This window comes from Hemitrygon akajei, chromosome 5, assembly GCF_048418815.1.
Source record: "Hemitrygon akajei chromosome 5, sHemAka1.3, whole genome shotgun sequence".
NCBI classification, from domain to species: Eukaryota; Metazoa; Chordata; class Chondrichthyes; order Myliobatiformes; family Dasyatidae; genus Hemitrygon; species Hemitrygon akajei.
In genome coordinates, this window is record NC_133128.1 from 180,241,079 (window position 1) to 180,376,000 (window position 134,922).

Here is a 134,922-nt window from a genome sequence, read left to right on the forward strand (position 1 = left end):
GGAGAGAGAGGGCGGAGAGAGAGGGGGAGACAGCAAGGGGGAGAGCAGGGAGAGGGGAGAGAGAGGGGGAGAGAGGGGCAGTGAAATAGAGGGAGAGAGTGGGGGAGGAGAGGGGTAGAGAGAGGGGGTAGAGAGAGAGGGTAGAGAGAGGGTGTGGAGAGAGAGGGGGAGAGAGGGGGAGAGAGAGGGGGAGAGAGAGGGGAGGGGGAGAGAGGGAGGGGAGAAATAGGGAGGGGGGAGAGGGGGAGAGAGAGAGGGGAGAGGGGCAGTGAAATGGAGAGGGAAGAGATGGGGAAGAGGAGGGGGAGAGAGGGGGAGAGCGGGGAGAGAGGGGGAGAGAGTGGGGGAGGGGGAGAGAGCAAGGGGGAAGAGAGGGAAAGAGGGGGGAGAGGGGAGAGGGGGGAGAGAGGGGGAAAGGGGGGGGAGAGGAGAGGGGGAGAGGGGAGAGAGTGGGGAGAGAGGGGAGAGAGAGAGGGAGAGAGAGGGTGAGAGAGGAGAGAGAGGGGAAATAGGTAGAGGGGAGAGAGGGGGCGAGAGGGGGAGAGAGGGGGGAGAGAGGGGCAGTGAAATGGAGAGGGGAGAGAGGGGTGGAGGAGGGGGAGAGAGAGGGGTGGGAGAGAGGGGGTGGGAGAGAGGGGGAGGGAGAGAGGGGAGAGAGAGCAAGGGGAAGAGCAGGGAGAGGTGGAGAGGGGGAGAAATAGGGAGGGGAGGGGAGGAGAGAGAGGGGGAGAGAGGTGCAGTGAAATGGAGAGGGGGAGAGAGAGGGGGAGAGAAAGGGGGGAGAGAGCAAGGGGGAGAGCAGGGAGAAGGGGAGAGAGAGAGGGGAGAAATAGGGAGGGGGGAGGGGGAGAGAGGGGGAGGGGCAGTGAAATGGAGAGTGGGAGAGAGGGGGTAGAGAGGGGTAGAGAGAGGGGGAGTGAGAGGGGGGAGAGAGGGGGAGAGAGAGAGGGGGAGAGAGAGAGGGGGAGAGAGAGAGAGGGGGGAGAGAGAGGGGGGGAGAGAGAGAGGGGGGAGAGAGAGGGGAGGAGAGAGAGGGGGAGAGAGGAGGGGGGAGAGAGAGGGGGAGAGAGAGGGGAGAGGGGGAGAGAGGGGGGAGGAGAGGGGGAGAGAGAGGGGGAGAGAGGGGGAGAGAGAGAGGGGGGAGAGAGAGGGGGAGAGAGAGGGGGAGAGAGCAAGGGGGAGGAGAGCAGGGAGAGGGGGAGAGAGAGAGGGGAGAAATAGGGAGGGGAGAGAGGGGGCAGTGAAATGGAGAGGGGAAGTGGGGAGAGAGGGGGTAGAGAGAGAGGGGAGAGAGAGAGGGGAGAGAGTGGGGAGAGAGTGGGGAGAGAGTGGGGAGAGAGAGGGGGAGAGAGAGGGGGAGAGAGAGGGGGAGAGAGGGAGAGAGGGGAGATGGGAGAGAGGGGGGAGAGAGAGGGGGAGAGAGAGGGGGAGAGAGAGGGGGAGAGAGGGGAGAGAGAGGGAGAGAGGGAGATGGGAGGGGAGAGGGGGAGAGAGAGAGGGGGAGAGAGAGGGGGAGAGAGAGGGGGAGGAGAGAGGGGGAGAGAGAGGGGAGAGAGGGGGAGAGAGGGGGGAGAGAGGGGGAGAGAGGGGGGGAGAGGAGGGGGGAGAGAGGGGGAGAGAGGGGGAGGAGAGAGGGGGAGAGAGGGGGGGAGAGAGAGCAAGGGGAAGAGCAGTGAGGGGGGGGAGAGAGGGGGGGAGAGAGAGGGGGAGAGAGCAAGGGGAAGAGCAGGGAGAGGGGAGAAATAGGGAGGGGGAGGGGTTGAGAGAGGGGGAGAGGGGCAGTGAAATGGAGAGGAGAGGGGAGAGAGTGGGGAGAGAGAGGGGGGAGAGAGGGGGGAGAGAGGGGGGGGAGAGGGGGGGAGAGGGGGGTGAGAGGGGGGGAGAGGGGGGAGAGGGGGGGAGAGGGGGGGAGAGAGGGGGGGAGAGGGGGGGGAGAGAGGGGGAGAGAGGGGGAGGAGAGGGGGGAGAGAGCAAGGGGAAGAGCAGGGAGAGGGGAGAAATAGGGAGGGGAGGGGTTGAGAGAGGGGGAGAGGGGCAGTGAAATGGAGAGGGGAGAGAGGTGCGGGAGAGAGAGGGGGGAGAGAGCAAGGGGGAGAGCAGGGAGAGGGGGAGAGAGAGGGGGAGAGAGGGGGCAGTGAAATAGAGGGGAGAGAGTGGGGGAGAGAGGGGTAGAGAGAGGGGGTAGAGAGAGAGGGGGAGAGAGGGGGGAGAGAGGGGAGGGGAGAGGAGAGAGGGAGAAATAGGGAGGGGGAGGAGGGGGAGAGAGAGAGGGGAGAGGAGCAGTGAAATGGAGAGGGGAAGAGATGGGGAAGAGGGGAGAGAGAGGGGGAGAGAGAGTGGGGGAGGGGGAGAGAGCAAGGGGAAGAGAGGGAAAGAGGGGGGAGAGGGGAGAGGGGGGGAGAGAGGGGGCAGTGAAATGGGAGAGGGGAAGAGTGGGGGGAGAGAGGAGAGGGGGAGAGAGAGGGGAGAGAGAGGGGGGAAGGAGGGGAGAGAGGGGGAAGGGGGGAAGAGAGGGGAAAGAGGGGGAAGAGGGCGGAGAGGGGGAGTGAGGGGGGAGAGAGGGGAGAAGGGGAGAGAGAGGGGAGAGAGAGGGAGAGAGAGAGGGGAGAGAGAGGAGAAATAGGTAGAGGGGGAGAGAGGGGGCGAGAGGGGAGAGAGGGGGGAGAGAGGGGCAGTGAAATGGAGAGGGGAGAGAGGGGTGGAGGGGGAGAGAGAGAGGGGTGGGAGAGAGGGGGGAGGGAGAGAGGGGGAGAGAGAGCAAGGGGAAGAGCAGGGAGAGGTGGAGAGGGGAGAAATAGGGAGGGGGAGGGGAGAGAGAGAGGGGGGGAGAGAGGTGCAGTGAAATGGAGAGGGGAGAGAGAGGGGGAGAGAAGGGGGAGAGAGAGGGGGGAGAGAGCAAGGGGGGAGAGCAGGGAGAGGGGAGAGAGAGAGGGGAGAAATAGGGAGGGGGAGAGAGGGGGGGGCAGTGAATGGAGAGGGGGAGGGAGAGTGGGGAGAGAGGGGGGGAGAGAGAGGGGGAGAGAGAGGGGAGAGAGAGAGGGGGGAGAGAGAGGGGGGAGAGAGGGGGGAGAGAGGGGGGGAGAGAGAGGGGGGAGAGGGGGGGGAGAGAGAGGGGGGGAGAGAGAGGGAGAGAGGAGAGAGGGAGAGAGGGGAGATGGGAGAGAGGGGGAGAGAGAGGGGGAGAGAGAGGGGGGAGAGAGGGGGAGAGAGAGGGGAGAGAGGGGGAGAGAGAGGGGAGGAGAGGGAGGGGGGAGAGAGGGGGGAGAGAGGGGGGGAGAGAGAGGAGGGGGAGAGAGGGGGGAGAGGGGAGGAGAGAGGGGGAGAGAGAGGGGGGAGAGGGGGGAGAGAGGGGGGAGAGAGAGGGTGGGGAGAGGGGGGGGGGAGAGAGGGGGAGGAGAGAGGGGAGAGAGAAGGGGAGTGAGAGCGAGGAGAGGGGAGAGAGAGGAGGAGAGAGGGAGAGGGGGAGAGAGAGGGAGAGAGGGGAGAGAGGGAGAGGGGAGAGAGAGGGGCAATGAAAGGGAGAGGGAAGAGAGTGGGGAAGAGGGGGAGAGAGGGGGAGAAGGGGTACAGGGACAGGGGAGGATGAGGGGGAGAGAGCAAGGGGAAGAGGAGGGGGGAGAAGGGGGGAGGAGAGGGGAGAAGGGGAGGGGGAGGGGGAGGGGGGAGAGAGCAAGGGGAAGAGAGGGGGAGAGGGGGAGAGAGGGAGAAGGGAGAGGGGGAGAGGGGGAGGGGGAGAGGAGGGAGAGAGGGAGGGGAGAGAGGGGGGAGAGGGGGGGGAGAGAGGGGGGGAGAGAGAGGGAGAGAGAGAGGGAGAGAGAGGGAGAGAGGGAGATGGGAGAGAGGGGGAGGAGAGAGGGGGGAGAGAGAGGGGGAGAGAGGGGGAGAGGGGAGAGAGGAGAGGGGAGAGAATAGGGAGGGGAGAGAGGGGGCAGTGAAATGGAGAGGGGGGAGAGTGGGGAGAGAGGGGGGGAGAGAGAGGGGGAGAGAGGGAGGAGAGAGAGGAGGAGAGAGGGGAGAGAGAGAGGGGGGGAGAGAGAGAGGGGGGAGAGAGGGGGGGAGGGAGAGGGGGGAGAGAGGGGGGAGAGAGGGGGGAGAGAGGGGAGGGAGAGAGGAGGGGAGAGATGATGGGGAGAGAGAGGGGAGAGAGGGAGATGGGAGAGGAGGGGAGAGGGGGGAGAGAGAGGGGGGAGAGAGGGGGGAGAGAGGGGGGAGAGGGGGGAGGAGGAGGGAGAGAGGCGGGAGGAGAGAGGGGGGAGAGGGGGAGGAGAGAAGGGGGGAGAGAGGAGAGGGGAGAGAGGGGGAGAGAGGGGGGGAGAGAGAGGGGGGGGGAGAGAGGGGGGAGAGGGGGGAGAGAGGGGGAGAGAGGGGGGAGAGAGAGGGGGAGAGAGGGGAGAGAGGAGAGGGGGAGAAATAGGGAGGGGAGAGAGGGGCAGTGAAATGGAGAGGGGGAGAGTGGGGGAGAGAGGGGGGAGAGAGAGGGGGAGAGAGAGGGAGAGAGAGGGAGAGAGAGAGGGGGAGAGAGAGGGGAGGAGAGGGAGAGGGAGGGAGAGAGGGGGGGAGAGAGAGGGGGGAGAGGGGGGGAGAGAGAGGGGGGGAGAGAGAGGGGAGAGAGAGAGAGGGAGAGAGGGAGATGGGAGAGAGGGGGAGAGAGAGAGGGGGAGAGAGAGGGGGAGAGGAGAGGGGGAGAGAGGGGGGGAGAGAGAGGGGGGAGAGGGGGAGGAGGGGGAGAGAGGGGGGGAGAGGAGAGGGGGGAGAGGGGGGAGAGAAGGGGGGAGGAGAGGGGGGGAGAGGGGGGAGAGAGGGGGAGAGAGAGGGGGGAGAGGGGGGGAGAGAGGGGGGAGAGAGAGGGGAGAGCAAGGGGAGAGAGCGAGGAGGAGAGGGGAGAGAGAGAGGGAGAGAGGGAGAGGGGAGAGAGAGGGAGAGAGGGAGGAGAGGGAGAGGGGAGAGAGAGGGGCAATGAAAGGGAGAGGGAAAGAGAGTGGGGAAGAGGGGGAGAGGGGGGAGAAGGGGGACAGGGACAGGGGAGGATGAGGGGGAGAGAGCAAGGGGAAGAGAGGGGGAGAGGGGGAGAGAGGGAGAGGGAGGGGGAGGGGGGGAGGGGAGGGGGAGAGAGGGGGAGAGAGGGAGAGAGGGGAGAGAGGGGAGGAGGAGGGGGAGAGAGGGGAGAGGGAGGGGGAGGGGGAGGGAGAGAGGGAGAGAGGGAGGGGAGGAGGGGGGAGAGGGGGGGAGAGAGGGGGGGAGAGAGAGGAGAGAGAGAGGGAGAGAGAGGGAGAGAGGGAGATGGGAGAGAGGGGGAGAGAGAGGGGGAGAGAGGAGGGGGAGGAGGGAGAGAGGGTGAGGGGGAGAGGAGGAGAGGGGGGAGAAATAGGGAGGGGAGGGGAGAGAGGGGGAGTGAAATGGAGAGGGGAGAGTGGGGAGAGAGAGGGAGGGAGAGAGAGAGGGGGAGAGAGAGGGGAGAGAGGGAGAGAGGGAGAGAGAGAGGGGGAGAGAGAGGGGGGAGGAGGGGGAGGAGAGGGGGGAGAGAGGGGGGAGAGAGGGGGGAGAGAGGGGGGGAGAGAGAGGGGAGAGGAGAGGGAGAGAGAGGGAGAGAGGGAGATGGGAGAGAGGGGGAGAGAGGGGGGAGAGAGGGGGGAGAGAGAGGGGGGAGAGGGGGGGGAGAGAGGCGGGGAGAGAGGGGGGGAGAGGGGGGAGAGAAGGGGGGTGAGGAGGGGGGGGAGAGAGGGGGAGAGAGGGGGGAGAAGAGAGGGGGGGAGAGGGGGGAGAGGGGGGGAGAGAGGGGGGAGAGAGAGGGGAGAGAGCAAGGGGGAGAGCGAGGAGAGGGGGGAGAGAGGGAGAGAGGGGGAGGGAGGAGGGGAGAGAGAGGGAGAGAGGGAGAGGGGAGAGAGAGGGGCAATGAAAGGGAGAGGGAGAGAGTGGGGATGGGGGAGAGGGGGGAGAGGGGGGAGAAGGGGGACAGGGACAGGGGAGGATGAGGGGGAGGAGAGCAAGGGGAAGAGAGGGGGAGAGGGGGAGAGAGGGAGAAGGGGTGGAGGGGGAGGGGGAGGGGGAGAGAGGGAGGAGAGGGAGGGGAGAGAGGGGAGAGAGAGAGGGGGGAGAGAGGGGGGAGAGAGGGGGGGAGAGGAGGGGGGGGAGAGAGGGGGAGAGAGGGAGAGGGGAGAAATAGGGAGGGGAGAGGGGGAGAGAGGGAGAGAGGAGAAATAGGGAGAGTGGAGAGAGAGTGGGGAAAGGAGGGGGAGGGGGAGGGAGAGAGAGGGAGGGAGGGGGTAGTGGAGGTGAGTGAGGAGAGAGGGGAGGGGAGGGAGAGAGGAGGAGGGAGAGAGGGGGAGGGAGAGAGGGGGAGAGAGAGGGGGGGAGAGAGAGGGGGGAGAGAGAGGGGGGAGAGAGGGGGAGAGAGAGGGGGAGAGAGAGGGGGAGTGAGAGGGGGGAGAGAGGGGGAGAGAGAGGGGGGAGAGAGGTTGGGGGTGTTAGGTTGTGGTTAGGGGGGAGAGAGAGGGGGGAGAGAGGGGGGGGAGAGAGGGGGGAGAGAGAGGGGGAGAGAGGGGGGAGAGAGAGGGGGAGAGAGAGAGGGGGAGAGAGAGGGGGAGGAGAGAGGGGGGAGAGAGGGGGGAGAGAGGGGGAGAGAGAAATAGATGCCTTTCAGTGTTAAAGAAGTGTTCTCAAGGACAATATTAGTTTGAGGTTAACAAATAAAAATAGTTTGAGATGGTATCAAAAATAAAGCCCTAAAACTGTTGACAGGACAGAAGATTAGGCAGATCTGAAAGCACAGAATGAATAACTGAATGATTACAATGGTGGCGTGTGGTGGGGGGGAAAAGAGTATAAGATCTATCTGAACAGAACTTTGCAAACAGATTGGAAACAGACTATTACACAAAGGAGCAGAATTAGCCCATCTGGTCCATCGAGTCTGTTTGACATTCATTCATGGCTGATCTTTTTTTTCTATTCCCTCCTCAACCCCAGTTCCCGGCCTTCTCACCGTAACCTTTGATGTCATGTCCAGTCAAGAACCTATCAATATCTGCCTTAAATACACCCAATGACCTGGCCTCCACAGCTGCCTGTGAGAACAAATTCCACAAATTCACCACCATCCGGCTAAAGAAATTTCTCCGCATCTCTGCTTTGAAAGGGTGCCTCTCTATTCTGGACTCTCTCACCATGGGAAATATCCTTTCCACATCTGCTCTGTCTAGGCCTTTCAACATTCAAAAGGTTTCAGTGAAATTCCCCCCTTCATCCTTCTGAATTCCAGCGAGTAGAGACCCAGAGTCATCAAACTTTCCTTGTGTGATAACCCTTTCATTTCTGGAATTACCCTTGTGAACCTCTTTTGGACCCTCTCCAATGCCAGCATGTCTTTTCTAAGATGAGGGGCCCAAAACTGTTCACAATACTCAAGGTGAGGCCTCACCAGTGCCTTATAAAGCCTCAGCATCACATCCTTGCTCTTGTATTTTAGACATTTTGAAATGAATGTACCAATCTGTACCATATTGGACTCTTTATTTCAGGAAGGGCATTAATGCATTGGAAGCAGTCTGGGGAATATCTACTAAGCTAATGCCCAGAGAATGATCAGGAATGCTTCGACATCTGGAGTTTAGAGAATGGAAGGAAACATAAGTGTACCATGAAATATCCTAATATGTCCTGATAAGATTATGGGAAGGATTTTTAAATGTGAAAGTCTAGAAATTGGAATTGCTACTTAAAAATACGGAAAAGTCCATCTGAGATAGAACTGAAGTGAATCTTTTTTCTTGGAGGATCGTAAATCTTTGAAGTGATCTTCCTAAAGATTTTTTGTAGGGTTTTCAAGCTTTTTAAGGTAGAGGAAGATAGTTTTATTTTAGTAATCAAAGTGGTGACACATTGTCGTAGATAGACAACAAATGCAAAATTGACATAATTAGATCGAACATTGTTTCATTAAGGTTTACAGCAGACGCAACCTCAATGGCTCTCCACCCAATGTTCCCTCTAATGTGTAATGACCAGTGTGTGCAACAATCTTGTGTTGTGCAATATTTTGCCCAGTGACAACATCTGTGCATTGAGTAATTCCTTCCAAAAACAAGCGTAAATAAGCCAGTTCTAAAATCTGCAGACAAATCAACGCAAACTCAATGTCGTCAATACCGTCCGCATCAGAAACCAGAAATGTGATTGCATACGATTATGAAATATACTAAACACGTCAACGAGGGAGAGGGTGAAAACTTTTTGTGCGCAGTTTAAATTTCTTTGTGCTCTAGTAGCAAAAGATGTGTGCGTGCACATGCAGCTTAGAGGGAACATTGCTCTCCATGTGGCCTTGAATCACCTGGACAATGCAAATGCCTATGTCAGGATGATGTATATTGTCTGTAGTTCAGCATTCAACACTATCATTCCTTCAGTCCTGATCAAAAAGCTAAAGAACCTGACCCTCTCTACTTCCCTCAGCAACTGGATCCTTGCCTTCTTAACCAGAAGAGCACAATCTGTGTGGATTGGAAATAACATCTCCACCTCACTGACAAGCAACATAGCCATACTACATGATGTGTGCTTAGCCCACTGCTCTACTCACTCTACACCCATGACCGTGTGGCTAGGCATAGCTCAAATGTGCTGATGATACAACTATTTCGGATATTGACAGTAGGGCATATAAGAGCGAGATATACCAGCTAGTTGAGTGGTGTTACAGCAACAACCTTGCACTCATCGTCAGCAAGACCAAAGCGCTGATTGTGGACTTCAGAAAGAGTAAGACGAGGGAACACAAACCAATCTTCACAGAGGGATCAGAAATGGAGAGTGTGAGCAATTTCAAGTGCCTGGGTGTCGCTATATTTGAGGTCCTAACCTGGATGCAACATGGTGACGCAGCTATAAAGAAGGCAAGATGGCAGCTATATTTTTGAGGAGATTTAATTTGTCAACTAAAACACTCAAAAACTTCAACAAATGTACCATGGAGAACATTCTGATTGGCTGCATCACTGTCTGGTATGGGGTGGGGGTGGGGGGAGGGTTCTACTGCTCAAGAAGTTACAGAAACTTGTAAAATAATCCCATCGTGGTTACAAGCCTCCATAATATCCAAGACATCTCCAAGGAGCAGTGCCTTAGGAAGAGAACGTCCATCATTAAGGATCCCCACCACCCAGGGCATTGCCTCTTCTCATTATAACCATCAAGAAAGAGGTACTGTAGCTTAAAGGCACACACTCAGTGATTCAGGAACAGCTTGAAATGGATATTGAACCCATGATCACTACCTCACTACTTTTTATTTCTTTTTCTTTGCACTGTTTATTTCAACTTAACTATTTAATAGGCATATATACTTACTGTCATTCACTTTTTCTCTATATTTATTTGACACAGGTTTCACTGTACTGCTGCCGTTAAGTTAACAAATTGCACGGCATATGTTGGAGATATCATACCTGATTCTGATTCTGACAAATGGAGGACTGGTCACATGGGGCCATCTGGCCTATTCCTGATCTTAATATGTTTGCATAAGATCATTTCACATCAGGGCACAGGTATGAGCTCACAATGTGTAGAAGTGCTACAGCAGAAGCCCCTAATGTCTAATTAAAATCAGCGAGCTCCGATTTTTCAAACATCGGTTGTCATGACTCTTGATCCCATCGTGTTCAGAGGGTCACTCTCCCCCTCCCCGCAGGGGAAGGTGGTTGGTGGTAATCAGGAAGAAGACGTCTGCCAGTGACACCTGGTATCTCTCAAGATGGCAGCATCTCTGACAATGTTCTTGCTGTTGCCATCAACCCCAGCTTCATCAGGTTTCCATTGTGCGTGCTGAATGAGTGTGATCAGGCCCAGGATGCTCTCAGTGTCTATCTGGTAACATTGTACTCTGCAAATCAATTGTACGTTAACCACACCTTGGACCTTCGAACGCAGAAGACTGGGGACAGATTTGACAGAGGTATACAAAATTATGAGGGGTATCGATAGGGTAAATGCAAGCAGGCCTTTTCCGCTGAGGTTGGGTGGGACTACAACCAGAAATCATGGGTTAAGGGTGAAAGGTGAAAATTTTACAGGGAACATGAGGGGAAACTTCTTCACTCAGAGGTGGAACAAGCTACCAGTGCAAGTGGTGCATGTGAGCTCCATTTCAACATTTAAGAGAAGTTTGTATAGGTACATGGATGGGGGGTGGGGGGGGGCAGGAGAGCTATGTCTGGGTTGCAGGTTGAAGGGAGTAGGCAGTTTTAATTATTTCAGCATGGACTAGACAGGCAAAAGGCCTGTTTCTGTACCGTATTTTTCTATGATTCTATGACTCTATGACATTGAGGCCAAGGAATATGAAGTGGGAATGTTAATTGATAAAGATTGTCTTCAGATGAATGATGAGCATGTAATGCAGAGTGCAGAGGAGGCTGCAGAAGGAGCACTAAATACAGTAGAAGAGATTGAAAGAGATTCACATGGACCTTTGCCTCACCTCAAAGGGCTGTTTAGGTCTCTGAACGGTTGTGAGGGAGGAGGAGCAAGAACAAATATACACCTGTGTTGCAGAGGAAAGATCTAGGGATCAAGCGGAGGTCCATGTCAAGGAGAGATGAGTGGGCCAGGAAGCCATGGAGTGAGTGGATCAATATGAAAGGTGGAAAGGGGTGTGGAGAAGCTGTGGCTAATGTGCTGTCTTGTTGTAGGTGATGGAAATGCCAAAGGACATTGTGCTAAATGCAGAGACTAGTAGGGTGAACAGTGAGGACTAGGGGAACTCTATCTCTGTTCTGTTTGGAGGGAGGGTGGAGTGCAAAGGCCCAGGAAATTGAGGAAATGAAAGAAAGAGCTCCACCAACCCCAGAGAAGGGAAGCCATGTTTCCTGAGAAAAGGGGGAATGAAAATTCTCATCTTTGAGTGCTGATGCAGCACAGACCGAGAAACTGGGAATGATGTCCTTACAAGAGACACTTGGGAAGAGGTGCAGTGGAGGTAGCTGTGGGAGTTACTCAGTTTATAGTAAAGGTGGATTGTTTGTTTCATGAGATGAAGACAGAGATCCAGAAAAGGAAAACAAGTGTCAAAAATGGCCCAAGTGAATTTGAAAATGGAGTGGAGCTCAGTAACGAAGGTGATAAAATTGATGAGTTCCTCACAGGTGTAGCATCCATGCAGTCACTTTTACTTTATTTATTTAGAAATACAGAGCAGAACAGACCTTTCTCGCCCAATGAGCCCTGCCGTGGAGAAACCTACCTATTTAACCATAACCTAATCACAGGACAATTTACAATGACCAAGTAACCTATGAACCAATACATCTTTAGTCTGTGGGAGGAAACCAAAGCACCCAGAGGAAATTCATGCGCTCACAGAAAGAACATAAAAACCTTCTTACAGAGGTCACCGGAATTGAACTCCGAATTCTGACACCCCAAGATGGAATAGTACTGCACTAACCACTATGCCACCATGGCACCCTCCATCTAACGATATTACAGATGAAGAGATGGGGAGTGGTACCAGAGAACGTTTGAAACAACAATGGTTCCACATAAACATAAAAGAATGCAGGAGTAACTGAGACCTATACAACTGCCTGTGGCTCACTTTAAACTTATAGGAGGTGAGAGGAGTCAAAAGATATTTTCAAGGTAAAAGCAAATTCAGCCAGGCTGATGAGAGTTTTGGTGGAGGGGAACTGGTTGGATCTGTGTTGCAGAAGGCAGTGAGAGTTATAAGACCTTCCTGATGGGGGATGGAGACTGAGATAGAGAATGGATGAAGCAATGGGGGACAAGGAATCGCAAATTGACAAATTGGTCAAAAGTGTAATTGTTCTTTCAGAAGTAGGTGGGAAGGGATTGGATAAGGGAAGACAAGTTGGCCTTGAGGTAAGCGGAGATAGATTCAGAAACAATGGACCTATCAAGACAGTACTGTTTGTGGATCCAAGGTAAGAGAAGGCAGCAGGAAGAGCAGGGTTGGGATGCCGTGGAAAGGACATCTTCTGATGTGATGGGATCTACAACAGTGTAGGAGACAGTGGTCTGACATTTGTCGATGAGGTCAGAGGCCAGTGAAGGTACAATGAGGTATCCATGTGTAAGCATATATGTCAGTAAAGGTACTGTAAATATATGAAATGAAGCCATACAATTAAAAAAATTGGTGTCTGCCTACTTTCTGGGTATTTTGAAATGAGCATAAAATGTTGCTGGATGGGGCAGCTTGTACAATGGTCTATCTATTAAAATTAAGCTTGCTTAAATGCCGTACTATTTTTCAAACACTATTTGTTGATGGCTGCATTTTCATATCTATTCAACAATGATCTTGTGCGACACTGTACAATTCAACTTTGAATTGGCTTTTTATTTCCAGTTTTGACCAGAAGCTTAGGAGTGAGTGACTTATATAGAGGTGTGAGTTATCCACCACATTTACAGTAAATTGACACTCTATTGTCCTCTGTGAAGTTTATAAACAAAATGGCCAAGATTTTGCCATTGAATGGTGAAACAACGGTGTTCATCACTGACCTGGTTATCTTTTTGGCATGGGATTGTCATTAGGGAGCTCTAATACCCAGGTCATTTGGTAATTCAACAGACTAAGAGCCAATCACATTGAAGTATTCTCACAGACAGCAGCAGCCAAAAAGTAAAAGTTGTAAAATAAATTACATTAATAAAGCAATCTTCACTTCAGGGCATTCCAAAACACTTAAGTGAATGAATTATTTTGAAGTGTAGAATTCAGCAAGTTTCCACAAACAACAACATGATGATGATGATGATGATGATGATATTTTAATTTCATTAGAAATTAAAAGTCATTAGAAATATCGCCACTGTTCTGCTTCAATCTTTTTGTGATCTTTTATGCACATTTGCAAGAGATGACAGGATATCAGTTAAATATTTCATCCAAAGTCAGCACACTGAACATTTCAACGTTTCCTCGCTGCCGTGCTAGTTGGAATTTCTGTGCTCTGACTGGCTCAAGTCTGGACCTTACTCGACAGAAGAAAGTGTGCAACCAGCTGAGCTGCAGTTTTCTTTAAACACAGAGCACTAAACAGAAATGGGATTTCAAAGATTCAAAGTCCGTTTAATATCAAACTACGTATACAGAATGCAACTGAGATTTGTCCTTCGACAGACAGCCACGGAACAAAAAAACATCATGGAGACCGTTCAATAAAATGCCAGTTACCCAATGTGCAATAAAAGAACAAATTGAGCAAATGGCAAAAAGCGAGCAAACACGTAGCACAGCAAATGTCAAACCAGGAGTACTCAGTTTAGTTCAGTTCAGCTCTGGATCACTAGCCCACTACAGGCCACAGGGCCATTCTGCGCCAAAACACCCCCAGTCTGCATCGATCGCCCCAATTAAACCGCTCAAAAACAACAACAAAAATTATTTTGAAAATGGCAGTTTATACGCATTAGATTAAGGGGAATTACATAGAACATGCTGCATGTTCTATGTAATTCCCCTTAATCTAACGTGTATAAACTGCATGTAATTACATGCATTACAGGCCCTTCAGCCCACGATGTGTGCTGACCTTTTAACCTTTTTAAGATCAATCTAATCCTTCCTCTGACATAGCCCTCCATTTTTCTATCACCCATGAGCCTACTAAAGAATTTATTAAATGCCCCTAATATATCTGCCTCTACCACCACCCCTAGCAGGGCATACCAAACTGTCACCATTCTCTGTCAAAATAACTCACCCTTGACACCTTCTATGTACTTTCCTCCAATACCTTAAAATTATGCCCCCTTGTCATTTTGTACACCTCCATCAAGTCACCTCTCAACCTCCTTCACTCCAAAGAAAATAGCCCCAGCTCTCTCTCAACCAGTTCTCACAAGACAAGCTCTCTAATCCTGGAAGCATCTTGGTAAAGCCGCTCTGCACCATCTCCAAAGTTTCTACATCCTGTTTTTTATAATGGGGGAACTAGAACTGAGCACAATTTTCTAGTGTGGTCTAAACAGAATTCCATGGAACTGAAACATTACCTCACGACTCTTGAACTCAATCACCAGTTAATGAAGGCCAACCCACTATATGCCTTCTTAACTATCCGAGCAACTTGCACAGCAACTTTGAGGGCTCTATGGATATGACCCAAAGATCACTCTGTTTCTTCACACTGTCAAGAATCATGCCATTACCCTTATATTCAACCTTCCAAAGTGAATTACTTCACACTTCTAGAAGTCGTTGAAAAGTACAGCTAAGAAACAGGCCCTTTGGCCAATCTAATCTGTGCCAAATCATTTATACTGCTGACTTGCATTCACCTGCACCCAAACAATAGCCCTCCATACCCCTAGAATCCATGTTGGATTTTCGAGGGGGAGGGAGAGCAGCCAGATGTCTTGGTACATATTGGTACCAATAACATAGGAAGGAAAAGCAAAGAGATCTTGAAAAGAGAATTTAGAGAACAAGATAGAAAGCTGAGAAGCAGAACTTCCCAGGTAGTGATTTCTGGATTACTGCCTGTGCCACGAGCCAGTGAGGTTAGAAACAGGATGATTTGGCAGATAAATGCGTGGCTGAGAAGCTGGTGCAGGGGACAGGGCTTCAGGTTCTTGGATCATTGGGATCTCTTCTGGGAGGTATGACCTGTACAAAAGTGACTGGTTGCACCTGAACCCGAGGGGAACCAATATTCTCATGCACAAGTTTGTTAGAGCTGTTGGGGAGAGTTTCAACTAATTTAGTAGAGGGGTGGGAACTGGAGTGAAGGGACTCAGGATAGGACAAGTGGTAAAAAAGCAAAGATAGTGTACAGTCAGACTGACAGGAAGGGCAGGCAGATGACAGGACAAAAATTGCAGCCAGCAGGGTGAGTATCAGTGCATTTGGGATGCAGAATCAAAGAGGGTAGCAAATACAGTACTCAAAGTGTTATAACACAATGCACACAGTATAAGAAATAAGGTGGATGATCTTGTTGCATGGTAACAGATTGTCAGGTATGATGTTGTGGCCATCACTGAATCATGGCTGAAGGATGGTTGTAGTTGGGAGCTGAATGTCCAAGGTTACACGTTGCATCGGAGGGATAGGAAGGTCGGCAGAGGGGGTGGTGTGGCTCTGCTGGTAAAGAATGGCATCAAATCAGTAGAAAGATATGACATGGAATCGGAAGATGCTGAATCCTTGTGGGCTGAGTGAAGAAATTGCAAGGGTAAAAGGATTCTGATGGCAGTTATGTACATGTCTCCCAACAGTAGCTGGGGTGTGGACCACAGATTACAACAGGAAATAGAAAAGGCGTTTCAAAAGGGCAATGTTATGATAGTCAAAGGAGATTTCAATATACAGGTCGATTGGGAAAATCAGGTTGGAAATGGATCTCAAGAGAGTGAGCTTGTTGAATGCTTACAAGATGGCTTTTTAGAGTAGTTTATCATTGAGCTACTAGGCGATCAGCTATACTGGATTGGGTGTTATGTAATGAACCGGAGGTGATTAGGGAGCTTAAGGTAAAAGAACCCTTAGGAGCCAGTGATCACAATATGATTGTGTTCAACTTGAAATTTGATAGGGAGAAAGTAAAGTCTGATGTAGCAGTATTTCAGTGGAGTAAAGGAAATTACAGAGGTATGAGAGAGGAGTTGGCCAAAGTAAATTGGAAGGAGCTGCTGGCAGGGATGACAGCAGAGCAACAATAGCATTAGTTTCTGGGGAAAATGAGGAAGGTGCAGGATAGATGCATTCCAAAAACAAAGAAATACTCAAATGGAAAAGTTGTACAACCATGGCTGACAAGGGAAGTCAAAGAATTGAATTGAATTCAATTCAATTGACTTTATTACTTACATCCTCGAAATACATGAGGAGTAAAAAGCTTTACGTTACATCTCCGTTCAAATGTGAAATGTGTAATTATAGTAATTTATAATAAATATTATGTACAACAGGATAGTCAATATAACATTGAAATACTGTTGCGTCAGCATGAATTAGGCAGTCTGAAGGAAGAAGTTGTCCCAGAGCCTGTTGGTCCTGGCTTTTATGCTGGGGTACCGTTTCCCAGATGTAGCAGCTAGAGTAGATTGTGGTTGGGGTGACTCAGGTCCTGAATGATCCTTTGAGCCCATTTTTCACACCTGTCTTTGTAAATGTCCTGAATAGTGGGGAGTTCACAACTACAGATGCGCTGGGCTGTCCGCACCACTCTCTGCAGAGTCCTACAGTTGAGGGAAGTATAGTTCCCATCCAGGCAGTGATGCAGCCAGTCAGGATGCTCTCAATTGTGCCCCTGTAGAAAGTTCCTAGGATTTGGGGGCCCATACCAAACTTCTTCAACCGTCTGAGGTGAAAGAGATTGTGCTCCTTCCACCATACAGCAGGTGTGCACAGACCACGGGAGATCTTCGACAATGCTTAACACCGAGGAACTTAAAGCCACTCACCCTCTCAACTAGCAGAATACTTTCTGCTAGCTCCCTGAAATTTGGCTCATAACTACAGACAGCTAGTCTGAGACAGTCTGTGAGGTGTCTGTCAGTAAGACAGCTCCTATACTCAGATTTAATAACTGTTCATCTGTGAAAATGCAACTTCACACAGATAAGCTGACCCGAAGTAGGCACAGAATTCTAGTGCACATGTGGTGAGATGAGGAAGCTTCTGCCTGCTGACAAGCCCCCAAAAGTCACCGTCCCTCGATCTTGCTTTAAGCTCGATGTCATTTTGCAAATCAATTTCCATTTCAATATCACTTAGCAGCCAAATTCCAGCAAGTGTTTGGTGTGCCATCTGTTCTGTATCAATCGGCAGAAATGGGTTTGAAATAAATACAGCAATATCTCTTGTGATGTTTAACTCCCCAAAACGCCGATTGAACTCAGTTGCCAGTTTGTCTAGGTAAGCACAGTACTGCTCAGGGCGAAAAGCTTTTTTTTCCCTTGATGGCCTGTAACATTTTCTCCAAGTTGGGAAAGTGTGTCAGCCTCCCGTTCTTTAAATTTGAAATCCAAGCACTGAGCTTGGCCTTAAACGCGTTTACTGCGCATATCATGTGGGGCAGGTGTCGGTCTTTTCCCATGAGCTCGTGGTTAAGTGCGTTTAATTTAGCCGTTAGGTCTGTCAGAAACCCTAAATCCAGTAGCCATGCATCATCTGACAGTTCCACTTGCTCCTCGTTTCTAGTCGACAGAAAAATCTTTATCTCAGGCAGCAAGTCAACAAGTAATTACAGCACTTTTCCAGAACTCAACCGCCGAACATCAGCATGAAGAATTGTGTCTCCGTAAGCAGCATCGAGCTCATCCAATAACACCTTGAATAAGCCTTGCTGAAGCGCTTTTGCTCAAATCAAGTTTATCAGTTTGACCACCAGTGTCATTACAATAGACAATAGACAGTAGGTGCAGGAGTAGGCCATTCGGCCCTTCTAGCCAGCACCGCCATTCACTGTGATCATGGCTGATCATACACAATCAGTACCCCGTTCCTGCCCTCTCCCCATATCCCTTGACCCTGTTATCTATAAGAGCTCTATCTAACTCTCTCTTGAATGCATCCAGAGACTTGGCCTCCACTGCCTTCTGGGGCAGAGCATTCCACATATCCACCACTCTCTGGGTGAAAAAGTTTTTCCGCATCTCTGTTCTAAATGGCCTACCCCTTATTACCTAAGAAAATTCCACAATCTTCCCAGCCAAGGCCTGCTGGTGAATCATACAGTGATAATCCAGGAAGTCGGGAAAATCAGGGTTATTACGGCACAGTGCTATAAAACCAATGTGCAAACCGCGCATTGCTGGGGCCCCATCAGTAGTAATTGCCATTAGTTTATGAATGGGGATGTCATGTTCACAGACATAGTTTTAAAACTCATTGCAAATATCCTCACCTCTCGTTCTCTCCTTTAAGTGCAAAAGAGTGAGGAAGTCCTCCTTTGTTGTAAAATCCTGGAAAGCCATTCAGACAAATACAACAAGCAGAGCTGTTTGCATTACATCCAGGGATTCATCAAACTGTAGTGAAAAATATTCACAGAGTGACAAGTCCTTTAACACTTGTCGATCCACGTCCTCTGACAGTGACTCTACCCTCCATGTCACTGTTGCAGGGTCTGCTGAGTTCCTCCAGCGTGTTGTGCGTGTTGCTTTGACCCCGGCATCTGCAGAGTATTTTGTGTTTGGTATATTACGTATTGCAGTTTTGATGTCGTTTTTGTTTTTAAAGTCATTAAAAACAGTCTCTGCGGTAATGGCCATTGCTCCTTGAATAAATCGCCATCTGTAAAAGGCTTCTTGTGTTTAGCCAGAAGGTGACTTACACGAAATGATGCTTCGATAGCAGCCTTATTTTGAGCAGCATGTCTTGTGAAAAACAAATGCAGGGCCTTCAACCCCGATTTCAGCTCCTCAATGTTCCTGGCACGGATTGCGCTCTTTGCGGGGGTAGGTGCCTTTAAGTTTCTGGTGGTTGGTGTTGTGGTGCCACTCCAGATTCCCTCTTTCAGTCAGTGCTTGTGTTTGGTGGCACAACATACATACACGCTTGTCTTTCACCAGGGTATATAGAAATTCCTTTTCCCATTCTGGATGGAATTTGTACGTTTTCGCCTTCTTTCGTGGCGCTTCCATCATGCTAGCTAGCTAGCTATCTTGCAGGATATCACCAGCGAGTGCCAGATATTGATGTTTGCGACAGTCTGTATTCTTATCTAATCTAATTGGTCACTTTGATGCAGCACAAGCTACACTGAAAAAAATACAACAGTCACATGATGTCAGCACTCATGAGACGCACGACGCTGGGCAGCGGAAAAAGAGAAACACAGTAACCAGGGAAAGCAACTACGTGTGGGTTAAAAAGGACTCACATATGCGCTCTGGGGAGGGGGGGGGGGGTAAAATTTGCTTTTGCACCAGAAGGTTTATCAGGCATAACGTATTTATAGTAACTTCTTCTTTGAAAAAGGACCACTTGACAACTTCATGCCCACAGGAACAACTTTATCTGGGATGGCAAAACCAATATTTAATGTACAGAGGTTTTCACTGAACTGCGGTGCATGGCGGAGGGGCCATACACACATGCGCACCGGGCAGAAAGACCAGAAGTAAAATCCCGCAACCCCAGAAACAACCTCATTTTACAAACAGCTTTCCGTAGCAAGAGTATTGCTATACAGTGTTACCATTATCCTAATTAGTATTACGTACTTATTTTTATAATGCTCACATTACAACAGTATTTATGTACTTATTTTTCTTTTTTTTCAGGACCTACTGGGAAAGTCTCAAAGATCGGCCGGTCGATCGCGATCGACTGGTTGGAGACCACTACCCTACACAAACTTCGGTCACCTGCGCTGTGTAATTCCCTAACAGGAGAACAAGTATTGCACGCTCTCCCACTGGGACTTCTGTGTACCTAATAAGGAAACTTTCCGAAATACAGTTGACCAACTCTTTTCCATCTACTCCTTTTACTGTATGGGAGTCCCAGTCAAGATGTGTAATGTTAAAACCACATACAACACAACCTTATGTCAACACAAAGTACACTGCAGATGCCGTGGTCAAATAAACACGTACAAACAGGCTGGATGAACTCAGTAGGTCGGGCAGCATCCATTGAAAGGAGCAGTCAACATTTCGTCCTGACGAAGGGCCTCGGCCTGAAATGTTGACTGCTCCTTTCAACGGATGCTGCCCAACCTGCTGAGTTCATCCAGCTTGTTTGTACAACCTTATGTCTTTTTGCAACAATCTGCAATCTCTGTACTAATTTGGTCCTCTAAATCCCGCGGACAGTTAAGTTGTCTATAAAACAGCCCATTAACATGGTCATACCTTTCTTATTCCTCAGTTCCACCCACAAGGCCTTGTTACTGATATCTCTTGGATTAAAATAGACACAATTCAACCCTTCCCATTTCCTGCAATTTTGCCCAATTAATTGCCTATCCTTTCTCACAGTCTCACTACACAGAGCATCTACCAGAATACCAACTGCTCCACCCTTTTCCCTATCACTCAAGTTCCCATCCCCCTGCCAAACTGCATTAAACCCTCCCAACAACTCTAGCAAACCTTCCCACTCTAAAGGCTTCAACAGGGAGAGGCAGAGACTAGGGTAGATTACCGGTACTCTTCCTTCTTTCTTTGTCTATTACCGCCTAGAAGCATAGTGAGAATGGGTCTAGCTTCAGTGGTTTCTACTTCATGTCAGATGTGGGATATCTGTGGGATCTTCAGTTCCCCTGATAACGACTGCGGCATGAGTTGCATCCAGCTTCAGATCTTTGCAAACTGTGCCGCTTGACAACCTCAGTAAGGGCCAAAATGGCAGTTAAATTATATTAGTGTACTTCTGAAAACTCAGGTAGACTTCCGCACCAACAGCAACATGTTCAAAGTCTTTTTAGATGACAACAATTCAAGATTCAAGATTCATTTCAAGATACATTTATTATCAAAGAATGTATAAATTATACAACCTTGAGATTTGCATGCTGACAGGCAGCAAGAAACCTGAAAGAACCCAATTAAAGAAAAAAAAGAATAAAAATAAAAATAAAAGACCAACCATCGATGCGCAAGGGAAAAAAAAAGCATGCAAACAATTGAAGCGACCAATAGCATTCTGAACCAAAATAGAGTCCTCAGATCCGAACCGCGGAGCAGCCCAAGGTAGGCCTAAAGCCTCCCTTATCACTTCATCACATTAGTGGACATGCAGCACAAAATCGCACATGCAGAAATAATGAATACCTTAACTTCTTGACAGTTCACTTATTTCTGTATGTAACATTGGAGAAAAAGTTACAACAGCACACTAAAAGTAAGCATAAATACTAATTGCAATCTCAGGATTTCTGCATTAAACAGTGCAAACCTCCCCTCCATCGGTCACCATCTTTTTCCCCTGTAATAACATGGGCGGCTTAGAGTGACAAAGGTATGTTTCGACCCTGCATACTTGAATAATGAAAATTCTACACGATTTTCCAAACCCTTTCCCCAAACTATTGATGGAGTCTATACTGCCAGCTCATCTATTCAAGAGATATCCACTGAAAAATAATACTTCAAAGAATCTGCAACTCTAACCCTACTACCATCTTGTTTCAAACGTACAATCCATTGACTAAGCTATTACTTACAAAACTGAGCTTGTATTTTTATGTAATTTTCAACATTCTATTTCACTTCTTGGAATGAAGAATGGTGAGCTTCACAATTATTGAATAGTGTATGAAAGTATGTCATATAAATACGTATCAGCAAAAGCAACCCACATTGGGAGCTTTGGCAAAGTCAGAAAAATGGACACAAAGTGCATTCTTATTGGATCATTGATAAAATTTCTGCTATAATGTATATTCATTATCACAAGGCAAGATCTGAATTGAATCATCATTAAATTGTATTTTTTTTTATCATTAGCAGCTATCACATTATGCCAAAAATAGCGATTCCTAAGAGAGCCATTTAGAAGTTAAATTTTAAACTTGATGATAACGGCAAAATGTGTAAGATCACACTGGTGGAGATGAGTTGTAACTTGACAGTAGGGTAAAGTAGCAAAATAGTTATAACATTGTTCTTAAAATCTGGGAAAAACCCTTATGGTGTTTTATTTCTTCTAAAGATAGTGTTCCCATTGCAGAACAGTAAGTACACAGTACGGTTTACATATGTGTTTTGATCCATTAATCAAGCAGTAATAATATGTCAGAGAATTTTGCTTCAAGACCACAAATAAAATCCATTGATTATCTATATCTAGATATTAACTTCTATCATGTTGTCATCATCAGATCTGTGGCATATCAATATCTTTGAGGTTATCAAAATCTAAATTCCAGTATAATTATCATTACTAAAATGTCAAGCCACAGTACAAATCTAAATTCAAATATAAGAGATAATAAATTACAATTCAGTAATTTAATCTACCCTGTTTTCAGCACAGCATTGGAGTGCATTTTAATAAGATCAATGTTGATAAACTGTCAAAATTAATATGATATTATCGATGCAATGAGAAATATGGATCTAACCCATCAAAATGATTTAACGCAGGCATATATTCTGCTTCTCAAGAAAATTATTTCAACTAGATATTTTTTCATGTAACTACAGTATACTGTACATTCAGAAGCTTAGCATAATTCCATAAATGCGCACAAACCCTGCACATTGCAGCTAACATTAAAGAGGAACTAAATATATTTTAATTAACCCAATAAATTAGCTGTCTGCAGCAAGGTCAATAAAGAAAATTCAATATATTCAATGTAAAATGTTGTAGCATGAAGCTATCTTATATTAGTGGGCATTTTCATTTGTGACTAATCCAGTTTTCTAAATATGTGTGCCAGCGGTACCTGGTTATCAATTAATTTGTGGGATCAGATCTTCTGTGCTGAAGCCTGAACACTTGGTGGCGATGACATGGCATCAGAATCAGTTGATGTTCACCCCTTGCTGCACACTAAGATTTGTGAGGGTCTTCTTGATACGAAGTGCTGTCAATCGTGCCGCTCCATTAGCAAACCAACATTCCCACATGATTTTGGCAACCACCTGCAGCACCTTTCAATAAAATAATATTGTGCATTTTTACTACCATTTTAACAATCAACACCCACATAAGGGAGGAACATACATAGAAATTAGTAATAAAAATCAATTTTCTGGTATAGTTTTATATTTTTTCACTCTGTAGTGATAATATTATTAACCCCCCAAAAAAATTCAGGTCTGATCTCACGTATTCTGCCTACTTCAAATCTTTAGAATATTTCAAAGGCAAAAATTGTATCCTGTGCTCACAGGTCAGCACTTTACAAATTACAGAACTCAGACTCCAACTTTCTTTATGCTTGCCTAATCTTTGGCTTTAAGAGCATTTGCTTTGCAGAGGAAATAGGTGAATAATACATTAAGCAATACTTTATTTAAAACCGGTGCTTTATCTATTCTACCACATTAAGGAAGAATTGATGAACAATCCAATGACCTTTATTGAGCTCTGAGAATGACTACCACGAATAAAAGCAGAGCATAAACTTCGCTGATTAAGCTGATGAGAGTCTGTTGATGTTGCTGGCCTTAACTCATGGGTTTTATATAGTTTAAATGCACTTCTTATAATAATGCTTCAATGGACCATGATTTAAGCGCCAGGACAAATTGGAAAGATTGGGTCCAGGCTTAATCAAAACAGCAGGGTCCAGGCCCCAGAGTGTATCAAAGCAACTGAACCTGAGGTTTGAACGACAATGGCCAGGTTGAAAAGGTCAGTGTGTTCGAGCCCAAGGGGAGAGGCAGGCCAGTTCAGCTCACAGCTCTGCAATGTTGACTTGGCTCAGCACTGAGCTAACGGTAGGTGGACAAACTCCCTTTGTAGACTTCAGTTCAGAATTCTATTTGCTTGCTTTTATTCTTTGCATGATTTGCTTTTTTTCTCTCTGCACATTGGATGTTTGATGGCGTTATTTTAATGGCTTTCTTTTGGTTCCTTTGTTTCATGGTCTGCTGGGAGACGGATCTCAAAGTTGTATTATCTATACATACTTTGATAATGAATGTACATTGAACTCTGAATTCTCATGACAATTTGGAAAACATATTATGAAAACATACCTTCTTGATGAACAGCGCATAACTGAATATGACACGTTAATATGTTCACAATAATGAAGTTAGCTACAAGCAGCATATTAGTGGACAAACTGTTAAAACAATACCTCAGAACAATGCCACTGATCTAGAACCCTTGGCCTTTGACTTTGTTCACAGACGACCTTTCTCATATCTTCTATAGAAGGGTCCAAAGGAACAAGGTCATAATAAGGCATCTGATATTCTTTGCAGGCACCTATGGAAGATAGAAATTAATGTCACCTATGGCCAAATAAAACAGTATTGGTATCATTTTAAAGATCCATTCATATAATTAATAGAGCAAATTCTATTGTCTATTCCATGAATTGACAAGATCCACTGTACATTTAATCTAGTAGTAATCTAATACTTGATAGTCAAGGCAACTCACACAGAAAGCTGGAGGAACTTAGCAGACCAGGCAGCATCCATGGAAAGAGTGAATAGTCAATATTGATCATCAATATCTACACCAGCCAATCATTTCTAACAAATCCTGAAATAAGCATACACGTATTTCTTCCCCATAGTTTTCAACAAATAATCCACATCTCTAGTAAGAGGAAAATGAAGAGGAATGAAATTCTGTGATTTCAATCATATATTTCCATTTTTATTCCAGTGGACAGAAAACATCGACAGGAATTCTCTTCAGGCCTCCAGTCAGCAGTGGCAATAGAGGGAAATGGATTAAATTTAAAAATTAGAGATCCATTTAAAATTATTTATGGGTGACTTTAGTTCCAATCAGGTTAATAATAATATTGTGAAATATGAATTCCTGGAATGTTTTACACAACGTTTTTTGTTAGATCAGTTGACGAGCCAAACAAGGAACAACCTATCCCAGATTGGATACTGTGAAATATTTTTTTTATTTATTGAGATACACCATGGAATAGGCCTTTCCAGCCATGCCTCCGAACAATCCCCCAATTTATTCCTAGCCTAATCACGGGACAATTTACAACGTCTAATAAAACTACCAATCAGTACGTCTTTGGACTGTGGGAGGAAACCCAGTCAGTCACCGGGACAGCATGCAAACTCCTTACAGGAGTTGAAGCCAGGTTGCTGTGCTAACCACTGTGCTGCTCCACGGTACAAAATGAGAAGGGGTTAGTTAATTTGTGGCAGAGTGTACTTGAGGAAAGAACGGTACAAAATGAGAAGGGGTTAGTTCATTTGTGGCAGAGTGTACTTGAGGAAAGAACGGTACAAAATGAGAAGGGGTTAGTTCATTTGTGGCAGAGTGTACTTGAGGAAAGAATGTCTTTAGCATGATGCAATGCTTCATTGAATATAACATAATTTACTCATATGGTAAATCTAAACAGCGGAAACTAAGCAAAACAGGAAGTACAAATGTATAAAGCTTTAGTTAGGCTGTGAAACAACTGTGTTATAACCAGTACACTATAAAGTTATATCATAACCTCTATATTCTTACACTTGATGCAACAACAAATAAAAGCTAATATTAAAAAATCACTTTCTTACCACTTTATCTATCTGTGCATCCACCTTCAGGCAACATCCTTTCCAACAACAAAATCGCAGATCCTGTCCTATCACCTCTTTCACTACCATTCAACACAGAAACAGTGTCTTTGTTCCATAATGTCAAAGCTGGCATTGTCACTGATATTTAGAGTTGGAGAACTGTGAATGTGTCGGAGGTAGGGAGAAACAGGGCTTTTCTTGATGTTGTTGCTTGGTACAGTACTGTGCAAAGGTCATAGGGCAAAAGCCAAGGAGGTTGGGAATGGCAAGGATAGGGTGTCACAGGAAGGGTGGGGGACAGTTGGCAGAGAAGGAATGCTGGGGTGGGGGCTGTGGGGCAGGTGCAAACACACCCATCATGTGACACCAGACGAGGACATTTGATTCCAAACAATTGGTTTAAAGATCATTACAGAATTGTCACTCTGATGCTTCCTGCTCCCTCACCTCTTCCTTCCCCTTTTCCCAACCATGGTTTTCCCCCTCCCTGCCCCCTTCCCACTCTCAGTCCACAATAGAGACCCATATCAGATTCAGGTTTATCATTACTCATGCATGTCTTGAAATGCCTCACCCCCCACCCCCCCACGAGAACAGTACAGTGCGATACATCAAATTACTACAGCACTGTGCAAAAGTATTTGGCAGTATATATATATTACACACATACATACATATAAAAGACATCTGCTCAGTAATGTATGTTTTGCTTTGTTGTGTTCTGTGTTGTTCTACCAAGCATGGTGGGCATGCTATGTTGGTGCCAGACTTGCGGGCTGCCCCCAGCACATCCTTGGGTGAGTTGACTGATAATGCAAAAGATACATATTACAGTACATTTCCATGTACATGTAATCAATAAATCTGAATAATGGATATATAAATAGATATCCACACTAATCCCAATGCATGACCTACAGCCTTCTAAACCCTAACGTTGCAAGTGTTCATCTAAACACTTTTTAAATGTTATGAGAAAACACATTACCACCAGCCACTCAGCCAAAATGTTGGAGTTTCCAGCCACCACTTGGGTGAAAAAAAATCTTCTTCAGATCATCTTTATATTTTTCCCCTCTGACCATAATCCCGTACCGTTTAGTTTTTGTCAACTCTTTTATAGGGAATCATTCCCCTGTCTACCCTGTCAATGTACCTAAAATTTTGTATATTTGAATTGGATTGAATTGACTTTATTACTTACATCCTTCAAATACATGAGGAGTAAAAATCTTTACGCTATGTCTCTGTTCAAATGTGCAATGTGCAATTATAGTAATTTATAATAAATGTTATGTACAATAGGATAGTCAATATAACATAGAAATACAGTTCCCTCAGCATGAATTAAGCAGTCTGATGGCCTGGTGGAAGAAGCTGTCCCGGAGCCTGTTGGTCCTGGCTTTTATGCTGCGGTAACATTTCCCATATGGTAGCAGCTGGAACAGTTTGTGGTTGGGGTGACTCAGATCTCCAGAGATCCTTTGGGCCCTTTTTATACACCTGTCTTTGTAAATGTCCTGAACAGTGGGAAGTTCACATCTACAGATGTGCTGGGCTGTCCGCACCACTCTCTGTAGAGTCCTGCGATTGAGGGAAGTACAGTTCCCATACCAGGCAGTGATGCAGCCAGTTAGGATCCTCTCAATTATGCCCCTAAATAGAAAGTTCTTAGAATTTTAGGGACCCATACCAAACTTCTTCAACCGTCTGAGGTGAAAAGGGTGTTGTTGTGCCTTTATCACCACACAGCTGGTATGTACTGATCCTCAGTGACGTTTATACCGGGAGACTTAAAGCTGTTCACACCCTCAGCTCCAGATCCATTGATGTCTACATGGGTTAGCCTGTCTCCAATCCTCCTGTAGTCCACAACCAGCTCCTTTGTCTTTGTATCTCTCTCAATCTCCTCCATTCCAAACCAATCCCCCTTAATCTCTTCCATTCCAAGGAAAACAAATCCTGACTATTCAGGCCACATCCTGGTGAATTCCCTCTACACTGTCTCCAGTATAATCAAATGATTCCTATAAAGTCAATGCTACCCATCATTCACCTAACTATGTTAATCCCAGTTAGTTTGAGATTGCACAAGCCATTACTTATGATGAGTGAGTGCAAATTTAAGACCATAAGGCCATGAGATATAGAAGCAGAATTAGGTCATTTGGCCCATCAAGTCTGCTCCACTATTTTGTCATGGCTGATCCAAATTTTCTCTTAGCCCCAGTCTCCCCATATCGCTTCATGCTCTGACCAATCAAGAATCTATCAACCTCTGCCTTAAATACACATAAAGACTTGGCCTCCACAACTGTCTGTGGCAAAGAATTCCACAGATTTACTATTCCCTGGCTAAAGAAATTCCTCCTTATCTCCATTCTGAAAGGATGTTCCTCTATTCTGAGACCGTGTCCTCTGGTCTTAGACTCTCTCACCTTAGGAAACGTCTTTTCCACGTCCACTCTATCAAGGCCTTTCGCCATTCGATTGCTTTCAATTAGGTCACCTCTCATACTTCTGAATTCCAGTGAATACATGCCCAGAGCCATCAAGTGCTCTTGATATGACAAGCCATTCAATCCTGGAATTATTTTTGTGAACCTCCTGTGAACTCTCTCCAGTTTCAACATATCATTACTAAGATAAGAGGCCCAAACCTGCTCACAGTACTCCAAGTAAAACCTCACCATCGCTTTATAAATTTTCAACATTTCATCCTTGCTTTTATAACCATATAACAATTACAGCACGGAAACAGGCCATCTCAGCCCTTCTATTCCGTGCCGAACACTTACTCTCACCTAGTCCCACCGATCTGCACTCAGCCCATAACCCTCCATTCCTTTCCTGTCCATATACCTATCCAATTTTTTTTAAATAACAAAATTGAACCTGACACTACCACTTCTACTGGAAACTCATTCCACACAGCTACCACTCTCTGAGTAAAGAAGTTCCCCCTCGTGTTACCCCTAAACTTTTGCCCCCTAACTCTCAACTCATGTCCTTTTGTTTGAATCTCCCCTACTCTCAATGGAAAAAGCCTATCCACGTCAACTCTGTCTTTCCCCTCATAATTTTAAATACCTCTATCAAGTACCCCCTCAACCTTCTACACTCCAAAGAATAAAGACCTAACTTATTCAACCTTTCTCTGTAACTTAGGTGCTGAAACCCAGGTAACATTCTAGTAAATCTCCTCTGTACTCTATTTTGCTGACATCTTTCCTATAATTCGGTGACCAGAACTGTACACAATACTTCAAATTTGGCCTCACCAATGCCTTGTACAATTTTAACATTACTTCCCAACTCCTGTGCTCAATGCTCTGATTTATAAAGGCCAGCATACCAAAAGCTTTCTTCACTACTCTATCCACATGAGTTCCACCTTCAGGGAACTATGCACCATTATTCCTAGATCACTCTGTTCTACTGCATTCCTCCATGTCCTACCATTTACCATGTATGTCCTATTTTGATTAGTCCTACCAAAATGTAGCACCTCACACTTATCAGCATTAAACTCCATCTGCCATCTTTCAGCCCACTCTTCTAACTGGCCTAAGTCTCTCTGCAAGCTTCGAAAACCTACTTCATTATCCACAACGCCACCTATCTTAGTATCATCTGCATACTTACTAATCCAATTTACCACCCCATCATCCAGATCATTAATGTATATGACAAACAACATTGGACCCAGTACAGATCCCTGAGGCACACCACTAGTCACCACTCTCCAACCTGATAAACAGTTATCCACCACTACTCTCTGGCATCTCCCATCCAGCCACTGTTGAATCCATTTTACTACTTCAATATTAATACCTAATGATTGAACCTTCCTAACTAACCTTCCGTGTGGAACCTTGTCAAAGGATTATATTCTAATCTTCTTGAAATGAATGCTAACATCGCATTTGCCTTCCTCACCACAGACTCAACCTGCAAATTAACCTTTGGGGAATCCTGCACAAGGACTCCTAAGTCCCTTTATACCTCAGTTTTTTTATTTTTGCATTTTCTTTCCATTCAGAAAATAGTCAACCCTTTCATTTCATTTACCAAAGTGTACGACCAAACAATTCCCAACGCTCTGGGAACTTCATATTATCTGCAAACTTTGCAACAAAGCCATCAATTCCATCATCCATATCATTGACACATAATATGAAAAGAATGGGTCCCAACACAGACCCTGTGGAACACCACTAGTCATCAACAGCCAGACAGAAAAGGCTCCCTTTATTCCCACTCTTTGCCCCTGCCAATCAGCCACCACTTTATCTATGCTAGAATCTTTCCTGTAATACCATGGGCTTGTAGCTTGTTAAGCAGCCTTATGTGTGATACGTCGTCAAAGGCCTTCTGAAAATCCAAGTACACATCAACCGACTCTCCTTTGTCTATCCTGCTTGTTATTTCTTCAAAGAATTCCAACAGATTTGTCAAGCAAGATTTTCCCTTGAGGGAAGTATACTGACTACAGCCTATTTAATCATGTGCCTCCAAATACTTTGAGAACTTATCCTTAATAATCGACTCCAACATCTTCCCAACCACTGAGGTCAGACTAATTGGCCTATAGTTCCCTTTCTTCTGCCTCTCTCCCTTCTTGAAGAGCTGAGTGACATTTGCATTTTTCCAATCTTCTAGAAACATTCTAAAATCTAGTGATTCTTGAAAGATCATTACTAATGCTTCCACAATCTCTTCAGCCACCTCTTTCAGAACTCTAGGGTGTACACCATCTGGTCCAGGTGACTCATCTACCTTCAGACCTTTCAGTTTCCCAAGATCTTTCTCTCTTGTTATGTTAACCTAACACACTTCATGCCCCCCAACACCTGGAACTTCCACCATACTGCCAATGTCTTCCAAAGTGAAAACTGATGCAAAATACTTAGTCAGTTCATCCGCTATTTCATTGTCCCCCATTACTACATCCCCAGCATCATTTTCCAGTGGTCCTATATCCATTATCACTTCTCTTTCACACTTTATGTATCTGAAGAAACTTTTGGTATCCTCTTTAATAATATTGGCTAGCTTACTTTTGTATTCCACCTTTACCTTCTTATGACTTTTTTAGTTGCCTTCTGTTGATTTCTAAAAGCTTCCCAATCCTGTAACTTCCCATCAATTTTTGCTCTATTATATGCCATTTCTTTCACTTTGATTTATCTTGTTACCCACAGTTGCATTATCTTGCCTTTAGAATACTTCTTCCTCTTTGGGATGTATATATCCTGTGCCTTCCCAATTGTTTCCAGAAATTCCAGCCATTGATGCTCTGCTGTCATCCCTGCCAGTTTTCTTTTCCGTCAGTTCTAGCCAACTCCTCTCTCATGTCTCTGTAATTCCCTTTACTCCAGTGTAATACTGATACATCTGTCTTAAGCTTCTCCTTCTCAAATTTCAGGGTGAATTTGGTCATATTATGACAACTTTCCCCTAAGGGTTCCTTCACCTTAAGTTCTCTAATCAATTCTTGTTCATTGCTCAATACCCAATCCAAAATAGCTGATCCTCTAGTGGGCACAATTGCAAGATACTCTAAAAAGCCATCTCTGTGTACCACCTTGAACTGTAAAAGGCGGTGGCGAGCACATAGAGCAGTTGAATGAACTGACTTGAGAATTGAATCCCAAACCTCATCGGACAGAGGAAAATTTAAATCATGCTCCAAAGCAGTTTTAATTTTGTCAAAGGGAGCTCGCCTCAACATCGCTAACATATCTCAAATAGTAGAAATTAAACCTTTACCCAATGGGTTCATATGAAGAAACAAATCTACAACATTTTTATCAGGTACCTCAGGAAAGTTTGGAATTAAAGGGCTGTTAAAATGTCTAATTTGGAGATATCTAAAGAAATGAGTGTTGGGTTGGCCAAACTTTACAGACAATTGTTCAAAAGTTGCAAAGCGCTTGTCTATGAAAAGATCTTCAAAGCACCTGATGCCCTTTCCGCGCAAGTCTAGAAATGTTAAATCCTGCATAGAAGGCTGAAAAAGACGATTATGCAGAATAGGACTAAATTATCTCGTTTCTATCCTGATATTAGTCCCTGTTGCGATAAGTGTAAAGGGGGTGAGGCTTCCCTTATTCATATGTTTTGTGCTTGTCCTAGCTTGGAGAAATTCTGGAGAGATGTTTTTTTTAAACTTTATCTCATCTACTTAATTGCTACTTGGAACCTCACCCTCTGATTGCTCTTTTTGGCACCTCAAGAGAAATTGACAAGCATCTGACTCCGAATAAGCGTCGTACATTGTCTTTCACCTCTCCTTTGGCCAGACGTGCAGTCCTTCTTAGGTGGAGAGATGTTGCCCCCCCCCACCCCCCCACCAATCATGCTCAATGGCTTAGAGACATTACGTCCTGCTTAGACCTTGAAAAGATTCATTATTGACTTTTTAATTCAGACATAAAGTTCCAAAAGGTGTGGGGACCTTTCCTTGAATATTTTCATAATTCCCATTTAGATTAAGGGTGCATCCCTCTCTCTTTTCTTTTGCATTTAAATCCCTTACTTCAAGCTTCTTTTGGTTAAGATTTATGGGTTTTTTTGATGTGTAAACATATTATAGTTCAAGTAGTCAGCAATATGCCTTCTTTTTATAAATGCAACTCTGTGGTGATAAAAGTTCTGATTAACTTTTTTATATATTGTAAGGTTGGCTTGGAGTTGGGTAGTGGGAGTGGTAACTAGTTGGAGTAACTTTATATGATTCTACTATGGGTGCTTTTTCTTAATGGTTAGGAACTGTACATTTGATACATTTATTTTGTACTGTATAAACCTTTTTTAACTTTTTTTTTGTTTTGTCGCATTGTAGAAACTCTCAAAAAAGTTAATTAAAAAAATTTTAAAAAGCCATCTCATAGGCACTCTAGAAATTCTCCCTCCTGTAATCCAGCACCAACCTGATTGATCTTCCCAATCTACCTACATATTGAAGTCCCTTCATGAATATTGTAACTAAAAGCAAGTGAGGCGTGTTGGGAACTTTCAGTGAGCTTGAGATTGTTGTGAAATCAGGCACTTAATACTGAAAGGAAGTTAGGTTTAAGCAGAGCTACCATAGTGGGAACAGGCATAATATGAGTGGGACTGACTTTGGCTCAAGAGGCTTTGACAAGAAGATGAGGAAGTGAAGGTAATTTTCTTTTTGTATTGCATAGTTAGAGCAGTGGGAATGTCAGTCAGGAAAGTGGAATGTTCCTCTTGTGGAATGTCGGAAGACAGGGAGACATTCACCTGCAATAAGTGCATACAGCTGCAGCTTCTAACAAACTGCATTAGGGAACTGGAGCTGGATGAGCTCCAGATCATTCGAGAGGCTGAAGAGTTCATTGACAGGAGATACGTGGAGATATTCACACTTAAGATGCAGGACACACTTCACTAGGTGACTGGCAGGAGGGGGGAAATGGGATAAGCAGTCAGTGCAGGGCATCCCTGTGGCCATTCCCCTCAGTAACAAGTGTACCACATTGCATACTGTGGGAAGGGTTTGACCTAGTAGAGGAAAGCTATAGCGGTTCTCTGGTTCTTTGGCTCAGAAGGGAAGGTGGTGGAAGAAGAGAAGAGTGAGGTGACTGGAGATTCACAAGTTAGGGGAGCTTACAGGGGATCCTGTGGACATGAAAGTGATTCTCGGATGGTACGTTGCCTCCCAGGTGTCAGGGTTAGGTACGTCTCACATTGGATCCACAGCATTCGAAAGGGGGAAGGTAAGCTGCCAGGTGTCAAGTACATATTGGAACCAACAACATAGCTGGGAAAATGGATGTGGTCTTGAAGAGAGAATAAAGCGAACTAGGTAGGAAGCTGAAAAGCAGGACCTCAAGATTGGTAATCTCTGGACTGTTGCTTGTGTCTCACGCCAGTGACAGCAAGAATAGGACGATTGATCAGATGAATGTGAGGCTAAAGAATTGGTGTTTAGTTCAGGTTTATTGATCAATGCGATGTCTTCCAGGGAAGGTATAATGTGTACAAAAGGGACGGATACACCTGAACTTGAGGGAGGAGGAATATCCTGGTATGCAGATTTATGAGAGCCATTGGGGAGGGTTTAAGCTACTTTAGCAGGGAAATGAGAATCAGGGTGATAGGTCAGAGGATGGGGCAGTTGGTGTAAAAACAGATACAACGTGTAGTGAGACCGTTAGGAAGGATAGGCAGTGGAAATCGCATAATTGCAGTCAGTTGGATGGGTTGAAATGTCTCTATTTTCATGCGAGGTATTGAGAACAAGAGCCAAGAACTTCAACCACAGGTCAATACATGAAACTATGACATTGTGGCCATTACAGAGACTTGGCTGTCACAAGGGCAGGAATGGCTGCAGGATGTCCCAGAGTTTAGATGTTTCAAAAGATACAGAGAGGGAGGTAAAATAAGTGGAGGAGTAGCATTGCTAATCAGGGACAGTATCACAGCTGCAGAGAGAGCGAACATAATGGGGGGAACATTTACTGAGTCAGCATGGATGGAAGTGAGAAACAGGAAGGGAACAATCACTCTGTTGGGAGTACTCTATCCACACTCTGAGTGAAGGAGTTCCCCCACATATTGCTCTTAAACATTTCACCTTTCACCTGTAACCCATGACCTCTAGTTCTAGTGTCATCTAACCACAGTGGAGAAAGCCTATTGCATTTATCCTATCTATACTCCTCATAATTTTGTATACCTCCGTCAAAATCTCCCCTCTTTTTCCAATGCTCTAGGGAATAAAGTTTGAACCCCTTCTTCTTTTCCGTACAACTCAGATCCTTAAGTTCCAACAACATTCTTGTAAATTTTCTCTGCAGTGTTTCAATCTTATTGATACACTTCCTGTAGGTAGGTGACCAGAACTGCACCCAGTTCCTCAAATTAGACCTCACCAATGCATTATACAACATAACATCCCAATTCATTTATGAAGGCCAATATGCCAAAAGCTTTCTTTACAACTTTATCTACTTGTGACAGCACTTTCAGGGAATTATGAATCTGTATTCCTAGATCCCTTTGTTCTACCACACTCTTCAGTGCCCTACCGCTCTCTGTATAAGTTCCAACCTAGTTTGTCCTCCCAAGATGCAGCACCTCACACTTGTCTGCATTAAATTCCATCTGCCATTTCTCAGCCATTTTTCCAGCTGGTCCAGATCCCACTACAAGTCTCAATAGCCTTCTTCACTCTCTTATTATGCCCCCACTTTTGGTGCCATTTGCAAATTTGCTGATCCAGTTAACCACATTATTATCCAGATCATTAATATAGATGACAAATAACAACCAACCCAGCACCAATCTCTACAGTGCACCACTAATCACAGGCCTTCAGTCAGAAAGGCAACCAACATACTACCACTCTTTGACTTCTCCATTAATCCAATTTACTCTCTCATCCTGAATGCCAAGTGAATGAAACTTCTTGACCAACCTCCCATGCACACGTTGTCAATGGCCTTGCTAAAGCAGACAACATCCACTGCCCTGCCTTCAACTTTCCTAGTAACTTCCTCAAAAGATTCTATAAGATTGGTTAGACATGACCTACCATGTACAAAGCTCAGGTGACTATCTCTAATCAGTCCCTATTTCTCCAAATATTTGTACATCCAGTCCCTTAGAATACCTTACAATAACTTAACCACTACTGATGTTAGGCTTACAGGACAATCAGTTCCCAAGCTCATTTTTAGAGCCTTTCCTAAACAACATAACATTAGCTGTCCTCCAATCCTCCAGTACGCCATGCATGGCTAAAGACATTTTAAATATCTGTACAGAGGCCCCTGCACTTTCTGCATTAGCCTCACACAAGGTCTGAGGGAATACCTTGTCAATACCTTGGTTGATCTATCCACCCTAATTTGCCTCAAAACAGCAAATATCTCCTCCTCTGTAATCCGTATATGGTCCATGATCTCACCACTGTCTTGCCTCACTTCTATAGGTTCTGTGTTCATCTCCTGAGTAAACATTTTAAAAAATTCACTTAAGATCTCCCCATCTGTTTTGGTTCCATGCATAGATGACCACTCTGATCTTCACGAGAACCAATTTTGTCTTTTGCTCTTAATATATCTGTAGAAACACTTGGGATTCTCCTTCATCTTGTCTGCTAGATTGCCTCATTTGAGCATCCTGATTTCCTTCTAAAGTGTTGTCTTGCATTTCTTATAGTCTAGTACCTTATTTGTTCCTTCCTGCCTATACCTGCGATGTACCCTCTTCTTCTTAACTAGAACCTCAATAACTCTCAAAACCCAACAATCCCTAAACCTGTTATCCATGTTTTTTTGTTCTGATGGGAATAGACAAATTCTGTACTCTCTAAATTTCACTTTTGAAGGCCATTCACTTATCAAGCACATCTTTGCCAGAAAACAATCTGTCCCAATCTACACTTGCCATATTCTTTCAGATACCATCAAAACTGGCCTTTCACCAATTTAGAACCTCATCCCAATAACCAGACCTATCTTTCTCCATGATTATCTTGAAGCGTGATAGAGATGTAAAGATGACAAGAGACATACAAGACCGAATGGACAGCCAGGGTGGAAATAGCTAATATAAGGAGGCTTGACTTTAATGTGCGGGTGTAAAGAGTAGGGGTAATGTTAAAGGCAGGTTTTTTTAATTTACGCACAGAGAGTGGTAGGTGCACGGATTGTGTTTGCAGGGAATGGTGGTAGAGGCAGACACTTAAGGGACATTTAAGAATCTCTTTGATAGGTACATGGATGAAAGGAGAAAATGAGGATCATGTGGGAGGAAAGGATTATATTGATCTTGGTGTAGGTTAAAGGGTCACCACCACATCATCGGTTGAAGGGCCTGTACTGTACTGTACTATTCTATAGTTTGTGCTCTAATATGGTAACCAAAAATGCACTAAATACTCGCTATCTGCAACCTAACCAATATTTTATCACTTTGTACCATAAGGTTAATCCTTTTATAGTCTATGCCCCAATTAATGGAGACGTATTCCAGCATCTGAAAAATCAATTTCAGTTAAGTATCCCATATGCCTTGTTATCAACCTGAGCTGCCTCCTTCAGTGATCCATGCATTTGTACACTATGATCACACAGTTCAATAAGTCCACAAGATATAGAAGACAATTAGGCCATTCAGCCTGTCAAATCCACTCCAATAGTCATGACTGATTATTTTTCAACCCCATTATCCAGCCTCTCCCTGTAACCCTTAACCTCCTTTGCAATCGAGAACTTATCAATCTTTGCCTTAACTACGCCCAGGGACTTAGCCTCTACAGCCCTCTGTGACAATGAATTCTAAATTCACTGCCCTCTTGCTGAAGAAGTTTTGCCTCATCTCATTTCATTTTAAAGAGATATTCCTTTATTCTGAGTCCATGCCCTAGATTTTAGACTCACCTATGAATGGAAACATACTCTCCCATGTCCACTCTCTCCTGGCCTTTCAGTATCTGGTACTCGCAATGTGATGCCTCCCCTCATCCTTCTGATCTTCATCAAGTACAGGCCCAGAAACATCAAACTCCTCACATGGTAAGTATTCTATTCCAGGGATTATTCATGTGAACTTCCTTTGGACCCTCTCTAGTGCTAGCACGTCCATCCTTAGGTATGGGTATCAAAATTGCTCACAATATTTCAAATTCAGTCTGACCAGCACCTTATAAAATCTAAGCAGTACCTCCTTGCTCTTATATTCTAGTCCTCTTAAAATGAACGTTAACATTGCCTTTGCCTTCTTTACTACTGACTCAACCTGCAAGTTAATCCTGAGGGAATCCTTAACTCATACTCTCAAGTCCCTTAGCGATATTTTCAGTAAAATGTTTTCTGATTTTTTTTCTCCATTTAGAAAATAATCTACACCTTTATTCTTCCTAACTAAGGCCATAAATCCACATTTGCCTAAGCTGTGTTCCATCTGCTAATTCTCTACCCATTTTCCCAACATATCCAAGTCTTTCTGCAGATTCCTGCCTCTGACACTACCTGTTCCTCAACCTATTTGGTGTCATCTGCAAATATGGTCACAACACCATCAGTTATTTCATCCAGTATGAACATGAATAAATAACATCCATCAGCACTCATTTGTCTAACCAGTTTATTACTTCCTGAAAGAATTTTGACAGATATATTAGGCATGATGTCCCTTTAATGAAACATGCTGATTTTGCCCTATTTTACCATGTTAGGCATGATGTCCCTTTAATGAAACATGCTGATTTTGCCCTATTTTACCATGTGCTTGCAAGTACTCTAAAATTTCATCTTTAGTAATGGGCTCTAAGAATCTTACTAACCACCAAGGTCAGGGAAATTAGCCTATACATTTGCCTTTTGTCTCACTCCCTTCTTAAACAGCAGTGTCAGATTTGTAATTTTCCACTCCTCTGGAACCATCATGGACTCCAGTCATGCCAGTCATAGTGATTCTTGAGCAATCACTACTAATGCCCCCAATCTCTTCATCTACCTCTTTCAGATGTAGTCCATCTGATCCATATGATTTATCCACCTTCAGGACTTTCAGCTTCCCCAGACCTTCTCCTTAGTAAAGTCTGCTACACTCATCTCTGCCTCTTAACTCTCTTGAATTTCTGGCATGTTACTCATGTCTTTCACTATGAAGACTGATGCAGAGAATCTATTTAACTCTTCTTCCATTTACACATTCATTTTCAAGTAGTTTAATATCCATTCTTGCCTTTCTCTTACCTTTTATGTATCTAAAACTCTTTTAAAATGCTCTTTTATATAATTGACTTGTTTGTTCACGTATTTCATCTTCCTCTTTACGATATTTTTAGGTGTCTTCTATTGGCTTGCCAACACAGCTCTCTGGCTTCCCACTAACCTTTGCCTTATATTTTCCCCTTTTGCATTTTGCCTTATCAGCCATGTTTGCCTTGCCCTTCCCTTGCTGCACTGCTTCTATCCTGAGATGAAATTCTGCTGTGTCTTCAGAATTACTCCCAGAAGCTCTGCCATTGCTTCTCTACCATCTTTCTTGCTGCAGCTCCTTTCCAATCAACTCTGGACAGATCTTCCTTCAAGTCTCTATACATAGCTTTACTCAACTGTAATACCACTACATCAAATTTTGGATATTCCCTCTCAAATTGCAGTGTGTACTGTCATATTATGGTCACTGTCTCCTATGAGTTCCTTCACCTTAAGCTCTGATCAAGTCTGCCTCATCAAGAATTGCCAGTTCTCTAGTGGGCTCTACCACAAGCTGCTGTAAAAAGCCATCTTGTAGACATTCCTTATTTCCCAAGTCCCTCAGTAACCTCCCTAAGGCCCTACCATTTATTGTGTATATACATCCCAACTGTATCAACTCACATTAACAGGATTAAATTCCATCTGCCATTGCTCAGCACATTTTAACAAGTGATCGTTTTCATTCTGTAACCCAAGACTATCCTCCTCACTATCAGCAACATTAACAACCATCACTTCATCTGCAAACTTCCTAATCATAGCTACTACTTTCAGAAATGACTTGTTGATCTATATGACAAACAGTAAGGACCCCACAGATACTTATGATGCACCACTGGTCACAGACTTCCAATCACAAAAATAACCTTCCAACATCACCCACTGCCTCCTGTTACCATGCCAATTTTAAATCCAAGTTGCCAACTTGTCCTGGATCCCATGGCATTTAAGCTTCACACAGAACACACCAACTGCACTGAATTTAACAACCCAATTTGTCACCTTTGATCCCATCTCTCTCCAACCATACCCCCCACCCCCAAAACTGGTATGGCTTCACCATTGGTACTGATCTTCCCCTCTTGGATCCCAAACACAGCTTTGACTTGCTAATGTCCTCATCTTAATCAATTCCAAGCCCAGTGCAATGTTAAACTCTGTTTCCACAGCCTCCACTTCTGTGCACTTTTACAAAGTTGTACACTCAAAGTATTATGCTGCATGTCTGTGCTGATCATCATTTAAGTAGCTATACAATCCCCATTTACTAGCACTTTAGTCAGTAGATTTTGATATTTCAAGTGCTGGATACTTTATAAATGTGGTGAAATACCCCTGCATCAGCAGTACATTACAAATTCCAACCAGATCAGAAGATTGTAAATTCCTTCCTCAGACCTCTCAAAATCTCTTATCCCTTAATTTACAGCTGCCCCTTAAGGTTTTATAGACTTGTCCTGTGAGGAAGGGTTGCTTTCTGTCTAGCCTACCTCACCATCATCATTATATGCCTGCCCATCACCTCCCTCTGGTGCTCCCCCCCCCCCTTTTTCTTTCTTCCATGGACTTCTGTCCTCTCCTATTAGACTCACCCTTCTCCAGCCCTGTATCTCTTTCACCAATCAACTTCCCAGCTCTTTACTTCACCACTCCCCCCTCTCAGTTTCACCTATCACCTTGTGTTGCTCCCTCCCTCCCAACCCACCCCCTGCGCGCCCTCTCGTTCTGACTCCTCACCATTTTTCTCCAGTCCTGCTGAAGGGTCTTGGCCCAAAACATCAAGTGTACTCCTTTCCATCAGTGCTCCCTGGGCTGCTGATTTGCTCCAGCATTTTGTGTGTGTGTTACTTGGATTTCCAGCATCTGCAGATTTTCTCTGGTTTGTATTGGTTTTTGTCACTTCCATCACTCATTTTAGCCCACTACCATCTCTGCCCCAAATCTGCAGCACCCCATTCTCTACAAAACAAGCCTGACGTCATCACAGCCAATCTGGGGTGTTGTTGTGGTCTGATGAACTGATCAGCATCCCATTGTGGTTTCACACATATGCTTCTACTTCCCTCTACACTATAATTTGATCAGCAAACTTCAGACATCGTCTTCTCAGTCTTCCCTCCACATCTTCCAGCCTTTCCAGCCCCATATAACCCATTTCTACCTCCTGTCCAAGATTCATCAACAAATCTGTCTGACAGAACTGTTGTGCAACTTGATCTTACCGAACCAAATTGATTTCTTCCTCCTTGACCTCATCCCTTCTCTCCTGGTCCAGTCCATTCCCAGCAGCATTTCTAACACCTCTGATGTTCTCTATCACTTTGTGAGTTTCCAATCCCTTGGTCTCAACTAGATCATCTTTACTATGGGCCTACAATTCCTCCATGGTTTGAGGAATCTTATCTTCTTTCTTGAACAGAGGATCAACAGTTCCCTTCCAGCAATGTACTCACTAACCTGGCCAGACTCATCTTCATGTTGAACAACTTCATCCTCAACTCCACTCACTTTATCCAGATCAAGTTATGGGGATGGGAATTTGCATAGACCATAGCTACACCATATTTTATCATTTCCATTTAAGCCTGTATCTAATGCTGCAGCAGAGTAGATTAGATCAGCCCTCAAGAAAGTATAAATGAAGCAGGATTCTCTATACCTTCCTGTCTCCCAAAGTTTACTTCAGCTTTTTTTATTTGCACAGCAAGAATACACCTTACCTGGTGATAAAAGGATGTCTGACAAGTTGTATAATATCCCCTACCACTAACAGCTCCTTTCTCACCACCATTCGTGCCCCAAGATGAGGTCACCCTCACAGTACAGGAACAACACCTTATATTCCATCTCAGTAGCTTCCAACCTGATGGCATGAATATTAATTTCTAGTCCTGTTAAAAATACTTCCCTCTTTTTCTGTTCCCCGCTGTGGCCTGTTGACTCTTCTCACCTGCCTATGGTCTTCTCCTCCTTCTCTTTCTCCTATAGTCCACTCTCCTCTCCAGCTCTTTATCTTTCCAACCCACCATATTTCACCTATCATCTTCTAGCTATCCTTCTTTCCCCTCCCCCCACTTTTTTATTCTGGCATCTTTCCCCTTCCTTTCCAGTTTTGAAAAAGGGTCTCAGCACAAAATATTGACTGCTTATTTATTTTCATAGATGCTGCCTGACCTGCCGAGTTCCTCCAGCATTTTGCTGTGTTGCTTAAAAACTGGTGCAGCAGACACAGTTTCGGATTTATAGATTATGGGGATCTTTTCTGGGAATGGTATGATTTGTACACTGGAACTCAAGGGGAACCGATATCCCTGCAGTCAAGTTTGCTAGAGCTTTTGGGGAGTACTTAAACTAGGTTGGCAGAGAGACAGGAACCTGAGAGGTAGGTCAGAGGATGGAGCAGTTTGAGTAAAGGTAGATGTAGTGAGGAAGGGTAATGTGGATGGGGCATAATGGCAGTCAGTTGGATGGGTTAATGTGTCTATCTCAATAGTAGTAGTATCAAGAACAGGGGCAATAAGCTCACAATATGGGTTAGTATTTGGTGCTACAATGCTATAGACATTACAGAGACTTGCCAGGAATGGCTGCTGGATGTTCTGGGATTCAGATGTTTCAAAAGGGACAGAAAGTGAGACAAAAGAGGCGGTGAAGTGGCATTGCTAATCAGGAATAATATTATAGCTGCAGAAAGGGAAGACTTCCTGGAGGGATCTTCTATTGAGTCAATTTTGGGGGAAGTAAGACACAGGAAGATCACCCCATTGGGAGCATTCAATAAACATCCCGAATGGCAACACTGAAGAGCAGATTGGGGTGCAGGTGTTGGAAAGGTGCAAAAATAACAGGGCTGTTGTTATGGGTGAGGTGACTCAACTTCACTAATATTGATTGACTGCCTCTTAGTGCAAAAGGGTTAGATGTGGCGGAATTTGTTAGGTGAGTCCAGGAGGGATTCCTGACACAATATGTGGACAGTCCAGCTAGAGGAGGGGCCAAACTGGATTCAGTACTAGGCAATGAGCCTGGTCAGGTGACAGATCTCTTGAAGGTTGAGGCAAGCACATTAGCAAAATATAAAAGCCATCTAGATAAGTGCATGCATAGGAGAGGTTTAGAAGGCTAAGGGCCAAACAGAGGAAGGTGGAATTCGTTCACTGGGTAATTCAGTAGGCACAGATGAGATGGGTCAAAGGCCTTATTTCCATGCTGTTTGACTCTATCGCTCCTTTATAGTCCTTAAATTCCCTGTTGATTTTAGCTTTCTAATCCCTACCAACACTTCCTTCCACTTGTCTAAATTAACTACCTTCCTTAACCTTGCATCGCTTGTCCTTCCCTTATACTGCAACAAATTGGTCTTGAATTCTATTTTAAACAACTTCCATTTGTCTAATGTGGATTTTTGCCCAAACACTCTTCCTTATTAACTCTCCCTAGGACCTGTCTGATGCCCTCAGAATTTTCCCTCCCCCAATTTAATACTTTCCCGCAAGGTTCACCCTCATTGTTATTCATAACTATCTTAAAGCTTTTGGAGTTGTAATCATTATTTCCCAAGTGTCTCCTATTGAAAGATTAGTCTCCTGGCCAGGTTCACTACCCAATACAAGATCCAGGAGACCATCCTTCTACTTCTAGCTTTGCTTCAAGAAACTCTCTTGGACCGGCCTAGCAAATTCTGACCCATCTAAACCTTTTGCTATAAGCAGTTCCCAGTCTACATGGTGGAAGCTGAAGTCATCCACAATGTTAACACTGCTGTTTTTGCTCCCTTCCATAATCTGCCTGCATATCTGCTCCTCAATGTCTAGGCTATTTGCTGTCCATAGTATAAATCCATCAGAGTGGGGGGCACATTGCTTATTTTTGAGTTCAACCCATGTAGACCTGGAAAACTTCTTTCCCTCTGAGTGTAACTGTGCTACTGTCCCTGATAAGTAATGCAACCCTTCCCCGTGTCTTCTAAAACATTGAAACATTGGAACATTAAGCAGCCAGTCCTACCCTCCCTCAACCAGGTCTCTATATTTGCCAAAACATCGTTCTTCCATGTACTGATCCATGGTCTGGTCATTACCTTTACTCTTAATTCTCCTTACATTAAAATAAACACACCTCATTCCACCATTCATGCTGTTTGTACTCCTTAGCTCCTGCCCATCTTTCTTTGCAGTTTCGCTGCTTGCAATATCTAACCTAGCTTCAAACCCTCTTTTGTGCAACTTGGTGCTCTGGTTTCCATCTGTGTGCTCATCTAGTTTAAACCTTCTCAGGTAGTAACAGTGAACCTCCCTGCCAGTATATGCATTCCCTTCCAGCTAAGGTGCAATCTGTCCTTCTTGTTCAGGTCACCACTGCTCCAGCAGAGGTCTCAATAATCACCTGCATCAGCTCCTCAGTCAAGAATTCATCTACTCTAACTTTTTATTCCCTCCCCTCACTCTCACGTGGCATTGGGAGTAATCCAGTGGGTAGTTTGGAGACAGAGACTAGTAACTGATAGGTGGAAACAGCTAAGGGTAAGTAGGGGAAGGCAAATGGAATCAAGTGGGAGTAGGGGAGGGGGAAATTAGAGATGGAGGCTGGAAGGTGTCAAGTAGAATCAGGTAAGGGACGGACGATGAGCGAATAGAACCAGACTGGAGAGGAAGGATAAGCCAGGGGAGAGAAAAACTCAGATGGATAGGTGTGGAGGTGATGGACAGATGGAAATGGGAAGGATGAACGAAGGGAGAGGGAACCTAGGTGGGCCAGTAGAAGTAGGAAAAGGAACACAAAGGGTGCGAGCAACACACACAAAATGCTGGAGGAACTCAGCAGGCCAGGCAGCATCTATGGAAAAGAGTACATTCGACGTTTCAGGCCGAGACCCTTCAGCAGGACTGGAGCCAAAAAGCTGAGGAGTACATGCAAAGGGTGTGAATCACTTCTCTTTCTATTCCTCCCACTTCCTACAGATCAAAAGTGTGGTTATGTTCACTCACATATGCTCCAACACATCTGGCTTTTAATCAGCTACATGGAACAGTCCTTACCCCAAACCTACTCAGACAACCCTTCTCCAACTCGTTCTCCACATTGGTGCTGCTTCCTTGACTCACGCAACCCTTGTCAATTTAATCATCTTTGCTACTATTTCCATCCAACCCTCAGATTTACTAGGACCTTTTCCTTGTCAGTGTAAACTATCACCAGCCCCCATCTCACCCCTCACTCTTACCTCTATATTCCCTCTATTCCCTCAATCCTGATGGAGGATCATGAGCCAAAACAGTGCCTATCCCTTTGCCTCCCCAGATGCTGCCAGAACTGATGAGTTCCTCCGGAAGCTCACTTTTGCTCAAGATTTCAGTATCTGCAGTCTTTTGTGTCTCAGCAATGGAGATTGACAGTACAGAGGCAGGCTTCACAGGGATAAAGACAAGCTGAATGTCAACAATATAGCAGATGGAATAGCATTTTTTTTAAAGAAGTGTGATCATTCACTTTAGTAAAGATAGCTAAAAAGATAGATTGAGGAGCTCGGATTATCAAAATGATCTAACTTGCTTGCAGACATGTCACTCAGACCAACATGCAGTTACAGCTAGCAATTAGAAGTGCAAAAGGTAGTACATCAGCCTTCCTTATGAGAGGGTTTAATTACAGGAATGGAAAGTCTCATTACAGTTGTATAGGAGAGTAATCTGCAAGAGTAATCCTGGATACTTGTCTACAATTGTTGGCATCTTTACCTGTTTGCAGATTTTCTTGCTCTGAATGAAGTGCTGCAGAAACTCTCTGGACTTGTTCCAGGGATGGCACATATTCTGTACAAGATGAGACTGAATAGATTGGAACTATATGCTTTAGAGATTAGAAGAATGAGAGATCTCATTGAAACTTACAGCATTCTTAAGGTGCTTGACAGATTGTATGCATCGATTGAGGAGCCCTGTCTGAAAATGAGGATTAGGCTGTTTCAGAGTGAGATTTGAAGAAATCTCTTCACTCAGAAGGCATGAACTTTTACAATTTTCTATCCCAAAAGGCTGTGGAGGTTCATTCACTGCAGATTCCAGGGATTGACAGATTTTTGTTATTAAGCGAATCAAGAGGCTCTTGTGCTGGAAAATAGTGCTGAATCAGGAGATCGTTTATTATATTGATGAATAGGCTTGAATATATTGATTCAATATATTGAATATATTGAATTATATTGATGAATAGGCTTGAAGGGCTCTGTGCCATAATATTGCTCCTGCTTCTTGTGCCTTTATAGTCTCCTTGACATGGATCAGAGTTTATATACAAAAGAGATCCAATCTTCCCAGGCCCTTCAGCCCTCCCGTGCAGATAGTTGCCCTTCTATTTAGTGCCAGTTTTAAATTGCGCAAGCTGCATTTTAGCGCATTATTCTGCATGCAAGACAACAAAGCATTAGTTTTAATGTTTTTGAGGTCAATGGCATGGTTTATTGCACCAGCCATAGATCAAACTAGACACTAGAATTGATAACAATAAGTTTAATGCATCATCACAGAAACTCAGTTTGTGTGCACTGCATAGTTCCATTACCATGGATGCTTTGACAACACGCACAGATTTTGTTTTGTTGCTGTCACAGTACCTGATGTTGAAGTAGCTGCTAATACTTCCCATTATGAAGTTTGATATTTACACTCAGTGGCCACTGAGGGTATGTACGTGGTCTTCTGCCTTTGTGGGCCATCCACTTCTAGGTTTGATGTGTGTGCGTCCAGAGATGCTCTGCGTTCTGCACACCACATATCTGAGTTACTGTCACCTTCTTGAACCAGTCTGCTCATTCTCCTCTGACCTCTCTCCTTAACAAGGCATTTTTGCTCACAGAACTGCAAACTCTAGGGATGGTTTTCGGTGAAACCTCAGGAGATCAGCAGTTTCTGAGATGCACAAACTATCCCATCTGGCACCAACAATCATTCCACAGTCAAAGTCACGGAAATTTCACTTCATTCCCAGTCTAATATTTGGTTGAACAACAACTGAAACTCTTGACCATGTCTGCATGCTTTTATGCATTGAATTGCTGCCACATTTGGCTGATTAGGTACTTCCATTAATAACCAGGTGTACCTAATAAAGTGGCCACTGCTTGTATATTTCAATTTTCAAATCTCAAAATAGATTACCTCCTGCGGAACATCTGTTTGTAATCTCCCATAATATTAGACCCAAGGCATATACATCGACGTGTTTGAATGAATCAAAATGGCTGGCATTGATACTATCGTCAAGAACTTCTGGGGCCATGTACCTGAGAGAGAATAAAAATGAACTGGTATTAAGTACTTAAATAAATGCACCCAATTTCTGATCATTTAAACCTTGACATACACTGAAAACCTTTCTATTTAAATTAAATTAATTTGAAAAGAGCAAAGCTTTTAAACTAAAAGTTTAAACTCTGTAAGAATAATGTGTACCAATTTCCTGAAAGATCCAGGGAAGAAAATTTCTTACATACAGCAACCTAATAAGTACAATTACAGTGCAATTTCACCATAAACGTTGAAGGAACACTTAAAGTGCTCCATCAGAGGCCTGGGGAAAATCATCCACTCAAGTTTACAAAAAATCTTTGAACAAACTGCCAAGAAAATTAGAAAAATTTCTCTGGTTGGAGAAATAAATTAAATTTTCATTTGAAGGGAGCGTGCAAGGAAGATTTATACAACATTTCTAAAATAGGTATGATAAATTTAATCAACACAGATGCAATAAATTAGTGTGCATTTCCCCAAGATCTTTGGTTTGGACCCCTATCCCCATTCTATCCAGTATTGCTAAGGGCATTGGTTTTGTTACGAATGTGACGCAACTCTGAGGGGCCGAAGGGTACAAAGTCGCCCCCTCCTTTTTGAGAATCGCAAGATCGCTATTAATTTGGGTCTGGGACCCAGGAAATGAGAGAGAGAGACATGCAGAATACACAGGGTTTGGAATGTGTCCTGGCTTCAGCGGAACGGATCCACTGATAACAGCCATTGTCTCTTGGAGACGGAATTGTGTACTGAGTACTGTACTATTCATTGAAACCCCTCAGGGGACAACCAGAGTGGGCTGGTTGAGGGATTGCATCATCCCAACCTGATTGACATCTGAGACCCCGTGAGTAAGGATAAAAGAGGGTCTGGGGAACAACCCCTTAAGACGCACCAGGAGAAACGCTGGAAATCCAGTGACAGCGTTTTATAGCAAACGCCGGTGAGGGCTCATGTGCGTCCTCCCTTGCCTGGGTGGCGGGCTCATCACGGAAGAACGGTTTAGCTAAAGGAGAGGCCACAAGTGAACGGCCACACCAACGAGACTCTGACGGATCGAAATCATAAAAGGAAAATCGGCAAGTTTTTCTCCCAAATCTCTCTCTCTCTCCAACCATTGCAACCCAGCGGTCCCCAAAGGCTGCAGCCTGCATGAACTGAGTGAACTTTATATTTCCATCGGACAATACATTATCCCCTAGACAACGATAGAGCTTATTTCTTATTGATTATTATTATACCGGCACTTTTAGATTTAGTATTGACGATGTATATTATTTGTATATTTGCATTGATATTATTTTTGTGTATTTTTACTAATAAATACTGTTAAAAATAGTATCATCAGACTTCAACGGACCTCTCCATCTCTGCTGGTAAGTGACCCAGTTACGGGGTCCGTAACAGTTTTCATAGGTTATATTTGCAGGTTAAAATGTATTGCAGAATGAAATTAGTGGAAGATGGCCAGCCTATGAACAGGAAGTTAAATGTCTAATTCTGAAGGCCATTTGAAAGTGTGCAATTACATATGAATCAAGCCATTCGACCCAGTGGCTAATCTCACTATAACCTCAATTCAACAAGCCTTTGCAAAGAGTCTTGGGTCTCCTTTATCATCTGTTCATTCTAGACACATCAGTTGTTCACTGGCTCACAGAAATAATAAATTTACTCTACTGTGCAAAAGTATTAAGCACCATTAAAGCTAGGTGTCTAAGACTTTTGCACAATAACACAGTAATTTTATGTATTGCACTGCACTGCTGCCACAAAAATAACAAATTTCATGACATATGTGAGTGATGATAAATCTGATTCTGATATAGGTCTCTGTTGAGGACTGAGAGGAGGAACGGAGGCAGGAAGAGGGGAATCATGGTTAGGAAAAGGGGAACGGAGAGGGGAGAGAGCAGGAAACTCCAGAGAGACATTCTGTAATGACCAATAAACAAATTGTTTGGAATCAAGTTATCATGCTGATATCTTAGGGCTGAGTGTGTCTGCACCCATGTCACCACCCCCCACCTACTCCCTGGCAAAATTCAATGCTGTTGTGACTGTGATACTAAAGGGAATGATGCAAAAATACATCTTGCAGATAACATGTCTATTATATCAATGTTGACCACTGAAGAACTGAGCAGAGGCACAGTTTTGTAGTCTTAAATGATTTCCCAATAATGTAGAGAGTTATCAATTGCATACACATAATTAAATTATCCCTGAAGGTTTTCCGATGTTTCAGCTTCCAGTCCATCAACATGCAATTGGTCCAGAAGGTATTTCTGCAACAATGAACAAGATTCCCTTGATGTTATAATGTCTTCAAATAATTCACTCTCCCTGACCTCTTTTATACTGCCAAACAAATAGAAGCTATTCTTCCATGGCTTCTGGAAGGATCACCAGAATCCTGAAGAAATACTGAATTAATACTATCCATAAACCTGTAAGTAAGCTCAATTCACAGCTTATGTGGGTCAAAGACCAGGGGCTCAGGACAGACCCATATCGGGACTCTGAAGAGTACTTCCAATTTATTCAATAGTAAGGAATTACCAATTTCAATATTTACTACTATCTAAGTAAAACTACATAAATAAAGAAAAATCAACCATACCTCTTTGTTCCAATTCTGAGATTATGAGCAATAGAATTGATATCTTTTGATGAATTGCTCCGCACAGCCAAACCCAAATCAGAAATGACACATGTTCCATTCCTCTTCACAAGAATATTTTTTGACTTGAGGTCACGATGTGCTATGGCAGGTTTACCTATTATATATAACATGTTCTATTTTAAATGTTATAAAATATTTAACATATTTTATAACTATAATATTTTAAAATATTATAATTATTATAATTATAATAACATCTAATTATTGATGTTTACATTCCAACTCAGTTTCACTTGGTCCATTACTGACACCTCCCTCCCCTTTCTCATTCGCTAGCTATCCATCTCTGGAGCCAAACTGTCAACTGACATCTTTTATAAACCTACCAATTCCCATGGTTATCTTAACTAAACCTCTTCCCCCCCCCCCACTTCCTTCTGCAAGGATTCCCTTCCTCCACCATTGATGGTGCCCTCACCCACATCTCCTCCATTTCCTGAACATCTGCGCTCAGCCCACCTTCTCGCTGCCTTTACAGTGATAGAGTTCCTCGTCTTTACCTACCACCCTATTAGCCTTCACATCAAACACATCATTCTCTGCAACTTCAGCCACCTCCAAAGGGATTCTGCCTCTAAACACATCTTTACCTCCCGCTCTCTCCACTTTCCGCAGGGATCACTACCTCCATCGTTTCCTTGTGCACTCATCCCTCCTCACTAACCTCCACTCATCTCTGCAAGCAGCCATATTGCTACACCTGCCATCCTTCACCTCCATTCAGGACCCAAAACAAACCTTCCAGGTGAGGCAACACTTCACCTGCCAATCTGCTGGGGTTTATTGTGCACGATGCTCCTGGTGTGACTTCCTGTACATTGGTGAGATACGTCATAATTCTGGTTCTCATTCCTTTTCTGACTTATTGATCTATGGTCTCCTTTCATGCCAAGATGGAGCCCCCCTCAGGGTGGAGGAGCAACATTTATTTTCTGTCTGGGCAGCCTCCAACCTAATGGCATGAATATCAATTTCTCCTTTAAGTAAAAAATATTTCCCTTCCCTTTGCCTCTTCGTCTATTCCCCACTCTGGCCTCTTCTCACCTGCCTATCACCTCCCCCAGGTTCCCTCCTCCTTCCCTTTCTCCTATGGTCCACTTTCCTCTCCTATCAGATCTATCCTCCTTCCCCTTCCCCCACCTTTATTTTTCTGGCTTCTTCCCCCTTCTTTCCCAGTCCTGAAGAAGTGTCTGAGTCTGAAACGTCGAATATTTATTTACTTCTACAGATGTTGCCTGACCTGCTGAGTTCCTCCAGCATTTTGTGTGTTGCTTTGGATTTCCAGCATTTGCAGAATTACTCACGTTTATCAGTTTTGCACAGTGTTGAGTGTGCTTTGGGTTGTGAAAGTCCCCACACCACAACCACTTCTGGAAATTCACAAACCTATGGGCAGTGCATATCTAAATATATAATGTATGATGATGGGAAAGATTTTCTATCCTTCGCAGTGATTTGTAACTGTAACTTAGAAAGTTTTGAAAAATATATGCAATACTGCATGTTAATTTTCTAGTTCCTAGTGAGCATGAATGCATTGTAGGCAATTTGTTTTATTTTTGCACGTGGAGGGGTGGGTTGATGTTCGTGTGTGATTTGTTTTTTTGTATGTGGAAGGTGGGGGGGGTTGATGTTTTTCTTTGAATGAGTTCCATGGTTTTTATTGTTTCGAGGTTGTCTGTGGAGAAGATGAATTTCAGGGTTCTATTCTGCATATATACTTTGATAATAAACATTTGAATCCTTTGAAAACTACAAGATATGTTTTTCCGACTGTGGATAAACAGTGACCGTTCATTAAATTCCGTCTGTGCAGCCTCAGAATCCTCCAAGAAGACCACAACCTTGTTGTAGGGTTTTGAGGTTTTCATGCCTCAATGAGAGCTATGTTGGCTGGAGATGGGTGTTGTGCTTTGGCTCTTGGGTCACTTATGCCAAACAGGTCAAAGGGTAGAGGCCAGACCAAGAGTGGTCCATCAGTACTCCAGGTTCGGGAGTTCAGCTCAGGGTCAACAACCCTGACTGGTCAAAAGACCATTGTTATCGAAATAGCAATGAAGAATCCTTCTATAGCTGTCTGTGACAGAGATGGAGGACCTTCATTGCTGCCCTAAACATCGGCAGTAATTAATTAATTCTTAGAATGATTTCAGATGCCAATTAACTTTCCAGTTTGCACAGCAGCTCTAAAGCAAACTGATATATATTTTTTAATTTGGTCCACAACATTCAACAAAAACACCAGTAAAGGGATGACTGAAATAAATCTTGCTTAGAATCTTTCCATTCAGATGAAAGCTGATGTTAATCCATTCAGCCCAATCAGATTGACAACAAATGCTGCCAACTTTCACAAGGGATGAGAATTTTCATTTTGGTCACATCTCTTTCTGGTTTATTATTTATTAATAGACACAAAAGACTCAGTCGATCCCTTCATTCTGAGTAATAATTGGTAGGTATTCCACTAGGTAAAATCCAGTCATAATTTGCAGCAATAAAATAAGAATAATACTCATTCAAATCATTGTTCAGCTTGAAGTCAAAATTGCTTTACCATGTGTTCCAGTTATTTCCTTATGAAGATGTGCTAGTCCACTTGCTATAGAGAGGGCAAGTTTCATCACACTGTCTGCAGCCACGGTGAACTTGTTTAAGTAATCAAACAGAGAACCGTGCTCATGGTAGTCTAACACAATCCAAAGTTCAGTACATAGGCCAGTATCTGAAAAGAAAACAAGAACAATTTTTAAAAAAAAATTCCTTATAGATATTTATCAATGAATGGAATTTGCAGATCTCACACTTGTTTTGTGACAAGTTAATACTACTGTGCAACGTTAAACAGTTTTACTCGTATCACTGTGGCAATCAAAGCTTAAAATTCTGTAATTGCTATGAAAAGAATACTGATTCTGAAGAGAACACATCGTACTCTGAAAATGGTAAAGAAATATGATGTAAACATATGTTTCTGAAAAATAGACTTCTTGAATAAAAGGTGCAATATCCTACATCACAATAGTAGTTAAGTTCAATTTCAATACCTCCTAGAGGACCACAACCTTGCCGCAGGGTTTGGAGGCTTGCGTGCCTCATTGACCCAGAGAGCTCCATTGGTTGGAATCAGAGCTTTATGCTTTGGCTCTTGTAGGGTCACCCATGCCAAACAGGTCAAAGGGTAGAGGCCAGACTAAGAGTGGTCTGAGTCTCCACCTGGAATTTGCATGAAATGACAGTGGTAAAAACTGAGCTATTGACATGATGAAAGATGCCCTGAATACCATCAGAGATGGAGGACCATCACTGCTGCCCTAAACGCCAGTGGCGTAACGGGCAGTAGTTAGCTCAGTTTCAACTAAATAAGCTAGGACTTCCCATTGAATTTACTGCAATGGTTGGGAATTCAGTTACATGTTTAAATGGCAGAATTATAGGTTCTTACACCTGTTATAATTACATTCTGAGAGTTGGTATCTCACCTGAAACAGGCAGGTTTTCACATGCTGTGGGAGTTGTATAAAACACTCTTCAAACCAACAACCACTCTGAGGTGCAAACACCAAATAATGATGTGAAATAAAAGGAAAAAAATGTGAATAACAAAAGTAAAATGTGTGTTTCTAAAAATGAAGTTAAATATTCATGCGCATGCAAATGCAATTAAAATATTTAGACTATCATTCCACTTGCTGCTACACGGTTTGCCATCCACCAATCTTTGTGAAAACAAAATAATGGGCCATGAGAATAAACCTGACCTAAGGGAAGAATTAGTCTGGCTCTCAATTTGATTTCACTTGATTTTCATTATTGGGATTCAGAGTCTGACAGATACGCAGCTGGTTCTGAGCATTGGTTCCCATCACCATCGAGGGGTGAGTCAGACTAAGGATGCTTGAGGAGATCAGTATCCAGGCTAGTAAAGGACAAAGGATTCTATAGGTAGATACACTCCAAGGAACATGGAAATAAGGCAGTCCCTACATCAAGAATGTGCTTACAATCAAAAGAACCTTCAGTCACTAAATTCTCAAAAATACAGCACAAATAACAACAAAACTTATATGCTTCCTAACATCTGTGTTCTTCAGAAGTTGTAACTCTTGATGCGACGCTGTACTATACACCTCAAGGGACCAGCACAGCCCTGAACAGCTCACCCAGCTTAAATTACACTAACGGAGAAAAATCTGTAGCAGAACAGCCAGGGTTGAGATTACACATCCCCACTGCTTGCTCTGTTGTTCTTCTGTCTTTCTTTTAAACTGGTGTGCATGACAAAGTTATAGCATCATGCATTTTAAACCAGCAGGTCAAACGAGTTACCACCTTGGAAGCCACACGTACAAAGTGCTGGAGGAACTCAGCAGGTCAGGCAGCGTCTGTGGAATTAAATAAACAGTCGATGTTTCAGGTCAAGGCCCTTCTTCGGGACTGAGGAGTAAGGTCGAAGACACCAGAATAAAAAGGTGGGGGGGGGAGGGGAATGAGGCTAGCTGCAATGTGATAGCCATGTGGGTGGAAAAGTTCAAGGACTGGAGAAGGAAGAATCTGATTGGAGAGGAAAGCGGACCACAAGAGAAAGGGAAGAAAGAGAGGAAGTAATAGGCAGGCAAGAAGAGGTAAAAGGTCAGAGTGGGGAATAGAGGAAGGGGGGGGGAATTTAGTCATGTTCACTAAGAGAAATTGATATTCATGCCATCAGGTTGGAGACTACTCAGACAGAATAGAAAACATTGCTCCTCCACCCTGAGAACAGCACAATAGGAGGCCATGGACCAACATGTTGGAACGAGAATGGGAATCGGCGTTAAAACGCTTAGCAACCGGGAAGTCCCTCGTGTGACGGATGGAGCAGAGGTACTCGATGAAGGAGTCCCCTAATTTACTTTAGGTTTCACCAATGTAGAGGAAGGTGCACGAGGAGCACCAGACACAATAGACAACCCTAGGTTTGGAGGTGAAGTGTTGCCTCATCTGGAAGGTCTGTTTGGGGCCCTGAATTGAAGTGAGGAAGGAGGTATAAGGGCAGGTATAGCACTTTGGCTATGGTGGAAGTCCTTTTTCTACATCACTTTGTGTCAAAAAAGAAACAACATTTTTATGCTATGTGAATCATTAATCTGATGCATATTTTTTACAATTAGTATGATAAATGACATAACGATCTAATCTGGTTACCCATCTGGACATTAGCTTTATTTTAAAATACCTTACTTTTAATAAATATATTACCTTTATTGTCAGCAGCAATGAAACCAAGGATATTTTCATGTCGGAGCGAGGTGGTTTGGTAGATTTCAGTCTCTCTGAACCATGACTTTTCATCACTCGTGAAGAAAATTTTAACTGCTACATCTTCCTCGTTCCATTTGCCGTGCCAAACCACACCAAATCGCCCTTTTCCAACAATTTCACAAAGAATTATCGCCCTAGATATTGTCCTTTGAAAAAGTAGAGGACAACCTAACAAGGAAGTACAACAAATTTAATTTTCAATTTAACTTTTACAGCTTTGACTTTCATAACACCGCACACAAAAATGTTGAATTTGATTTCTTCAGAGCAGATTTCTCAAATTTATAATACTTTAAGATGTTCTTGTTTCGCCCAGAGGATCCATTGCAAATAATGGAAAGTAAGTATTTACAAATGTAGAGATTACAGAAATAGTTCCTGCATATTGAACAGGTCACATCAGCATTTGGAAAATAGGGAGAAGTGAAATGTGAATATGAGAAACAGAAGCAAAAACAAATCTTTTCAAGCCATAAAATCAGTGTTAAAAGCAGAAATGCATCAAGTTCAGTTTGAATTCAGTATTACTCAGCTCATCATATTAATGCTTAACTAATTAATTTACTTGAACCTTGAAAAGTGTTTTTTGTTAACCTTTGGAAATTTTGTTCTATAGGTGGTGGGATGGAGATATGTCTCTACCAAAGGAGGTGGAAGACGCTCCTTCCTTCTATTAGCCCACAAGTCTCCCTTGGGCAAGGTGTAGCACCTGCTTAGTCCCCCAGATTAGGGTCACGTGAAATCATGGGAGCAGGTGGTGGGTGGCCATATGAGCAGCTGGTGCAGATCACAAGTCCTGGTTGTGCAACCACTGCCGCCAGGCAGACAATCTCTGAAAAGTGAACCGATATTGGCTGGGGTCATCCATCTTGTGAACAACACTGCCCAGAAGAAGGTAATGACAATGTAGAAAAATAGACTATGATTGCCCACGTCATACAACACAGCACACAATGATGAAGATGATGATTTTTTCTCTGGACATTCTCTGCATTCCATATTACAGGCCACATAAAGAAAATGTGTGCTAATAGTAGGCTAGTTCTTGCACCTTCACAGTTATGTAGCCTATACCATAACATTTTAGCTTTTTCATCTTTAATTGGAATAATTGGAATCCTATTGATTTACGCACACTTGGGGCAAAACAATCGAGATAATATCAGAATGAAAAATCAGATTGGGAGTTAGATAGCATGAAAAACAAATTTTAAGAAGTTTTCTGTGAGATTTTAAGGCGTAGGGAGAGAAGTCTCGTACTCTCAGTCACTTCCCGTCACGGAAACTGACATAAGCACCGGCCCGATGAGCCTGTAAGGCTCGGGACTGACTTTAACTTTTTTTTTTAAATTTTTTTATTAGTTTCTCAAAACATTTTACAAAATTAAAAACCCCAAATCCCAATGAGGAGCATTAATACAGAGCAAGGTTAAGCATACAATAACAATATGCTACACAGGAAGAGAATTTAACAAAAAAGCACCTAAATTAAAGACAAGTGAGCTTAGTGTCCTCCACAAACCCCACAACACAAGAAAAAAAAACAATTCCAGACCAACCACCACACAGTATAGAGAGTATAGGTCCGGACAGTCAAACTCCCAGACTGTAAATACACGTAGCAACAGAGGATAATAATGCCTACTACCAGAAAAAAAAAGGGAGCTGAAAGCAAGGGACTGAAAAGAAAAAAAAACCCTAGTCAAGAGGAAGGTTATGAAAGTACTCGATAAAAGGCCCCCAGATCTTATGGAACTTTAAATCCGAATTGAGAACTGAATAATGAATTTTTTCGAGGTCCAAGCAGGCCATAATGTCGTTAAGCCATTGCGCATGAGTGGGCGGGGCAACATCATCTAAGGAGGATCAAGCGTCTCGCCAGGAGAGAGGCAAAGGATAGTATTCGGCATTTGGTCGGACCCAGACATAAATCTGTCTCGCCCCAAAAACCGAACAGAGCAATTAAGAGGTTAGGTTCTAGGTGCTGATTCAGAATACCCGATAGTGTAGTGAAGACATCTTTCCAGAATTTCTCCAAGCTAGGACAGAGCCAGTACATATGGATGAGAGAGGCCACGCCCCTCTTGGGACTGACTTTAATTTTAACTTTAACATTTAGAGTGTGTGATGTGTGTATTAGAGAATTGAATGAACTCATTCTGAAAAGCTATACAATAAAAATTAGTTCAATGAAAAATGTTAAACAATATTGGATGAGTTTCATGCAGAATGGTTCATAACATATAAAACAGACACCGCTCATTACTAAAATTTAAATAAAATTCACTCTATAGTGATAAGCTTTGAGTGTTATTATATTCAAACTTTTCAAGATCTTTTCTAGGCTAGATACCTTTTTTAAAAAACAATGGGAGGATCTAGACACTCAATCCCTTGTGGCAGTTCTGATAATCAATCAGATCCTGGTTCTGTCAACTGCAACACCCAAAGCTAGGAAATATGGACTCAGTGGCCACTTTACTAATACTCCTTTGCCTAATAAAGTAGCCACTGACTGTACGTTCATGATCTTCTGCTATTGTAGCCCATCCACTTCAAGTTTCGATGTGTTGCATATTCAGAGATGCTCTCCTGCATGCCACTGTTGTAACGCATGGTTATTTGAGTTACTGTCACCTTCCTTCCAACTTGAACAAGTCTGGCCATTCTCCTCTGACCTCTCTCATTAACAAGGCGTTTGCACCCACAGGACTACCACTCACTGAATGTCTGTTTGTGTTCCTTTTTTGCACCATTCTCTGTAAACTCTAGAGACTGCTACACATAAATACAGAAGGAGGTCAGCAGTTTCTGAAACATTCAAACCACCCTGTCTGGTACTTGAACTGTGCCAAGCTGTACACAGGCACGAGTATAGAGAGAGCAGAGAAGTGTTCAAAAACACACATCCTCAGCTGCACCTGTGTTGATTGTCAGTGAGGAGTAGATGTAGTTGCCAATCCACACTGAGAGTAGTATCATGATGAGCAAGTCAAGAACTCATTGCAGAGGGAGGTACAGACACTCAGGCTTTGAAGCTTACTAATTGGCATTAAGGGGATAGTGATGTTGAACAGTAACTATACTTGATAAACAGCAGCTGTACTGTAGTTGTCGGTACTGCTGTTGTTCAAAAGGTCCAAAGTCAAGCGGGGAGCCAGTGAGCTCTAGACCTGCCGTGGCAAAAGGCTAATTTCAGCAGGCCCAGGTCCTTGCTTAGGCAGGAGATAATTCAACATCTCAAAGCACTTCATCACAGTAGATGGGAGTGTTTCCGGGCAACGGTCATTGATGCAGCTCGCCTTGCTCTTCTTGGGCATATATTGATGCCCGTTTGAATCAGGTGGGAACCCTAACTGGGCCAGTAAGGGAATGAAGATGTGCTTGAACAGTCCAGTCAGCTGGGCAGCTCAGGTTTTCCATACTCCTCCAGCTACATCATTAGAGCCTGATGTCTTACGAGTGCTCACCTTCTTGAAGAATGTTCTGATGTCAGCCTCCAAGACGGAGATCACAGGATCACCACATACTGTTGGGATTCATTCTCCTTTTCAAGGTGTGCATGAAAGTTAAGAAAATTGAGGAGTGAAGCTTTGGAGGAAGTAATGGTATGCAAATACCAGATAAGTGAATACTGTAATCTCAGGCACAGATAAAATTATGTCAGACCTACAAATAAACTTACCTTTCAGGAAATTTGCCTGTTGGTCTCATTCAGCAGTTGAGCTGCTTCAGTATGACTAACACATTTATGATTGGGTGTGTAATTGAGTAATTCCGATAAACCTTTTGGATATATAGGTTGTCATATAAGAGTTAGACTCCCCAGGATACAACAAGTTAATGTAAGTCATCTGCCTGAGACTGATCTGAAGATTAATATAGCAGCATGATGTTACACAACGCTTTGCAGTATTAGCAACCCAAGTTCACTTCTTGTTGCTGGCTGTAAGCAGTTTGTACACTCTCCCCATGACTGCATGGGTTTCTTCCATGTGCTCCAGTTTCCTCCCACAATCCAAAGGTGCTCCTGTAGGTGGGTTAATTGGTCATTGTAAATTGTCCTGTGATTAGCATAGTGTTAAGCTGTTGGGTGGAGCTTGAAGGGTCTCATGGGTCTACACTGCACTGTAATTCAATAATAACTTGAGTAAAGTAGAGGCTCAGAGTTAGGAGGAAGGAATCTATCAACAGAACATCACAAGACACCAAAACTATCAATGGGAGAGGCTAAGTGTAACAGGAATTAGAGAACAAGTAGAGTAATAGAGACATGTAAAGAGACGGTTGATGGGCAAGGTTTTAAATTAATATTTCTCATCTGTTCTTCCACTGGAGAAAGTCATGGGAGCCTGAAAATTTGTACTGTAAGATATCCACATTGCAAAACAGGAGGTGTTGGCAGTTGTAAACATACTAAGTTGGGGATAAATCCCCAGGGCCTGACCAAGTGTGTCCTGAGACATTGTGGAAGTAAGAATTTGCTGGGTACCAAGCAGAGATATTTGCATCATCATTAGCCACGGGTCAGGTACTAGAAGTCTGGAAGATGGCTAATGTTGTGCCTGCAGGGACAAGTCTGGGAATATCAATAAAGGGAAAGAAAAGATTCTGAGATACTGCCTGCATTTGGAAAAGCAAGGAGTCATTAGAGATAGTCAGCATGGCTTTATGTGTGGGAAATTATTCCAACAAGTTGGATTGAGTTTTTTTGAAGAGGAAATTAAGAGGATTAACAAGAGCAGGGTAGTGGATAACATGTATATTGACTTTAGCAAGCTCTTTAACAAGGTCAACATGGTCTGCGCTGTATCCCTAAATAAATAAAAAATATATAGCACATCAGATTGATCAGTTTTTTTCCAGAGCAAAACACATACACTGGCACATTCTTCGAACAATAGGTTAATCTGGCTGATTAGATCTCATGGGATCCAAGTTAAGCTAGCCAACTGGATCCAAAATTGGTGTGGTAGAAGGAGTCAGAACATGATAATGGTGGGTTGATTTCCAAGTTATACCCCACAACAGGAGTACAGTGTAAAAAAATCTCACTGTCTCTCTGGAGTACCTAGACAACAGTAAAACATACATCAGGCTGCTGTGTATTGATTACAGTTCAGTGCACAACACCATTATACCCTCAGTACAAAACAAAAAGCTTCAAAACCTCAGCCTTTGTACCACCTTTCACAATGGGATTCTTGACTTCCTTGTCAGAAGACCACAATCAGAATGGATTTTTGATAACATCTTCTGCTCGCTGACAATCAACACAGGCACACCGCAAAGATGTGTGCTTAGCCCACTGCTCTACTCTCATGACTGTTTGGCTAGACAGAGCTAAAATACCACCTATAAATTTACTTATGACACAAGTGTTGTTGGCAGAATTTTAGATGGTAATCAGGAGGAGTACAAAGTGAGATAGATCGGCTGGTTGAGTGGTGTGGCAACAACTACCTTGCACTCATCGTCACCATGATTTGATTGTGGTCTTCAGGAAGGGCAAGTCGGGAGAACGCACACCAGTCCTCATCGAGGGGTTAGGGGTGGAAAGGGTGAGTGGCTTTGAATTCCTGGATGTCAAAATCTCAGAAGATATATTTTGGGTCCAATACATTAATGCAGTCTCAAAGAAGGCATGGCACTCTACTTCATTAGATGCTTGAGGAGATTAGGTATGCTACCAAAGACTCTTGCAAATCTCTACAATGTATGATGGAGAGCATTCTGACCATCTGCATCACAAGCCTGATGGAACCTCCAATCCACAGCTCTATCGTGGGCACAAACTATCCCGCCATCAAGGACATCTTCAAGAGGCAGCGACCCAGGAAGGTGGCATTCATCATTAAAGACCCTTATTATCCAGGACATATCCTCTTAGTGGAGGAGGTACAGGAGCCCGAAGACCTACACTGAACATTTTAGGAACAGTTTCTTCCCCTCTGCAGTCAGATTTCCGAACGGTTCATGAACATGACCTGACTATTTTTTTGTACTATTTATTTAATTTTGTAATATAATAACTTTTATGTCTTACACTGAACTGCTGCCCCAAAACAACAAATTTCACAGCATGCAGTATCTCAACGATAGTGGACCTGAATCTGATTCTGTGACTGGAGCTGTGCCACATTAGCAACTTGGATGAAAATGTACAGTACTACGCAAAAGTCCTAGGCACCGTAGCTATTTGTCAACATGGAACAGAGAGAGAGTTTGTAAATCTGGCAGGAGCAGGAAATGTTGGGAATGATGAGAGTGGACTGCCCAGGGAGGGGTGTGAAACAGGTGGCAGAGAAGGGTTGCCAGCAGGGGGAGATAGTCAGAGTGCAGACACACCCATCTCTGAGACACAAAGCACCATAATTCGATTCCAAACAATTGGTTTATTGATCATTACAGAATGTCTCTCTGGTGCTTACCCATTCCCTCCCCCCCCCCCACCCCATTTAACCTTTTCACAACCATTATTCCCCTCCCCTTGCCCCCTTTCCACTCTCAGTCCACAATAGAGACCCATATAGAATAAGGTTTATCATTGCTCACATATGTCGTGAATTTTTTTCTGTGGCAGCTGTACAGTACAATACATAAATTTACCGCAGTGCTATGCAAAAGTCTAAGGCTCCCTACCTACAATATGTTCTTAAGACTTTTGCACAGTACAACTGAGTAAATTTATTTTTTCTGTGGGCCAGTAGACAATTGATATGTCTAGAATGAACAGACGATAAAGGAGGCTCAAGACTCTTTGCAAAGGAATATTGAATTGAGGTTACAGTGAGATTAGCCATTGGTGTAAGCCCAAAGTGTCAAATGATTTGATTGTACTGTGCAAAAGTCTTAGGCCCCCTTGTACTGTAGTTGACATGGTTAGTAAGTTGGCAGGTGGCAGAAAACATGGTGGCATGGTGGACTGCGTAGGAGACCAACTAAAATGAACTGCCGAAGTAGGACGAGGAGTGGCAGCTGGAATTTAACTCAGTCAAATTTGAGGTGTTGCTCTTTGCTAAATGTAGAAGGGAACAGAGAGAAGTTGGAAGAAGCAAACTAAAAATGAACTAGAAAAAATCTGCAGATGCTGGAAATCCAAGCAACACACACAAAATGCTGGAGGAACTTGGCAGGCCAGGCAGCATCTGTGGAAAATGAATAAAAAGTCAATGTTTTGGGCCAAAACCCTTCACCAGGACTGGGAAAAAAAGAGATTAAAAGTCAAGTGATAGTAGGTGATAGGTGAAACAGGGAGGGGGGGAGGGGTGAAGTAAAGAGCTGGGAAGTCGATTGGTGAAAAAGATAAAGGGCTGGAGAAGCAGGAATCTGATAGGAGAGGAGAGTGGACAATAGGACAAAGGGAAGCAGTGGGGACCCAGGGGTAAGTACATTTGTCACCCAATTCTGATATTGGTCTCTATTGTGGACTGAGGGACTGAAAGTGGGAAAGGGGCAGGGAGAGGGGAATTACAGTTGGGAAAAGGGGAAGGGGGGAACGGGAAGCACCAGAGGCATTAGCAATAAACCAATAGTTTGGAATCAAATGACCATGCCCAGTGCCTCAGGGCTGGGTGTGTCTGCACCTGCGCCACCCCTGGCTCTCCTTCCCAGCCACCTTTCCCACACCCCTCCCATGGCTCGCCAACCTCACTATTCCCAGCATCCTTTGCTCGTGCCAGATCCTGAACCGACTATCCGCTCCACATTGACAAATAGATTACTTTCTTTTCAAATCTTTTTATTGATTTTGAGAAAAAAACATAAGTAAAATATAAGTACAAAAACATTTGAGAGTACACAATAGATTCATTAATAATCAATTATGTATTAATCAATGTAAAAAGTCTCCCAAACTTATAATATTAATATGAAGGATTTAAAAAGAAAAGCAAAAAAAAACCCAAAAAAAGAAGAAAAAAAACAATATATAAAAAAAAACAACTAACATGGGCAATTGTATAATGTTAAATACATACAGTAGTGCCAATGACTCCGAACCTCCATTTATACAATTCAGGATGGTAACAATAAGGTTCAGGATCAGACCATTTAATTCGCATGAAAATGTTGAATAAATGGTCTCCAAGTTTCCTCAAATTTAACTGAGGAGTTAAAGACCACACTTCTAATTTTTTCTAAACTCAAACAGGAAATGGTTTCAGAGAGCCACTGAAATACAGTTGGAGGATTAATTTCTTTCCAGTTCAATAAAATAGATCTTCTAGCCATTAGTGTAACAAATGCAATCATTCGCTGAGATGAAGCAGATAGACACATATTATCTATCATAGGTAGACCAAAGATTGCGGTAAAAGGACGCGGTTGAAGATTAATATTTAAAACTCTTGAAATGATATTAAAAATATCCTTCCAATAGCTTTGTAAACAAGGACAAGACCAAAACATATGGGTCAATGTAGCAATATCAGAATGACATCTATCACAGGTTGGATTAACATAAGAATAAAATCGAGCAAGTTTATTTTTAGACATGTGGGCTCTGTGTACAACCTTGAATTGTATTAGAGCATGTTTAGCACAAATAGAGGATGAGTTTACCAATAATAAAAATTTTTCCCATTGCTCAGTAGATATAGGGCAATGCAATTCTTCCTGCCATTCCTTCTTAATTTTTTCTGATATATCTGGCTGTACCTTCATAATCATATTGTAAATGATAGCTACTAAACCCTTTTGATAAGGATTAAGAGTTAGAATTCTGTCTGTAATGTCCAATGGACATTCTTTCGAAAAAGACTTTAATTCATTATATAGAAAATTTCTAATTTGTAAGTATCTAAAAAAATGGGTTTTAGATAAATTGTATTTGTTAGATAACTGTTCAAAGGACATAATGTTATCATCCAAAAACAGATCACGAAAACATGTTATACCTTTTGTTTTCCATAGGAAAAAAGCTTGATCTATAGATGATGGCCGAAAGAAGTAATTAGATATTATAGGACTTGACAGTATAAACTTATTCAAGCCAAAAGATTTACGAAATTGAAACCAGATTTGTAATGTATACTTAACTATGGGATTAGTTATCTGTTTATTAATTTTGAGTAACGAAAAAGGAAGTGAAGATCCTAAGATTGAGGTCAATGAGAAATCTTGCACAGATTTACATTCCAAATTTACCCATTGTGGGCCAGCTACTGTAGTCAATTCTTGTGTCCAAAATATCAAATACCGTATATTAACTGCCCAATAGTAAAATCTTAGGTTTGGTAAAGCCAAGCCGCCCTCCTTCTTTGGCTTCTGTAAATATTTTTTACCTAATCTGGGATTTTTGTTCTGCCACAAATAGGAAGATATTTTAGAGTCAACCATATCAAAAAAAGATTTAGGGATAAAAATTGGTAATGCTTGAAATAAATATAGAAATTTAGGTAGTATCATCATCTTAATGGCATTAACTCTGCCTACCAAAGACAAAGATAGTGGGGACCATCTATTAGCAAGTTGCTTAATTTGATCTATTAAGGGTAAAAAATTAGTTTTAAACAAATCTTTATGTTTTTTAGTAATTTTAGTACCTAAATAGGTAAAATAATCTGTAACGATTCTATATGGTACATGATTATAAATTGGAATATACATATTTAATGGAAAAAGTTCACTCTTATTAAAATTCAATTTATAACCAGAAAAATTACTAAATTGAGCAAGTAAAGAAGAAATAGTAGGAATAGATCTTTCAGGATCAGATATATATAATAACAAATCGTCCGCATATAATGATACCTTATACATCGTCTCTCCACGGGTAATGCCTAAAATATTGGGTGATTCACGAATAGCTATAGCCAAGGGTTCTAAAGCAATATCAAATAATAAAGGGCTCAAAGGACAACCTTGCCTTGTATCGCGAAATAATTGAAAAAAAGGGGATTTTTGATTATTGGTAAAAACCGAAGCTAAAGGTTTATGATATATTAACTTAATCCATGATATAAATTTTGATCTAAAATTAAAATGTTGCAATGTATTGAATAAATATGACCATTCGACTCTATCAAATGCTTTTTCGGCATCCAAAGAGATAATACATTCTGGGATTTTAGATGTAGAGGTATAAACAATATTAATTAATTTTCTAATGTGACAAATAGATTACTGTGCTAAAGTCTTAGGCAACCTAGCTATTTAGTAGTGCCTAATACATTTACACAGTACAGTAACTATTGCAGCAAATAATTTGAACAAGTTAGAAGAAAAATCCAAAAAGAAATTGAATCAGAGGAGATTACCATACTCATATTGAAAAGCAGATTTCTTATGAGTAACCTTATATTGACATACCAGAACCCGATCCATATGTCAGATTCTCCTCCCTTTCTGTAAGGCCAGGGTCCTCATCATCATGCCTTGTTTCCACACAGGCAGAATATCGTCTCCGGAATGTATACGCTGTCACCAGCAGAGCCAAGCTCAAGAACCCCACGAGAGGAATTACTAGAGCCGCCAATTTTGTGGGTCCCCAGCTCAATTCATTATGATGCTTCTCTACCAAAAGGAAAAGAGAAAATAATTTTTAAGGCCCGTTTAATATATGCTAAATGTAACCTTCATTACACTGTCATCTTTGCCAATGACATGGCAGTGGTGGGTTCATCACAATGACGAAACAGCCTATGGAGAGGAAGTGGAAGAGCTCAAGGCCTGGTGCCAAGCAAATAATCTCTTCGTCAAGACAGGGGAGGTGGTAACACCACTCACACCCCTCTTTACATCTGTGGTACAGCAGCGGAAACTGCGAGCAGTTTCAAACTCCTAAATCTCGCACAACCTCTCATGGTCCCAGAACACATCTTGCACAATCAACAAAGCTACTTTCCAGAGAGGCTGAAGAGAGCTGGAGTATGCACGTCAACATTCACGACTTGCTACAGATACACAGTGGAGAGCCACCTAACCTGCTGAATAGATGCATGGTTATGGAAACTGCTCTGCGTTACCGACACCAGCCTACCTACCATCAGGGACATAGACACAGAAAGATGCCAAAATAAAAATGGCAGCAGTGTCATGAAGAATCCCACCCACCCTGCTCGTGGACTGTTTGCCCCACTCCCATCAGGGAGGAGGCTACGTAGCATCCACACCAGGACCACCCGACTCAGTTACTTTCCTCAAGCAGCATTAACTCACCCCCACCTTCACTACTTTATCATTTCCTCTCAGCTTATGTACAGACACTCCTGTGCCTAGTGTCACTGTATATAAGCCATCTTATGTACTCATATTTATTGGGCTTTTGATTATTGTGTTCTTTACCTTATTGCAGTTTTTTTTAATGTGCTGCATTGGATCTCCTTTGAGTAACAGTTCTCCTTTGCACTTATGTAATGGAAATGACATTAAACTATCTTGAATCTTGAAACATAAGGTACTGATCATTCTTATTAATCAATGAAAACATGAATTCCAAACTCTTGATTTCCAATGTTATTACTGTTTGAGTTTGCCACTGTCTTTTTAATTTTCACTTAAAATCAGATTTGTACATTGTCGACTTGAGGTTTATGCTCGTTCATTCCTTGCAAATTGGCTCCAAGATTTCCCTTATACCTGGGTAGCCTCCAACCTGATGGCATGAACATTTTTTTTAAAACTTTTTTTTATTATGTTTTCAAATAGTTACAGAATAAAAGTGTGTGAAAAAGAAAATATGTGTTACCCATCCCCCCTCCCCTTAACCCCTCCCCCCTAACATCCCTATAGAAAAAAAAGAAGAAAGAAAGAAAGAAAAAAAAGAGGAATGCCTGGATATTGGAAGATCCCTACATGCTCCATGGAGTTCGTAATAACTTTAGTATATATATTTATTTCTTTCCCCAAGTAACCAATTATTTCATCTTCGGAGCACCTATATATTTAATCCTATCTTTTGTAAATAAGGGCACCAAATTTTCAAAAATGTTTCATATTTATCTCTTAAATTATAAGTAATTTTTTTCAAGTGGAATACAGCCATAAATTTCTTTCTTCCAATGATCTATACTTAAATATGTATCCGATTTCCAAGTAACTGCAATAGCTTTTTTGGCTACTGCCAATGCAATTTTTATAAATTCTTTCTGATATTTATTCAATTTGGATATCGGTTTTATCCTTTCAATATCACCTAGTAACAGTAATATTGGATTATGTGGAAGTTGTATTCCAATAATTTGTTCCAATAAAACTCTTAAATTTGTCCAAAAAGGTTGAATTTTAGAACAAGACCAAGTAGAATGTAAAAAAGTACCAATTTCTTGGTTACATCGGAAACACTGATCAGATAAATTTGGGTTTAATTTATTTATTTTTTGTGGTGTAATATATAATTGATGTAAAAAATTGTATTGCACTAATCTTAATCGGACATTTATTGTATTAGTCATACTCTCAAGACATAGTCTTGACCAATTTTTTTCTTCAATTTTAATATTCAAATCACTTTCCCATTTTTGTCTTGACTTATGGACTCCTTGTTTAATTGCTTGTTTTTGAATCAAATTAAACATACAAGAGATATTTTTTTTAATCTTTCCTTTTTGAATTAAAGTTTCTATTTCATTAGATTTCGGCAATAACATTGTTTGACCTAATTTTTCTCTTAAATAAGCCCTTAGTTGAAAGTAACAAAAAAGAGTGTTGTTTGATACTTTATATTTATTCTTTAATTGATCGAATGACATTAATATACCTCCTTCAAAACAATCTCCTATATATCTAATCCCTTTTTGAAACCAGTTATATAAAAGTTGATTATCCATTGTAAAAGGAATAAGTCTATTTTGAATTAAAGATCTCTTTGCTAATAAGGATTTCTTTGTCTCATCATCAACATTTATCTTATTCCATAAGTCAATCAAATGTTCTAATATAGGAAATTCTTTCTTTTCCCGTATCCATTTAGATTCCCATTTATATATAAAATCTTCTGGTGTGTTTTCTCCTATTTTATCTAGTTCTATTCTAATCCATGCCAGATTATCTTTCTCAAAAAAAGTTGCAATAAATCTAACTTGATTTGCTTTATAATAATGCTTAAAATTTGGAAGTTGTAACCCTCCTAGCTCAAATTTCCATGTCAATTTTTCCAACGATATTCTTGACATCTTACCTTTCCAAAGAAATTTCCTCACATATTTATTTAGCTCTTGAAAAAACTTCTGGGGTAATTGTATTGGTAGTGATTGAAATAAGTATTGTAATCTAGGGAATATATTCATTTTTATGGTATTTACTCTACCTACTAATGTTATTGGTAATTCCATCCATTTATCAAGATCTTCTTGAATTTTTTTCAATACTGGTAAATAATTTAATTTGTATAAGTTCTTTATGTCATTATCAACTCTTATACCTAAATATTTTATACCATTTGCCGGCCATCTAAATTGGGTTATTAATCGACATTGATTATAATCTCCTTTAGTAAGAGGTAAAATTTCACTTTTATCCCAATTTATTTTATAACCTGATATTTTCCCATATTCTTCTAATCTATAGGATAATTTACGCATCGAGTGCAATGGGTTTGTTAGATAAAGCAGAACATCATCAGCAAATAAGTTAATCTTGTATTCTTCCTGATTAACTCTGAAACCCTTAATATCTGGGTCCATTCTAATCATTCAGCTAATGGCTCTATCGCCAACACAAATAAAGCAGGTGATAATGGACAACCTTACCTAGTTGACCTTGTTAACTAAAATGGTGTTGAAATTTGACCATTTGTCACTACTTTAGCTTTGGGATTAGCATTTAAGGTTTTAATCCATTTTATAAAAGATACTCCTAATCCATATTTTTCCAATACCTTAAATAAAAAATCCCATTCCAATCTATCAAATGCTTTTTCTGCATCTAAAGCAACTGCCACGCTCATTTCCTCCCTCTTCTGCGCTAAATGAATTATACTAAATAAGCGAGTTACATTATCTGCCGATTGTCTATTTTTAATAAATCCTGTTTGATCCATATGTACTAATTTTGGTAAGCATTTAGATAATCTATTAGATAAGATTTTTGCTATTATTTTATAATCAATGTTTAATCAAGAAATAGGTCTATATGATGTTGGCTTTAAAAGATCTCTATCTTTTTTTGGCAATACTATTAAAATAGCTGTCGAAAAAGATTCTGGAAGTTTATGCGTTCTTTCCGCTTGGTGTATTAACTCCATAAAAGGAGGAATTAATAAATCTTTAAACTTTTTATAGAATTCAGGCGGAAAACCATCTTCTCCTGGAGATTTATTACTTTGAAATGATCCTAGGGCTTCTTTGACCTCTTTCAATGTAAAAGGCATATCTAATCCCTTCTGTTCTTCCGTATTTAATTTTGGAAGAGTTATTTGTGATAAAAACCTTTCTATCTTGACATTATCATTTTGTGATTCTGATTTATACAACTCAGAATAAAAATTCTTAAAAGCTTCATTAATTTCTAAAGGTTTATAAGTAATTTTATTTACTCTTGTTCGAATTGCATTTATTGTTTTAGAAGTCTGGTCTGTTTTTAGCTGCCATGCAAGAACTTTGCTTTTTCTGTTCGATATGTTTGGAGTGTATTATATTGTAACTTCTTGTTAATAAGTTGTCTTCATTTTTCTTCTGTCATATTTCTTTGGGATTCTTTTTCTAATTTTGTAATCTCTTTTTCCAATTGATCTATTTCTATCATATATTCCTTCTTAATTTTAGAAGTATAACATTATCTGACCTCTCAAATATGCCTTCATTGCTTCCCACACTATAAATTTATCATCATCTGAATGTGAATTTATATCTAAAAAGAACTGAATCTGTTTTTTCATAAAATCACAAAAATCTTGATGTTTTAATAATATTGAATTAAATCTCCACCTATAAATTGATTCCTCTTTATCTATCATTATCATTGTCATTATTAAAAGAGAATGATCTGACAATATTCTTGCTTTATATTCCACATTTTTCACTCTATCTTGAATATTTGTCGATAATAGGAAAAAAAAGGTTGTTACAAAATCAAAAGCAGTAAAATTAACTCTATCATTGATGAAAGACTTAAATTTGATTGATATATGGAGAAGAATTAATCCAAAAGAAAGAGATTATTCATTTTATTCAAATAGACATAAAACATATTCAAGGATAGATTTTTTCCTATTAAATCTCCATGTTGCTATGTGTGTCCCCACCAATCATCCAGGCAAAAAGGTAGAAGAAAAATAGAATATAAAGAAAAAAACAAAATACCCCCCTACTAATGTTGTGAAAAAAAAACACAACCTTACCCCCCTCTGTTGTACGGGTCATGGCAATCGCCATGATTACACACGTGAATCCCGTAGTAACCGATCCAAAGCTCCCCAGCCCCCCCCCCCCCGCAACATAAAAAAGTGTATATATAAGAAGAAAGAAAAATACTATTCTCAATTAGTATTTCTAAAATTTTGCTTTTCTCTTCTATAATATCCATAAATGTCCATCACTTCTGTTCGTTGACTCTATCTTCATCTTTAATCCATTACATTTGGAAGCCTCTATGTGTAATTAGTCAATAGATGAAAGTTTTTGTACGAACTCCTCCGCTTTTCGATAATCGGAAAAAAAAAATTTCCCTCCTCCAAAAAAATTATCAGTGTTGCTGGGTGACGCATTGTAAATTTATAACCCTTTTCCCATAAGGCTTTTTTTGCTGGGTTAAATTCCTTCTTTCTCTTCAAAAGGTTGTAACTTATATCAGGATAAAAAAGAACTGGTTTCCCTTCTATCATCAATGGCCCGTTTCTATTTTTGGCACTTTGGAAAGCCGCCTTCAGGATCTTTTCTTTGTCTTGGTATCTTAAGCATTTTATCAAAATTGATCGTGGATTTTGATCAGCTTGAGGTCTTGACCTTAAGGATCTATGAGCCCTTTAAATCTCAATTGGAACTTCTCTTTCCATTTCCAATTTTTTAGGGATCCATTTTTGAAAAAAATTTATTGGATCTTCTCCTTCTATATCTTCTTTAAGTCCAACAATTTTAATATTATTTCATCCACTAAAATTTTCAAGCTTATCAATTTTTTCCATAAATTGTTTTCTTTCTGATGTCCAAGCAGTATTTTCATTTTCTATTTTGTCCATTCTTTCAACCATGTCTTCCGTTTTAGTTTCCAAGTCCATAATTCTCTTTTCCATTTTTTCCTGTCTCGTTGTCATTTTATCAAGCATAATCTCCATATTTGTCATTTTTTGTGTACTTTTTGATTACTTTTAATTACTTTTAATGCGTCTAATTTACGCATTATTTGCTTCAAAGTCTTTTCTATATTTCCAGAAGAACTTTTATCTCCCTCTTCATCTGATCTTTCCGGAGAATCTGACTCTCCCTCAGATTCACTATCACTTTCAGTTGCAGTGGTAACTGGGCTTTGTAGTTCTGGTTGCTCCCGTTTGCGCATGCTCCTTCCTTCGCGTTTGCGCAGTTCACGTTGGCCTTTTCCTTTAGAAATGGCTGATGTTGCCACAGTTTCCTGTTCCGTATCGCCGGTGGTATAATGTACCTGAGACCGCGGTTCTTTGGTAGACATGGGCCTTGCTCCTGCTCCAACTTGCGTAGTCTTCCCGGAATTAGTTTTCTTCATATTTTGTCTTTGAGGCATAGCTTGACACAATCCGGAGTAGTTTATAAGTAACTTTTAGAAAGTATTGACTATCTTTTCTTCATTTAAACATTAATTTATTAACTTTTTACGGGAGAGCTGGGTTCTAGCGTCTCGATCCTACGTCATCACGTCACGTCCCCCATGGCATGAACATTGACTTCTCTAACTTCCGTTAATGCCCCTCCTCCCCTTCTTACCCCATCCCTGACATATTTAGCTTTTTCCCCCTCTTTTTTCCTCTCTTTCTGTCCATCACTTTGCCTGTTCTCCACCTCCCTCTGGTGCTCCCTTCCCCCTTTCTTTCTCCCTATTCCTCCTGTCCCATGATCCTTTCCCTTCCCCAGCTCTGTATCCCTTTTGCCAATCACCTTTCCAGCTCTCAGATTCACCCCACCCCCTCTGATCTTCTCCTATCATTTCGCATTTTCCCCTCCCCCCCACTACTTTCAAATCTCTTAGTATCTTTCCTTCTTTCCTTTCAGTTAGTCCTGACAAAGGGTCTCGGCCTGAAACGTCGACAGTGCTTCTCCTTATAGATGCTGCCTGGCCTGCTGTGTTCCACCAGCATTTTGTGTGTGTTTTCCTTATTTCAGCTATGTTTGCACTTCAGAATTATTGCATTTGTTTTGGCAAGGAGGTCGCTGTCTGCGCTGGGCCTTGATGAAAAGAGCAAGAACCAAGCAGCTCACAGGATGGGGGAGGAAGTAAAAAGATCCTCTTGCTGGATATGGAGCAGGCGAGTGGAGTTGGGCTGGACATCAGGAGCAGATGGGCACTGACATGGCCACCACTGCTGACCCACCAACTGGAGAGTCTAGTGGCAAAACACTATGAATGTTTGGGATTACATCTGCTCCTGGCCAAAGGTTATGGTTACCTCACCAGGTAACTGAAGAGAGCACCCCAGTGTATGACGCAAGTAAATCACTGAAAATTCTGAGTCACAAAAGGTGCAATGCAAACCATTTTCCTATAGAGCTAATTTTGTACGGTGTTTTAATTAACAAAGTTAACATTGCGGTTAAAATGAAAAATTGTGAAACAGCATTGTCATAGTTCCCCTCAGTACAGTGATTTATTATTGAGATACAGTGCAGATTAGGCCTTTCTGAAGGACCCAGAGGAAACCCATGCAGTTAAGAAACCCATCACTGGATTAAGTTAGTTAAAGTCTGCCCCGAGCCTTTAAGGCTCATTAGGCAAGTGCAGAGAAGCGACTGAGAGTACGAGACTCCACCCCCTCCCCCCCCCCCCCATCCCAGATGGGACGCCAGTCTATCGCGAGGTACCCATTTTCAGCTGGATGGACTGGAGCACTGTGTGGTTAAGTGCCTTGCTCAAGGACGCAACACACCGCCTCGGCTGGGGCTCGAACTCACAACCTTCAGATCGCTAGTCCAATGTCTTAACCACCTGGCCACGTGCCACACACATGCAGTCACCAGGAGAACGTACATCGGCATTCAGGCATCAGCAGGAAATGAACTTGGGCCACTTGTACTGCAAACCACTGTGCTAACCACTACGCTATGGTGCCGCACTTATTTCACAGTCATTTGAGAGTAATGGCAATATCCAGGTATGTTTTCATAATTTCTATCTAATATGCTGGTAATAAAACTTATTTGATACACTTTGAACTTTTTTTTCCCAGTGATCATGACTGCCCTCCAGTGGCTCAATCCACTTAAAGCTTTCCAAAACACTGTATGGCATAATCCACACCAGTAAAATTAATTTCCACAATGACTGTCCTTCAATTTGTATTCCCTCCAGGTAAGATTAAGCCTGGCTTAAGTGTACCCATATTTATTTCAAATAAATGCTGTAGAAGCATGAACTTAGCAACGCAGTGGCTCCACTAGCAGAGCTGCTGTCTCACATCTCCAGTGCCTTGTGTTCGATCCCAACTTCTGGTGATGCCTGTGCAGATTTTGTCCCTATAACTACATGGGTTTCCAGAGTGCTACGATTTCCATTTCACATCCTAAAGTCCATGCAGATTTTGTCCCTGTAACTACATGGGTTTCCAGAGTGCTACGATTTCCATTTCACATCCTAAAGTCATGCATGATGTAGGTTAGTTTTTTACTATAAACTGCCCATAATATGTAGACGAGGAGTTGAATCTTGGGGAATTGTTGGGAATATGGGAAAAATAAAATGGTTCGATTCAACATCAGAGAATGTAGACAGTACTGTATACAACCTAAAACCTTTACTCCTCACAGACATCCATGAAACAAGAAACCCCACAGAATGAATGATAGAAACATCAGAAGCCCAAAGATCCCTCCTATGCACAAGCAGGAGCAGAAGCTTCGACCCTCAGCCCCCCTCCCCCAACATGCAAGCAATAGCAAAATCCCCCCAAAGATGGGATTAGTACAGGAATGCAATGGATGAGTTCTTGTTATGGCCTTGGGAACTGAAGGACCTCTTTTCATTCTGCTTGATGAAGTGACTTTGTGCTTCAAAAAACAATAGATTGCTGGTTATGCGTATCTGCTTTAAGATTACTGACTTGAAATTTGCCATTGTGAGGATAGGAAGACTGTAACCAATCACTACCACTATCAGGATTTTGTATGTACAATCAGAAAGCTGAAAACAGAAAATCGTAGCTGCCACTATCTATATTGTGCATTATTGGTCTTTGCAAGAAACTGGAATAGAATCAGTGATGTCACGGCGGAGGGATGGAGTTTCATCTTTGCCAAAGGAGGAGTAAGGCGCTCCTTCCATCCGCTAGCCTGCAGGTCACCATTGAGCAAGGTGCAGCACCTTCTTAGCCTCCAGATCTAGGTCTCGTGAAGCTATGAGAGCAGGTTGTGGACGGTCGTATAAGCAGATGGTGCACATCACAAGTCCTGGTTATGCAACTGCTGTCACCAGGCAGAAAATCTCTGAAGAGTACTGGTAATAGCTGGGGTCACCCGTCTTGTAAAGATACTGCCCAGAGAAAGACAATGGCAAACCACTTCTGTAGAAAACTTTGCCAAGGACAATCACGGTCAAAGACCACAATCACCCATGTCATATGACACTACACATAGTGGTGATGATGAATGTCATGGAGTCACTGCATCATTGAATCATGCAAGATAGACACATGCCCTTAGATCCAACCAGTCCAAGCCAATAAAGATTTCCATCTCCACTAATCCCATGTTGGCCCAGATCCATCCAAATCTTTCCTATCCATGTACTTGTCCAAGTGCCTTTTGACATTATTAATGCATCTGCCTCATCCACTTCCTCTGGAAGCTCATTCTACATCGGACCATCCTCTGGGTGAAAAGTTGCTGCTCAGGTTCTTATTAAATCTCTCTTCTCTCAACTTAAACCTGCTGTATATCCTCTACTTCTTGATTTACAAACCCTCAGATGAAGACTGTGTACATTGACCCTACTATGTCCTCATGATTTTATACACCCACCTATCACTATGTTCCATTGAAAAAAGTGCCAACCGGTTCCGGTGACGTCATCATCGAGAATGGCAGCTTAAGTCATTAGCTCCTCCGGAAAAACGCATATTAAGCCCCGTTAACCCATCAAATATAGTATTTTTCAAAAGTATTTGAACTGATAAGAGGGGCAAGAATGGGGAAAAAGAATAGAAATTTAAAAAGCGACACTGCGGAGCCTGCGGCCGAGAGGAGTGCAGCAAGCGGCTCTCCTACCCAACCGCGTGCTAGCGAGGCGGACGCTGGGCCTCGTTCAGGCAAAGCGGCAAATATGATTGAAATTTTGAAAGGGATAAGGGAGTTCCAGAAAGATATAGAACAGCAGCTACATGATATTAAGTCAGAGCTCGCCAACATCAATCAAAAAATAGCGGTGGCAGAGACTTGAATTGAGAAGGTGGAAGATTGCGTTCAAAATGTGGAATGGATACTATGTAAGACAATAAAAATATTAAATCAACAAGAAGGTAAACTGCTTGACCTGGAGGGAAGATCACGGCGGAAAAATATCAGAATATACAACGTTCACGAAGGAGCGGAGGGCTTGTCTATGATGGAGTTTGTCGGAAAGTTGCTGCGGGACGCACTGGAGCTTCCCTCAACTATGGAGCTGGAAATTGAGAGAGTGCATCGTGCAGTCGTCCCGTAGCCTACCCGAGATAGAGCAGATAAGCCACGCTCAATAATAATTAAATTCCTTTGATACAGTACCAAGGCGGAGATTCTACGAAAGGCCTGGGTAAGAAGAGGGTGTTTTTAGACGATAAATTAATATATTTCAACCATGATTACACCTCCCCCCCATGGTCCTGCAGAAACGTAAAGAATACTCTGAAGTAAAGTGAATACTAAAGCAAGAAAGGAATAGAATTCAAACTCCGTACCCTGCTAAACTTCGAGTGTTTTATCAAGATGGGATCCAACTGTCTCAGACAGTGGAAGAGACAACTACAGACATGAAGACCAGAGGGTTGCCCGTCAGTGTGATCAAACCGAGGGAAAGCCTGGCGGAGGAATTATCCCGCTCCATTTGGGAAATAGTGCGAGAATCGAGAAGGCAGAAGACGGGAGGAGGCCGAGAGAAGTATATCATGAAGAGACTGGGAGTTTTCCGAAGACAGCCCTCACCCCCTCCAGAAGAGCCATAAGGTTTGGCTAACTTTAAAAATGTTGAGAAGCTAAACGGAAGCAAAAGTAGATGGTGATATACCTATCTCGAGAAATACTTATTATAATGTGGATTTTAAATTACTTAGTTGTTATTCTTTATTCGCTCACTTACTCCTTTTTCCCCACCAAATTGAGAAAAAAAATGTATGTATGTAATATATATGTATATATATGTGTGTGGGTGTGTGCACATATAAATATGTATGTATGTATGTGTGTGTGTGTATAGATATATATATATATATATATTAATAGGAGTACACAGGGAAATCTTTTCTGTGTAATGGATGTGTTCACTGACTTTTATGAAAACTGCAATGGGGGCCCTCAACTCACAAGTAGGAGAGGTTATCCCCCACAGCTAGACATTTCCTCTAGCTCAACGCAAGGTCATCTACCAGAGACCTCAGCCTTGGAATCACACATTTGTTGCCATTTTTGTTATTATTTGCATTTCTTGGTTCTTATTTGTTCAGGGAGTAAATCAATTAAGTTTTATTCTGCTAATTTCAATGATACATTGACAGATAAATACAGATGGCTAAGGACAAAGTAAAATTCATTTCTTTTAATGTCAATGGGCTATTAAATCCAATCAAATGTAATAGAATTTTATCCAAAATGAAAAAAGAACAAGCCCATGTAGTATATTTACAGGAAACTCATTTAAGTGATAATGAGCATAGAAAACTAAAGAGAATGAGCTTCACAAAATTGCTTTTCTCCTCATATAAATCGGGACATAGGAGAGGAGTTGCTATTCTTATCTCAAGTAAGCTAAATTTTGAAAAAATATTCAAAATGGGAGATAAAGAGGGCAGATATATTCTGGTAAGGGGGAATATAGACGGAAATTCAGTTACTCTATTGAATATATACACACCCCTGGGAAGTGATATTGGTTTCTTTCAGAAAATTACTGATATTATGGTAATGGAAACAGAAGGTCTCCTGATATGTGGAGACCTTAAATTTACAAGTACAACCAAACTTAGACTCTTCCAATAGAAAAACCTATGAAACAAAATCCTTACATAAGAAAGTTAATACACTTCTTGAGGATGTTGGTTTAATTGATATATGGAGGGACCGTTTCCCCAACAGAAGGGATTACACATTATTCTGCTCCACATTCTGTATATACAAGAATAGACTATTTCATAACATTTGGAAAAGACAAAGACAAAATAAACACCTGTGGAATTGGGACAATAGATGTAAGTGACCATGCACCTAGATATTTATCTGTTGATTTTGACCTACAACCAAAGAATACTATTTGGAAACTAACTTCAAGTCTACTCAATGATCCGTACTTTAAGGAACAAATTAAAAAAGAAATTGGTCTCTACTTAGAATTTAATGATAACAGAGAGGTTTCACCTCCCATTTTATGGGATACTCTGAAGGCTGTCTTAAGAGGGAAAATTATAGCAATATCTTCATATAAGAAAAAAATAAGGAATAAACCATTAGAGGAATTACAAAATAGGCTGAAGGAACTAGAGAAAAAACACAAATTGAATTTGGCACAGGATACATTAGGGGAAATTTTAAAAGTTAGGAATGAAATTAATAGTTTGGCTATGCAAGAAATCAGGAAAAATTTAATGTTTCTGAAACATTATGAGACATTATGAAAGTGGATCAAAGTCTATGGAAATACTGGCATGGAAACTGAAAAAAAAATAGCAGAAAATACAATTCATAGAATTAGGGACCCAAGAACGAAAATGATAAAAAAAGAAGCTAAGTTAAATTCAAGAAGCTTTTGAAGTGTTTTACAAAACTCTATATTCCAAAGTTCCAGGGGGACGCATCACCCAAACTGACACCTTCTTGAATTCTCTAGAATTACCCACTTTAAGCAAAGAACAAAATACAACGATGACTGTTGACATAACTGAAGTTGAATTAAAAGCTGCAATTAGTAGGCTTAAATTAAGCAAGTCACCAGGATCAGATGGGTATATAGCAGAGTGGTACAAAGAATTTTAAAATGAGTTAATTCCTGTTTTACTCACCACACTGAACTGGCCTCTAAAAAAAGGCACAAATGCCACCCAGTTGGAAGGAAGTGATAATCTCAGCTATACCAAAAGAAGGCAAGGATAAAATGGAATGCAGATCATTTAGACCAATATCCATTCTTAATGTAGATTATAGATTATTTACCTCCATCATGGCCAAACGATTAGAGGAGTTTCTACCCATACTGATACATAACAATCAAACAGGTTTCATACGACAACGCCAAACACAAGACAATATACGAAGGACACTTCACATTGTGGATCATATACAAAAAAATAAAATCAAAGCAATAGTGATAAGCGTGGACACTGAAAAGGCATTTGATTCGGTTCATTGGAATTTTGAAGAAAATTTACAGAGTTTTACATAGATTTTGTTTCCAAGACACAATTATTAAAACTATACAGACACTATATGACAACCCTACTGCTAGGATTAAAATCAATGGATATTTATCAAATAGTCTTACCCTAGAAAGGGGCACAAGACAGGGTTGTGCATGGTCAAGATTCAAGATTCAAAAACTTTATTGTCATTCCAACCATACATCAGCTCTGCAGGGCAGAATGAGACAGCGTTTCCCAGGGGCAAGTGCAATCATAACATAACAAATGCAACAAAAAATAGTAAACACAACAATAAATAGTAAAACACAACAGCCACATGTCAGTTAAAATCAAGTTATAAGTGTCCAAAGCAGAGTCAGGTAGAGCAGCTATTTAGCAGTCTGACTGTCTGTGGGAGGAAGCTTTTTAGTAGCCTTGTGGTTTTTGTTTTGATGCTCCTGTAATGTTTGCCTGATGGCAGAAGAACAAACAGTTTATGGCGAGGGTGTGAGGGGTATTTAATGATGTACCATGTCTTCTGGAGGCATCGACTCTGAAAGAGGTCTTGGACAGAAGTAGGGAGACCCCAATAACCTTCTTAGCTCCCCTAACCACCCTCTGCAAGGCTTTTTTGTTGGCAGCACTGCAGTTGGAGTACCAGGTACCACTACTCTTAACATTATATCTGGAACCATTACCTCAATACATCAGACAAAATGAAGATATCAGGGGAATTACTATTAAAGGGACAGAGCATAAATTGGCTTGTTACGTGGATGACATTTTGATCTATCTAGGGCAACCAACATACTCTTTACCTAAATTGATGCAATCCTTTGAACAATATGGTCAATTATCAGGATACAAGATCAACATAGATAAAACCCAATTACTTTCATATTACTATAGCCCACCAAGAGAAATTGCAAGTCGATACCCCTGGGCATGGCACACAGAGTCTCCCAAATATTTGGGCATCATTATGCCAAAAGATTTGGCAAAATTATCAGACTGTAATTATCAGCCTTTATATAAAAAAATTAAGGAGAACCTGATTCCTTTTTTTAGTCTCAGTTCAAGGATTGAATCTATTAAAATGAATATACTCCCCAGACAGTTATATCTCTTTCAGACCCTACCACTAGAGATTAATCAAAATCAATTCAATGAATGGAACAAGATGTTATCAAGGTATATTTTGCAGGGTAAAAGGCCTAGAGTTCATCTTAAAACATTGCAATTAGCAAAGGAAAAGGGGAGATGGGGCCTACCTCTTGGAGATTATTATTTTGCAGCACAGTTGAGTGCTGTGATATGTTGATGCAACCCATCATATGACGTTCAATGGAAAAACATTGAGGAGTGGGTACTTCCCATCCCCATACAAGCAATTTTGGCTGATAACAACCTGCAAAGGTACATAAATACTATTGATAATTGGGAGGTAGATTTTGGAAAGGTGCAAAAATAACAGGGTTGTTATCATGGGTGACTTTAACTTCCCTAATATTGATTGGCACCTGATGAGTTCCAAGGGTTTAGATGGGGCAGAGTTTGTCAAGTGCATCCAGGATGGATTCCTGTCACAGTATGTTGACAGGCTGACCAGGGTGAATGCCATACTAGATCTAGTATTAGGTAATGAACCGGGTCAGGTCACAGATCTGTCAGTGGGTGAGTATCTGGGGGACAGTGATCACCGCTCCCTGACCTTTAGCATTATCATGGAAAAGGATAGAATCAGAGAGGACAGGAAAATTTTTAATTGGGGAAGGGCAAATTATGAGGCTATAAGGCCAGAACTTGCAGGTGTGAATTGGGATGATGTTTTGCAGGGAAATGCACTATGGACATGTGGTCGATATTTAAGGATCTCTTGCAGGATGTTAGGGATAAATTTGTCCCGGTGAGGAAGATAAAGAATGGTAGAGTGAAGGAACCATGGGTGACAAGTGAAGTGGAAAATCTAGTCAGGTGGAAGAAGGCAGCATACACGAGGTTTAGGAAGCAAGGATCAGATGGGTCTATTGAAGAATATAGGGTAGCAAGAAAGGAGCTTAAGAAGGGGCTGAGAAGAGCAAGAAGGGGGCATGAGAAGGCCTTGGTGAGTAGGGTAAAGGAAAACCCCAAGGCATTCTTCAATTATGTGAAGAACAAAAGGATGACAGGAGTGAAGGTAGGACCGATTAGAGATAAAAGTGGGAAGATGTGCCTGGAGGCTGTGGAAGTGAGCGAGGTCCTCAATGAATACTTCTCTTCGGTATTCACCACTGAGAGGGAACTTGATGACAGTGAGGACAATATGAGTGAGGTTGATTTTCTGCAGCATGTTGATATTAAGGGAGAGGAGGTGTTGGAGTTGTTAAAATACATTAGGATGGATAAGTCCCTGGGGCCTGATGGAATATTCCCCAGGCTGCTCCACGAGGCAAGGGAAGAGATTGCTGAACCTCTGGCTAGGATCTTTATGTCCTCATTGTCCACAGGAATGGTGCCGAAAGATTGGAGGGAGGCGAATGTTGTCCCCTTGTTCAAAAAAGGTAGTAGGGATAATCCAGGTAATTATAGACCAGTGAGCCTTACGTCTGTGGTGGGAAAGCTGTTGGAAAAAATTCTTAGAGATAGGATCTATGGGCATTCAGAGAATCGTGGTCTGATCAGGGACAGTCAGCATGGCTTTATGAAGGGCAGATCATGCCTAACAAGCCTGATAGAGATCTTCGAGGAGGTGACCAGGCATATAGATTAGGGTAGTGCAGTGGATGTGATCTACATGGATTTTAGTAAGGCAGTTGACAAGGTTCCACACGGTAGGCTTATTCAGAAAGTCAGAAGGCATGGGATCCAGGGAAGTTTGGCCAGGTTGATTCAGAATTGGCTTGCCTGCAGAAGGCAGAGGGTCGTGGTGGAGGGAGTACATTCAGATTGTAGGGTTGTGACTAGTGGTGTCCCACAAGGATCTGTTCTGGGACCTCTACTTTTTGTGATTTTTATTAATGACCTGGATGTGGGGTTAGAAGGGTGGGTTGGCATGTTTTCAGACGACACAAAGGTTGGTGGTGTTGTAGATAGTGTAGAGGATTGTCAAAGATTGCATGAGACATTGATAGGATGCAGAAGTGGGCTGAGAAGTGGCAGATGGAGTTCAACCCGGAGAAGTGTGAGGTGGTACACTTTGGAAGGACAAACTCCAAGGCAGAGTATAAAGTAAATGGCAGGATACTTGGTAGTGTGGAGGAGCAGAGGGATCTGGGGGTACATGTCCACAGATCCCTGAAAGTTGCCTCACTGGTAGATAGGGTAGTTAAGAAAGCTTATGGGGTGTTAGCTTTCATAAGTCGAGGGACAGAGTTTAAGAGACGCGATGTAATGATGCAGCTCTATAAAACTCTAGTTAGGCCACACTTGGAGTACTGTGTCCAGTTCTGGTTGCCTCAGTATAGGAAGGATGTGGAAGCATTGGAAAGGGTACAGAGGAGATTTGCCAGGATGCTGCCTGGTTTAGAGAATATGGATTATGATCAGAGATTAAGGGAGCTAGGGCTTTACTCTTTGGAGAGAAGGAGGATGAGAGGAGACATGATAGAGATGTACAAGATATTAAGAGGAATAGACAGAGTGGACAGACAGCGCCTCTTCCCCAGGGCACCACTGCTCAGTACAAGAGGAAATGGCTTTAAGGTAAGGGGAGGGAAGTTCAAGGGGGATATTAGAGGAAGGCTTTTCACTCAGAGAGTGGTTGGTGCGTGGAATGCACTGCCTGAGTCAGTGGTGGAGGCAGATACACTAGTGAAATTTAAGAGACTACTGGACAGGTATATGGAGGAATTTAAGGTAGGGGGTTATATGGGAGGCAGGGTTTGAGGGTCAACACAACATTGTGGGCCAAAGGGCCTGTACTGTGCTGTACTGTTCTATGTTCTATAATCCATGGGTGAAATTGACTCTTAAAATATGGAAAACTACTATAAAAGAATATAATCTAGAGGTAGATATTGCAATTCTTCAATGGTGTGCATATGACTCAGATTTTACACCAAATAAACTGGATGCTAGATTTAAGGACTGGACAGCTAAAGGAATAACAGTTCTTTGCAACATAATGAAAGAAGGAACACCGTTCAGTTTTGAAATGCTTAAAGAGAAACACTTATTAGAAAAACAAGATTTTTTAAAATCGGTATTTACAGATGCGACAATATGTTAATAAGACACTTAAAAATGTAACTATGTGGAGATTTGTGACATATATGATTATATGATCTATATGTACAATGTCTGAAATACATCTTATGGAAATGTTTGTTTGATGATGAACTTCAATAAAAAAAATTACAAAAAAAAGAAAAAATGTGCCAACCTACTCAACCTCTCTGCAAGTGTTTCAAGTCCTAGCATCATCTTCATAAGTCTCTTCTGTGATACGGTTTGCTACAGCTTTCTTTTCATTAATATACCATCCTTTTTTCAAGATATCATGAATACTTCGTCTTGTTTCAAGAGGCCTGTTTATGATCGATTATTATTGACAAACTCACACTCTTGTTCTGAAAAACCCAATTATGTTACGTCATTTATCAATATTATTTTAAACTGTATGTCTTTAATATTTTATCTTTGCCATAAATCCATTCCAACCTTTATTTTGCTTTTTGTAAAAGGTGCCTTTTAATTCTGTGTTTGCTGCCTATGAGAATTCTTTAATGCAATCGGGAAGGTAGAGCAGAAACTGTTGCAAGGCATTGTGTATCCTGAAAGCTGACACCTGTTTGTCAACCCTCATTGAAAAGGAGGGAGTTGCAGCCCAGAAAATGGAGAAACCCTAGTTGTGCTGAAACTGTTACTCGAAGAGCCAACACAGCTTGTTACCATGGAAGCAGTCACCTCCTAAAAGCTTAAATATAACTTTGCAAGTTTGCCTGGACTGCTTTCATACTCAAAATCATAGTCAATCTTTGCCCGGGATCACTCCGGACTGCTGCTGCTGCTGCCATCTGTCACATCTCAGAGTGTGGTGTTCTGGAGACCGCATCAGGAAGGTCACCCAGACTACATACAGGAAGAGGTTTTCATCTACGTTTCCTTAGGCGGAGAAAGTGGGGTGAGTTATCTGCACTGCATACTTCGGCAAAATTCATTTTTTAACATGCATCTCCCTCCAAACTTCTTTCAGAAGATTCTGGCTACAACGCTGCCTGATCTCCTTAGCCACTTCTACCAAAGAACCTGCGTCATGGTGCCATTGTTCTTCACCAAATTCCAGGCACCTTCTACTGTGAGCATTCTTCCACTGCTTCTCATCAATGTAGCCACCATTCATTCAGTAGTAACACTGAAGCTGGAAGTAGTGCTCATAGTCCTGTTTGTCCCATTAGGAGCTAAATGTAAAGATTGTACCTGGCAGAATGGAGGCTGACAATTATGAAAACTTCCAATGATCAAAACATCCTCCTGGAACTAACAAACTCAATTTCAACACAGCCTTCTACTGGAAACATTATAATTCAAGTTCTCCATTTTTGTGACTTTCACAAACAGAATTTGCACATATTTTAAGAACTAAAAACAAAGGATGAATTTATAGACCAAGAGCTTATCATTTTGGATGTAGTCCATCCTGAAGACTATCTTGAACTTCAAATTCAAGGCACGTTGTCATCTGCTTCAGACATCCCAACACTTTGCACCACAGTAGCGTATAGGTTAGCGCAACACTATCGCAGCTCAGGGTGTTCTGGAGTTCAGAGTTCAATTCCAACACTGTCAGGAGTCTCTGTACATCCTCCCTGTAGAATGCAAGGGTATTCTCCAGTCTGCCGGATACATCCCACAGTCCAAACGACATACCGGGTAGGTTCATTGGTAATTGTAAATTGTCTCGTGATTAGGTTAGGGCTAATCGGGTTTGTCGGGGGTTGCTGAGGCAGTGTGGCTCAAAAGGACAGGAAGGGCCTACTCTGTGCTGTATCACAAAGTAAATAAACATTCATCCTTCACAATTAAAGGCATAAAACCCCCAGGCTCATGGTAGCACTTTGTCAACGTCCATTAAAGGCATCGGTCCAATGTGAATTCCTGAAAGCCATAAGCCTCTGTTGCATTTTATGATTTTTGTGATCAACCAAAAGGTGTTGACTCCAGAAAAAAAAAATGTACCACTGAATTTTCAAGTGTTGGGAGGAAAGTTTAGGGAGGGGGGTGGTGTCAGAGGCAGGATTTCTTTTTAAACAGAGAGATGAGCGTATGGAATACACTGCCAGCAGTGGTGGCCGGGGCATCAGGGACATGTAAAAGAATCTTAGATAGACGCATGAATGAAAGAAAAATGGAAAAATGGAGGGCAACATGGGAGAGAAGGATTAGATTGATCTTGGAGTAGGTGAAAGGGTCAGCACAACATTGTGGGCCGAAGAACCCATATTGTGCTCTATTTATGTTTTATCCATGAAGGTCTTTTTACTAGACTCACTCAAAAAAAAGCACATAAAAATAGGTGCACTAATTAATTTTACCACATTCTTGCCCAGAATAGGTGTTATCTTTGTGTTTGTTTTCTAACCAATCACTCCTGGACATCTAATAATAACCCATTTCACAAAAGTGACTCTTAAAAATCAACATAAAGTTTCTTGACAGAACCAACTTCTGAACACATGCAGAGGTTCCCAACGTTTTTTATGCATAGGTACCCATCATTAATCGAAGGGTCTGGAAGCCCTTAAAGGTATTAAGATTGAACTGGGATACATGGCCTCTGAAATTAAGGCACCAAAGGCTTCTTTATTACCCAAGGCATTTAAGATGCAACTGAAACATAATCAGTGTGGACTCCGTAGTTCCTTGAATCAGTCCTATAAATTAAATGAAATCATGCAAAAATGAAAACATGCTAATAAATGTCAAAATGATTTTTAAATTCGAGAATAACATAAAATGGAAGTACCTTTGAGCAATGGCAACTGTGGACTTAGATCATTGCAATAATTGGTGTCACAGCAGACAGTTTCAGAGATGTTTTTTACACTGGCACAAATAAAAGGCCTGTCTGCTGGAATCATATCTTGTTGATGTACACAGGTCTTCCACTCTTCCACTTTTCCATGTGAAAGTGTGATTGATGCTAAACAAACTCCATCTGTTTCACAAGTGTGATTTTCATTCACACAGCTGGTGCAATAGCATTTCAGACCTAAAACAATGGAATTTAATCAACATTGTAAGTTCACAGGAAAAGACCAACTAGCCAACGTGGCAATGTTCCATACAAAGGTTGATCCTCATGCCACAAGTTTAAGGTAGACTTTTTAAATTCAACTCCATGTAATTTCCTGACAAGTGTGACAAACCAAGGGATCTTTGGTGTAGTTGGGTTTGTGTTCGAGAAGAAAAATGGAAGTTCTCTTCTAAATGTGCCTCACCTCACCCCGGCTTTGCTCAAAAATCAAAAGCACTTCATAAAACTATTTTTGATGAAATTATGAGTTACATCAGAGAGTTCCATTAGGTGAGAACATCAGACCTTGCAATAAGCATTAGATGAACAATTATGTAGTACACAAGATAATCCATCAACCTTACATTTTTAAAGCCTGGATTTATACCCAGGAATTAAGATTTGATCTTTCTGTTGATTCTGGGGGCACCATGTTAAATCAACTGGGACCATCTCAATAGATTTACAACAGGACAAACACAAAATTAAGCACTGGACAGAACTTGAAATTGAACCCAGAATCTAATCTAGGAACATAATGCTACCATCAAATTCTGAAGGAGATGGCACCAGTGAACCATATGACCAAAGGCAAAACAGACAGTTCACAAAACTACTTCTTTTAGAAGAAGCCTGAAAAAAGGTCTCAGAATAAATAGTCAAAATGCTGAATGGTTATCCTTTTCCATTGATGCTGCATTCTTCCAGCATTTTGTGTGTGTTACTTCTTTTACTTCAGCTTCTTTCAACTCCAAACCCTGAGGCTCACTAGTTACAGGCTTCCAGTCAAAGAAACAAATTTCCACCATCAGCAGTCCAGGCAGCATCTATGGAAAAGAGTAAACAGTTGATGCTTTGGGCCGAGACCCTTCATCAGGACTGTTCTGATGAAGGACCTTGGTCTGAAATGTCGACTGCTTACTCTTCTCCATAGATGTTACTTGGCCTGCTGAGTTCCTGCAGCATTTTGTGTGTATTACTTTGATTTTCAACTTCTGCGGATTTTTTCTTGTTTGTGTTTCCACCATCAGCCTCTGTTTCCTACCATTAAGCCAATTAGCCAGCTCTCCCTGGATTCCAGTCAGCCAAACCTTCCCAATCAGTGTTACATGTGGAATCTTATCAAAGGCTTTAATGAAATCCATATAGTCCACATCTACTGCTCTACCCTAATTGACCTCAGTCGTCACTTCATCAAAATACTCAATCACATTCATTACACAAACTCCCACACACAGAACATTGGTGACTTCACTTAATCAACCCTCATCTTTCCAAATGCATGTACGTCTAATATTTCATAATCCCCTCTAATAATTTGCTTACCAGAGATATCAAGCATATAGTTCCAGGTTTTTCTTCGCAGTCCTTCTCAAAGGAAGGACATGCACAACCTCTATCTTCCAGCCCTTGACAGTGTCCTACTGTTGTGTTTGCTCACCTATAACTACTCATGAGACCCAAACTCAAACAACAGAACAATCTGGAAGCCTTTATTTGATTAAAGTTCACCAGTCTCAAAACTCAACTCAAACTCACACTCCCCAGTACGACTATTTAAATGGTTTACCCCAGAACAGTTGGATTCTTGATCGGGACCACAACCTATCAGTGAAAGTCAGCCTGGAATGGTTTTCAGCTGACCACTAGGTGCTGATTGTCTTGGCTCACCGTAACACCTCCCTCTTGAAGAGGATTATCTGTAGGATTTGCGCTGTGTCAAATTCAAGCTTGACCAACTGATGGTTGAAAAATAGGTTAACATACCATCTCTTGGGGATAATGTCCATTTTGGACATGATCATTAAATTCCTTATGGATTTTGATGGCTTTTGAAACAACTTGTCCTTGTATCCACTGGCCTTGAACACAGTGAAGCATGGCAAAAGCCTTCTTTGTTGCCACGGTAATGACATTTGCTGCAAATGTATTGGCAGTTTCTTGCATAATGCCACACACCACAGTTCTAAGGAGCTGTGTTTGGTCACTTGGAGATCTGCTGAGTGATAATGTTTGGGGTATTAAGGCTGATTTATACTTGTGCGTCGCATCTACACCGTAGGTATTCCATACCCTATGTCGAAGGGTGACGTGCACCTCTCCAGAAAAGTTACTCACACGTCACAGCGACACAGACCATAACATCTGTGATTGGTCGGCTTAGTAGCATCACATTTCCTCCTACGCATTTTTGGTTGCTTCTTCTCCGCCATCCTGTTGGCTGTGCGTACACTGATACGAAACAGATGAACCAAATCGTCAAATCTACCTGCCGACATGTGAAAATGTTTGAAATGCATTTCCTCATCCATGTCTCTCACGAAGAAACTCAACACAGTGGCATAGAAACCCCACATGCTCGCTAGGGCGTAGAGTGACGCAGAAGTGAAAATCAGGGTTGTAGCGGCTGCGGCATAGCCCGTAAGCACGTATAAATCAGCCTTTAGACTCTGTATTGACATGGTTCTGTTCAAGCAGTTTAGAATCATGCTTCAGGTTGATCAAATGCTAATGTTCATGTGTGGCAGCTTGTAAAGTCATATCAGGGTCTTCTCCCAGTCTAACCAAAGACCCAAAACTGCTCACGGTACTCCAAGTGTGGTCTGACCAATGCCTTATAAAGCCTCAGTATCACATTCTTGCTCTTGTATTCTAATCCTCCTGAAATGAATGCTGACTTGTGTTTGCCTTCTTTACCGCCAACTCGACTGCAAGTTAAACTTTAGGGAACCCTGCACTAGGACTCCCAAGTCTCTTTCCACCTCTCAGGTTTGAATTTTCTCCATTTAGAAAATAGTCGATACCTTTATTCTTTCTACCAAAGTGTATGACTATTCACTTTCCCACACTGTATTCCATCTGCCACTTCTTTCCCCATTTTCCCAATCTTTCCACGTCCTTCTGCAGACTCCCTCAACCTTATCTGCCCTTCAGCTTTCTTTGTATTGTCTGCAAACCTGGCCACAAAGTTAACAGTTCTGTCATCCAAATCTTTGACAAGAAGCAGTTCCAATACTGACTCCTGCGGAACATCACTTGTCACTGGCAGCCAACCGGAATAGGCCCCATTTATTCCAACTCTTTGCCTCCTGCCAATATGCCAATCTTTTATCCATGCTAGTATCTTTCCAGCAATATCATAGCTCAGCATCATGTGTAGCATCTTGTCAAAAGCCTTCTGTAAACATCCACTGCTCTCCTTTGTCTATCTTGCATGTTATTTCCTCAAAGAATTCCAACAGATTCATCAGGGAAGAATGTCGCTCAAGGAAACCATGCTGACTTTGGCTTACTTTGTCAATATGCCTTTAAGTACCCCAAAATCTCACCATTAATAATGGACTCCAACATCTTCCCAATTACTGAAGTCTGCCCAACTGGCCTATGATTTCCTTTCTTCTGCCTCCCTCCCTTCTTAAAGAGTAGAATGACTTTTGCAATTTTCCAGTCTTCTGGAACCATTCCTTAATCTAGTGATTCCTGAAAGATCATTGCTACTGCCTCCACTATCTCTTCAACTACCTCTTTTTGAAGCTTAGGGTGCAGTCCATCTGGTCTATAGAGACTATAGTCCATGGTGATGCTGAAGACCACCGCTCCAGTGTCATTTTCCAGGCATCCAATACTCTCTTTTATTCTTTATACATCTGAAAAAACTTTTGGTATCCTCTTTGTTATTATTTGATAGCTTACCTTCATATTTCATCTTTTCTCTCTTTATGGCTTTTTCAGTTGCCTTCTATTGATATTTTAAAAGCTTCACAATCCTCTAACTTCCCACTATTTTTTGCTATATTATATGCCCCTCTTGCTTTTGTGGTTTCTTTGACTGCCTTTGTCAGCCACGGCTACCTTATCCTCCCTTTAGAACACTTCTTCCCCTTTGGGACTTAGCTACCCTGTGTCTTCCGAATTGACCCCAGAAACTTCAGTCATTGCTGTGCTAATGTCCCCTTTTTGGCCAGCTCCTCTTTCATGCCTCTGTAATTCCCTTTAATCCACTAGTAGATCTGACTTTATCTTCCCCTTCTCAAAGTGCAGGGTGAATTAGAGTCATAGAGTCGCAGAGCCATAGAAAAGTAAAGCACAGAAACGGGCCCTTCAACCTGCACTGGGACCATATCTCTCCTTACACCTACTATTCATGTACCTAACCAAACTTCACTCAAACATTGAAATCGGGTTTGTATGCATCATTTGCACTGTCAGCTCATCCCATGCTCTTATGACCCTCTGAATGAAGAAGTTTCCCCTCATGCTCCCCTTAAACTTCACTCTTAACCCATGATTTCAAGTTGTAGTCCCACCCAACCTCAGTGGGAAAAGCATGCTTCTATTTACCCTATCTATACCCCTCATAATTTTGAATACCTCTATCAAATCTTCTCTCAATCTTCTATCTTTCAAATATAAAGTCCTCACTTATTCAATCCTTCCTTGTAACTCAGGTCCTACAGTCCTGGCAACATCCTAGTAGATTTTCTCTGTATTCTTTTAACCTTATTCACATCTTTTCTGTAGGTGGATGACCAAAACTGTACACAATATTTCAAATTACACTTGCCAATGTACCATAACATCCCATATCCCGTATTCAATACTTTGATTAATAAAGGCCAATGTGCCAAAAGCTTTCTTTATAACACTGCTTACCTGTGACACCACTTTTCAATGAATTATGGACCTGTATCCCAAATACTTTGCTTTTTCTGCACTCCTCAGTACCCTACCGCTCACTGTGTAAGACCTATACTGGTTGGTCCTACCGAAGTGCAACACCTCACACTTGCCTGCACTAAATTCCATCTGCCATTTTTCAGCCCACTTTTTCAGCTGATCCAGATCCTGGAGCAAGCCATGATAGTTTTCCTCACTGCCCACTACACCCCCAATCATGGTGTCATTCTCAAACTTGCTGCTCCAGGTATCCACATTATCATCCAGACCATTGACGTAAATGACAAACAATACTCAGGCCAGCACCAATCGCTGCGCCACTCCACTAGTCACAGGCCTTCAGTCAGAGAGGCAACCAGCTACTACTACTCCCTAGCTTCTCCCACAAGCCAATGTCTAAACCAGTTTACTACCTCAGCTTGAATGCCAGGAAATTGCACCTTCTTGACCATCCTCCCATGCGGGACCTTGTCAAATGTCATGACCTACCATGCATGAATCCACGCTGACTATCCTTAATCAGTCCATGTCTATCCAAATAAGGATAGGAATTGAGTGAGGTGGCAGTTAAATGTATGGCTGAAGAATTGGAGCAGGTGGCAGCAATTCAAATTTCTGGATCATTGGGACCCCTTCTGGGGCAGGTGTGACCTGTACAAAAAGGGATGGGTTGCACTTGAACCCAAGGGAGACCAATATCCTTGCAGGCTGGTTTGCTAGAGCTTTTGGGAGTGGACTAAACTAATAAGGCAGTGGAATGGGAACCAGTATGATAGAGCTGAGGGTGAGTCAGCACGTTTACAAGTAGTTGATGGGCCTGATATGAATGTAAGGAAGGACAAGCCAATGATTGGGTACAAATGCAGACAATGCAAAGAGTTAAATTGTAAAACAGAGGCAAAATTCAAAAGGGTAAAGAATGCAGGACTGAAGGTGCTGCATTTAAATGCAAGTAGTATTCAAAATAAGGTGGACGAGCTCATGGCACAGTTAGAGATTGGTCCATATGACATTGTGGGCATCATTAAGTCGTGGCTGAAAGAAGGTCATAGTTGGGAGTTTAACATCAAAGGAAATATTTTGTAGCAAAACGGCAGGCAGGAAGGCATAGGCAGTGGTGTTGGTAAGAGATCCAATTATATCTTTAGAAAGAAGTGACATAGGGTCGAAGAATATCAAATCTTTGTGGACTGAGTTAAGAAACTGCACAAGTAAAAAAAAACCATTATGGGAATCATATATAGGAAATCAAATAGTAGCCAAGATGTGGGTTGAAATTGCAAAGTGAGTCCAGAGGAGGTACATGAGATTGATTTTGGGAATTCTTGGGCCTGCACACCGGAATTTAGAAGAATGCTTGGGGTCTCATTGAAACCTACTTACCAAGCTCATTGAAAGGGGCTAGGGGGACTTCCGGTGGCTGTAATGGAGTAGGTTGCACTAGCTATGTGCTCCGAAATTATTTGCTTACTTTGCTGTTTAAACCTATCTCGGTGAGAGCACCATGAGTAGAAAGCCGTCAAAAAAAGAAACTACTTTAGAGACTTTGACTGAAATGATTCAACAAATGTCAGAGAAACTCGAAAAAAATCAATAAACTGGATGACTTGGAATCCAAGTTTGATTTTTACAGAATTCCTTCGACCTGGTTAAATCTGAACTGAAAACGCTTAATCGGAAACTTGGAAGTATACAGCAGACTGTGAATGACCACGAAACTCGTACTAAGCTACATGAAGAATCTCTGCCGGTGTTGCAGAAGGCTATCGAAGGTTTCAAGAGAATTTCTAAGGAACAACTTTAAAAAATACGACACGTTACTGAAGAAACTTACAGATTTGGAGACCAGGAACCGAAGGTGCAATATCAGAATTCTTGGACTTCCTGAAAAACTGGAGGGTAATCAACCTATCGATTTTTGTGCTCAAATGCTGAAAGATTTATTCCCTGATATATTATCGGAACTACCAAAATTTGAGCGCTTTCACCGAGTTACCCCACCTAATTGGGATACTGCCAAACCTCGCTCTATTATCATTCGCTTTTATGACTATCAGATTAAAGAACAGATCCTTCCTGAATAAAGGAAGAAACGTATATTACAATTTCGTGATCAACAGTTTCGGATCGTTCAAGATTATCCACCGGAAGTTCTAAGAGCTAGACAGGCTTTTAAAGAGGTAATGTCTGATCTTTTTAAGCTTGGCTGTTGCCTTTCTCTCAGAGATCCGTGTAAACTCAAGGTTACTACTTCTGATATAAGGTTTCTTGGTTTACAAAGCCTGAAGAAGCTAAGAAACTTTTACAAAGTCTCCATCCTTAAATTCAACTTTGAGTTGTTTTATGTTAAATGTTTTAATTTCAGGTGTTCAATCAAGAAACTGGCGTTTTATTGATAACAATGTTTCTTGTTTTTACGAAGTCTTAATCATTTGTTTGACTAAGTAACTGGCACCTTGTTATCTTTCAAACTATGAAAAACATGCAGGCAGACTGCATCCATTTTCTCTTTTGCTGTTTTTCGCAGCTCTTTTTAAACAATACGTTATATTCTCTCAGTGTTATGTAGGAAACTATCTAAACCGCTTCCCTTTTTAATTATCTTCTATTTGTTTCTTTACTCTTTTTTTGCACCCGCGAGTACATGTTGTTTTACTTATTGATTTTCCATATTTGATTTTCCTTATCTGTCTTTCCTTTTTTACCGAGACTAATACTTATATTTTCCCATGGTTTTTTTATCGTAATTATCAAACTTATTTACTTTGATATTTTGTTTTTGTATACATATATTTACAATCATTTATTCAGCGCAGCTATACATATATATTTTCTGGAGCCACTGGAGTTTTGGGTTGGGAACGTTAGAATTAGTCTTCAGCCTCCCTTGGCTGATTTCTCTCTTTGGGGGGAGGGAGGGGGGAAATGGGTTCTTCTATAAAGCTGATTGAATGTTTTCACTGTTTTACTTATTCACTATCTACATGTCTGTGATTACCTTTTATACATTACTAAAGGATACTTGATGAATTCTTTTATTAATATACTCAGTTTTAATGTGAAAGGTCTAAGTAACCCTGTTAAACGAAATAAGATTTTCTCTTATATCCGGAAACTTAAAACTCATATAAACTTTCTCCAAGAAACCTATATTCGTAAAGATGATATTTCACGTTCTTTCAAAGGATGGCAGGGTATACATTTTCACTCACCCTCTCAATCTAGATCGAGAGGCGTCTCTATCCTGTTTGATCAGAATTTATCCTTCATTCAACATAATGTAATTTCTGATACAAATGGGCGCTTTGTTATTGTTTTGGGTAGTCTTGGGAATAAACTAATCGTATTTGTGAATGTATATGCTCCAAATACAGATGACTCCTTGTTCTTTGAACGTCTTTTCCTCTTTTCTGCCTGATTTGAATTGGTATTCCTTAGTGATGGGTGGAGATTTTAATTTTTGGCTTGACCCTATATTAGACCGCTCTTCAAGTAAAACCCCTGTCACTAATAAATCAGTCTTACTTGTTAAATCTTTTTTATCTCAATGTGGTATTCTTGACATGTGGCATTTTTTTTACACCCTCAAGAAAAGGAATATTCATATTTCTCTCAGGTTCATCATATGTACTCTCGGATTGATTTTTTTTTATATAGATAGAAACTTGCTTCCACTGGTACGATCCTGTGATTATAAGGAGATTGCTTTGTTTGATCATGCACCTGTGCTTCTGGCTTTAAGATTACCTGTTTACTCTGTACCAAATAGAAGTTGGCATTTTAACTTATCATTGTTATCTGATAAAAATTTTCTGAAGTTTTTGGAAAACCATATTACTTTTTTCTTTAAAGAAAATTTTAAAGGAGATACTGCTGGTAATATAGTCTGGGATACTTTTAAAGCATATATTCATGGAGAAATTATCTCTTACTCTACCTATATAAAGAAAAAAGCTGACAAAGAAAGGTCTGACCTAGCAGCGATATTAAAAGATCTTGATCAAAAGTATGCCCTATCTCTAGATCCAAGTATATATAATAAGCATATTGAAATCCAATCCAAGTATAATCTTCTGCTGACTTACCCAATTGAACGACAGCTGTTGAGAGATAAAACTCAATTTTACATTCGCGGGGATAGAACTGGTAGTTTATTAGCCAATCGCTTAAAATCTTTTACAGTTAATCGTCAAATCACAGAAACTTTTAAAGATAATGGAACTAAGACATCTGACCATTTGGAAATTAACAACGTATTTAAAGACTTTTACCTTAAGTTGTATCAGTCTGACTCTTCTTCAGATGATACCTATATGAATGCTTTTTTCAGTAATATCAACATTCCTACGTTGTCTGCTGATAGTCTAACACAGTTAGATCAGCCTATTTCCAATGAAGAAGTGGTTGAGGCTATATGTACTTTACATTCTGGTAAGAGCCCAGGACCTGATGGCTTCCCTGGCGAGTTTTATAAAACTTTCACTACGTTACTTACACCTATTTATCCTTTGTTTTATCAGAGTCCTTTAAATCAGGTAAACTCCCTCAATCTTTTTATGAAGCTTTTATTTCTCTTATTCTTAAAAAAAATAAAAATCCAGCTTAATGTTCTTCATACAGACTGATTTCTTTATTAAATGTTGATGCAAAAATTTTAGCCAAAATCTTAGCTTGAAGACTTGAAAATATTCTACCATCTATTATATCACATGACAGGCAGGATTTATTAAAAATCATTACTCACATTTTAATATACATCGGTTATTGAATGTGATATATTCACCATCCAAAAAAAATCAGAGTGTATATTATCCTTAGATGCAGAAAAAGCCTTTGACAGGATTGAGTGGAATTATCTTTTTAAGACCTTAGAAAAGTTTAATTTTGGGCCTAATTTTATTCATTGGATTAAATTAATCTACTTGTCTCCTACTGCTTAGGTTATTACTAACTCCCAAATTTCTAAGCCCTTTAAATTACAGTGGGGAACTAGACAAGGATGTCCTCTTAGTCCTTTACTTTTTGCTTTAGCTATAGAACCCTTAGCTATAGCACTTTGAGGAGCTAAGGACGTTTCTGGTATACTAAGGGAAGGTATGTCTTATAAAATTTCATTATACACTGATGATATTTTACTTTTTATCTCTAACACTGAAACTTCTTTACCTTTGGTTTTTTCTTTAATCTCCCAGTTTAGTTCTTTTTCAGGATATAAGCTGAACCTACATAAAAGTGAGCTATTTCCTTTAAATGACCTAATGTCATCAAATGCCAAATTTCCGTTCAAAGTTGTTACAAGTCAATTTACATATTTAGGTGTAACAATTACTAAAAACTTCAAGAAGTTATTCAAAGAAAACTTAAACCCCTTATTGAATTATGTCAAAAAGACACTTTCTAAATGGTCCCCTCTTTCTTTATCCCTAATTGGCCAAATTAATTCGATTAAAATGAAGATTCTTCCTAAATTTTTATATCTTTTTCAGGCCTTACCTATTTTTATTCCTAAGACGTACTTTGTTTCTTTAGATTTAATTTTAACCTCTTATATTTGGAATAATAGACAAGCTCGTTTAAGTAAAGTTTACTTACAAAGAAATAAAGAGATGGGTGGACTAGCCCTACCCAATTTTAGGTTTTACTATTGGGCTGCCAATATAAGGAATATTACTTACTGATCCTATTATATTTATCATAAAGATTACCCATCATGGGTCTCCTTAGAAGTTAATTCTGTAAAAAATTCCTCTATTGTCTCTCTTCTTGGATCATACTCTTCTTTTTCAACAAATAAAACAACAGATAACATAATTGTTAAGCAAACTTTAAGGATCTGGTCTCAATTTAGAAAATTTTTTGGTTTAGCAAATTTTTCATTATCATCTCCCATTCTCCTTAATTTTTTTTTTATCCCTTCCATGACTGATAAAGTCTTTAAAGATTGGGATGAATTAGGTATTAAGTGTTTTTGGGGCCTGTTTATCTCAGGATCTCTTGCTTCATTTGACCAATTGTCAAATAAATTTGCACTCCCAAAATCACATTTTTACAGATACCTTCAAATTAGAGATTTTCTATGTTTCCAATTAGCTACTTTTCCTATAGGTCCTGATAACAATTTACTGGACGATCTTTTAAATTTAAAACCTTTTGTTAATGGTTCTATTACCAGTATCTATAACTTGTTGATTGATTCTAGACAAGACTTTTTAGATAAAATAAAAAAAGCTTGGGAGGATGACCTAAATTGTCAGATTTCTGATGATAGATGGAATAAAATTCATAAACGGGTTAATAAATCATCTTTCTGTGCTCGTCATTCTCTTCTACAATTTAAAGTGGTTCATAGAGCTTACATTTCTAAACAGAAGCTCTCCAGTTTTTACCCGAATGTTTCTCCACTTTGTAATAAATGCAACTCTGCTGATGCCCATTTAATTCATATGTTTTGGATTTGCCCTACAATTGAAAAGTTTTGGTTGGAAGTATTTCATACCTTCTCTCAACTTTTTAGGGTCCAATTTGACCCAAATCCCCTTACTGCCTTGTTTGGTATTATTGCAAATGAAGATATAACTTTAAATACTCCTAACCTACAGGTTTTAGTTTTTACCTCTCTTTTAGCAAGAAGAGCAATCTTGCTTAAATGGAAGGAGTCTACCCCTCCTACACATCTACAATGGCTACATGATATTATGTCGTATTTAAATTTAGAAAAGATCCGCTGCTCAGTCTTAAATTCGAAACAATCTTTTTATGATATTTGGGGACCTTTCCTAAATTACTTTTCCAATTTATAAAGTTCAACAGTGCACAGACTTTTATGTATATTTTTATCTTCTCTTCTTAAGTGAATATGTTTTTTTTTCTAATTATCCATTGTCATCCATCAGCTTTTTTCTTTGGTAGCTGGTAGGGGGTTGACTTTTTTTATATATAAAAAAATTTCTTTTATGATGTATGACCTATCTTTAAATTTTTGATTACAGACTGGTATACCTTTATGTGTTATGCTATAACATTTTGATCAATTTTATTACAATATATGAATGTACACAAGTTATGTTGAGATGTATCTATGTGTTGCACTCTGTAAATCATTTTTTTCTTCTGAATAAAAATATTGTAAAATAAAGGGGGCTAGGTAAGGTGGATGTGGAGAGGATGTTTCCTATGGGGGAGGCAGGGTATCCAGAACTAGAGGGCACAGCCTCAAAATTGAGGGATGACCCTTTAGAACCAAGGTAAGGAAGAATTTTTTTAGCTAGAGAACAGTGAATGTGGAATGCTCTGCCACAGACAGCTGTGGAGGCCAAGGACGTAGGTATATTTAAAGCAAAAATTGATAGTTATTGGATTGGTCATGACATTAAAGGTTATAGCGAGAAGGCTATAGTGGGATTCAGAATCAGCCATGATAGATGCCTCAGTATTTCTTGTTGTCCAGGGTTCCTTCTCTTGCTATTTCATTTTTTAAGACCTCCCACTTTCCAGAGGTCTCTTTGCTTGTAAATAACCTACTCCAATTAATTTCTGCAAGTTCCTGAGCAACACTGTCAAAATCCACCTTGCCTCAATTCAGAGCCTGCACCTGTGTGGCAGTTCTGTCCCTTTCATAATGGTTTGAGACCCCAATAGAACAGTGCTCACAGGTCCCAAAATGCTATCCCACTGCTTCCTTAGTCACTTGCCCTGCTTCACTCCCCAAGAGTAGATCAAGTTTTGCCTTCTCCCTCCGTACATTGCCTGAGGAAATTTTCCCGAAGATATTTAACAAATTCCACCCTAAACCCTTAACACTATGGCAGTCCCTGTCTACATTAGGGAAGTTAAAATCCCCTACTACAACCACCCTATTAATTTTACAACTCTCCACAGTCTCCGAATTCCCATTGAGTGTTTTGGTGTCCTATAGTATAACTTCGGCAAGGTGATCAATCCCTTATTTCTTAGCTCCACCCATATCATTGCATGAATCATCAATAACTTCATCTGACTATTTCTGTGATATTTTCCTTAATCAAAAGCACAATTCCCCCTCTTGTCTTCTCACCAAAAGTAGCCATAGCCTGGAACATTAAGCTGCCAGTTATGTCCCTCCCTTAGACATGTTTCTGTAATGGCTATAACATCCCAGTCACGTGCAGCTATCCAAGCCCGAGTTTATCCACCTTACCTTTTGGACCTCTTACACTGGAATAAATATAATTTAATCTTCCTCACTCCCAGCCAAACTAGTTAAAAATCTACCACAATAACACCGGCCCCGAAACCTGGCAAGATATTGGTTCCCTTCCTGCTCAGACCCAACCCATCTCTCCTGTACAGGTCATTGCTGCCCCAGAATGTTTGCAAATATCCAAATCCCTGCCGCCTGCACCAATATTTCAGACACACATGCACTTGTCACTTATCTCACCTATTCTTACCCTCATTAGCAGGTGGCATGGAAAGAGGTTCTGGCCCAGCTTTTTAAACTTATTTTCTAGCTCCATGTATTGCAAAACCTCGCCCATTTTCCCCATCCCCGTTTACTCAGCACAGCTAGCACTTTTGGCCACTTTTAAAACTTCAAACGGGTTACTGGCATCGGCGCGCTTTAAAAATGGACTTTTACAACTCTACAAATTTCCGTAGGTTTCGCAGAAAATCTGAGGGTTCGGACAACAGAAAGGAGGCTTTGGGTTGGGAAAAGTTAAACTTTTAAGAAGAGGGCAAATGTTCAAGTTGGGAAAAGAATTGTCGAACTATTGTCAAGGGAACGACGGGAATAATTTTCGTTCTGACAAACTTGATCGTAGCTCGCGTGGAAGTAGTAAACTGGGTGGGGGTGTCAGTAAATAAATTCAGATCCGTGATGCAGGTGTATCTTAAAATACATAATATACTCAGTTACGCAAATATCACCTAGATGATGTGTTAACACAAACAAAACTTATCTTAAGTGGGAGGTTATCCTTTCAGTGAAGATGCCAACAATTACCTCACACTGTGCTGAAGAATTTGCTGTGATTGGACCATAACATCTGGATTTATAGAGGTGGTGAACGCCAACGTACAGTAAGATATTTACAGCATAAATGTATACGTTTCTTTCAAAGATCTTGACTTTGGACCGCGCAGCCTGAGAGACCCCAGTTATATAACTATGACAGCGTACCTGAAGTTAGGTGAATACAGCGGAGGAGCAGAAGCCAGTGCGCACATCTCCGACTCGCCATGGGGCATGTTAAGGGGCAGTGCATGCGATGCTGAAAGATGATTCGTGCTCCCTCCCTTCACTTCAGGTTACAGCGATTACCCAAACGAGTCCGTGCACACTGCACCGAGCAGCCTCCGGACCTTGCTCAGCGTGGCGGCATATAAGGTCCGTGCTAATCAGGTGACCTGAGGTACAAGGTCACCGTCGGCACGAAAGGAGCCCATTCCGATTCCCCTTTCACGGGAATGAATAATTTTGGGGACGTCGGGGGGTGGAGGGGGGAATCCCACTGGGCACAACTTCATGTTAATCCGAAGAATCCGGCAGAAATTCATCGCATGAAGTGTTTCAAAGAAAGTGAAACAGAGACTTGAGTGTCATGTACGAGTTCAGTAAAGAGAGGGAATCTATTACGATTAGTGGATAGTTCAGCGACCGGAGACGTAGGAAAGTGATGAGGAGTAGAGAGAAGGAAAGTCTATTTTGCGCAGAGAAAGACTAAGACCCGCAACGTATTAATGGTTACCGTTATTTAAACGGTCAAAACTTCCCAAAGGGTGTTTGCATGGATTAGAGTGATCTTTATTTTGTTTACAGGGCACTGGGAAAGAGCGTCTGTGGTGATGGTGTGGGAGTTAGAGAAGAGGGCGTGAAGAGAACATGACTTCTCTAAAAGTGACGGATGGGGCTCTGAACGTAGTGGGATCTTGTACCACAATGGTACGGCAGATGCAGGCGCCTCCACTGAGAGCAAAGCTCGATTTCTATAGAGTCGTCTAACAACCGAATAATCATTTGTCAACACGCTAACCAGCAAATTCCAAAATGAAACCAGAAAGTGTCAACTAATTGAAATATAAGGGGGTTCGCTAAAGCCGACACTGGACTAGCAAAAGGCAAGAAAAAGCCAACTAACTATTTTTTTTCCGTTTGAACCTTCAGCTAATTTTAAAGTTACCTAAAAATCACACCCAGTGGATAAAGAACAGATTACTACTTAGATCAATTTCCTTCAGGAATACATTAAAGACACTGGCTTAATTTATATTTAGAACATAGGACACAGAAATCTACAGCACATTATAAGCTGTTCGGCCCACAATGTTGTGCCGACATGTAACCTACTCTGGAAACTGCCTAGAATCTGCATTTTCCCCATCCCTATAGTATCCGTATCCTTCCCGTAGTGTGGTGACCAGAACTGAACACAGTACTCCAAGTGGGGTCTAACTAAGGTCTTATATAGCTGTAACATTACCTCACGGTTCTTGAACTCATTCCCACGACTGATGAACACAACATACGCCTTCTTAACAACACTGTCAACTGCGAAACAGTTTTGAGTGTCCTATGGTCACGGACTCCAAGATCTCGTTGATCCTCCACACTGCCAAGAGTTTTACCATTAATATTATATTCTGTCTTCATATTTGAGCTACCAAAATGAACCACTTCATACTTAACTGTGTTGAACTCCATCTGCCACTTCTCAGTGCAGTTCTGCATCCTGTCAATGTCCCACTGTCACTTCTGACAACCCTCCAGACTATCCACAACACTCGCAATTTTTGTGTCATCAGCAAACTTACTAACCCGCCCTTCTACTTCCTCATCCAGGTCATTTATAATAATCAGAGGAAGGTTACCAGAACAGATCCCTGCAGAACACCACCGGTCACCGACCTCCATGCAGAAAACCTACAACCACCCTTTGTCTTCTGCAGGCAAGCCAATTCTGGATCCAGAAAGCAAGGTCTCCTTGGATCCCATGTCTCCTTACTTTCCAAAGGAGCCTTGCTAGGGGAATCTTATCAAATGCCTTACTGAAATCCATATACACTACATCCACTGCTCTACCCTTCATCAATGTGTTTTGTTACATATTCAAAGAATTCAGTTAGGTTCGTAAGGTATCATCTGCCCTTGACAAATCCTTGCTGACTATCCCTAATCAGATTATATCTCTCCAACTGCTCATAAATCCTGCCTCTCAGGATCTTCTCCAACAACTTGCCCACCACTGAAGTCAGACTCAATAGTCTATAAACTCTTGGGTTATCTCTACTCCCTTTCTTGAACAAGGGAACAATATTTGCAACCCTCCATCCTCTGGTACTTCTCCCATCCCTATTGATAATGCAAAGATCATCGCCAGAGGTTCAGCAATCTCCTCCCTCACTTCCCACTGTAGCCTCAGACCCAGTGACTTATCTAACATAATGCTTTCTTAATGTCTATATACTCAAGCGTTTTAGTCTGATGCAAGTCATGCCCACATTTGCCAAGGTCCTTTTCCCTGGTGAATACTGAAGCAAAATATTCATTAAGTACCTCTCACACTAAATGCTGGTGGAACACAGCAGGCAAGGCAGCATCTATAGGGAGAAGCACTGTCGACGTTTCGGGCCGAGACCCTTCGTCAGGACTAACCGAAAGGAAAGATAGTAAGAGATTTGAAAGTAGTGGGGGGGAGGGGGAAATGTGAAATGATAGGAGAAGACCGGAGGGGGTGGGATGAAGCTAAGAGCTGGAAAGGTGATTGGCGAACGTGATACAGAGCTGGAGAAGGGAAAGGATCATGGGACGGGAGGCCTCAGGAGAAAGAAAGGAGGGGGGGAGCACCAGAGGGAGATGGAGAACAGGCAAACAACTAAATATGTCAGGGATGGGGTAAGAAGGGGAGGAGGGGCATTAACGGAAGTTAGAGAAGTCAATGTTTGTACCTCTGCTACCTCCTCTGACTCCATGCACATGTTTCCACTATCACACCTGATTGGTTCTATTCTCACATGGCTCATCCTCTTGTTCTTCACATACTTGTAGAATGCCTTAGGGTTTTTCTAAATCCTGCTCACCAAGACCTTCTCATGGCCCCTTCCAGCTCTCCTAATTTTATTCTTAAGCTCCTTCCTGGAAACCTTGTAATTTTCTAGAGCTCTAACAGTGCCTAGTTTTCTTGAACCTTTCATAAGCTTTTCTTCTTAACAAGATTTTCTATGTGTTTTGGTTCTTTTACCCAACCATCCTTTTCCTGTCTCAGTGGAACATACCAATGCAGAAGGTATTTCTGCCATGCATTTCCCTAAGAACATCTGCTCCCAAGTTTCTGCCTAATAGCATCATATTTCTCCCTACCCCAATTAAATGTTTTCCCAAATTGTCTGCTCCTATCCCTTTCCAGTGCTATGGTAAAGGAGACAGAGTTGTGACGACACCTCCAAAATGCTCTCCCAGGTGCATGATCAGACACCTGACAAGATTCATTTCCCAATACCAGATCAAGTACAGCCTCTCCTCTAGCTGGCTTATCTACATATTGCATCTGGAAACTTCCCTGAACACACTTAACAAACTCCACCCCATCTACACCCTGTGCTCTAAGGAGATGCCAGTCAGTATTGGGAAAGTTAAAATCACCTATCACAACAACCCTATTATTATTTTACCATTCCAGAATCTGCGTGCCTACCTCCTTGATGTCACTGTGATTATTGGGGGGGGGGGGGGGTCTATTAAAAACACAGTAGAATTATTGCCTCCGTCCTGTTTCTGACTGCCACCTACACTGACTCAGTAAGGCAGTCCCTCCATGACTTCCTCCTTTTCTGCAGCCATGCTACTATCCCTGATTAGCAATGCCACACCCCATTTCTTTTGTCTCCCTCCCTGTCCTTTTTGAAACATATAAAGCCCGGCACACTCAGCAGCCATTCCTGCTGCTGAGACATCCAAGTCTCTGTAATGGTCACAACATCATAGTTCCACATATTGACCCACGCTCTAAGTTCATCCACCTTGTTTATGATACTCTTTGCATTAAAATAGACACATCTCAAGCCATCTGGCTGAGTGCATCTTTGCTCTATCATCTGCCTGTCCTTCCTCACAAACTCCCTACAAGCTGTCTCTACTTGAGGGCCAACTGCCCCATCTCCGCCTCTTCACTTCAGTTCCCAGCCCCATGCAAATCTAGTTTAAACCTCCCCAGCAGCAATAGCAATCCTCCCTCTCAGGATATTGGTTCCCCTGCAGTTCTGGTGCAACTTGTCCCACTTGTACGGGTCACCCCTTCTCCAGAAAAGGTTCCAATGATCCAAAAACTTTAAACACTGTCCCCTGCACCATCTCCTCAGTCATTCATTTGTCGGCACCATCTTCCTGTTCTGATCTTCCCTAGCTCGTTGCACTGGGAGTAATTTGGAGATTACCACCTTGGAGGTCCTGCTCTTCAGCTTCCTTCCCGACTACCTAAACTTACTGCGCAGGACCTCAACCCCTCTCCTGCCTATGTTATTGGTACCAATATGCACCATGACCTCTGGCTTCTCACCCTCCCCTTCAAGAATATACTGCAACTGCTCAAAGACATCCTGGATCCTAGCACCCAGGAGGCAACACTCTATCCTGTCATCTCTTTCGCGGCTGCAGAACCTCCTATCCATCTCCCTAACTATCAAGTCCCCTATGACTATTGCTCTATCTGATTTCACCCTACCTTTCTGAAGCTCAATGCCGACCACAATACTATTGGTCTAGCTGCTGCTGCCTTGCCCAGATCATTCCCCCCCCCCATCAGTATCCAAAGAGTTGCACCTGTTGCTGAGGGGAATGGCCACAGGGGGACCCTGCATTGACTCTTTCTCCCTTTACCTCTCTTGGTGTTCACCCAAATACTCCTCGAATTCTGCACTCTGAGTGGAAATACCTGCTCAAAAGACTTATCAATTGCTCTGCCTTCTGGATGATCCTTAGTTCATCCAACTCCCGCTCCAGCTCCCTAATGCAGTCTTTCTGGAGCTGGAGTTTACTGCATTTCCCGCAGGGAGACATCAGGTTCCATGAATTCCCACATCCTAAAGGAAGAGCCATATCTGCCATCCTGCCTGCACTGAACTATGAGCAACCAAGACCAAAGCAGTAATAATGAAAGGAAAAACCTACCTTTCTTACCTGTTCCTTTGGCCTCGGCCACTTCTTGTCAATGCTTCTACTTCCCACTCTGACTCTAGTCCCCAGTCCAATGATAGCCGCTCCGCTGGACCCTATCTTTCTTTGATGGTTTAAAGAATATGAAAAAGAACACGCAAGGAGAAAGAACTCACCACGTTTGGTAGCGTTCTGCCTGCCTTCCACTGCCGCAGATGCCTCTGACGCTTCCTGTGCCCGTGCACTGGCCTCTGCTTTTAAAGAAAAACACCAAAGCAAGGAGAAAGAACTTTATTTTAAAAAAAGTTTTGTAGGATTGTGTAAACATGGAGTCTGACAACAGTGATAGTGATGGCATAATAGACAAAGCTCATCAATAAAGTTCCAGCAGTTAAATATAGAGCCCCAAAAGCTGGTTTCCTGCCCTACACAGATACTTTTCTTGTACAGTTGTTGCGGATCCAGATAACACAGAATCAATCATTCCAAAGAACATGTAAAATTTTAGGTCTCATTGAATTTTAGTATTTGAATTTTTCAGTGGTGCACAAAGACATAATCTGATGCAGTTCTTCTCAAGCCCTGGCAATGGAATTTGTAACACGAGTATTATTTTTCCAGAATAATAATGCATTTGGAAATTTCTCAGCTTTAAAATAATACACCAACACAAGAATTCTGCAGATGCTGGGAATCCAAAGTAACACACAAAAACCGCTGGAGGAGCTCAACAGGTCAGGCAACATCTATGCAGAGGGATAAAAAGCCGACGCTTATCAGCTCTTTAAAGTAATACATTTTGATTAAATACATTTACAGCCCTGATTTTTTTTTTCTTTCTGTAGAACATTTAAAAACTGCTACTTGCTCTCTGAGAATTGACAGCTCTCCCAGCTTGGTGACACTGATGTCATCAGTTACCCTCGTAAAGTGCTACTAGATACCACCCACTCTGCAAAGACGAAATCTAGACCACACAGCCCATTTAACATTTGAAGACAGGATCTCCTCAAGATTAGCAATCACAATGCTGTCTTTTTGCCACTGACTGGAAAAATTCAAGTTAATGTTATTCATGGGCTTGTTTTTTTAGGTTTTGAACAACAACAAAAAACATCATTCATGATAATTTTTTGTTTTGTGTTGTTTGAAACCCACTTGGAGCATACGCTGATGTTCAGCTGTTCATTCCCCTCCTCAGTCTTAAAAATTATAAAGTTTCTTTTCAATCCATAGTTTTCCAATTTCTGCTCTTTACTTTTTTTAAACATCAGAAGATTTGACAAACATTTATGAGGTCAAACAAGTCCTCATGCTCAGTGGTACAAGACCAGATGTACATGTAAATTATACCAGATCGAATGAGAAAGATATTGTAAAGGAGCTGTTTTCTGTTTTAGAAACAGCTCCTGTGCTTTTATTTTGCATTTGTCCTCTGATAACCCAATCCGTTTTTTTTAAATTGCACAAGTTGGAGACAGTCCAGAATGCACTTACCATAATGAGCCACAAAAAGGTTACAGCAATATTCTGTCCTTGGCACGTCTACAGCAGAACCAGATTACTACAATCTAGATACCTCCATTCCCATAACCCTATATTTATTTCTTTTTTGAATCCTTATCCATTTTCCCACTGAATGTCATAAGTGAGTCTGCCTCTATTATTAGTCAAACACTTCTATACATTTTTTTTTAAATCCTTCATCTCAGTTTTGAGCCCTTTGCCTGGAATCTTTACCCCATGTCCTCTGTTCTTGATTCTCCAACCAGTGGGAAAAATCCCTTTCCGTCTAGATCCCTCATGATATTTAAACGGCACCTTGAATTGGCATCTTCTACTCCAAAACCTACCTCCTTAGGTTTTGGACTGCTGCTCTGTTCATCACAGGTAAAGCTCTCCCCACCATAGAGCACACCCACATGGAACGTTGTCACAGGATAGCAACATCCAACATCAGGCACCCCCCAACACCCAGGCCATGCTCTCTTCTTGCTGCAGCCATCAGGAAGTGGCACAGGGGCTTGAGGACTCACACCACCAGGTTCAAGAATAGTCACTACCCCTCAACCATCAGGCTCTTGAATCACTGGGAATAACTTCACTCAAACCAACACTGAAAAGTTCACACAGCCTATGAACTCACTTTCAAGGACTCTTCATCTCATGTTCTTGATATTTATTGCTTTGTTATTTATTACTATCATTTCTTTCTTTTTGCATTTGCACAATTTGTTGTCTTTTGGCATTGGTTGAATGCCCAGTTGGTGCAATCTTTCATTGATTCTGTTTTGGTTATTCTCCCATTGTCATTGCAGTTTCCAGCACCATGATGACCTGAGACTCCTAGCCAGACCTCAACACTTCTACCCACCCTGGCATTAAAATCACCTTGGACAATGGATCTCTGCCTGATTATAACAAATACAGTACACTGTTTCAACTTCAACAGAAAGCCGGGTTCAAGAGGACCTGGAGATACCCCGATCCAAACACTGGCACCTCCTGAACTACATCCTGCTGTAACAAAAGGATCTGTCAGATATTCTACACACCAAGGTCACACCAAGCAGAGATAGTCTGATGGATCACGGACTGGTCAGGGTGAAAGCCAGATTGGCTACCAAGCTAGTGTAATTCTCGCTTCGGCCAGCGGCTTAATATAGGGAGTGATAGCCCCCAGCCCGGCCAAACTTAAGAAACCTCGTTTGGGTGGATACTGCGCAATGTGCCCCCTATTACAAATCAGTACCCCGAAATAACAAACAGTACACAATATGTGATTAAACAATTAAGCTTTATAATTCTTACTTTGACTATATGGTCAGTAAAGAAAATGAGAAAAAAGAAAAAAGGGCCAAACTTGTGAAACCATCTACTGCGCAATGTTGGAGCTCACTGATGAGCCGATCGTCCACCATCGGCCTCCTCCATCGTCACTGCCCTTCAGATCCTCGCTCCAAGTCCACCCTATCCGGCAGTCTACAAACCCTCTCCATTTGCATCTTCTCTCCTCATCTCTCCCCAGCAAAAGACCACAACAATCTCTCTTCCAGGCTCACAAGAAAGAACAACAGCATTCCAAACGCCATAACCCAAACGTTGCTGCTACAGAGAAACCATTACCTTATTAGTGAAACCCTACAGCACGTTACACAGCAGTGAAACCCTACAGCACGTTACACAGCAGTGAAACCCTACAGCACGTTACACAGCAGTGAAACCCTACAGCACGTTACACTAGCAATAGGGAAAAGGGGACCAGGGTCAAAGATTCTCCAGGTGGATAAGCTCTTTGCCCTCTGAGATGTATTTCGGATCAAGCTAAGGGGGACTCTGGACAGCCAAGGCACCCCAAGTGCAGACTCCAACACAGGAATGAAATGGGAGCACCTGGAGACTGCCATCCAAGATGCGGCTGTCAAGGTAGTTGGGCAGTCGTCAAGAAGAAACAAGGACTGGCTTAATGAAAACAAAGCTGAAGTCCAGAATCTGCTCCAGAAGAAACGCTCCTCCCATCAAGTGGTGCTGTCTAGACCCGACAACCAAGCGGCCAAGGCAGAATACCGAGCTGCACGCAGCACCCTCCAAGCCAAACTGAGACAGATGCGAAACCGTTGGTGGACTGCCCTAGCAGAATGAATGCAGACACTGGCAACACTCCAGTCTTCGATAGATCACTGCGTGTAGTACATGGTCCAACAAGCCCCTCTACGCTCATCCGACGGCTTCAGCCTGCTGACAGACAAGGACGTTATCATGAAGCGATGGCCAGAGCACTAGGAGAGCCTTTTCGGATATAATCATCGAGTACCAGAAATGGTTCCCAAGCATTAGATCAGCCTTAAAAGCTTGATGGCCCACCAACTCTGGCCAACATCAAAGCTGTTATTTCCAGGTTGAAATGCCATAGAGCCCCAGGCATGGATTGGATCCCAGCAGAAGTGTACAAAATGGTCGGAGACACTCTCCTGAGCTGTAACACCCTGGGAAAGGTTTCACTGCTAACGTAATGGTCTTTCTGTGGAAGCAGTGTTTGGGTTACAGTTAGAGATAACGGGTGCTTTGGAATGCGAGCCGTCCAATGGCGGAGGGTGTTTTTGTGTCATGTGCCTGTCACAAGGGTGATCTGGGTCTTTTGTTCGGCAGGAGATAAAGAGAGACGACGTTGGAGCGGAGCCATGATCTGATGAAGGCTGGCAGATCGAAGGAGGATCAGAGAAACCGTGAGCTCCAACTTGTGCACATTAGACTGTGTCATTAAAATGGGGCCTCTTCTATTCTTGCTTTTACTTCACTAATTGTGGTAAACTATGTATACCTGTCTGGACACGCCCCCCCTGCTGACTGCTCCTGTGGCTCCTCCCACAGACCCCTGTATAAAGGCGATTGGAGGCACTGCTCCTCCCTCAGTCTCCGAGATGCCGTGCTCCCTTTCGCTGTTAATAAAAGCCTATCGTTCACCTCCCGTCTCCAAGAGTTATTGATGGTGCATCAATTTTATTAGCAGCAATTTTAAAACATGGAGAGCATTTTACAACCCAACAGATTGGATCTCGATCCTCAATCCCAGGAAGCTGGCGATGCTTTCAAACTCTGGCTAGCATGCTTCGAATCGTACCTGGAGGAGATTCATGTGACCGACCCTGCCACAAAGCGCAGGGTTCTCCTCTCCAGAGTCAGTGCAAGGGTCTACTCCATGATCAGAGACCAAACAGACTACCAGGATGCAATGGATGCCCTCAAAAGAAAATACCGGTGGCCGGTGAACACCGTCTACGCAAGACATTGCTTAGCAACACGGCGGCAGCGGGCCGGAGAGTCGAGCGCTGAGTTTGTCCGGGCCCTACAGACACTCATGCGGGCCTGCGACTGCAGGGGACTGACGGCGGAACAGCATGCGGAGCTGCTAGTAAGAGACGCCTTCATTATGGGAATCAGGTCAGTGCACATGCGCCAGCGGCTGCTGGAACATGCCGATCTTACCTTGCATTCAGCGATCGAGCTGGCCGACACGCTGGAGGCCGCTCTGCACAACACTGACGCTGTCCAGGCGCGCGATCTCCCGCCGGCCCCATGAACGCTACAGACCCTGCAACCCGCCAGCGAATCGACCTCGGCTGCTGCCAGTCATGAGTCCGTGCAGTCCCCACAACCTGCTGGCAAGTTGACCACGGCTGCTGTCAGTCGCAAGTCCGTGCAGTGTTACTTCTGCAGACTCGAAAAGCACCCTCGAAAACGCTGCCGAGCCCGAGAAGCTACCTGCTCCAGCTGTGGAAAGAAGGGCCACTTTGCCAAGGCCTGTAAGTCCAAACCACGAGCGGGGTTGAGCAGCGCCACATGCAAGGCATGGGGGTCGCCATCTTGCCTGCCCGCCGCGTGCAAGGCACGGGGGCGGCCATCTTTGTCGGCATCAACTCGCCCCACCTCCGACCCACGGGTGCTTACCGGGCACCGAGATGGCGATTCAACTCTGGCCTCCGTGACCCTCAACCAAAGCGCTCCACACCAGCTCACAAGGTCAATGATGGACATCCTGGTGGAGGGACACAGGACTAGCTGCCTGTTTGTCATGGGCAGCACTGTGAGTTTTATTCACCCGGACACGGTGCAATGCTGTGGACTTGTGACACAGCCGGTAAGCCAGAGGGTCACCATGACTTCTGGATCGCATTCCACAGACATCCGGGGGGGTTGTGTAGCGACACTGGTGGTGCAGGGCACAGAATATGGGAACTTTGCGTTACTGGTCATGCCTCAACTCTGTACCCCTGTGCTATTGGAGCTTGACTTCCAGAGCCACCTGAAAAGTGTGATAATGGAGTATGATGAGCCCCACCCACCAATCACTGTCAAAAATCCTCAGTTCTGTGGGACTTCGTCATATACCCCACTACTGACCACACACACACACTGACCCGCACATCCCACCCAACACCATGCCAACAGCCATGCTACTGACACCACTTGCAGCCTCTCCACTCTCAAGATCCCTCCCCTACCTGACCCCCGACTGTAAACCTGTGGCAACTAAAAGCAGGAGGTACAGTGCGGGGGACAGGGCCTTCATTCAGTCAGAGGTGCAGCGGCTACTCAGGGAGGGGATCATTGAGCCAAGCACAAGTCCTTGGAGGGCCCAGGTGGTCGTTGTTCAGACCGGGCAGAAAAATAGGATGGTCGTGGACTATAGTCAAACCATTAATAGGTTCACGCAGCTTGACGCGTACCCCCTACCCCGCATCGCGGATATGGTCAATCAGATAGCTCAGTACAAGGTGTACTCAACCATAGACCTGAAATCCGCTTACCATCAGCTCCCCATCCGCCCGGAGGACCGCCCCTACAGCGCCTTTGAGGCGGGCGGCAGGCTCTATCACTTCCTGCTCATCCCATTCGGTGTCACGAATGGTGTCTCTGTCTTCCAGAGGGAAATGGACCAGATGGTGGACCAGTGCCAACTGAAGGCTACATTCCCATATCTGGATAACATCACCATCTGCGGTCACGACTGGCAGGATCACGACACCAACCTCCAATGATTTTTCCAAGCGGCCAAAGCTCTTAACCTTACCTATAACAGGGACAACTGTGTGTTTGGAACCACCCGACTTGCTATCCTTGGGTATGTCGTGGAGAACGGGGTCATTAGCCCTGGCCCCGACTATATACGCCCCCTGTTGGAACTCTCCCTTCCCACCACCCTTAGAGCCCTCAAACGGTGCCTGGGCTTCTTTTCCTATTACACCCAATGGGTCCCTAACTACACAGACAAGGCCCACCCCCGATCAAGTCCACCGCATTTCCCTCTCAGCTGAGGCCCGCGCGGCCTTCAGCTGCATTAAAGGGGACATTGCCAAAGCAACGATGCATACGGTGGACGAGACCATTCCCTTCCAAGTAGAGAGTGACGCCTCCAATTTCACGCTGGCTGCTTCCCTCAATCAGGCAGGCAGGCCAGTAGCATTCTTCTGTCATACCCTTCAAGGCCCTGAAATTCGGCACTCCGCGATGGAGAAAGAAGCCCAGGCCATAGTGGAAGCTATTAGGCACTGGAGGCACTATCTCGCCAGCAAACGGGTCACCTTGCTGACCGACCAGCGCTCAGTTGCGTTCATGTTTAGCAACCAACAGCGGGGCAGAATCAAAAATGATAAAATTTTGCGGTGGAGAATAGAACTCTCCACCTACAACTATGATATCCTGTACCGGCCTGGAAGGCTCAATGAGCCCCCTGATGGCCTATCCCGGGGAACATGTGCCAGCGCACAGTTTTTTTTAATATACATTTTTTTTTATTGAATTTTCAAATGGTTACAGAAGGAAAAAAATTATCAACCCTTCCCCCCTCCCCCCTAACATATCCCTGTAGAAAGAGAAGTAGAAAGAGAAAAAAAAGAAAGAAAGAAAGAATGCCTGGATATCAGAAGATCCCCACATGTTCCATGGAGTTCATAATAGCTTTAGTATATATATTTATTTTTTCCCCCAAATAACCAATAATTTTATCTTCGGAGCACCTATAATATTTAATCCTATCTTTTGTAAATAAGGGTGCCAAATTTTCAAAAATATTTCATATTTATCTCCTAAATTATAAGTAATTTTTTCAAATGGAATGCAGCTAAAAGCTATATCTATTTTCATTTTCTTAATGTATGTTAAAATTCTTTTTCTTTTCACTGGTCCATTAGGCCCATTAACATTAAAACTTTAAAAATTCAGTAAATTAGTCATTATTTTTAACACGGTTACTCCAGTCTATAGTAATATTTAACTTTTCAACTTTCGTAGTACCTTGGAGAATCTTTTTACAATTCTCCATGTTGCTATGTGTCTCTCCCCCCCCCCCCCACCCCGATTGTCCAGGCAAAGAAAGATTAAAGAAAAATAGATTATAAAGAGAAAAAAAAACAAAATACTCCCCTACTAATGATGTGAATAAAAAAAACACAACATTACCCCCCCTCCATTGTACGGGTCATGGCAATCGCCATGATTACACACGTGAATCCCATAGCAATCGATCCGAAGTTCCCCCAGCAACCCCGTAACATAAAAAAGTATATATAAGAGAAGAAAAAATAATACCACTACTCTCGATTAATATTTCTCAAATTTTTACCTTTCTCCCTCCTGTATCATATAATTAAGAATATATTTAAATATTCTTCTGTCCTTAAACATCCATCAACTCCATTCACTGTCCCTGTCTTCATCTTTAATCCATTTCACTTTTAAATCTTTGGCTGTGGTTAGCGAATATTTGGGAGTTCTTGTGCAAATTCTTCTGCATCCCGATAATCAGTAAAAGATCTTCTTTTTCCGTCATCCAAAAAAATTATTAGGGTTGCCGGGTGACGCAATATAAATTTATAAACCTTTTCCCATAAAACTTTTTTCGCTGGGTTAAATTCCTTCTTTCTCTTCAAAAGGTCATAACTTATATCAGGATAGAAAAGAACTGTTTTCCCTTCTATCATCAATGGCCCGTTTCTCTTTCTGGCACGTTGGGCAGCCACCTTCAAGATCTTTTCTTTATCTTGATATCTTAAGCATTTTATCAAGATTGATCATGGGTTTTGATCAACTTGAGGTCTTGATCTTAAGGCTCTGTGAGCCCTTTCAATTTCAATTAACCGGGTTCCTTCTTCCATTTCCAAAATTTCCGGAATCCATTTTTGAAAAAAATTTATTGGATCCTCTCCCTCTATACCTTCTTAATCCAACAATCTTAATATTATTTCGTCTGCTAAAATTTTCAAGTACATCCACTTTTTCTAACAACCATTCTCTTTCTGATGTCCAGGCAGAAATATTATCTTCCATTTTATTCACTCTATCAATGGTGTCTCCCGTTGTTTCATCCAAGTTTTTAATTTTCTTGTCCATTTTGTCCTGTCTTTTCATCATTTTATCAAACATAATCTTCATATTTTAAGTTTTTATTACTTTTAATGCTTTTAATTCATGCATTATTTGCACCAAAGATTTTTTTATGTCTCCAATATCACCTCCAACCTCTTCCTGTTGCTCTTCTTTGTTTGTCTCTTCATCTTCGTCTGATTTATCCAGAGAATCTGATTCCACCTCATATTCACTTTCAGTTTCAGTTCCGATCATAGCTGGGATTTGTAGTTTGGGTTGCTTGTGTTCATTCCTTCCTTCGTGCATGCGCAATTCCTGTTGCTCTTTTTTTTTTGGAAACGGTTGATGTTGCCGCAGTTTCCTGTTCTGTATCGCCGGAGGTAAAACGCACTTGAGCCCACGGCTCTTTCATGGCGGCCGGCCTTGATTCTTTTCCAACTTGTGTTGTCTTCAAAGTAGTAGTTTTCTTCTGCTTCTGTTTAGGAGACATATCTTAAGACAATCCTGACTATTTTTATAAGTAATTTTTAAAAAGTATTTATTAACTTTTCTTCACTTAAACATTATTTTACTGTTTTTTTACGGGAGAGCTGGATTTCCACGTCTCGATCCTACGTCATCACGTGACGTCCCCCCCAGCGTGCAGCTTGACCGGCTATATGCCCTCCATGCAGATCTTTGCCACCCGGGGGTCACCCGACTTTCCTATTTCGTGAAAGCCCGGAACCTGCCTTACTCCGTTGAGGAAATCAGGACGATGACCAGGGACTGCCAAGTCTGCGCTGAGTGCAAACCGCACTTCTACCATCCTGAAAAGGTACAACTTATCAAGGCCACCCGCCCCTTTGAGCGACTGAGTGTCGACTTTAAGGGCCCCCTTCCCTCCACCAACCGCAACATGTACTTTCTCAACATAATCGACGAGTACTCGCAGTTCCCCTTTGCCATCCCCTGCCCCAATACCACTGCCACGTCTGTCATAAAAGCCCTGTGCCAGCTCTTCACTCTGTTCGGATATCCCTGCTATATCCACAATGATAGAGGGTCCTCCTTTATGAGTGACGAGCTGCGCCAGTACCTGCTGGCTAGGGGCATTGCTACTAGTAGGACCACGGGCTATATTCCCCAGGGGAATGGACAGGTGGAGAGGGAGAATGCCACAGTGTGGAAGGCCACACTCTTAGCCCTTTGGTCAAAGGGGTTGCCGGTCTCTCGATGGCAGGAGGTCCTCCCCGAGGCACTCCACTCCATCCGCTCCCTTTTATGCACGTCCACCAATGCCACCCCTCACGAGCAACTCTTTTCTTTTCCCAGGAAGTTTGCCACTGGGACCACCCTACCAGCTTGGCTGACGTCCCCAGGGCCAGTGCTGCTCCGGAAACATGCGAGGAGCAATAAATACTCCCCACTGATCGAGAGGGTTCACCTACTTCATGCGAACCCCCAGTATACCTACATGGTCTTACCTGATGGGCGGGAGGACATGGTCTCCGTCCGCGACCTGGCGCCCGCAGGAGCATCAGACCCCTACCCCGAACACTCCACGGTGACTATGAACCCCGTACCCACCGATGTATATACCCACGAGACACCGCGCACTCCAAGCCCTACACAGACTCCTCACAACACTCCCATACCGAGCGCCTCGCACACGCATGAGGGATTACTGACGCCTAATGGGCTGACACCTCAAGTCAGGCCGGAGCCAGCACAACCACCGTCACCGGTGCAATCACCACCGGTGCTACGTAGATCGCAGCGACAGACTCGACTGCTTGATAGACTTAACCTGTAAATATACTTGTAAGAAACTTCACCCCATGGGGACTCTCTTTTAAAACAAAGGGGGGCGAATGTGGTAAACTATGTATACCTCTCTGGACATGCCCCTCTGCTGACTGCTCCTGTAGCTCCTCCCACAGACCCCTGTATAAAGGCGATTGGAGGCACTGCTCCTCCCTCAGTCTCTGAGATGCCGTGCTCCCTTTTGCTGCTAATAAAAGCCTGTCGTTCACCCTCCATCTCCGAGAGTTATTGATGGTTCATCACTAACCCTGTAGCCAAATTAAGAATTATAAAACAGAGAGGGTTTCAGGGTGGACTCGCATCTCAATCTCACCCATTTGGTAGTGTTATGAATGTGCCGCAACTCTGAGGGGCCGAAGGGTACAACGTCGCCCCCTCCTTTGTGAGAATCGCAAGATCGCTATTAATTCGGGTCTGGGACCCAGGAAATGGGAGAGAGACATGCAGAATCCACAAGGTTTGGAATGTGTCCTGGCCTCAGTGAAACAAAACCACTGATAACGGCTATTGTCTCTTGGAGACGGAATTGTGTATTGAGTACTGTACTATTAATTGAAACCCCTCAGGGGGCAGCCAGAGTGGGCTGGTTGAGGGATTGCACCATCCCAACCTGATTGACATCTGAGACCCCGTGAGTAAGGATAAAAGAGGGTCTAGGGAACACCCTTTCAGACGCACCAGGAGAAACGCTAGAAATCCCGTGACAGCGTTTGATAGCGAAAGCCGGTGGGGGCTCGTGTGCGTCCTCTCTTGCCTGGGTGGTGGGATCACCACGGAAGAACAGTTTAGCTAAAGGAGAGGTCACAATTGAACGGCCACGACAACGAGACACCAGACGGATCGAAATCATAATGGAAAGCCGGCAAGTTATTCTCCTAAATCTCTCTCTCTCTCTCCAACAATTGCAACACAGCGGTCCCCAACGGCTGCAGCCTGTATGAACTGAACGAACTATATATTTCCATCGGACAATTCATTATCCCCTTGACAACAATAGAGCTTATTGCTTATTGATTATTATTATACCCGCACTTTTAGATTTAGTATTGATGATGTATATTATCTGTATATTTGCATTGATATTATTTTTGTGTAGTTTTACTAATAAATACTGTTAAAAATTGTATCATCAGACTTCAACTGACGTCTCTATCTTTGCTGGTAAGTAACCCAGTTACGGGGTTCATAACAACGTGGGGCCTCGTCTCGAGATTTGATACCAAATTGGAGGGCCAGTAAATCGGGCTTTTAAGTCCACACTTGGATCTGGTTGTGCGGGTAACCAGACGGGAAGCCAGCAAAGATGGACATAGACGAATTCATAGAAAACCCGACTCTGGAGGCGCTAGAGGCTGCCACAACGTCGGACTTGATAAATATTGCGAAAGGACTAAACCTCGCAGAGGTGAGGTTGTCAATGAAAAAGCGGGAGGTGCGGAGGGCCATAACTCAGTATTATATTGTGAAGAATGTGTTTTTGGCTGAGGTATTGGAAAATATCCCTGAAAAGGTACCAGCTAGTGGGACGGCTCAGTTAGAGTTGGAGAAATTGAGGCTGGATGCGGAACAGAGGAAAAGGGAGTATGAGCTCCAGCTAAAGGAGTTAGAGGTGAAAAGGGAGCAGGAAAGAGCTGAGAAGCAGAGGGAGCATGAAATTAAGTTAAAACAGCTGGAAGCAGCTGAAAAGAAGGAAAGAGCTGAGAACCAAAGGGAGAAGGAGAAACAGAGGCAAGATGAGCTGGACCTGGAGAAGTTAAGGAAAGAGCGAAGAGCTCAAGGGCCAGACCGAGAGGAGAGATTTAATTTTAGTAGGGAGTTTAGGTTAGTACCTCCGTTCGAGGAGACGGATGTTGATAGTTATTTCTTGCATTTTGAAAAGGTGGCAGTGAGTCAGAAGTGGCCCAAAGAGCAGTGGGTGGCGTTGTTACAAAGTGTGTTAAAAGGGAAGGCACAACGGGCATATGCGGTGTTGTCTATGGAGGAGGAGGAGTCTGAGAATTATGAGAAAGTAAAAGAGGCCATTCTTCGGGCCTATGAATTGGTACCTGAAGCCTATAGACAAAAGTTCAGAAATTTAAAGAAAGGGTGGAATCAGACGTATGCAGAGTTTGCCTATGAGAAGGGTGTGCTCTTAGATCATTGGTGTGCAGCAGAAATGGTGGAAGAGGATTTTTGGCGTCTCAGGGAGTTAATTCTGATTGAGGAATTTAAAGGTTGTGTTTCAGATGATATCCGGATGTATTTGAACAAGAAGCCGAAAAAGTCCATATCCGAATTTGCTAGGTTCGCAGATGAATATGCCCTAACCCACAAGACAAAGTTTTCCTCGAATAAGAGTTACCAGAAAGACCGTGGGAATGGTAGAGAAAGACCGCCGGCTGAGGCAGAGATCCAGCCGGGAGCTAGTGGTAAAATTAAGGAGGAGGAAAGGCAAGACGGCAGGAGATGTCCTGGCTTGACCGGTTTTAATTGTGGAAAGGTGGGTCATATTGCATCTAAGTGCTTTGCTCCGAGGAAGGAGATAGGAAGAGGGAAAGCAGCAGTCCCTACAGGATGTATTGTGGTGATCAGTAAATCGACGAGAAAGCCCCAGGTAGACAGAATACGAGAGGGGCCTGATAAATTTATTTCAGAAGGAACCGTGTCTGTGAAAGAGGGAGACACACCAGTTCCAGTGCGGATCTGGAGGGACACTGGAGCTGAGCTGTCATTGATTCGCAGTACGGTACTAGATTTTGGTTGCGAGACAGGAGAGGTAGCTTTGAGAGGCATAGGAAAAGGGACAGAAGCGGTGCCTTTGCATAGGATCATTATAAATTGTGAGCTGGTATCTGGACCAGTTGAAATAGGGGTGCGATCAGAATTCCCGAGAACTGACGTAGACCTCCTTCTGGGTAACGATTTAGCTGGTGGTGACGTTTGGTCGGCCATGGAGCTGACGAGCCAGCCTGTAAGTGTTGAGGACCTGCCCCTAGATTCCAAGATCTAGCCCGCATGCGCAACCACTTGCATGTCGAGAAAGGCAGCTGAGAAAGAGGACAGTATCAATTTGGCTGAGACGTTTTTACCGACCCTGTACCAAGAGGGGTTAGAGGGTGGTAAAACGGAGAATAGGGAGGTGAAAGAGAGTAAGGGAGAGGAGGTGGTCCTTCCCTTAGCCAGGGGGAAATTTATAGAGGCACGGAGTAAAAATGAGAAACAGATAAGGCTGTTAGAAGGTCCAGGGTTGGACATGGATGATCTGTCTGGATTGACAGAACTGTTTGAAGAAGTTGAAAATTTTAAAGGTGTTCCCGATAATGAAATCAGGGCAGTCCTAGATGAAAAGGATGCCATTACCTTGAAGAAGTCTGCTGGGTTGGCAGATGAGGTTGTTTCAGCCCGCAGGGTTGAGTTTACTCCGGAAGGGAGTTGCCCAGAGAGTAACTGGGAGGAACAGGGGAACTTAGAATTTGAAAAGGGTACGGGTATTGAAAGCCTGGAAGAGGCAGATGTCCCATTTGAGTGTGTTCAAGATGTGGATGCACGTGGTACTGAACCTAATAATGGAACTCAGAAAAAGTCTGAGGTATTTGATTCAGTTGAAAAGGAATGCAGTCCTTGTGGGTCAGATGAACTTGGTTCAGTGAAGAAAGGGTTAACCTTGGTACTAGTGGGAAGTGAGAATTCCCAGTTGTTTGTGGTTGAAGGTGTGTTAAAAGTTAGTGAGGAGATAAAAGGTGGTGAGGTGAATATTATTATTGAAGGGAAAGGGAAAAGTGTAGTTCCTAAATTGAATGAAGAAAATTTAAAGTCTAGATTGATGTCAGAAGCAGTAACCAGGCTGCAGGGACAATGGCTTGGTAACACTGTGCCTGCGACTCAATTACAGGTTGATTTGGAATGTAAAGATGCCCCACACTCTATTGTTATTCAAGAGTATGCTGTGAAGAGGCAGAATTTGAAATGCTGTTTGGACAAAGAGGGATTGCTTGCAGATCTTAAATTGAAAACTAATAGAATGAAGGGTCCTGAAGATAAAATTAATGACTTGCTTAAAAATAAAGAATTGTGTGGAACTTCGGCAAATGGGCTAAGTTTAGAAAACATTGTTGATAAAATAACTCCTATGAAAGGAGCATGCAAAAGCCTATTCCACACTGGTGCACAAGTTCACCATGTGGGAGTTAACTGGAAAAGGAGCGAGGGTTGACGGGATGCCACTTTAAATAACAGGATACGGTTTTAAGGGATTTCGACAAAGCATGTGACTAATAAAGACAACCCCCATGGAAGACTGACTGTTAAGTTTGAAAGTAAAATAAAGATTAGTATTTGTATGAACTTTTGTAATATACACGTAAGCTAAGATCACAACTCTTTAGTTTTTGTTTGCTGAAGAAAAGGAATAAAAATAGGTGGTTATTAAATTGGAGTCTGATGCTACAAGAATTTTATTAAGGTACAAGATGTTAAGATATTAAAGGAAGTGACAATGTAATCGATAACTGTTTAGATGCTGAATTGAATGTATAACTATATTACTCTGTAGTGAAAAAAAAACTCTTTTGTATTGTGTTAGATTCTGAAATCCTGTAAGACTCTGCATTAATTAATTTTTACCGGTGGTAAAAATCTTAGAAGGAAGGGGGTGTTACAAATGTGCCGCAACTCTGAGGGGCCGAAGGGTACAAAGTCGCCCCCTCTTTTTTGAGAATCACAAGATCGCTATTAATTCGGGTCTGGGACCCAGGAAATGAGAGAGAGATGTCCAGAATCCACAAGGGTTAGAATGTGTTCTGGCCTCAGCAAAACAAAACCACTGATAACGGCTATCGTCTCTTGGAGACGGAATTGTGTATTGAGTACTGTACTATTCATTGAAACCCCTCAGGGGACAGCCAGAGTGGGCTGATTGAGGGATTGCATCATCCCAACCTGATTGACATCTGAGACCCCGTGAGTAAGGATAAAAGAGGGTCTGGGGAACAACCCCTTTAGACGCACCAGGAGAAATGCTAGAAATCCCGTGACAGCGTTTGATAGCGAAAGCCGGTGGGGGCTCGTGTGCGTCCTCTCTTGCCTGGGTGGCGGGCTCACCACGGAAGAACTGTTTAGCTAAAGGAGAGGTCACAATTGAACGGCCACGACAACGAGACACCGGACGGTTCGAAATCATAAAGGAAAGCCGGCAAGTTATTCTCCTAAATCTCTCTCTCTCTCTCTCTCTCTCCAACAATTGCAACACAGCGGTCCCCAACGGCTGCAGCCTGTATGAACTGAATGAACTATATATTTCCATTGGACAATTCATTATCCCCTTGACAACGATAGAGCTTATTGCTTATTGATTATTATTATACCCGCACTTTTAGGTTTAGTATTGATGATGTATATTATCTGTATATTTGCATTGATATTATTTTTGTGTATTTTTACTAATAAATACTGTTAAAAATAGTATCATCAGACTTCAACGGACGTCTCTATCTTTGCTGGTAAGTAACCCAGTTACGGGGTTCATAACAGCAGGGCCAGAGATCGTCTCCCCTAGACTTACGCAGGTGAAGGAACCAGAGGGCTACAAACTCACAAACCTGCTCACACCCTGCTGGGAGCAAAGTTCAATCCCAAATGACCTACACGACCCCATAACCGTCTCCCTGTATGAAAACAAAGAGGAGAAATTGGAAAGCTACAGAGGTGTTACCCTGATGTCCACCATGGGGAAGATCCTCGCCAGAAATCTGTTGGACAGAATCATCCCGACCATTCCCGAAGGCAACCTCACAGTGCGGATTCAGAGCGAATGGAGGTACATACGACTTGATCTTGGTCCGGCGCCAGATACAGGAAAAGAGCCGTGAACAATACGTGGGAAGTACACGGCGTTCATTGACATGACTAAGGCCTTTGATACAGTCAGCCGCAATGGTCTCTGGAAGATTCTGTCGAAGCTCGGCTGCACCCTAAAATTCCTCACCATCCTGCAGCAGCTCCGTAAAGGCCAACTGGTCAGGTTAAACACAATTATGACCTGTCTGAACCATTCCCCATCAGTATCGGTGTGAAACAAAGCTTTGTTTTGGCACCAATGCTCTTTGACACCTTTTCAGCATGATGCTATGGGAAGTGAAAGAGACAAAAATATCTTCAACCTTCGCTGCCTTCTCACCAAAACGAAAACCATGCAAAAGCCCATTCTTGAGCTACTATATGCGGACAACTGTGCTCTTCTTAAGCACACAGAGGACTGCAGGCTACAGTCATTCAGTTCACCTAGGCTGCATGGGCTTTCGGTAACAGTCAGTCTGAAGAAAACAATGATCCTCCATCAGAAACCCCCTCGTGGTGTTTACAACCCATCTCGGATCACCATTGACGACCACTCTTTCATCACAATTCAGCAATTCACCTACCCGGGCAGCATCATCTCCAAAGACGCTACAGTAGTAAGGGACAGTTGAGAATCGACTTGCCAGAGCCAGTTGTGCCTTCGGGCACCTCCAGAAACATGTGGAAGAACCACCAGCTGTGCTGTTGTCACAACACTGTGATACTGCTCCAAAGCCTGGGAATTGTACCGCATGCAAATCCAGTGGAGCGCTTCCACCAGCGTTGCCTCCGCTCCACCGTGGGTATCAGCTGGCAGGATCGTGACTCCAACAATGATATCCTGGAGAAGGCAGGACTCCAAGCATTGAAGCCTCATTGCTGGTCTGGCCACATGCCTTGCACGGACAACTCCAGGTTACCAAAAGCAGTACTCTACGGAGAACTCTCTCAGGGCAAGAGAGATAGTGGTGCCCCGCGCAAGAGGTACAAAGACCAACTTAAGCAGCAGCTCTCTTGGGCAAATTTTGAGGACAACAAGCGGCTTGTGACAGAGACCGCTGGAGAACGCTGATCCACGAAGCAGTCAAGAATTTTGAGGAAACCAGAAGAGCAACTGCTGAAAAGAAGAGGACACGCAGGATTGTATGTGGCCTATCAGCGGCGTCAATGGATCTTTACCAAGAGGGATTTCCTGCAGGTCAGTGGCGGTTATTTAAAAAGGGAGCTTCGAGAGCATTTGTCCATTGCACATGGCCTGTCAACAGCTATAACCAGAGCACCAACCGTGAGTTAGATGGCGGGGAAGGTTCAGGCATAAAAGGGAGACACTGCCTAGCGGAGCGCTCATCAGCAGAGTGATCTGAGGCAGAGTGGTAGGCCTTTGGCTCATTCAGGCTTCAGTGAGGTTAAGTGGGTGAGTGGACCTCGTTCTATTCTTTCCATTTTTTTGAAAGAGGAATAAAGAACATGTCTGTAGGCTTAGTACTTTGCACTGGGTGTCAGATGTGGGAATCCTGGGAATCTTTCAGTCTCCCAGATGGCCATATCTGCACCAGGTGCACCGAGATACAGTTCCTGAGAGACCGTGTTAGGGATATGGAGCTGAGGCTTGATGACCTACAGTGTATTAGGGAAAGTGAGCAGGAGATAGATAGGAGTTAAAAGGAGTTAGTCACCCTGAGGCTTCAAGAGTTAGATAAGTGGGTGACTGTCAGGGAAGGAACAGGAAGAGCTCAGATAGTAGAGAGCACCCCTGTGGCCCTTCCCCTCAGTAATCGTTACTTCGTTTTGGACGCTGTTGAGGGGGGGCGACCTGACAGACGACGACCACGGCGATCGGGTCTCTGGCACAGAGCCTGGTTCTGTGGTGCAGAAGGGAGAGAAGAAGATGAGGAATACGGTAGTCATAGGGGATCCCACGTGATGGGAACAGACAGGAGGTTCTGTCAGCCCGATGGAGATGCCCACATGGTGTGTTGTCTCCCAGGTGCCAGGGTACAGGATGTCTTGGATCGGGTGCACAGTATTCTGAAGGGATAGGGTGAACAGCCAGAAGTCTTGATACACATTGACATAGGTAGAAAAAGGGAGGAGGTCCTGAAGTGAGAATTCAGGGAGTTGGGTAGGAAGCTGAAAAGCAGGACCTCCGGGGTAGTAATCTCAGGATTGCTGCCTGTGCCACATGCTAACAAGCGCAAGAATAGCATGATCAGGCATATTAATGCGTGGCTGAGAGAATGGAGTAGGGGGCAAGGCTTTGAGTTCCTGGATCACTGGGGCATCTTCCGGGGGTGGTACGACCTGTACAAAAGGGACAGGTTACACTTGAACCCAAAGGGGTCCAAAATCCTAGCAGGCATGTTTAATAGAGCTGTTCAGGAGGGTTTAAATTAATTTGGCAGGAGGATGGGAAGCAGAGCGATAGGGCTGAGGAAGGGGAAAACAGAAATAAATCAAAGATAGCGTGCAATAGAGATGATAGAAAGAACAGGCAGGAGATGAGGCATAATCACAGCCAGTGAGATGAGTTACAGGGCAATAGAGGTGTGGTGCAGTAAAATCAGAAAGCTACAAATACTGGACTGAAAGTGTTGTATTTGAATGCATGCAGCATAAGAAATAAAATGGACGATCTTAAAACTCAGCTGCAGATTGGCAAGTATGCCATTGTGATCATCTCTAAAGAATGGCTGCCATTGGGAGTTGAATGTCCAAGGATATACGGTGTATCAAAAAGATAGGTTAGTAGGCAGAGGGGGTGGTATGGCCCTATGTATAAGAAATAATATATCATTAGAAAGGGATGACAAAGGATCAGAAGGTGTAGAGTCTCTATGGGTTGAGTTAAGAAATGGCAAGGGTAAAAGGATCCTAATGGCAGTTGTATACAGGCCTCCAAACAGCTGCCGGGATGTGGATTACAAATTACAGCAGCAGATAGAAAAGGTATGTCAGAAAGGCAATGTCATGATAATGATTGGGGGTTTTAACATGAAAGTAGATTGGGAAAACCAGGACAGTACTGGACCTCAAGAGAGTGAATTTGTAGAATGTCTAAGGTTTGGCTTTTTAGAACAGCTTGTTGTTGAGCCCACTAGGGGATTGGCTGTGCTGGACTGGGTGTTGTGCAATGATCCGGAGGTGATAAGAGAGCTTAAGGTTGAGGAACCCTTAGGGAGCAGTGATCACAATATGATCGAGTTCACTTTGAAATTTGAGGAGAAACTAAATTCTAATGTGTCAGTATTTCAGTGGAATAAAGGAAATTACAATGGCATGAGAGGGGAACCGGCCAAGGTTGATCCAGAGACACAAGCAGGAAGGACAGCAGAGCAGCAATGGCTGGAGTTTCTGTGAAAAATGAGGGAAGCGCAAGACAGATATATTCCAAATAAGAAGAAATTTTCGAATGCAAGGAGGACACAACCATGGCTAACAAGTGGAGTCAGAGCCCAAGTAAAAGTAAAAGAGGGGGTATACAAGGAAGCCAGAGCTAGTGGGAAGATAGAGGATCGGGAAGCTTTTAAAAACTTGCAGAAGGAAACAAAGAAGGTCATTTGGAAGGAAAAGATGAAATATGAAAGGAAGCTGGCAACTAATATCAAAGAAGATACTAAAAGTTTTTTTAAGTATATAAAGGATAAAAGAGAGTTCAGGGTAGATACAGGACCAATAGAAAATGATGCTGGAGATATTATAATGAGAGATGCAAAGATGACAGAGGAACTGAATGCGTATTTTCAATCAGTCTTCATAGTGGAAGACATTTGCAGTATACCGGACGTTCAAGAGTGTCAGGGAAGTGAAGCATGTTAAGTGAAAAGTATGACTGACAAGGTGCTCAGGAAGCTTAATGGTCTGAGGGTGGGTAAATCGCCTGGACCTGATGGAATGCACCCTCAGGTTCTGAAGGAAGTATCTGGAGATATTGTGGAGGCCTTAACAATGATCTTTCATTGTTAAGGCATTGTACCAGATGACTGGAAAATTGCAAATGTTACTCTGCTATTTAAGAAGGGTGGGAGGCAGCAGAAAGTTAACTATAGGCCTGTTAGCCTGACATCTGGTTGGAAAGTTGTTGGAATGGACTGTTAGGGATGAGATTATGGAATTAAGGCACATAACAAGATAGGCCAAAGCCTGCATGGTTTCCTGAAAGGAAAATCCTGCCTGACTAACCTACTACAATTCTTTGAGGAAATTACGACAGGGTAGACAAAGGAGATGCAGCAGATGTGATGTACTTGGATTTTCAGAAGGCCTTTGACAAGGTGCCACACATGAGGCTGCTTAGCAAGGTAAGAGCCCATGGAATTACAGGAGAGTTACTAGCATGGGTGAAGCATTGGCTGATCGGCAGAAAACAGCGTGGGAATAAAGGGATCCTGTTTTGGCTGGCTGCCAGTTACCAGTGGAGTGCCACAAGGGTCAGTGTTGGATCGCTGCTTTTTATGATGTTTATCAATGATTTGAAGTATGGGATTAATGGATGTGTGTAAATTTGCTGATGAAACAAAGATAGTTGGAGGAGCAGGTAGTGTTGAGGAAACAGAGAGCCTGCAGAGAGACTTGAATAGTTTAGGGGAATGGACGAAGAAGTGGCAAATGAAATAGAACGTTGGAAAGTGTACAGTCATGCACTTTGGTGGAAGAAGTGAACAGGCAGACTATTATTTAGATGGGGAGAAAATTCAAAATGGAGAGATACAAAGGGACTTGGGAGTCCATGTGCAGGATACCCTAAAGGTTAACTTCCAGGTTGAATCGGTGGTGAAGAAGGTGAATGCAATGTTGGCATTCATTTCTAGAGATATAGAATATAAGAGCATGATATGATGTAGAGGCTCTAAAGGGCACTTGTGAGACCACGCTTGGAATATTGTGTGCAGTTTTGGGCTCCTTATTTTAGAAATTATATACTGACATTGGAGAGGGTTCAGAGAAGATTCCAGGAATGAAAGGGTTACCATATGAGGAACGTCTGGCAGCTCTTGGGCTGTATTCCCTGGAGTTCAGGAGAATGAGGGGGTATCTCATAGAGACATTCCAAATGTTAAAAGTCCTGAACAGATTAGATATGGCAAAGTTATTTCCCATGGTAGGAGATTCTAGGACAAGAGGGCACAACTTCAGGATTGAAGGACATCCATTTAGAACAAAGATGTGCAGAAATTACTTTAGTCAGAGGGTGATAAATCTGTGGAATTTCTTGCCATGAGCGGCTGTGGAGGCCAAGTCATTGGGTGTATTTAAGGCAGAGATAGATAGGTTCTTGATTAGCCAGGGCATCAAAGAGTATGGGGAGAAGGCAGGAGAGTGGGGATGACTGGAAGAATTGGATCAGCCCATGATTGAATGGTGGAACAGACTTGATGGGCTGAATGGCCTAATTCTGCTCTTATTTATCTTATGATCTTCTAGGAAGGATCCTATTACCCAAGTGCCCACATCCCAGCTGTTCCCGTGTCCCTACTGTTCCAGAGCCTGCATATCCAGAACTGGCCTCTACAGTCACCAATGATTGTGCCATCACTTCTTCCCTCCTGATCTTTGCAAGCGACAAACCAGCTATCATCATTATGGCTATTACTCTATTATGGGTTTATTATGTATACCCACAAGGAAATAATTCTCAGGGTTGTACGTGGTAGCATATGTACTTTGACAATAAATTTAATTCAAACTTTGCTCTCAGCTTCAGGAACCCAGATTCAATCACGAACACGTGCTGTCTGTGTGAAGTTCACATATTCTCTCCATGATTGTTCGTTTCCTTCCAATTTGCAGATCCTCAATTTCCTCATGGGCAGTCCCTTGTTAGTTTTATTGAGAGACAAGGAACAGCATTGAGCCTTCTGGCCCAACGAGCCACACTGCTCAGCAACCCACTATTTAACCCCATCTTAATCACAGGACAATTTGCAATGACCAACTAACCTACTAATCAGTAAGTCTTTGGAATGGGGAAGGAAACAGCAGCACCCAGAGGAAACCCACAGACTCATGCGAAGGACGTCCAAACTCCCTACAAACAGCATCAGAATTGAACTGCGACACTGCAAGCTGTAATAGCATTGCTCTAAATGTTGCGCTGCCGTGGCACTCCAATTACATAGTTATTATAACATTCATTGCATTGATGTGCTGGAAGGTTCATTGGTTGCTATAACTTAACCTTCGGTGAAGGTAAATGACAAAAGAAACAACAGGAAAGAATAGACAAGAAAGAGATTTTCTTGCAGGGCTGCAGGAAACCAAGAGATAACTGCCCCCAGAGTTCAAAGTTCATTTATTATTGACGTACTGTATGTATACAATTTAATATAATGTACTGCCATGAGATTCATTTTCTTGAAGGCATTTACAAGGAAAAAAATTGAATTTAATGAAAAACTTGTACATAAACTGGCAAAGACTGGCAAACGCCAATGTGCAATAGAAGACAAACCAGAATCAGATTTATTATCACTGCCAAATGTCATTTAATTTGTTAATTTGCAGCTGAAGTGCTGTCAATACATAAAATCAATTACTACAGGTTACAGTAAGACATTTTTTTAAAGTGCAAAAAGAGAGCAAAATAGTGAGGTAGTGTTTATGGACCATTCAGAAATCTGATGGTGGATGGAAAGATACTGTCTCTAAAATGTTGAGAAAGCATCTTCAGGTTCCGGTCCCTCCGCTCTAAAGATAGTAATGAGAAGAAGGGATTGTCCTGGGTGGTGGGATCCTTAATGATGGATGCCTCCATCTTGAGTCACTGCCTTTTGAAGGTGCCCTCAGTGGTGTGGAGACTAGTGCCCACGATGGAGCTCACTGAGTTAACAACCTTCGGCAGCTTTTTACAATCCTATGCACTGGAGCCTGCATACCAGACAGATAAACAATCAGTCAGGTTACTCATCTTAGAACATCTGTTGAATTTGCTATTGTCTTTGGTGACATGCCAAATCTCCTCAAACTCCGAATGAAATACAACCACTCGTGTGCCTTCTGCATAATTGCACCAATGTGTTGGGCTCAGGATGGATGTTGACATCCAGGAACTTGAAGCTGCTCACCTTTTCACTTCTCACCCCTCAATGAGGAGTGGTGTGTGTTCTCCCAACAACCTGTTCCTGAAATCCACAATCAATTTTTTGGTCTTACTGATGGTGAATCCAAAGTTGTTGTTGTGACACAACTCAACCAGCCAACCTAGCTCACTCTAGTATGCCTCCTCGGTCTCCTTCTAAGATTCTGCTAAATACAGATGTGTCATTGTCAATGTCATGATGTTTGAGCTTTGCTTATTCATGATGAGTGTGGAGACAGTAGAGTATCAAGCAAAATTCACATTCTTGAGGTGTGCTTGCGTTGATTGTCAGTGACGAGAAGGTATTATTTCCAGTCCACATTGTCTACCGATGAATCCCATTGCAGAGGGAGGTATAGAGATCCAAGATTTGAAGCTTGTTGATTAACACTGAGGGGGATGATGGTGTTGAATGCTGAACTGCAATCAATAAACAGCAGCCTGACATATTGTAGGTATTAGTGCTGTCCAGGTGGACCAAGGCTAAGTGGAGAGCCACTGAAGTTGCATCTGTTGTAGTCCTATTGTGGCAGCAGGCAAATTGTAGCAGGTCGAGGTCCGTGCTTAGTCAAGAGTTAATCCTGGCCATGATCAACCTCTCAAAGCACCTCATTACAGTACATGTGAGTGCAACTGGTCGACAGTCACCGAGGCAGCTCACCCTGCTCTTTTTGGTTACTGTTATGATTGTCACCCTTCTGAAGAAGGTGAGAACCTCCAACTAGCAGTGAGAGATTGAAGATGTCTTTGAATGCTTCAGCCAGTCGGTTGGCAGTTCAGTGACCTGCCAGGTACACCATCAGAGCCTGAAGTCCTTTGTGGGTTCACCCTCTTCAAGGATGTTTTAACATGCAAATATAAATACTGAGGACATGAATTATAAAGAATCCTTGAAAAGTGATCAAAGATTCAAAGTACACACACAAAATGCTGGTGGAACACAGCAGGCCAGGCAGCATCTATAGGAAGAAGCGCTGTCGACATTTTGGGCCTTTGTCAGGACTTGGTATGGAAACACCAATGCCCAGGAATGGAGAAGACTACAGACATTGGTGAATACAGCCAGTCAATCACAGGTGAAGCCCTCCCTACCACTGAGTACATTTACATAGAGCACTTCCACAAGAAAGCATTATCCATCATCAAAGGAAGAAGGGTCTCGGCCCGAAACGTCGACAGTGCTTCTTCCTACAGATGCTGCCTGGCCTGCTGTGTTCCACCAGCATTTTGTGTGTGTTGTTTGAATTTCCAGCATCTGCAGATTTCCTCGTGTTTGCTCTAAAGATTCAAAGTACATTTATTTTCAAAGTATGTATGCAACATACAACCCTGAGATTTGCCTTCCCTTAGACATCCATGAAATAAAGAAACAGGATGGAACCCGTTAAAGAAAAACATCAAACCTCCAACAGGCAAAAGAAAACAAATGGCGCAAACGGCAAAAAAGACCAAACAAACCCACAAAACATAACCTCAAACCACAAGTCATCGAAACAGTCCCCAGAAATGCTCAATTCAATCTAGTGCTGTGTCATTCATTGACTGCAGGCCGCAGATTCTGCTCGATCAAAATTAGAATTGATTCAGATTAATAATTAATGAAGTTATCTACACTGGTTCAAGAGTCTGATGGCTATAGGGTAATAATTGTTTGTGAAACTGGTGGTGTGGGACCCAAGTTTCTGAACTTCCTTCTCAACAGTAGTAGCAAGAAGAGGGAATGGCCTATTTAGTAAAGGCCTTTGATAATGGATAATGCTTTCTTGTGGAAGTGCTCTATGTAAATATACTCAATGGTAGGGAGGGCTTCACCTGTGATTGACTGGCTGTATTCACCAATGTCTGTAGTCTTCTCCATTCCTGGGCATTGGTGTTTCCATACCAAGTTGTGATGTAACCAGTTAGCATACCTTTCACTCTGTATTTATAGAAGTTAGTTAGCTTTTGGTGACATGACAAATCTATGCAAACATTTAAAAAAGCAGGTGTTGTTGTGCATTCTTTGTGAAGACACTTAAGTGCTGGTCCCAGGTCAGATCCTCTGAGATGCTGATGCCAAGGAACTTAAAGCTACTGACCATCTCTGCCTCTGTTCCCCTAATAAAGACTAGCTCATAGACCTCTGGTTTCTTCCTCCTACAGTCAATAAACAACTCTTCTGGTTTTCCTGATGTTGTTGTAGCACCTTCAGCCAGATTTTCAATTACCGTCCTATATGCCAATTCATCACCACCTTTGATTCAGCCAATAATAGTGCTGTCATCAGCAAACTTAAAAACAGCATTGGAAATTTACAGCCGCACAGTCGTAAGTATAAAGCCAGTAGAGCAAAAGTCTAAGCACACAGCCCTGTGGTGGACTTGTGCTACTGGTGAATGTGGAGGAGATGTTACCACCAATCCGTACTAACTGTGGTACGACAGTGAGGAAGTCGAGGATCCAGTTGCACAGAAAGGTACTGAGACCCAAGTCTTGGAGCTTGATGGTGATAGCGTTGAATGCTAAGCCGCAGTCACTTTAGAGCATCCTGACATAAATGTCTTCACTGTCCAGAGCTGAGCAAAGGGTCAATGAAATGGCATCTGCTGTTGACACGTTGGAATGGTTGGCTAACTGGAATGGATCCAGTCACTCCTTGGGCAGGAGTTGACATGACCAAACTCTAAAAGCACTTAATGGAGGATGCAAGTGCTGAGGCAGATTACTACCTGAGACAGCTGAAGCTAGAGGTTGAAGATGCCTGTAAACACTCTAGTCAGTTGATTAACATAGGCCTTCAGTACTCTGCCATCTGGGCCAAATGCCTTCCATGGATGAAGCCCCTCGAAGGGTACTCCCACATCAGCCTCAGATACAGATCACAGGATCGTGAGGTTTAGTGCAGGTGAGTGGGGGGGGGGGGGGGGGAGGTGCTCATGAAGGTGCTTATATATTCCGTTGGTCAAAGTCAACATAAAAGGCATCATGGTCATCTGGGAATGAAACCTCATTGCCATTTATGTTGCTTTGTAGAAGGTGATGACATTCTAGCCCTTTAACAATTGCAGAGCATCCCTATGTGATTCGTTTAATCCAGAGTTGCTGCTTTGCATGAGAGACAGCCTCCCTGATGTCTTACCTGGACCTCTTGTACTTCCACAGATCGCCAGTCCTAAACGCCATCAATCCAGCCTGGAGGGATTGCTCTGCTTGGAACTGAAGGACACACAATGAGCTGAATGGGATCCTGTGTCACAAGAAATAATCCTCGAGTACTAAGCCTCTCCACTCTGGTAACAGAATTCTATCAAATTGCAGCTGCCCCTCACTAACATTTTTACATCTACCTAACAGTTTGGTGACCAGAACTGCTCAAGGTGCGGTCAAATCAATATTTTACAAGAAATTAATTATGATTTCATTGCTTTCATATTTTATGGCAGCACTTATAAAAGTCAAGGATTACACGTATGTATTGTTTAACTTGCTTCAACTTCTCCTGCCACTTCAAATTATTTGTTCCACCTTATCCTAAATCTCCGTTCTTCTATTCACTTTCATATTGTACCTTCTAGATTATATTGCCTTGAATTCTTGATACATCTAACACTTCATCCTTGTTCACATTAGTTCTCATTCCATGTGTGCTTGCACATTCCACCAACTAATCTACAAATCTCATTATTACCTCCAAAGCCACTATGTTTCCCAATTTTCTACCATTATAAACTTGTAAATTGTGCCCTTAATACCCAATTCTCACCACTGCCCGCAAGGAGGTTGTGTGTTCTCCCTGTGATGCATTAGCTTCCACCAGGGCACCAGGGATAACTCTCCTGCCCACAAAGAAATCTTTAAAGTAACCGAGAGCAGCTACAGTATACCCAACCTCTGGATGTTGAACACAGAAACTAGGTTGCTGAACTTCTGCGGTATGAAAGGTTGGCCAAAAAGACAGCATGGTAGTGTAGTTGTTAGCACAATGCTTTACGGTACAGGCAACCTGGGTTCAATTCACTCCACTTCTACCTTCTCTCCGTGACCGTGTTGATTTCCTCCAGGTGCTCCAGTTTCCTCCCATATTCCCAAGATATACCAGCTGGTAGATTAATTGGTCATTGTAAATTGTCATGTGATTAGGCTAGGATTAAATCAGGGGATTGCTGGGCAGTGTGGCTCGAAGGGCCTGTTCCGCACTGTAAAAAAGACAAGTGCTAAGGAAATGGCAAAAATGCTGCCAAAGTCGCCATAAGGCACAAAAAGGAACAATATTACTCGATTATGAATGGCTTTGATGAGAGAAGATAAGAGGAACCTCTTTCCATTGACAAAAGAATGGTAACCAGAGAACAAATTCACCTTAATGTCTTCATTTACTACTGTTTTAATGGTGAGTAAAATGGGAACTTATACGTCAGAAGAATAGTCATTGGCTGAGCATTATCCATTTAGCACTTCATCTCAAATTCAACATTAAACTCTTTGATTGCAGCTTTTTATACCCCAATTAAAGAGATACTAGCAAAACATACAATCTTGAACCGATGGAACTTACGAAACTAGGCTAGCAATTTCCCCCTCCCCCTCCTACTTTCAAATCTCTTACTATCTTTCCTTTCAGTCAGTCCTGACGAAGGGTCTCAGCCCGAAACGTCAACAGTGCTTCTCCCTATAGATGCTGCCTGGCCTGCTGCATTCCACCAGCATTTTGTGTGTTGCTTGAATTTACAACACCTGCAGATTTCCTCCTGTTAGCGACATGAAAAGTACTTAAGCAAATTTAAATGATTTCAAGTGTAAATAAGCAAAGGTAAGTGATCAACAAAAGACATGACATTCGCTGGTCCCCAGCTTTATACTGCCCACAACAAGGCATGAGTACATAACTAAGCCCTTTGTTTTTACCAAGTTCCCACCCACATAACTAACTACCATAAACATGCAACACACAATACAATGGAGACAGAAAAAAGATGGATGGCTTCTACACAAAAAAACATTACATCATTGCCGTTGAGATGGAAAATAGTCATGGGATTATTGGTTGCAAGGACAACGGTGAGAGATACATTCATTTTATCTGCTGGAAAAAGGACAGAGAATATTTACTTTGACATTATGGAAATTGTCAAGACTTTGATGAAATTTCCACTCAATTACTTGCATTTACTCATGCAAGTGCTGGCAAGATTAGAATCTCACAATTTTGCCATCTGACTTTTGCCACTCAAAACTAACGAGAAGTTTACTTAAATTCCCCAGAAATGACTCTGAAGTATAGTATCTACTTTTGGATTCTACAGTCATTGTAGTGGCAATTACACTGCTGTAAAAATAGAAAAATAGCTAAATTATTTTATTTTTAAATGCAAATGAATGATTTTAATTTTTAGTTCTAGCTCATTTCAAAATGAAATTTTAAGTAGCATTTTGGCCATATCCAAATCACAGGAAACTTCAGAAATATTAAAACACAGGTTTGATGATTAAGTTTATGTTGGTTTTCATTGCTGTGACTGAGGGGGTTTTGATTTGCCTTGGGGTGGCCATAAGTGTTTTGTCTACACTGGTACTTGATTGGTGATGAATGCACTGGTTAAAATCACAGCTTGAAGACATGAATGGTATCTAATTTCAAAGGGCATGCACATTTAAGTAGGATTCCATTTACCAGTTGGTTGATGTATTCAAAAGCTTTCTGAAGATTAGAAAAGGTCTTGTGCTTTGAATGGTTCCTGGTCCTTTTTTTTAGATTTTCCATCTAATGAAGATCATATTCACATTTTGCTATCTAACGGGAAAAAATCTATATTACAACACATCAATCACTGAAGGGAAATAATCAAGAAAGATTCTCTGGAAAGAATCAATGGAGACCTTTCTGTAACCATCACAAATTGGACACAACGGTCACAATTACAGTCTCGCTGATCTCTTCGTATGCACTCCTCTTCCTAAACTAGGGAGACAAAACCATGAATTTGGTCTGCAATATTGTAGAACTTCAACAGAAACCTTGTTTTCTAACTGAATAGCCTTTTCAACCCTATGTTGGGCTGGAAGTGTGCTAGGATTTCAACACTTTCAATGCATTGGGTTGGTGTCAGGATTACTTGAGTCAAGCACAGTGAATCTAAGACAAAGTGACATTCAATGTATTCCCCTACCAAGCAAGCACTGACTGCCTCTCCCCTCTTTTTTAATCTGGCTCTCAGCAAGGTGGGCCCCTTGGCTACCCGGACAATGAATGGTCTCAACCACATTGACGATTCCATGGGTTATCATCTCTTGTTCTTTCCACAAACCTTCTGCGCCTTAGGTCAGATGCTTTTTATTGAACTATGGATCTGAATTGTTCTCTCATTTTCTGCCCAAGAACATGTTGTGCTTGTGGTTAATTAGCTCTTCACTTTCCTACTCATTCTCATCAAACCTGTCTCTTTACAAGAGCAAATTACAGTGAACTCCAGTACAGTCCAGTCACTTTGGACATTCTGCAACTTCTGCTGGTTAAGAGTCAGCAGGGTGCACTGACTGAAAAGAGTTGTCATTTAGGTCACAGGTTGGATGAAGGTGATGAAAATGACAGTCTGGGTTAGGTACTGGCTCAGTCATCAGTATTTCTGATGGTGTTGGTGATAAGGTCATCCTCGCCATGCCACATTTGAATGAGGCAATCTTCCAGCAATAAACATCTAGATTGAGGGAGATATCACAAAGCCTCAAGCTCATTTCTCAACAAAAACATAGTAGGAGGCAGACAGTTGTTATACATTGTGCTTGGTAGAGTGTCATTCTACATGGCAGGAAGGAGATTAGAGATCCAGTCAAATGTTCAGCTTCGGCAAAAATAAAATAACTTGTGTTAATAATCTAACCAAGAAGTGTTAAATATTGAAAGGAGAGAACTTCCAAGATCATGGCACCTGAACAAGTACAAACATTATTCCATGACTCCCACACTAAACAGCACTACAACTTCTAACTCCATCTCCTCACTCAACTTTCAATCCCAGATGAAGCAAGGCACTTCCATGGGCACTAATTACAAATCCTTTCACAGAAACTCCCACATTCTCCTCCTCTCAGCAAACTGATGGAAGACATCATCAATGTGATCAGGTGGTGCCAACTCACCAATAATGTACACACCTATAGAGTTTGTTTTTTTTTGCAAAATGGCTTAGCTCAAGCTCTCATCACAGCCTTAGTGCAGACATAGACCAACAGTTTGAATGCTGGTGGTGAGCTGAGAGTGATCACCTTTAATATCAAGGCAGCATTTGACCAATTGTGACATCAAGTTACCCTGGTAAAACTGAAGACGATGGATCCAAGAGGAAAACACCCCAATTATTGGTATATTTCACAAAGGAAGATGGCTGTAGTTGCTGGATTACCCCAGCCCCAGGACAGACACATAAACACCATGGCTTCCAAAGCAGCAAGTGACTCACTTCATGATGGTGAAAACCTATCCACCATCAACAAGGCACATTTCAGGATTGTGATGGATTATCCATCCATTTCCCTGGTTGAGGACAG

General features: G+C 42.5%; 1 protein-coding gene across 1 annotated transcript; it reads right to left on the bottom strand.

The window, feature by feature from the left end:
* Positions 1-22,452: 22,452 nt before the first annotated feature.
* Positions 22,453-98,235, bottom strand: LOC140727261 (TGF-beta receptor type-1-like). Its single transcript, XM_073044522.1, has 8 exons — positions 98,130-98,235; positions 84,764-85,009; positions 54,120-54,350; positions 51,439-51,606; positions 48,819-48,975; positions 46,064-46,188; positions 23,739-23,869; positions 22,453-22,581 (listed from the first exon to the last, which is right to left on the bottom strand). The coding sequence occupies exons 1-8, from the start codon at positions 98,233-98,235 to the stop codon at positions 22,453-22,455; spliced, it is 1,293 nt and encodes a 430-aa protein (XP_072900623.1).
* Between the last annotated feature and the right edge of the window lie 36,687 nt (positions 98,236-134,922).

Excerpts from the sequence above, each read along its gene's own strand:
- LOC140727261 (XM_073044522.1), bottom strand. The coding sequence starts at position 98,235 with ATGGGGAAAATGGGCGAGGTTTTGCAATACATGGAGCTAGAAAATAAG. Across the intron at positions 46,189-48,818 it reads CTCAGAATTGGAACAAAGAG|GTACATGGCCCCAGAAGTTC; the intron begins GTATGGTTGATT and ends ATTCTCTCTCAG. Across the intron at positions 22,582-23,738 it reads ATCAGTGGCATTGTTCTGAG|GTGCTGCAGGTGGTTGCCAA; the intron begins GTATTGTTTTAA and ends TTTTATTGAAAG.